This window comes from Takifugu rubripes, chromosome 12, assembly GCF_901000725.2.
Source record: "Takifugu rubripes chromosome 12, fTakRub1.2, whole genome shotgun sequence".
Taxonomy (NCBI): domain Eukaryota; kingdom Metazoa; phylum Chordata; class Actinopteri; order Tetraodontiformes; family Tetraodontidae; genus Takifugu; species Takifugu rubripes.
Genome location: NC_042296.1, coordinates 3,863,663 through 4,003,040, shown reverse-complemented (window position 1 = coordinate 4,003,040; position 139,378 = coordinate 3,863,663). Strand labels below are relative to the sequence as shown.

General features: G+C 42.9%; 13 protein-coding genes, 6 long non-coding RNA genes and 1 other non-coding gene across 42 annotated transcripts; 9 read left to right on the top strand and 11 right to left on the bottom strand.

Annotated features, from left to right (window-relative positions):
- Positions 1-6,738: 6,738 nt before the first annotated feature.
- Positions 6,739-11,922, top strand: nfe2l3 (nfe2 like bZIP transcription factor 3). 4 transcript variants are annotated; one of them, XM_029844889.1, is made up of 5 exons: positions 6,739-7,651; positions 8,479-8,556; positions 8,809-8,916; positions 9,043-9,469; positions 9,567-11,922. In XM_029844889.1, exons 1-5 carry the CDS (start codon positions 7,136-7,138, stop codon positions 10,331-10,333), a joined length of 1,896 nt encoding a protein of 631 aa, XP_029700749.1. In that variant the 5' UTR covers positions 6,739-7,135; the 3' UTR covers positions 10,334-11,922. The 4 variants fall into 4 exon arrangements, with proteins under 4 accessions (XP_029700749.1, XP_011607388.1, XP_011607389.1 ...); XM_011609086.2 differs by having other exon boundaries at positions 8,806-8,916; XM_011609087.2 differs by having other exon boundaries at positions 8,476-8,556.
- Positions 11,923-13,199: 1,277 nt separating this feature from the next.
- On the top strand, positions 13,200-15,644 carry cbx3a (chromobox homolog 3a (HP1 gamma homolog, Drosophila)). 2 transcript variants are annotated; one of them, XM_003968976.3, is made up of 5 exons: positions 13,200-13,349; positions 14,001-14,148; positions 14,290-14,437; positions 14,516-14,610; positions 15,105-15,644. In XM_003968976.3, exons 2-5 carry the CDS (start codon positions 14,009-14,011, stop codon positions 15,229-15,231), a joined length of 510 nt encoding a protein of 169 aa, XP_003969025.1. In that variant the 5' UTR covers positions 13,200-13,349; positions 14,001-14,008; the 3' UTR covers positions 15,232-15,644. The 2 variants fall into 2 exon arrangements, with proteins under 2 accessions (XP_003969025.1, XP_011607390.1); XM_011609088.2 differs by having other exon boundaries at positions 13,289-13,422.
- Positions 15,645-16,875: 1,231 nt separating this feature from the next.
- On the top strand, positions 16,876-19,791 carry snx10a (sorting nexin 10a). Of its 2 annotated transcripts, none has more exons than XM_011609091.2 (8): positions 16,876-16,936; positions 17,078-17,222; positions 18,334-18,382; positions 18,507-18,593; positions 18,668-18,768; positions 18,849-18,947; positions 19,018-19,212; positions 19,294-19,791. In XM_011609091.2, exons 3-8 carry the CDS (start codon positions 18,350-18,352, stop codon positions 19,430-19,432), a joined length of 654 nt encoding a protein of 217 aa, XP_011607393.1. In that variant the 5' UTR covers positions 16,876-16,936; positions 17,078-17,222; positions 18,334-18,349; the 3' UTR covers positions 19,433-19,791. The 2 variants fall into 2 exon arrangements, with proteins under 2 accessions (XP_011607393.1, XP_011607391.1); XM_011609089.1 differs by having other exon boundaries at positions 16,878-16,981.
- Positions 19,792-60,769: 40,978 nt separating this feature from the next.
- On the bottom strand, positions 60,770-64,597 carry LOC105417154 (uncharacterized). Its single transcript, XR_964941.1, has 2 exons — positions 64,528-64,597; positions 60,770-62,047 (listed from the first exon to the last, which is right to left on the bottom strand). It is a non-coding gene; the product is annotated as an uncharacterized lncRNA (long non-coding RNA).
- Positions 61,528-66,333, top strand: LOC115251663 (uncharacterized). The gene is made up of 3 exons (XR_003890179.1): positions 61,528-61,664; positions 65,889-66,049; positions 66,214-66,333. It is a non-coding gene; the product is annotated as an uncharacterized lncRNA (long non-coding RNA).
- On the bottom strand, positions 64,728-67,401 carry hoxa1a (homeobox A1a). Of its 2 annotated transcripts, XM_029844660.1 has the most exons (3): positions 66,648-67,351; positions 66,188-66,290; positions 65,972-66,108 (listed from the first exon to the last, which is right to left on the bottom strand). In XM_029844660.1, the coding sequence occupies exons 1-3, from the start codon at positions 67,246-67,248 to the stop codon at positions 66,096-66,098; spliced, it is 717 nt and encodes a 238-aa protein (XP_029700520.1). In that variant the 5' UTR covers positions 67,249-67,351; the 3' UTR covers positions 65,972-66,095. The 2 variants fall into 2 exon arrangements, with proteins under 2 accessions (XP_011607394.2, XP_029700520.1); XM_011609092.2 differs by having other exon boundaries at positions 64,728-66,290; positions 66,648-67,401.
- Positions 67,402-70,320: 2,919 nt separating this feature from the next.
- Positions 70,321-73,620, bottom strand: LOC101068014 (homeobox protein Hox-A2a-like). The gene is made up of 2 exons (XM_003968978.3): positions 71,895-73,620; positions 70,321-71,373 (listed from the first exon to the last, which is right to left on the bottom strand). The coding sequence occupies exons 1-2, from the start codon at positions 72,256-72,258 to the stop codon at positions 70,646-70,648; spliced, it is 1,092 nt and encodes a 363-aa protein (XP_003969027.1). The 5' UTR covers positions 72,259-73,620; the 3' UTR covers positions 70,321-70,645.
- Positions 73,621-73,642: 22 nt separating this feature from the next.
- On the top strand, positions 73,643-75,231 carry LOC105417156 (uncharacterized). The gene is made up of 2 exons (XR_964943.2): positions 73,643-73,886; positions 74,862-75,231. It is a non-coding gene; the product is annotated as an uncharacterized lncRNA (long non-coding RNA).
- Positions 75,232-75,295: 64 nt separating this feature from the next.
- hoxa3a (homeobox A3a) lies at positions 75,296-101,442 on the bottom strand. 13 transcript variants are annotated; one of them, XM_029844653.1, is made up of 6 exons: positions 101,304-101,442; positions 90,941-91,079; positions 82,480-82,540; positions 80,639-82,397; positions 78,649-79,228; positions 75,296-76,975 (listed from the first exon to the last, which is right to left on the bottom strand). In XM_029844653.1, the coding sequence occupies exons 5-6, from the start codon at positions 79,109-79,111 to the stop codon at positions 76,185-76,187; spliced, it is 1,254 nt and encodes a 417-aa protein (XP_029700513.1). In that variant the 5' UTR covers positions 79,112-79,228; positions 80,639-82,397; positions 82,480-82,540; positions 90,941-91,079; positions 101,304-101,442; the 3' UTR covers positions 75,296-76,184. The 13 variants fall into 13 exon arrangements, with proteins under 13 accessions (XP_029700513.1, XP_029700514.1, XP_029700515.1 ...); XM_029844654.1 differs by having other exon boundaries at positions 80,639-82,394; XM_029844655.1 differs by having other exon boundaries at positions 80,639-81,715.
- Positions 78,868-79,961, top strand: LOC105417155 (uncharacterized). Of its 2 annotated transcripts, none has more exons than XR_003890181.1 (2): positions 78,868-78,975; positions 79,724-79,961. It is a non-coding gene; the product is annotated as an uncharacterized lncRNA (long non-coding RNA). The 2 variants fall into 2 exon arrangements; XR_003890182.1 differs by having other exon boundaries at positions 78,881-79,004.
- Positions 84,231-85,796, top strand: LOC115251664 (uncharacterized). The gene is made up of 2 exons (XR_003890180.1): positions 84,231-84,936; positions 85,009-85,796. It is a non-coding gene; the product is annotated as an uncharacterized lncRNA (long non-coding RNA).
- On the bottom strand, positions 87,663-90,009 carry hoxa4a (homeobox A4a). Its single transcript, XM_011609093.2, has 2 exons — positions 89,291-90,009; positions 87,663-88,778 (listed from the first exon to the last, which is right to left on the bottom strand). Exons 1-2 carry the CDS (start codon positions 89,706-89,708, stop codon positions 88,429-88,431), a joined length of 768 nt encoding a protein of 255 aa, XP_011607395.1. The 5' UTR covers positions 89,709-90,009; the 3' UTR covers positions 87,663-88,428.
- On the bottom strand, positions 97,198-98,461 carry hoxa5a (homeobox A5a). The gene is made up of 2 exons (XM_029845496.1): positions 98,005-98,461; positions 97,198-97,448 (listed from the first exon to the last, which is right to left on the bottom strand). Exons 1-2 carry the CDS (start codon positions 98,459-98,461, stop codon positions 97,198-97,200), a joined length of 708 nt encoding a protein of 235 aa, XP_029701356.1.
- A 5,037-nt stretch (positions 101,443-106,479) lies between the features above and the next one.
- hoxa9a (homeobox A9a) lies at positions 106,480-111,306 on the bottom strand. The gene is made up of 3 exons (XM_011609098.2): positions 111,163-111,306; positions 107,852-108,416; positions 106,480-107,491 (listed from the first exon to the last, which is right to left on the bottom strand). Exons 2-3 carry the CDS (start codon positions 108,402-108,404, stop codon positions 107,250-107,252), a joined length of 795 nt encoding a protein of 264 aa, XP_011607400.1. The 5' UTR covers positions 108,405-108,416; positions 111,163-111,306; the 3' UTR covers positions 106,480-107,249.
- Positions 110,912-110,987, bottom strand: mir196a-2 (microRNA mir-196a-2). Its single transcript, NR_105307.1, has one exon. It is a non-coding gene; the product is annotated as a microRNA mir-196a-2 (primary transcript).
- A 282-nt stretch (positions 111,307-111,588) lies between the features above and the next one.
- Positions 111,589-114,285, bottom strand: LOC101068984 (homeobox protein Hox-A10a). 2 transcript variants are annotated; one of them, XM_003968983.3, is made up of 3 exons: positions 113,190-114,285; positions 112,275-112,557; positions 111,589-111,845 (listed from the first exon to the last, which is right to left on the bottom strand). In XM_003968983.3, the coding sequence occupies exons 1-2, from the start codon at positions 114,052-114,054 to the stop codon at positions 112,283-112,285; spliced, it is 1,140 nt and encodes a 379-aa protein (XP_003969032.2). In that variant the 5' UTR covers positions 114,055-114,285; the 3' UTR covers positions 111,589-111,845; positions 112,275-112,282. The 2 variants fall into 2 exon arrangements, with proteins under 2 accessions (XP_003969032.2, XP_029701416.1); XM_029845556.1 differs by having other exon boundaries at positions 111,592-112,557.
- A 4,624-nt stretch (positions 114,286-118,909) lies between these two features.
- Positions 118,910-120,898, bottom strand: hoxa11a (homeobox A11a). Its single transcript, XM_003968984.2, has 2 exons — positions 120,089-120,898; positions 118,910-119,312 (listed from the first exon to the last, which is right to left on the bottom strand). The coding sequence occupies exons 1-2, from the start codon at positions 120,735-120,737 to the stop codon at positions 119,080-119,082; spliced, it is 882 nt and encodes a 293-aa protein (XP_003969033.1). The 5' UTR covers positions 120,738-120,898; the 3' UTR covers positions 118,910-119,079.
- A 1,686-nt stretch (positions 120,899-122,584) lies between these two features.
- LOC115251853 (uncharacterized) lies at positions 122,585-131,415 on the top strand. 3 transcript variants are annotated; one of them, XR_003890366.1, is made up of 2 exons: positions 122,585-122,797; positions 130,488-131,415. It is a non-coding gene; the product is annotated as an uncharacterized lncRNA (long non-coding RNA). The 3 variants fall into 3 exon arrangements; XR_003890365.1 differs by lacking the exon at positions 122,585-122,797 and adding an exon at positions 129,803-129,872; XR_003890367.1 differs by lacking the exon at positions 122,585-122,797 and adding an exon at positions 129,888-130,075.
- hoxa13a (homeobox A13a) lies at positions 127,639-129,697 on the bottom strand. Its single transcript, XM_003968986.3, has 2 exons — positions 128,985-129,697; positions 127,639-128,600 (listed from the first exon to the last, which is right to left on the bottom strand). Exons 1-2 carry the CDS (start codon positions 129,643-129,645, stop codon positions 128,353-128,355), a joined length of 909 nt encoding a protein of 302 aa, XP_003969035.1. The 5' UTR covers positions 129,646-129,697; the 3' UTR covers positions 127,639-128,352.
- Positions 131,416-135,769: 4,354 nt separating the features above from the next.
- On the top strand, positions 135,770-138,606 carry evx1 (even-skipped homeobox 1). Its single transcript, XM_003968987.2, has 3 exons — positions 135,770-136,429; positions 137,163-137,398; positions 137,757-138,606. The coding sequence occupies exons 1-3, from the start codon at positions 136,072-136,074 to the stop codon at positions 138,282-138,284; spliced, it is 1,122 nt and encodes a 373-aa protein (XP_003969036.1). The 5' UTR covers positions 135,770-136,071; the 3' UTR covers positions 138,285-138,606.
- Positions 138,607-139,378: the final 772 nt, after the last annotated feature.

The following is a 139,378-nucleotide window of genomic DNA, read 5'->3' as shown; positions in this document are numbered from 1 at the left end:
CTTTGGCCACATGTTTACAGTTCTGAGAGGACATGTTTATCTTTGATGCTGTGACAGGACTGAAATTCTCAAGAGCGCTCTGATTTGAACAGGAAGCTGTGAATCTATCTCACGCACACAAACACCATGTACAGATCCCCCCCGCCTCCCCATCAGCTCTCTAAAATAACAGCTTTGACACGATTTGCACCAGGTTGCTGGTAACACGAGAGCCGCCGGCTCCAGCGCGGAGCGCCGAGGAATCCCACAGCAATGAAAGAGTGGCTGTCAGAGAAACCCTTCACATGGAGGGAGAGATCGACGGAATGGGTGGTAGAGGAGGCCCATGCGTGGACCGGGCCCCTAGTATGATACACCCAGGCCATCTGGTTAGGGTAAAAGTTGCTGACAGGGAAGCCCATTGTTATTTCCAGAGTAAAGGACAGTATTCACCATATGTTGCTCACAGAGGAGACGTTGCGAGCTGGGATTTGTGGTGGCAGTGGTAAAAGTTCTTCTCCCAACTTGCAGTCACAGAAGTAGAGTCTGATATCTGGAAACATCTGTCAGCCATTGACTTGCTGGCCCAGGCTCCTCCTTCAGAGCCCAGCAATCCTCCGTGCCCTTTGACCTTTTTCTGAAGGAGGAAAAACTGTGATTTTCATCCAACAACTAGCAAAAAGCTCAGTTCTTTCCCAACTACCTCAGAAGGATAGATCTGTCTTCATGGCTGGATGTGAACAAATAGTGTTTTCATACCAGCACATGTTGGTTTGCAGTTCAGAAAATGACTAGGGGCAATTTGAAAATTGCGTCTAAGGTTTCTGGTAAGGGTTCCGGACCTACTTTATAACCCAAAGGTCCCATACGGAGAAGATTTCAGCACATTTATCAGACTGTATAAGGGTAAATTCCCTGGAGTAAAGTTATTCCACCTCTGTCTATTCACAAACAGACCACACACCAGGACAGTATATTCGTCAGACATTTCACAAAGGTTGCCCCTCATGGAGCACAACATCCTCGTGGGTCTTTGGAGCGAGGTCATCGGCAATAGCTTCACAATCAGAAGCTTCACAATCACTTCATTTCTTGTGAAATCCTACATTATTGCATTTTAGCAAACTCAATACGGCCTCCTCTAATGAAGATTTGAGATTAATGCGATTATAACACAAGCCTGCGCAAATGTGAATTTGTTTGACCTTCAAATTACTGACAACCTCTAGTAGATATGACGGGCTGAAGGTAATTCCATTTTCTGGCACGTACGTGCGCTTATAGTACGCATGATTTTTGATTTATGATTTGTTAATCAGTCAGTTTAAGGAGTTTGTGTCTGCGGTTTGGAAACTCAAGGCTCTAATCAACCTTGCGGCCACCACTGGAATTTGGGCCAGCAGCACAGACTGAAGGACACAGACCAGAGCTCTCATCCCTCTCTGAGACCTCAGGTCTCCCCACTGTCCCTCCCACATTCCCTCCCTAGTTCAACAACCCCTGCAGGCTGGCGGCCCTCCTCGCATCAATTACAGCCAATCCCCTGCAGCGCCGGCTCTTGCCTCTGTGACCCAGAGGGAGTGACTGAGTCAGGGAGGTCAGAGGTGGCTCTCCCCACTGCTACCCACGGCACCTCTCAGAAGTCTGCGTACCAGAAGCCCTGTGGGGACCCACCCACATGACCCTTGGAAAGTGTAGGGGGGAAAGAGGCATCATCCCCCCTGTTCTTTTAAACAATGGTTTGTCCCAATCACTCGAATCTACCGGTCTGTTTGCGTGATTGTAATCATTTTGTATTTTGTTTAATATATATGGCATTCTTCAGTATTTTGAATGGGCAAATTTTGTTTTCTCTCTTGTTTTTGTTGTTCAAGCACTTAGTGCAGTTGTAGGATGTGCTTTAATGCCCTGAACAAAATTGAATTTGTGACCATTAAAAGCAATGGTTAATGGGTTAAAAGCCTTTAAACACATCAGCTACTTGGAAAGTAGAGGATTAGCATGGAGCATACTGACTTTAAATTCATTTTCTGTGAAATAGACGCCGGAGCGATTTTTGCATCACTTTTTACAGTTTCAAGAAGATGCAGGACAATTGATTTTGGAATCAATGGTAGTGATTCAGTGGTAAATCTTATGGTTAAAGGGTGCGATGCACAATCAACCTGATTAAACAGGAAGTCGATGAATCAGGTCGCTGTGTTGACCACAAAGGTTTGACGTGGAACTTTGCTTCGAGGAGCACAACTGTATTTCTGTCATGATACCCAGACCTGGCTATGTCAGTCCCAGACATATTATCTCTAATGGAAGAGTCTGGGAGGAAGAGAGAGAGAGATCCATTGATTAACTGGAAGAGGTCCTCAACTCCTCCCTTTCGTTTCCAGACACATGGGGTAATAAGGACCACTCTCCTCTGCTGCCATCTTCCCCCATTCTCTTTTCTCCACTCACCCCTGTTAGAAAGCCTTTTAATCAGCCCCGGGGGGAATACTTGGTTATGATATGAGAGGAAAGGAGATGAAGACAGAGGGAGAAAAAGGAGACAAGGTGAGGAGAGTCCAGTAGTGCATCAGACACAATAGTTACACCAACTGCAGTAACACAGTTTTTTTTTTCAATGGGAAAATATATTCCAAGAACAGCATAGTTCTTTATACAAGTGTATATTGCCTCAATGAATACACCCTAAATGCCTTTTCTGATTCTCTTTTGTGTGTTTTAGCATGAGCCATTTGAAATATGTTCGGTAAATGCGTTTGAGAGCTTGTCTCTTTTTCCCTCAAATGCTTTAAATCCATTATATTTGCTTGAGTTAAAACCAAATTTTGGAACTAATTTTAAAAACAATAATATAAAAAAGCACCAGTAGGATGTCTGCAATTAAAGTACAGTTAATAGAACCAAAATTAGTCAACATTAAACTGAGAATTCAGAAAGGAGTTATCATATATAAATATTAAATTCAGTGTGTGTAAAAGTCAGAATTCTGACAGCACATTCATATTTCTGAGCCCCAGAAAGCTTTCCATCTCTCCTTCCCTCATGGGCAGTCCTGCACAGGTCAACACGTCTTAGCTGATAGCGTTCCAAAATTATAGGGCCCCATCACGCAGGGCTGTTTTTCCTCGACCATGACCATTTTCAGCTGTTTATTTAGGACCGTTTCTGTTTTCCTTTCCATAAAGAAGGCTGCCAATCTGGGAGAGCCAGACCAGCTTTATCAAAACTCTGTCTGTAAGATCACATCCATGATTTCTCCTCGTGTTGGTTTTTCTTTCTTTCTTTTTTTTTAACCTGTCAGCACCTTACCCAAAGGACTGGCCCCTTATTCTTTTTAATTCCTTATTCTTTTTCCTAGAGATGTTGAAAGAAAGACAAAGTCTAGGTGCAACAAAAAATAATACCCTTTGTGTAAAACACTGTTCGTGTATTTTCTGACTAAGATGCCGACTAATCTCGAATAATTTAAACGGAACGTTTTTGTGGACCTGCAACATTTCAAATGAGTGAGAACAAGTTCTCGTTGAGCACCGGAGGTCAAAATTCATTTTCCACGAATGTTGAACAGTGGCGCCACCAAGTGGTTAATTCAGTATGGCTATGGGGGAAAAAATGACGTCTTGCATTTAGTAGCAAACGTGTGTCTTAAGTGAAATTAATCTTTATAAAATTGTGTCATCAAACCTTGAAAACAAATTACTTGTGTGCCGTCGATAAGAGCTAAATAACTGCTGTTGAAAAAGAATAAAATTTTGCAAACTAGACAACTAAGACACGCTAGTTAAGTTAATCAGAAAGCTGCAACAGCGGTGGAAAAGAATATAGAGGGTCTTCACAATCCAACATTTTTCAAATAAAATGTCCTGAAACCAAAAGAAATAAAGCATCGAAAAGAACATTTCAGAAGGAGCCCTAGGTCTTATTACATCCACATGCGTCCGCAGCGGGGCGCTAAAGAGTTTTGCAGGAGAGATACTTCATTTTTATTAGCAATATTACGGTTTCTGATTGGTTGCAAAAGGGGGCTGGACAAAATGCGTCCTGCCAATGGAGATTCAGGATTTTGATCTGCTCCGTTATTGGTTTAACGCAGATGTCAATCAAGGAGCAGAGGGAACTGGAAGCAGAGAGGCGCCAGTCGGTTGTTTTTCTCTCTGGAGTACAGAGCTCCGCTTCCTAAACCCGTATTACCATACACACACACGCACACACACACACACACACACACACACACGGATTTCTTCGATTACCCTTTACTAAAAAATTTGTAAATTGTTAAAATACACCAAATATTTTACGTTATGATTTAAGGTAACTTAATCAAATAAATGTAGAATATAGATGAAAAGTAATTATTTTAATAACAAAAAGTAACACAAACGCATGTATCGTATTTGTTAAAACTTAGATAGGTGCGGGATCATTTTACCATTTTAAGAAACTAATATCTACAAAATATAAATGAAGAAATATTTTATATTTAGGGTATATTTGCTCGCAATGTAATTATTTTTGGTAAAACAAATCATTAGAGAGGGACTATTTTCAATTAATTGGAGGATGCACGTTAAATTATCACAAAAGAAATACAACTGTTAAAAATTAGCTATAGTTTTGCAGTGTATTGTCAGCAGTGGCATTTTGTTTGTTGAGCCGGGTTATCTTTGTTTTCCACATATTGAATATGTACATTATTAAATAAAACGCTACAAATAAACACATTTATTCTACAATTGATTTTCCTACATTAGTTTATTCATGAAGAGTGTCTCCTTGTTGCTCTGTCTAAGTAGTAGCATTAAAAAATACAACAAAATTAAAAAGAACTTAAAATATTATCGAAAGTACATTTTTTATGAGTTTCTTAACCAACAAATTCTTAAATGATAGCAAAGACATGCGTAATGAGACATGTTTAATACTTTAATCACAAATGTAACTTGTCAATCCAAAATAAAAGGAAAAGAATATCAAGAAATAGTGCTCTGACAGTCAACTCGAACTTCCCATGAGCCTTTGCAGGATAGAAATCTGTACGCATGCGCAATGTCCTCCCACATATCATATGTAATTCCACCAATCAGCGTTGTCCACAGCTGACCATGTGGTGCTGATTTAAGAGCTCTCCACCGATAAATCTGTCAGAACTCCACAAAGTTGATTTAAATGTGTTTCATATCGTTATGAAAATACTTGTGGATTACTCATATGACTGTACACTGGCATAAGATCACTTCGTGGTTACTCTTCACTTTTGCCCCCAAAGCGAACTGAAATGGAGCGTTTAGCCACCGGATTTTTAAGAGTGAATTTAATCTCTGGATTTATTTTTTTTGACATTTTTTTATGAGCCGGATCGCGTAATATCACATTTTCTAGCGCTCTTTGTGACATTGTTCGGCTTTTCAAACTGTGGCATCTTATAAAAAGGCTGGTTTAGAATTATAGATATTCGGTGTTTTGATCGTGGAGACTTCAGCATCCTTAAGTTATGCTGCAGCTGCATCCCAAATGCGTAAAGAACAGCATGAAAACTGTGTGGACTGTGAAAGGATATGCCATAAGGACATATTCATTACTGTGTTTTGAATTTATTAATGATATTCGCCATTTGTATTGGCTCATAGAATTCTTACAGATGGTCCATAAACCCTTTCTACATACTGGGATTTTTGTTGTTGTTGTTACAATGAAGTGCAAATCTAGAAGTACATATTTAGTGAAGAGAATTTTATTTTATTTTTATTTTTTTTACTTCATTTGGCACAACATGAATGCAGTTAATTTTAAAGTGGTACACTTTAATATATAAAGAAAAACAGCTTATACATATCAGTGTTAGAGTAGAATAACATCTTAAACTGATATGGTTCCCAGCTACAACAGATATTTAAAATTAATCGCATGATTTCATTTAATATTGTAGAAATGAGTCAATTTGCATTAATGTTATCTTTGCCACCAGGGATCGCAGTTGAGTCGGACATATCTTATTAAACAATGTAACTGTAAAATAAAGAAACATTGAGCAATGTGCAAATTGTTGTACCTTTTTCCAAAGATCAACCCAAACTTTGTAAAAACAAATAGTATATATTGAAAGTGTTGTGGTTTTGGGAATGTTACATATTTCACTTTAATGAATTTTATTCCAAGCTTTTCAAAGGTTAACTCACTTATTCGCATTTATTTTACTACAGACAATGTGGCATATACAAGATGGCTGATGAACAGATTAAAAATTATTTTATTTAGATGTTTTCTTCATATTATCAATTTGAGTAGAGAGGAAAGTTTGAAAATTCAAAGTATTCAACGTGGGTTTTTCAGTGGGTCATCCAGTAAAGTTTGCATTTCTAACTGTAAACACGAATAAAGCACAATCTACTTTGTTTTGCTCAAGTAAAACAGTAACATGTTCACACTGTAATTCAAGCATCAACCAGTAGGGAAGAAAACGACCAAATGCAGGTCAGTAGCACAAGAAGCCGGAAGTGCAACTTTAACAAACTTTTTAAAGATCTTCACCAAGATCAAGTGTGAACTTTAAGCTGGAAACTACCCAGTGAGATGTCGCCAGACTGACAGACCCCTCATTTACGGACTTTTATGTTCAATTGTGTGCTAAAAACTGAAAGAAAGCGTAATGAAGGCGGTAGCTAAATACGCATTCGGATTCCATTGGTCAAAACTATGATTGACAGTTGGCCTGTCCAATCATCTTCTTGAGCGGTGAAGACTCAGGTCCAATCCTCGCGAGCGATGAAAATCCGGACTCTAAATTCCCCCAGTAGCAACAGTGCGGTTGTCACACTGTAGTCTTGTTCACGCCATTCATTTATTATCCGTTTAATTTTGAAAGTGAAAGTTTAGTAGCATCGTGTCTCCAACGGATCATTTCTACCCCCACAAGGAACAGAAGCGCCACCCGCTCGTTATGTTTCCTCGAAGAGGATTCCGTCAAAGGCAAATAAAGCTGATAGCTAACTGCTAACGGCTAGCACCGACCGATTTCGCCGGTACAGGCAGACCTCTTTGTCTGACAGGGAAAGGCGTGCTCTTTTGTTAGCTTGTTTCCCTTTGTCCGCTCGGGTAAAAGGAACCGTTGGGTCAGGATTTCGCAATCGTCCGCATTTCCGTAAGTACTTGGAAAATGCAAATCGCCAAAAAATACTTCTCGGAAAGCCTTATCCAATTGACAATATTACTCAGTTTAATTGGAGTCCGCGTGGATATCGACAGCTACTTGAACGGCTACTATACGCCCCTGATAGAGATTAACTTGGGTCCCAGCTCGGCATACACCCAGACCCCCTTTCATAGTTTAAGGGACAACCTAGACGGATACAGTGTGCACCCAAAATGTCCCGAGTTGGACTATTTCTTTGCAAGCCGCCGACTACTCGAGGAAGTGAGGACCCTCGGCTCCCCAAGGTTCCCTACACAGTTGAGCGCATGGCTTGTGCATCAAGTGTCTGCTAATGACGAAGCTGACCTTGGTTCCTCAACCACCGACACCACTGACAACGACAATGGATCACAAGGTTCGGGAAGCGAGTCCAGAGATGGCGGGGAGCACCTGCTTGACAGGGAAGAAGATGTTTGGAACGCGACCCCTGAACTCGTCCAAGGGCCTAGTAACGTTAGAGCCTGTGGGGGGTTTAAAGAGGCAAGTAGCTGTAATGTCATAAAACCATAAACAGTTCCCAAAAGCTGAACAATATCACCAAAAAAAAGTTGGATTGGCGAGAGAAGTAATAAATTACATTTGAATTGTGATCGCTATCATACAGGAAAGCCAATGCTATCATTAGCCAACCGTTACCATTAACCTATAGAACAAATTGATAGAAACGCCCTACGTGTAAATTGTATTAGTGCATACACAATAAACCTAAAAATGTGTGTAGAATTCTGGAAATGTGGAGGACGTTTTCATTAACTGTGCTGCACCTGTCTTCCTCTATTCTTTTACTATTGGGGTCTACTGAGTTGTCATGACAATAGAATTGGCAAAGAAATCCCCTAATGCAGCTTCAAATTATTACTTCTTTTCTTTTTTAATTGTGGTAAACTATTTCCACTAAATGTATCCCCCTCTACTCCCCATGTTTCTCTATTCGGTAGAGACAGCTGTTGGGTGTATATTGTGGCCTGAAGGCGCTTGATTTGAACTTTTGTGTAACTTTATCCCCTTTCTCTAGTCTCAGCTGCCAGTCGTGGGGGTATGAGAGGTGGAGAAACAAGCTTAGAGACGGATCATTTGTATTCACAAAAGCAGCAGTCCATCCTTGAACACAGCCATTTCCCATAATCCCATGGTGTATAAAATGCTAATAAAATGTTGACACAAGCTCCATTCTATGTTTTAAGTTTGGCCTTGTAGACTTGGGGAAAAAGCAATATTTTGAAGACTTAGGATCCTGTGTAATATAAATGTAATTCTCTTAAATGGCCTGCTGACTAGCTTCCTCCCCCCCGATTCTTTCTCAGCAGGACAATGCTAAAGTTGCAGTAGAGGAACTTCCAGCAACAGTCCCTCAACTGGCTCACAGCTCCACATTTGATCCAGAGGTTTGTTCCCTTGCTTTGCTTTCAGTAATATCCTGTAATATATGCCAGTGATGTCCAGTCCTATTCAATATTGTTATAAATTATAATTTTGTCCACAAAGTTTCATTGCTACATGGTAATTAATGCCAATCACACTATCCTGACGCCGTAGCTGCATGATTTAAGGCTTCTTACATTGACCCACAGTCTTTTCTACTCCTCAGGGAAAGCGATCACAACAATATAATCTGTGTATCCTTTTCTCCATAGCAGAACCTGCTTGAAAGCGTCGGTGCCCTCACAGATTCAGCCCGTATACATCCTCCTATCAATGATATTGACCAGCACTGGAACAGTATACTCTCTGTGTCTGACCTTGATGTAAGTTGTCCTTTCATGCTCAGTGCGGACTTTTAATATTACACTAAGCTGTATTTGTCTGCAGTCAGTCAAGTCCATGTGCCACAATCACCAAATTATATCCAGATAAATTTGTGTCTTGTGTAGGATTTGGACCTTGTCACTGATCACCAGTCAGATATCTCTACCGCTCTCAGTCAAGATGTGAGTTTGCATGATGCCATGGTGAGCAGGGCTAGAAGATATGAGTCCAGGTCGCTCACCCAGCAACAAAGAACCCTGTTTCAACTGGAATCCACAGACTCCTTATACCTTGATTCTTCACAAGGATCGACTTCCCACCTGTTTTCTTCAGTTTGTAATTTAACTGAAAATCAGTCACAGCCAAGGACCATGGGCTGTCTAGATGAGGCGGTGTTTGACCACATCAATCAACTGGGTTTTGAAGGCTTGGATTGTATGGATGATCGGTTGATGGGATGTCTTGAGAGCATAGACCCACAGGTCCTTGAAGACCTTGATTCAGATTCTGGCCTCTCCTTGGAGATGAGTTCCGGAGGACCAGTTTCTCCAGGTTGGTTCAAGTACCCGTACAGCCAGTTTTTTTTCATTGATGTAGCGGGGTACTGTATACATCAATACAATAATGATCTTATTCCTCACCTATTCAGACTCGTCAGAGATATCATCATCAGCTTCATCCAGTTCCTTCTGTGCGGATGAATGTGGAGCTACAGGATACAGCAGTGAGATGGACTCACTGCCATTAAAAAACACGGTGGACGACAGAACAACGTGGTCAACGATGGATTTCAGCGAGAGTGTGTGGCATGATCACAGCTACTCAGCACCTTCTTTCTTTGACCAGCCGCTTCCCCACAAAGCCATCAAAGAGGAACCTGTCAGCGATGACGAAGAGCACAGGTTGGATGCAAGGGAGCTGAGTCGCGACGAGCTTCGAGCCCGTGCCTTGTCTATCCCGTACTCTGTCCTCCAGATTGTCAACATGCCCGTTGAAGAGTTCCTGGAGGTCCTTGATGGTCACGGTTTCTCTTCAGAACAGGTGACCCTCCTCCGGGACATCCGCAGACGTGGGAAGAACAAACTGGCAGCACAGAACTGCCGAAAACGTAAGCTAGACGCCATCACCGGACTCCAAGAGGAGGTGGAAAGGTTGCGTGCTCAAAGGGATAGGCTGGTGAGGGAGAAACACGTTACGGCTAAAACCATGGGTGCTGTGGGACAGCAGATTAAGAAGCTTACCAGTGACATCATTTCCAGGTTGAGGGATGATTCTGGGCAGCCCCTAAACCCAGAAAGATTTACTCTGCAGTGTGGGGCAAGCGGGAGGGTCGTCGTTCAGCCAGTAAGGCAGCCTGCTGTTTCAAGATCATCCAACAACAAAACAGACAAAAGAAAGAAGGAGAAAAAGCAGTGATGCAGATTTGTTGAGTTTTCAGGTTTTGGGGGTATTTCTGGATATACTTGCCTGACTGTTTTTGGAGCCCATATTTTCTACATCGGTTTATGGATTAAAACCCACGCGGAGCAGTCTATTACCTGCCAAAAAAAACTTTAAAGAACATTGGAAAAAAAACAAAACATTTGTACATAAAAATGTAACTGTAATATGTAGCAAAGACACTGGACAATTGCTTAACGGGGACTTGGTGTCCTGGGTGGTGGGAGGCAGGAGCTAAACAGTGGGGGTGCCACCAGTCCCTCTTTGTGCCTGTTCAGATTTAAGCCATCACACCATCTTACTGGCAAGTCAAGACAACCAGTCTGCATGTGACAGTTCACCACGTTTCCCTGTATTGTCACATCTCAAATCCTGACAATGATAAAAATGGTATTTATTAAAGTTTCTCATGTTCTGGAAATGCTTATTTATGCCACCAGACTATCAAGGGCAGACAAATTATTCTAGGGAGTGAAAGGATTTGGAAGCATTACCTGTCTAAAATTTACGGGCTCGTTAAAAGTACTGATTCCACAGATCTCACACAATATACCAATGATTCAACGGATGGCCTTAATTTGCATTTAAAGTTTTAAAACTTGTTTATGTATAGATTTCACAGAACATGTTATCTTTACAAAAGTGTTTTTTACAAGGATTCTTTCTGTAAATTATTAAATAATTTGTTTAAAGCACAGTAAGTCCCTAAAGGGGTTGCTTAGAATCTATTTTGCGCCTTACTTTGTTAAAACAATTTTGGATACTTTTTTTTTATTTTTTTCACTCATCTGTAAGGTAAACATTCTTTATTTGAGCAAAAATGAAAAAATTCACACCAGAATATGAAATAACACCATATTTCTGCAATGGTAACTTTCAGGCATCTAGTGCAGGGATTTGATTCTAAATGGTATAATTGATGCATTTTTGCCCAAAATTGCTGCATACAGCAAAGTTGGTGTCCTGCCATCAGGCGGTTCCTTTAATCTCTTGCAAATGTGCTGAATTATAGGGGACATTTGGGCAAAACCCCCACATCTTATTGCCATTCAAAGTGCAGTCTGATATCCACGCTTGCAGATGGCACCACGGTGGCAGTGTGCAGTTGTTTACCATGTGGTGGTCTGTGGAGGAGGTTTTGCTGCATCTCTGCCTCTGAAAATAACTTCTATTTGGGATGAACTGTTAAATTAACCATTGCATTTAGGGGGGAAAAAACAATCAAACTATATTTGATAAGAGTGAGTGCTTGCTTGCCTGGATGCTAGTTTTCTATTCCTGAGACTGAGTTGTGTTGAATCACCTTCTCGTGCCCGGGGCGAACCACAGTCGAGTGAGTGAGTGATGTGAGGATGTGGCTTAAGGCTGAATTGAATAGTTTTCTTTAAGCCCCAGGCATTTACAGATTTCTATTTAATTGCATTGACCAGGAGTTTACTGTTTTTCTTTGTTGCCAGGAGCTGATGTGTTTTGTTTGCATGAAGATCGTTGGATGATGATTAGTGTGAATTTGCTTTGGAGTTTGAAATGTTCTCGCAGATCAGATTTAAACAAGAACCTGAAACAATGTGTTGTGGCGTCTTTGTTCCACCGAAGCAGCACCAGTTTAACACCCAGCGCTCATCCAAAAGTACAACTCAAGTATACTGCAAGTATTTTAATCAGCACAACGTGTGCCGTGCGTATCAGGCATCTGAGATTCACGTCTTCACAGACAGAAACATGGCTGTGCCACGGGCTCACCGGTGACTAACCCTAACCCTAACCCTATCGTGGTCAGCAGCTATATCCAAGCAGTCACAACATTAAGTTCACTCTTGAAGACGTTGACTCCCATCATCCTGTTTTACAAACTCTGAAGCACTGGGACAGCTTTGAAGGAAGGGAAGAAGGAAAAGAACCACACCAGGAGATCTCTGAAAGGTTATCTGCTGGGGAATTTTTTTACATCTACAAAGAAGAATGAGAACCGACCAGACAAGCAACATTACAGCGTTCTAATTCCATAAAGAGCTGGGACATGGGAAAAGACCCATCGTACCTGTTCATTTTAAACCTTGTGACAAAACACCCAGGCAAAAAGAAAAGAACATGGTTTGTGCTGTCCAGATCGGTGAAGAATGTACAGATCTGAACACCAGTGTGACCAAAAGGTGCGTAGCCCAACACAGGAGAGCCAACTCCTGAGGACGGGTTTCAGCCGTCCATCTACACCTCGAGGATATGGGACACTCATTAGAAGACAATGTTCAGGAGTAAAGGAAGCCATCTTTATTAAACTGGAAAAACCATCACCGTTCAGAGGAGGCGGCCTATGACAGCAGTTGCCAGCTGTTCTGGGATCCCTTCTCACAAGGTTTCACAATGGTTCACACCCAACATCACATGGGGACCGAGAGGATCCACGCTCTTTTAATAATGCAAATCACCTCTGTTGAGCACAAACAACCATTACGCTAACGACCACTAATGACATTCAGTAAACACAGTACATATAGTTCTGGGATGTAAAAGATATATATAAAAGATAAGATACATATATAATAAATATACATATATAAGATACATATAAAACTGAAGAAGCCTCTTGGATAAGAGGTGAGACAACTTCAAATAACTAAAGGAAGTCCAGAAACCACTTTAGACGAGAGTTCTCTTTTACCTGCACGACTGGGAACATTCATTGACACAATAAATAAACACAATACAAATATATTTTACACGTTCAGTTGTAGTTTTAAAGTTTCTACTTTTTAGCAAATTATTTGTTGACAAAGTCAGCCAACGCAATCGTCGACTACAATACGACCCAGCAGTTATCCTTTAGTCCCCTGCGGGCCTAGCTGCCAGTGCGCATAAACCATATATACCTTAAACCCAAAATTGCGGTTGCGCCTTTTTTTCCCACCTTCAGGCCACCGTAGAACCTATATACGGGTCTTGGCGCGAGTCTTACTCTACAAAGGAGGTTGAACCCAAAGCTGGCCTCGTGGTAAGTGTAGGAAAACTGCTACTTTCTCGTTTAGGATGTGGAGTTAAAGCGGATTTTATTCCCCCAAGAGCAGGTAAAAACGATCCAAGATGCTTAATCAAGCCAGCTAGTGACCCCGCAGTTTTAGAACAAATGTAGCCGAGCAAAGTTAAACAGTCGCTGGCTATGCTATACATTCACCATATATCTATATATATATATATGTATATATATGCGTCGCATGCATACGTTGATGGTTGACTGTTATTAAGTATTGTGAGGTCGCCAGGGTGACCGTCTTAATTGCAGCGATACCTGGACATGTTTGCTCCCGGGGTTAGCGTTAGCATTTTAGCTCGGTATGCTAAATGCTACTGAAATGTCCTAACTTACAGCGCAGTTGGCACAAAGTGGTGGAAATCTCCAGCAAGTCGGTGGATTGTAAAGATACAAGCTTTATGACTGGCACTGGCACATACCAATGTATCGTGGATATTAGCGTGGTGTTTGGTGTCTTTAAATCAAAATATAGCCCGTCTTCTCTTTCCAAAATGGTCACTGTCGTGTCGGCGGCCTGACTCCTGTTACATGTGCACCAGATATTTTGTTGCAACTCTGCATACAAACTGCAGATTTAACGATCTCTCATTAATGTCTGTACTGTATTTTTAGTGCACAGAATGGGCAAGAAGCAGAAGACAAAGAGAGATTCAATGGAGACTACTGAGCAGCCGGAGGAGTTTGTTGTGGAAAAAATACTCGACCAACGTCTCGTAAATGGGAAAGTAGAATTCTACTTGAAATGGAAAGGATTTACAGAGTGAGTTGCATGGGCCACCCACTGATCCGGAAGTGCTTCCCTGGTATGGGGTTGTGCTATGCTTTTATTAATGCTTGCATGAAGGGGAAGCAGTATTATTATTTTGTTGTAATGATTGTGATCTTCCTGCTATTCATTCAGTGCCGACAACACATGGGAGCCAGAAGAGAACCTGGATTGTCCAGACCTTATTTCAGCCTTTTTAGAAGCCCAAAAGAACATTAAAGAGAAGACTGCTCCCAAGAGAAAGTCAACCGATGAACCAGAGACTGAAGCCAAGAAGAAAGACGTGAGTTCCCTAATTCGACGTGCATCTTCCCCATTTCTTCAGTGTGTAACCTTGTTTGTGTTCTTCACCCAATTGTAGGCTGAGAAACCACGCGGCTTTGCACGGAACCTCGAACCCGAGCGGATCATTGGCGCAACGGACAGTAGCGGAGAGCTGATGTTCTTGATGAAATGGTGAGTGTGGTGGGAAATGACGTTACAGGTCCAAGGTTTGTGTGCCAAGAGCAAATAGACTTACAGCAAACACCTGCACCGCAGTACAATAAAAACCACAAACTACAACTACAGTAGTTCACGCCGAATCCTTTATGAGGGTCAAATCAATCCGACCATTTGCACCCTGAGCGAGCAACGGTTCTTTTCCTTGTGGTGCATCAACACAATATTGTCGACAAGTGATCGCCCATTAAAGCACGTGCAATAAAACAGAATGTGATGACTCTGGCATTGTTTCCTTAAATGTCCAATATTGTGGAACAGAGAACTTGCAGTTCCGCGATGGTGTTCACTTTCAACATCACTGCTGTCGTTTACGATCGAACACTTTCACAATTTTAGCAGACATCTTTTCTTTTCTCTCTCTCTCCTTGCGCTGGTCTTTCCTTTCCAGAAAAGGCATTTATCACCAGCCGTTGACGTTGTCTCACACATTTTTGTTTGTTTTGTAGGAAAGGATCTGATGAGGCAGACCTGGTGCCGGCTCGTGAAGCCAACGTCCGCTGCCCTCAGATCGTCATTTCCTTCTACGAGGAGAGGCTGACATGGCATTCCTGTCCCGAGGATGAAGCTCAGTAGTTCTTCCTCTGCTCCCTCTTGATCCTTGCACTAATTGGGCCCTTTTTTTCCCCCCCCTCAGGATTCTTCGTTTTCCTCCTGCGGCATGCTTTGTAGTTTTAGCTTAGTCGGTTCCGTTTGTGCATGGTGATAAATGGAAATGTTTCACTGTACATATTGCTCCACTACAGTACCCCATGACTTTAGAAACAGGCCTCTAACTAGTACTGTAACTGAGACTATTCATCAATGTTCAAAATAATTTTTTTCTTGTCCTGTATATCTTTAGGTTGACTTGGTTTTCTTTAATACAGTGCTGTTTTTGTTTGAGTTTTTTTTCTTTTTCCAAAAAATTGTTTTCTCTCTGCTCCATGTAAATATTTAAAGTTGTAATAAAGGTTTTTACATGACCAAATACTAGTTCATGGTTGAAATGAGCCTTTGGCCTCTAATGATTTAAGTAAGTTACAGGTTCTTGTTCCTCATGTCCCATTTGACACCTGGACAACCAGGTTAACATCACCTTTCCTGAGCTGAACATTCCCAGATTTTTCCATTGTTGCCTCTTCCTGTTTCTCCCAGTTAAACCGGAGTGATGCTGTAATCAAAACTAAGACTCTTGAGGTACAAATTTGGGAAGTATTTCTGCCAGATTACCTTTTCTAATGGCATGACTGGCATTAGGGCATGGGTGGTGGGACTTTGAACCTTCGCACAGGAGTGTTTAGGTTTCTAAGGCAACAGATTTAGGGAAGGCAAATCTTCCATTATCCCTATCAACCTAAGTGCCTCTATTATATCAATAGCCTAATCTTTTTAAATTCCTAATAGGAATTTCACTCCAATTTCCATATGAAACTAAATGTGTGAATTAGTTCTCAGGGCTGTGTAGCTGAGCTTTGATTGAGCCATTGTAAATCTATTAAGTGGTGATTGAATCAGTCATGTTATCACTTGTATGTTAATTTCTGATCATCTTAAAGTTCAATTTGGACTTTTACAATGAAATGAGTCATCCTTCGAGCAGGCTTTCCCTTGTGATACGGTTCATAATCGCCACAAAATCGATGAAGTGTGGAGGATGCGGAGCAATTAAGAGGCTGTAAAATACAGTCAGGAGCCTCATCACGCCTTCATGTGTCCAGCACATGACAGTTGTCATCCAGATTGGGTGCATATTGTCTTTTCGTCTTTCACTATTTGAATTGCTAATAAGGGAAACCTACTCATCTGTACCTGCTGACGATTTGGTACCTTTGTGAATGGGCATGATTACGCCCCTCAGAGCCTGCCCACATTCACTTCTGGACTGTAAAGCTGGAGCAACAACTTGGTAAGAACTTAATTTTGTTCTCATATTAATGGTGGTGACATGTACACACAGTTTTATCAGCCCCAATAAAAATAGGAAGTGCAGCTGGCAAATTTGTGTTGGAATATTAAAAGATGGAAATATTTGTGGATAGATGTTAACATTCAAGCTTTTGATGAAGTGAGTTATGGCTCAAAGTTGTGTTTCCCAAGATGCAGATATTAAAGGGTGCCAAAGCACATCATAGGAATACGGCTAGACTGTTTTTTAAATAAAGATATGTCTAAGGACTTTACATGCATTGTCTATCCTTTGTAACCCTCACCCTAGGATTAAAAGGTAATGTGCTCCTTTAGACTATTCCCAGCCGCCTCCACCCACCAGATGATACCAATTATTCCGACTACCGAGCAGGTGCGAGTTTGGTTCTCACAGCTGAAAAGTTTCACGTTTTGCCTCGTGAGCGCACCTGCTTGGATAAATTATTGTTTTATTCACTTTTTTAAAATTGTGTAGCCTGAAGTTATCGCTCATTTATCATTTTCTTGCCTTCAGGAGGCAAACGGAGTGTGACCAGACACCGAGGTTTAGGTTACAGTTTGTCCCAGCAGCAGTTCGACCCAGGCGAGACTGAGCTGCTTTTTTTTGGTTCTAATCCATAAAACCCGGATTACTGCCCTGGAAATTAAAAGGAAAAGAGGTAGGAAAGAACTGGAATCACCTTTGCTGTCATGATTCTTCGTAACTTCACATTTGAGAACAGCAACCATGTGCAGGCTCTAAATTAGTGGGCTAATGTTTTTTGTTTTTTTTAAAGATATGAACACCTTTTGGTTGACTACAGAGCTGCTCTGTGTTCCCTCACATTTAATACCGTTTGACCTTCGTCAGTTTAAGCACGTTTGCTTCTAAATGGGTGATTTTGGGGGCTTTAATTAGGCAAAACTGCAGCACAAAGCAACCTGGCTGTGTTATGTAACCTCTTAAATTAAGTTTAAGCTTCTTTGAGCTTTTACATGAAACTTTCATCTTTTTATTGAGAATAAACTGGAAAGTTGAACCTTTACACAAGTGTGTAAAGGTATTTTTTTTAGGGATTTAAGGGATTTTTTTTATTTAAAATGTTCAGATTAGTAATAAATGTGTGCCAACTGTTCAGTTTAATGACCGTTTTGCAAGAAAATACTTTTGTAACTCTTCTGTTGTCTTTGGGCCCAATTTAAAATGTTCACAACCACAAATTTGGATTTTTTTTTTTTTTCTGTATTTGCCTGAATTATATGGTTGCATCGATACTTTGCAAGTAAAATAGACTTTTTTGTTATGTTGTAATTGCATGTGTGGTCTTCCTGGGTCAATTTTACCTAGACATATTTAATGGTGCAAATATTGTACTTCCCAGCCCAAAGAACACACACACGTAATTTGATTACGTCACAACTTCTCATCTACCGGTCATGTAATATTTTTTTTATATTATGTTACTTAAGTCTATCACACTCTAAACTACAAAATAAATGTAAAATACATTTATGTTGGAAATGAGGTCAGGATACGAAACAAAAAATTGAGAATTTTATATCTTGTGTTAAAAGCAGTCAAAACAGATGCAACAGGTGGCTATAAACTCTGAAGCTAGCGTGAGGGTTATAAAAGTAACTATAATTTTTCTTGGTTGGGGCTGATTGAGTGTCTCTGGACATGATGATTTAAATGTCACTCAGATGTCCAGAGGCACATTGTTCAGCCTGTTGCGCAACCTTATCAGGCTTATCGCAGCTCTCTAAGCATTGTCTCTGTGTCTTTGATAGGCATTTTGCTCTCACTATGGACAGCATGCTAGACAAGCTTGCTGAAAATGTAAGTGATAACACTGTCTTTCCCTCCATTTCTTACTTGTCTGCACTGTAAGTCACTTTTAAATGACAGCAAACTTGTGTTTTCTGTTGTTTTTGTTTGTTTGTTTTTTTTTTTAATCTGCCAGGAGTTCATCAGTGTTTGTGTTGGGAATCCAAGGCTGATTAAAAAGGACCACTGGCGCTCATACGTCGACTATGAGATCTCCTTACATGCAAGTGTCCCTCAGCTCTTGGTTTTCTTTGGTAGTTTTTGTCTAGTTGGGTCAATTTGTGTGTCTCTTTGCAGACGAACAGCATGTGTTTCAGAAAGAAGACATCCACCGTAAGGAGGCGCTACAAAGAGTTTGTCTGGCTGCGGAACAGTCTTGAAAAGAATGCCCTGATCATGTACGCAGGCGTATCTTTTATATCTAACGCCATTTTAGAATTTCATGTAATCTTATTTTCTTCTCACCAATTGTCTCCAGAGAAATCCCCAAGTTGCCCCCCTGGAACCCCTTCTTTAGCCTGAGGAACATGGGTTGTGTTTTACAGAGAATGGAGGGCATGCAGGAGTTTTTAGAAAGGTAAGTCAATCAAAGACACTTAAACCAGTTGGGTGGATCTGGACACAAGCAGCCTGTCTCTTCCTTTCAGCGTCCTGCACACACCTTTGTTATTGTCGGACAGTCGGCTGCATCTCTTTCTCCAGTCTGATCTCAGCGTCATGAAGATCGAGAGGTGCGCTCTGGGTAGAAGCAGGTACACGGTGGCTGAAGCCATACAGCGCACCGGTACCAGTTGTGTCAGTTTGTTGGAGGAGAAGCGCTCGGGTGGATTTGACTGTGAAAGGTGAAGCATTGAACAAAGATGGGCCGCACCATCACGGTTTCAACCTGACTCCTGCTTTTTTTCCCTGTTGTCCATCATTAGTTTGTCTTCGGGTTTGGGAGGAAGCATCGACGGGTCCTCGCAGGGAAGCCCCCACTCATTCCTGGAGTCCTCTGACCGAGAACCGGAGCTGTGCAGTGGTCTTTCGGGCTCTCTCTGCACCCTGACAGACAACAGCTGAGCCACCTCAACCTTTTCCCCAGGCAACTTCTAAAATGAAAAGTGATTTTATTTATCCATTGGCTATATTAATGCTCTCCTTCTAGAATTGTTTTAATGATGGCTTTAATTGTTCCCCCAAACGATACCCTGGTCATTTAATGTAATCTGAACTTGCAAGGAAAAGAAAACCTGGTGTTTTTCCTTTTGGAAATGTAAAGTGTACTGTTATTTTTCTTAAATATGTGTTGTACATATGTTTTATTTTCGCTGAGATTATGCATGGGTCGTATTTGAATTGCAGAGTTTTATTCACAAAATATTAGAATAGTTTTATGGTTTGTTAATGGATTAATAAATTGCCTCCTTTTTTAAAAGAAATCTGGCTCGTCTTTTCCCTGTGCTACTAAATTGGACCAATACTTTTGTGTACATCAATGCACTGTGATAAGAGCCCAGTAGAGGGAGTGTAGACATCGCTGGATCTTGATGGGAGCGGCCCAGCATTAATGCACACACTAAATTTGTCACGGACCACCTTTATATTGTTGTTAATGGCACTCCGTGTAAATTCTTTACTTCTCATTTGGGGTAAGATTACGGAGCATAACTGTCTTCACAAATAATCATTTAGATGCGAGAGTTTAATGTATTGGCTGTATTTCTTATTTAGTGTCCTTGACTGGAAGATAGTCTCTTCTCAGGTCTTCATCACACACACTACGGAGGGTATTTAAAAAATAATAATAAAAAAAAAAGACAAATTTGGAGTTCTATTTTGCTGTCGGTGTTTCACACCCTTCCCAGGTCAGGTGGTTGAAAGGTTTGGGAGTGAATTGACTTTATTGGGGATCACCTGCAGAGATGGCTTCAGCCTCCGTGCCTTTCGTGCGTGGATGGACGGGACGGGGTGCAGGAGTGCAGGACGGGCCTGTAAATTGAAAGCTGATGAAAGAAGTGAGTGCTCATTAAAGGAGACAGCAGCTGTCCCCCCATCTTCTCCCCCCTCCTTCCCGCTGACGGCTGAACTGACACGGACCGGCCCGACAGTAAACCCGGCCTGTCCCGCGTCTCCGTCCTCCTCTCCCCTTCTCGTGAACGCCGCTGTCTCCCTGTGCGCGCCAGCCGTAATGAAGCTGTCAGCGACTTCACACGCCAGCCGCTGAGCTGCATTCATACAACAAACACACACAGTGTCACGTCTGGGGGTGGGGGGGGGGGACCCACCGACAGGTGTGAACGCAAACACACACGGAGCTGATATATGCCTGTGGGGAGGCTGTGGATGAATGAACATTTTCTCTTTTCCTCATCCACTGTCATTTTCTAGTCCCCCTGGTTTGTGGCTGTGATTGCTGTTATAGGGTTGACCTTATCAGCCTATCCCATGACAGACATGAGGCACAACACACACTGAGGCATGCAGTGTTGTGCTCAGCACAAGTCCATTTTGCACACAGACCCACAAGCACACACAAAAAGAACTGCGACTCCGTGCAGGGTGTGTGTGCACGCCTCTGCCTTTTTCCAGACGAGAACATCAAACATTTGGATATTGAGTATTCTCCATACATGTCTATTTCAGCTCAGTAATTTATAACTCAATTTCCAGTGTGCACTGATGCGCTTCGCACGCCCAAAACACCAAACAAAGCCCAAACCCAATTGTATATCAAAGCAATTAGGGTGACCACTGAGTTGTGAACACGCCACGTTCGCCGCCTGCTCTGGGCTCGTGTAAGTTTTTTAATTGTTAATTTTCTGTCACATTAGTTAACTTCAGTGCTTCTGGACAGGTGATACACACACGGGCACACACACACACACACACACGCAAAGATTCTTCATTTTAGATGCTGCTGATATTTACAGCTATTTTATGGTTGAAATCTTTCTAATGCTCAGCGATAAATGGGATGCCTGTCAGTATTAGCGTGACTTTATGAGTCTAAATTATTAGCTAGTTTAGACTTTAACCTGAAGCTCCACAGGGAGCGGCTCCACCAGCCTGACCCACAAAAGTCAACTATAGCAAAATCCATAAAAGTATTTAGCCTTTGTATTTCTCTGGAACTATTAATGCTCTAGTTTTTTTCCCATCAAACTTCCTCTTCACATGCTGCTTGTTTATTGAAGCCTTCAACACCTCTCTAGGATCTTAATTAACTGTTTTTTTGTTCTTTTCCCCCTTGCTGTAGCTGTTGAGAGCTCTCAGCCCTCTTAAGTGAAAAACCTCACAACCACTCTCTGCCTTTTGAACCGGGTCTATGGATGGGAGTGTCAAAGGTGGAATCCTGCATTGTATTTGTGATTATCACCTCTCAAGTGCTATTGCGCAGAGAATCATTAAAAGGCAATGTGTCTCCTTCTCCTTGCTCAACCGTAACACCACCCGCCAAAAACACACATGCTAATTTTGCACGCACTCTGCACATTGGAGACCATTTAACGGCTAAAATACGACCCGTGCGCAGATAAATGTCACGGGGCCATCTATCTGGGAGTGTTAAAAGTCAGCTAATGGAGATGACATATTAGCAGCCCAAATGACTGCTATAAAAACCCTTGCAGCACTGGCGTGCTGGCGTGGCTGGATGCGACATCGACACTGTAACAGCCCATCTGTGAGGTGCAGAGGGATGTAGTTTGGATGTCACATGTAGATGGACATCTTTTACATGCATTGTGAGGAATTCGGGAGGAAGGCGGTGACTGCGGGGACCATTTTGAAATAGTTGCCTCATATTTCGTGGTCAGATTGTGCTGCACTGTATAACACACCTGACGTTGTGCTCATGACCTCTCCCCTTTGACCTTTCGTAGAGAAGCTGGCCAGAAATTATAAGTCAGGTCAGCTCCAGAGCTGCCTTCACAGTCAATAATCCAATCCCACTTGAAACTCTTCCACAGGTACATTTTCACCTCCTCTTTTCCTCCTTCATCGCCTCCTATCTCTTTATTAATTACCCTTCTCTGTCCATGCGTGTCGTTCTCTCTGAGTGAATGGAGCAGTTGTAATTGCCTCTCTCCCGGGGAGTCAGAAAGCGGCACAAAGGAACCGTATAGAAACCACATTTGCATTCAAGATGAGCTGAGATACTGAGGAGGGAGGAAGCAGCACTGCCCTCCTGCCCTACACTGAGCACCACCACTTACGCTTTCTTCACTCCTTCTCTCATCTATTGTCTTCCTCATTCCACCTTATCTGCCCCCCCCCCCCCCCCCCACCTCCTCCACTGCGCAGCATGGCTCCCCCTTGCATTGTCTTTCCAGAGAGTTCCAAGGTCGACGGGAGCTCTACTCATCAGTGGAGGCTACCGCGCATTTAGCGCTTGTACAGATGAGCTAATTTGTGCGTGCACGGTCGTTTGCATTGGTGTGTTCGCTGGAGTCATTAGACCTCCATAAGTGAGCATGTATTTGTGCAGGTGTGTGTGCGGGTGTGTTTCTAATGACTGGTAAGAGGGGTGAAGGAGGGGAGACTGTAATTAATAACTCATAAGCTCAGAATTGTATTTTTTTTTTTACAGCCATCAATATTTCACCACCTTAGAAGACCTCTACCAACACACACACACACACACACACACGCACGCACACAAACAAACAGCTTGATAAGCATTTCCTGTCTGTTTCAGTGTTCAACAGTTAAAACGCCAAACCAAGAACAATTAGTTCAAAGATGGCTCCCAGTGTGACAGAATGGCCTTTACCTGGGGAGGTGCTCACTGTTATCCTCACGGCTCTACACAAGCGCACCGTGGTCTTGCACGTGCATACACACCGCAGGGTTTAATCACATTGACAAAGGAGGAGTTAAAGGAGGCCTCTGAGTTATAGGTTGATTTTAGCAGGTGATGGAGCTGCCCATTCAGAGTGCTTTCCTTCACCTTCGTCTTCATTCCCATAATCATTTAGACCAGCTTTACAATGCATCTCTGCCAGCACCTTCATTTCAATATGTTATAGGCCACCTCAATCATTTTTTATTGGTTTATTTACTCCCAACGATACATAAATGGAGACTTGAAAGATCATAAATTGTCCACAATTACTATTACACACAGTGAAGAGACTATCCTTTGTGCTCTAATCCAGGGTGAAAACCTTTGTGAGATCCATCTTAAACCATCTATCTTTATGCCCATCTACCCTCAGGAGCGTTTGATGGTCATTAATACCAAAAGAAATCCAGAGGCACTTCTTCTTTATCAATTTTGTGATCATCATTTGAATGAAGTTCCCTTTCCTGATATGAAGCATTCTTTTTTTCGTCAGGCTCTCATTCCTCTTTGAAGTCAGACCTCTTTCGGTTGTGGTTACGTCACCTGCAACACTGAAATATCTGCGTGTCTTCTCTCGCAACCTGTCTGGATACATTTGAATCACCTGTAATAAACTACCCCACATTCTGCGGCGGACGTCCCCACCATCCTTTACCGTCCTCTTTCAGGGTGAATAAGAAGAGCAGTTTGTCTCGAGAATCAAAGGAAACACTCGGGAAGACGTGAGGGAGGGAAGAATAGAGTGACGGGCTTATGTCACCGTCACTTGAAGAGACATCTCAATTTTGCCAACAAAGAGCAATGGATGACGTACAGTGTGTGTATATGTGTGTGTGTGTGTGTGCATGCACTCATGTCTATGCAGAGTTACATGAGTGTCTATTAGAGAGAGTTCAGGAGATGGAAGGCCTCCCAAACTTTAGTTCTGGGGTCGTTTATTTTGCAAGAAAATGCACATGGGCTTGTGCAGGGGCATGCGACTAGAAGCAATCTCGGCGTGCGCGTATGTGTGCGCCGTGGAGGACGTGAAGAGGGAGGAGGATTTAGACCCATCATAAAGGAATTCTCCCCCCTCAGCCCGTAGCTCATCCCGACACTTTTATGCCTTTTTATTTTCAGGCCCATTGCAGCCAAGCCCAGAGATGTGATTTATACTGCCTGGCAGCATGGGCACTGCAGCAAGAAAGACAGATGGAAGGAGGGAGGAGAGGAGGGTGGGGAGGACGGGGAGGACGGGGAGGGGGGGGGCACTGGGAGTTGCTGAGGGATAGAAAGAAACAGAGAGAGACAGACAGAGAGGGAGAGAGAGGGTGTCAGGCTATAAAAGAAAAGAGGAGATTAGCCTTATGGGGGTCAAAAGGAAAGATGGGAAAGAAGCGACATGGAATGAAAGTGTTAAGAAAGGCAAAATTACAAAAAAAAGGAAAAAAATGTCTTCACTTTGAAGGTGGGGAGCTGTCTCCAAATTTTCCTCTCTGCCACAACTTCATCTCTACATCTCTCCCTCTCTCTAATGAGTTATTGGCCTTGTCTGACTCGGAAAGAGAACCTCCATCTCTCAACCAAACTGGCGCCCTGACAGCCTAAATCACCCCCCCACCACACACACACACACACACACGTAGTCACAGGCGCACACACACTTCCCCACCCTACTCGATGGCACGGGGGACATTCCTTCTACTTCTTATTGTCTCACGCCTGCTTGAGGAGTGTGAAATCTTCATGGTACTCCACATGATTGGAATAAAAGCTACTGGGAGGCGGGAGGGTGCGGTTTGGGGTTGGGGGGGGGGGGTGCTGATGGGCATCAGCGAAGGCTACAAGGAGGACGCTGCCCAAAGAAAGACAACTCACTTACAGGAAACATGAAGAGGGTGGGTCGGGGAGTCGCGGGAGAGACAGGTAGACAGAGGTGGAGGTGATGGTGGGAGGAGGGGTGGGGGGTGGATCTGTGTGAGTGCACACACGCGCACGTGCGCCTGACACCTGCCTGCCAGTGCGGTGGTTGTGCTGTCTCTGCGCCGTAACATCTCTCTCTGTCATCCAGCCGCCTGAGAGAAGATGAGCTGCCATGCCGGCTGCCATTCATCCATCACGCGCCGCGCACGCGCACGCGCGCACGCACTCACGCAGCAGACACACGCACACACCAACTAGGGTAAAGCTAAGCAGGCTTTTCCCCCCCTTTCATCACTCCCTACCCCCTATTTTTCCCCCTCTGTTTCTTTTATTGTCCATAACTGGGCACAGAGCAGAAATAGAACTGCCTCCCAACGTCTAAATACTGCAGAGGTGGGGTCGATTTTTCCAAAACTTGATTTGTTGTGTCGAGAATTCGTGCGCGGTCCATGTAGAAGGTGCACGGGCTGAATGGCGAGCCAAGATCAAATACTGCGAGGTCAACCAGGGTCAAGTGTAACTGTGGTTGAGGTTAATTGTAACAATCATATAAAGTCATGATTTTCTAATTAAATGCTAATTACCTTTGTCATTACTTCTAATGGGGTAATTTATATTGTCCTAACCACATGCACGCTGCACGCCTATCTGTGTGTTTTGACAACGCAGATGTATGTGTGTTTCTCCCTCCTTTCATAGAGCCTAAATGAAGCAGCAGGACACCAAATTAAAAGCTTAGTCTCGGGTAGATGGTATTTACCCTAAACTGCAGTGACGGAGCACGTGTCACTTTGTTTCATGTAGATGGAAACTGACGCGCAGCAGCTGGATTTGTTTGTGAAAAAATATGCTTGTTTAGCTTAGCGTGTGGAGCCGCAGCGTGGCTGGGAACGCCTGTCCTGACGGGGGTTAATTTGCATCTGTGATGAGCACTTTTAAATACCTGAAAGCTTTTTTTTTTTAATGAATTTTTATTAGCTAAAACTATGTTTAGAGGTTAAGGTTGTGTTAAAGGTTAAGGTGTTAAACCATTTTTAGTGACCTGAAGTCAGAATGAGGGTGTAGAGCCTTTTTCTGTGTGTCATATTGGTCCCACATCCATCCTGTTGACTTCAACCATTAAAGCAAACTGGTTCTATCTTTATTGCTTTGTTATGGCGTCGCTCCTCCGTGGGAGGAGGGACACCTCGGTTCAGGACTTTACTGTTGCCGCAGAGCCTTTTCCCTTGCCTACATCTGGAGCGTCACCTCCTGTCTCAGGCTGCAGAACTAAAGGAAACAGAAACATCAAACCTCAGCCGTGGTGATGACAAAAAAGGTCAAACATGGCTTCCATTTGCACCCAGTTTGCAGTCACCTTATGCAATCAAAGTTTAGCCATTCTTTAGTGGTTTTCCCTCAGAAGTAACCAACCCGTGCACCACTGCTCTTTGACAAATAGGGTTTTAGCTGAGGTTTACTTTGGTGGAATTTATGGCCACTCTAATTGTTAGCCTATTCTGTCCAACAGAATAGGCTTTGTGCGAACAAATACGTTGTTACCCCAACTGCTTGTCATCTTATACCTAAAAGCCCTTGCTGGCACGATGAATTTGATAAATACTCTTATCGCCCCGGGAGACAATTAAAGCTCATGTGACAGGGGTCCCTATCTCCGTTCCTCTCCTGTAGTGCTTCATTTAGAAGCCATTTGTCTCCTCTATGGATTTCCTATTTTTAATGGCGCGCGCATGCAGGGGTCGGGGCTGTGTTGAATAATAGATGCCTTCGCTCCTTTTCTCTTCCCTTTCATTCTCCTCTCTTGCTCATTTCCTCATCTCCGAGGTCCCGCGGGAGGGTGTTGGTGTCACTCTGGAAACCAAGGTGCGGCACTCCGGGTACTCTCCACGTTCTGGCAGGAGGCTATTCAATCTAGCATACCAGGCCTTCGGTATAGCAGACAGCTAATATCAATGGGTGCACGTTAACACTCAGCAGCCGCCCCTGCCCCCCACTCCTTTCCCACATCCCCAGTAAAAGACGTTTATCACGGAAAGCCAAGCTGCGGCACAGTGAGGTGATATATCGCCCCGGCCTAGTGCGAATGAATAGACTAGTAATTATCCTGTTAAAAGGGTGGCCAGACAAAGAGAGAACCTCGCTATAATTTAAATTGTTTTGTTTCCCCCTCAGTAGAAGCCCGGCCTGCTGACTGACATCACGGAATGGGAAAAGTGAGCCTATTTATAGCCTTAGGCGTTCAGCTAATTGTGGAATTTAATAAGGTTTCTAGAAGAGTGGATGGCGTAAAAGCCATACGGGCCTTCACCTCCTCTCCAGTCGGCTCTTATATCTCCATCACATCTGGAGTGCTGGCTCCCATATTTCCCTGCGTATCTCACTTAAAGCTATGCCTCCCCTCTTGCCATCTCCTATCTGGCCATCTTCACTTTTTCAGTGCGTCCTGACCTCTCGCTCACACTCCACCTCCCACCAGTCGGCTCAATTCTTCTCCCCTCCCTGGTCCTGTTATCTCCTATCACATAAAATCTACCTTTGACAAATACTCCTCACAGCTCGCTTGCGTGACTCTGATTGTGCGATTCTCGGGAATGTCACAGCAGCTTAAGGTGTGCATGGATGTGTGTGTTTCTATGATTGCAAGTGAGGGTATGAGAGTGTGTGTGTGTGCGTGTGTGTTGTCCTGTCTGGGTGTGTGTGAGACAGGGGTAATTGAGCTCAGAGGGTTTTCTGTCTTTGGTGGCAGAGGGGAAATTGGAATCTTCAGATTCCATTAGAGAAACCTTTTCACACCCAGTGTGCACGTGCGTGTTTCTGTATATTCCCGTTTGTGTCACGCCTGCATATTTGCATAGCGACGCACTCACACAGAAGAAGGGTGGATTTGAATTAAGTGAAGGCTTGCTTTTGTTCTGCTTGTGTGTGGCGCCTCCGGATATCTGACAATAAACTGACTCAATGCGGCGATATTGTGCTGGGCCAGAAACGGAGGAGAGAAGAGAGAGAAGGTGGGCTGAGAACGGAGGAACAGCAGGCATCAAACAGCAGATGGCGGAAGGCTTTCTCCCCGCAGAGCCATCACGCTCCTCGCACTTCTTCACTCCCTCCATGTGTTCTTACCTGCATCGCACCTCTGTAATGTATTACAGCGTCCTTGGTTTTTGCGTTTCTAAACCAGACAAAACTCTTACTCTCAGATGACGTGGCAAATACTTAATGCCATTATACCAACAGTAGTTGAAAAATTATCGCGGTAGAATTTAGAATTTATTTTAGCTTCATTAAGCTAATTGCACATGTAGAGATTAATAGAATATTAATCTTGTTCGAGTGTCAGTTTACACTGATGTTTTATCTTGTATTATCCTGCATATAGCACATTGTGTTGGTAGCTACAGAAAACAGCTTAAACAAAAGTATAAAACCAAAGCGCACATGACAACTTAAAATGTGACTTTATTGTCTATAGAAATTCTAAGTGGGGTTTTGTTTGCGAACAAATGTGTGCTGTTTGGGGAGGGGACAGGCCTCGGTGAATACAGTCACATGGTTAGCGGGGCCTCTTTAGCATTGCTTATGGGACTTTTGTGTTCGGACATGGTGCCTTGACCTGATTATGCTGCTAACTGTGTCGTTGTCGTACACCGAAAGTGTACGAAAATGACACAAAAACCCATGGTGGCTGTATAAGCATGTATGTATGTTTAAACTCTGTCTCTGTGCGTGCTTGTGAGCATGATTGCGTGTGTGCACGCGCATGCGTGCGTGCGTGAGAGTGTCAATGTAGTGATTAGCCTTCTCTTAATGGGAAAATAACGTCAGAACCACTGGGACGTTTAATCCATCTGAGCTGATTCTGTTTCCATCACAGCTATTGATCAACTCCAGTGACAAATCAACAGTGTGTGAGTGTGTGTGTGTGTGTGTGTGTGTGTGTGTGTGTGTGTGTGTGTGTGTGTGTGTGTGTGAGACCACCTTACAAAGCATTTTATATGTCTAACAGCTAATGCAACAGTAGACTCCTATTTCAATTTTTTCTCAATACTTCCTTTTATCTATTTAACTTCTCTCTGTTTCGGGATCCTCCATCCATTCCTTTCCCTCCTCCCTCTCTCTTTCTGTCTCTCTTCCTGTCTTCTCTCACTTCAGTCGTTAAGTGGTATTGGCTTTAAAGGGGCAGCAAATCAGTTGCTGATTAATACTGAATTTTTGGGGCCATTTGTCTGCACCGTTGCCCCCGTCTGTGACACCCCCCCTCTCCCCTCCCTCTTCTCCACTTCTCTTTCCACCACTCCTCTTCCTCCGCCGCCCTCTGCGGTGATGAATGACCAGCCGTTTGTCGAGGGATTAAAGTCGTCACGGCTACCTGTGCTGTGACAAAATGGTCCAGATTGGTGACCAAGGAAGTTTGAAGGGGGGAGTAAGTGGGTGTCACATTTCAAGAATCAACTTGTGTGTTGGGGGGATTACAAGGGTACAGACAAAGTTAGCGGACACTGTTTATTGTCTTTACTATTGTGATTATAGCTGCTTGGCCGTGTGTTTGTGTGTGGATGTCTGTGTCTGTGAGCGGGGCAGGGGTGAACGTCCAGCCGCACGGACACTGATTCTGCGTGACAAAGATTGGCGAGGTCCCGGCAGCGATGTGACCACACCGACACCCGAGAGCCAGTTAAATGAGTGCCGGCGGACACTGATGAATCGGCACACAGAGGAATCGAACGAGGGCCTAATCAGCCCGTGGAACCCCCTCACAGCAACATTTTTCAGTTTTGTCTCGGCCTATCAGCTGCAGGCCGTCAGGTATGTCGGATCTCATCCGGACCGCCCCTCGGTCACTAACGCCCATTAGGGATGAGGCGTGTTACAGATTAGGGGCTGTAACGGCTCTCTGTGTTTGAGGGCATAGAGGGAATTTGGTGTCGAAGCGGGAAACGTGATCAAACCCAGGTTTTACAGGCTGTAGGTCCAGATCGCCAGAGGTTTGGAAATCATTGAGCAGGCAAGTATTACACAAACAGGCACCTAAACAGTTTTAAAGTTGGACCAAGAGCTGTATCCACATAAACCAAAACAGACCTTCGTGGATCACCATCATCTTGATCTCTTCATCCTATCAACGGTTTTATTGCTGAGCAATGATATTGATTGGTGGATCTTATTGGGTGGCTGGATGAATGGAAGCCTCTACTCACCTGGTAGTAGCTGATGGAGAAATGATGCGATACTACTGCCAAAGAGTTCAAATGTATTTGGGATTTTCAACAATTTCAACGGCCCTTTTGCATCGTTCGGTGAGCATCTGTCCATCATCCTCCGGGCAAACATGTCATCTGCCTCACAGAACTGCCACCAAGAATGTGGAGCAGCTTTGTTTCTTCTCGTTCAAGGGTGCTTGAAAAGGATCATGCACCCTTGTCTTGTTGGTGCAAGTATTTGCATAAAACAACGGTGGGTGACATGGTTCCTCCTCCTCCTCCTCCTCCTGTGTGCATTAGTTCATGTTAGAGAGAAAATACATTACCTTTGATGTCAACTATTTAATTATCTATATTCAAAGTAAGGATTATAATGACATACTCCAAAGGGACTTGATCCATTACCTTTTTGGATATATGGTGCAATATATCAGCTACAGTCATGCAATAACAATAGGAATGTTCACATTTCACAAACATGTATATCTAGAAAACTTTGATTTATCTGACTTACACCAATCTAAAGGAGATGCTTCTAAAATGTCTGTTTTTCTTCAAGAAGAGATCCTGATATGTTCTGCTGAAGGAGGAGTAATCCCAGGCCTTCCTCTGATGGGAGATCCTAAAGGAGGAGGAGAAGATCCCTCACGTCCCTCCAGGCTATAGAGACGGAGCACAGCGAGACAAAGGGACGCATAGTTTGGTTTGAAGATGATGTCAAGAGGCCGAGGAAGAGCTTTGACTAATTATAGTCATCTATTACGGACACAATTAAAACCTGGCTAATTTACTGCAGCCCGACTCCAACGCAGCCAGCTGATTTATACCAGGGCTCAATGACACCCGAAGGACACACACACGCACACGCACGCACACATGCACACACGCATGGGAAACATTTTTTTATTCCCTTTTACATTTTAGCATGGAACATTTAACTAAGACCATCTGACATATCCTTTTTATTCACAATATCCATTATAATTTCAATGTGAGAGACACAATAAGCAGAGAAAAGTCAACAAACGCAGCAGGATTAATATTAATGGAACATCTTTACGAACTAAAATGTTCCTTTAGCGCAGCGTAAGAACTGGAATATATCTAAACATAGGTGATAGCTACAGCATGAGACTCCTTGTAGTTTATCATCGCTGTGAAAGTAAACTGTTAAGCAGACCTAAAGATGCGAATGGGATGTTAAGAAAGTTAAAGACAGACATTTGGGGACAACAGTGGAAAATAAAGAGAACAAAATGTCAGCGGTTTTTGATAGCTTGTCAAGGTGTTGGGAGACTGCTGCTCCTGCGGTGATTGTTTATGTTTGCTCCGCCCTTAGATTTATCAATCCAGGAGAAACCCTGACATGAGACCCACCCCCGTGAGTGGTTCTGCCAATAGAAATCTCTCTCTCCCCCCTCTTTCTCTCTCTCGCTCTCTCTCCATCTCGCTCTCTCTCCATCTCTCTCGCTCTCTCTCATGCACAGAAGCCCTCAAGTGATGCAGCATTTTAAGGGTTAAGTCGGCTGCATGCTGAATCTCTGCAGAGGTGACAGATGCTTCCTATCCCACCCAGCACCACAGGGGAACTGGAGACACTCAGCATACCAATGAGCTACCATGTGACAGACACACACACACACACATGAATAAATATGCATATGTGATACAAACAGAGAACTCACGAATGTACCTAAACAAATACAATGACATGCATGCATTTCAAATGAACACGGTGTGCACCTTCCTGGATATTCAGCTCCTGTCTTTTAATATTTACCAGCAGATCGGACATAACATGCTGCCTTGGACCACTGGCCCCTCCTCAAACAGAAACTTTCCTTCCAGTCGCACAGTTCTGGTCCTTTGCCTCAACACTTGACTTGCTTTAGTAGCATCATCAAACACACACACACACACACACACACACACACACACACAGGCTCGCCCAGTATATTTCAAACATATGGTACAAACACAGTATGCACACAAGCAGACGCACGTACACACTATAAAAGTGACAGCTGTCGTGATGATGGAGCACTCAGGGAAGGGGAAGTGAAGGCTTAGCCGCCGCTCAACATGGTGCCGAGAAGACCCGCTATTCATTTTCAGCTTAATATGTTCCAGGCCATTGGAAAAACATTGCAGCATATAATGTAAGTAATTTCATATGCGCACAGCAGCCCTCGCAGCTCTCTATCTAAAGCACCCGGCAAAATGAAGAGACCAGATTTAGCCGACGGTTGACTGGTTTCAAAAATAACACAGCCAGAGCGTCTCTTAGTATAGAAATCTGCACAATATTGTGTGCAGTTGGATGGCGACACACACATATGAATGCATATCAGGGTAGCCCGTGTGTGATAATTAAATGAGAGCATTCCACATCTCTGCTGTGCATCGGTGCACATTTATTTCCGCCGCAACATCACTTGATTGCGGTGTTTATCTGCCAAATTTCAGAGATGATCTGAGACACTGTATTAATGTCTCCACCACCACATATGCAAATGAGATGGAGACATAAAACACACACACATTACTGCACATAGGTCTTCGCACATTGCTTTTCCACAAATATTACTCTTGTCCAAGAAACAGAAAATGGCTTAAACACACATGCACAAGCACGCACTATCCCCCTGACATCCCTGAGGTCTCTGAGCATCTTCGTAGGGGTAAATAAATGGTGTGCTTGGCGGTGGGTAAATGCATGTGCTCGCAGCCTGCGGGCCCAGATGGCAGCCCAGTCATTTGCTTTACCTTGTTTTGTTTAATTACTACAATCAACTCTCTATTTCTTCAATTAATCACCACCAACCTGTTCCATCCCCCCACACAAAATGGAAACATGGCAAAAAAAAAAAAGACAAAATAACCCTGTCAATATAAAGGAGGACCCGTGACATTAATGTCCACACACACACACACACACACACACACACACACACACACACACACACACACACACACACACACACACACACACACACACACACACAGACTTTTCGACTTTAGTGAGACTATGCAAAATGACAAAAAAGGGAGAAAAATAAAGCTGGGGCACGCAGTGATTGGATGTAGTGGGGGTGGAGGGGGGGTGGGGGGTGGGCGTGTGAGAATAACGGGGCGGAAAGCACTTCATTACGTCCTTTTATTCCGTTATAATCACCGCATGGCCATCACTCCTCGGCGACACCGGGCCCGGGCACTGACACCAGGATTGATGCGCGGGAAGTGCGGGGCTCCTGCACCAGCCGACAATAAACAACACCATTAACCAACGTGGCCCCGTCGCTGCTGTAAGCAGTTCATATTAATTACGGTCTGGCCTGAACGTTAAGATTTAACCCGCCCTAATATGACTGCAGATTATGATTTTAAATGTAGATCATGACGGATGCGGGTTCAGCAAGTTGCACCCCGATATAATTAAATGGAATGGGGGGGGGGGGGGGGGGGGGGACTCTGCAATGGGATAGTTGGAGAATGAAGAATGAAGTATTTGTACCGTCAAGGGCTGATGCACATTTTCACTCCTGAAACTAGTGTCGCTTGAGCACTTTTTCTGTCCTGCTTTTGCAAAACGCACAATTCAAAAATTCACTTCGTCTAAATTATAGTCTTTGTTTAAATTTATACGATTCTATTGCAATTTCAGCATCCTAAAACTGACACTGTGACACCGTTTTTATCAGCCCGGCGTGGTGGCCCCTGCGTCCCAGCACGGACGTTCCCCCACAGAGTGGTTGAAGACCGGCGTTAATGATTTGTCCTATTCTGCCATCTAGAGGTCAAATGTGGTACAGAAACACAGCGAGACCAAGTCGTTTTTTGACCGCTCTTTCGAAAACACACGTTCAATGTCTACTTTTATTTCTCTATATGACAAAAGGCACACAATCTACCTTCTATATTAATAACTTTTGATGCCAACTCTTAAATCCCTCAGTTATGCTCATCACCATCATCATCATCATCATCATCATCATCATCATCATCATCATCATCATCATCATCATCTCTGCATCACCTCAAAGGAACCGTGCTTGTTGTCTGTCTTCATTTTTGATGCCTACTGGAATGAACAATGAATTGCCTGTGGTAACCTTTCTTTTGCCCCAAATTCCCACATTGTTTTCATTTTCATCAAACCATATTCCACATTCAGCAGAGCCTGTTTGGTTCATGCAGTTCGTTCAGGATAGACCTGGAGCTAAAATAAGATTTTTCTCTCTCTTTTTTTGCCTAGGATGATTTACATCCTCTGAGCTTTGATTTGTCTGTGTGAGGGTTTTGACCATATGGAAGCAGCAGTCAGATCTGCCTCCCCTATGATCACAACCAGGATGGCTTTGAAATACCATTAAAATGGAATGCGATAGATAACATATGACCATTGGAGGGAACTAAAGCTGTAGCTCATTTGTTACACAGCATTCCAACTCTGCAACATCCCCATTTTACACCCCCATCCCCCAACACACAGTGATATAAGGCGGAAATATTGTACTGCAACGTTATCTTCCTTTCTCAGATGTATTGAATGGCAGAAATTAGGCTTTTGGCTGCGGTATTATCATGCTGTAACGTGATCGAGAAAAAAGGAAAGCAGATCTATGGAGGAGATGTCATCTCTCCTATACAAGGTCTGTAAACAGTGGGATATTTAGACGGATAAAACTCACTTCTGTCAAACATCTTCGACCACAATATACTGACAATTACCGTTTACATTATGAGCTGTTGGTTGTTTCTTTAGTTTCCTTTATTTCCCAGCCAGATTCTCATGTTTTATTAGATTCTCCCAGCATTACAGTTCAGCTTGGTACAGCACAGGAGCCCTGCAATAAGGGGAAATCTGGTTTCTCCTCATTCAGCCTTTATCTCTTTTGCCTTTAGCCCTTTAAGTGAGTGAGGGCAATAAAACCAAACCAATAAAGTGTTCCTGCTTCTCCTGTTCTTGCAGTCACTTCTGCTCTCCATGCAAACACTCTGTCCGTCTGGTTTCAGTTATCATAAAAAATACACGAGCTTCTATCCAATGGAATGCATTTAGGGTTGCCACTGATTTATTTTTGTTTGTTTATTTGTATTGTGCTTTATTCAAGCGTAAAAAAATACTGTTTCTGCCTTCAAAGCTAAATTTAAAAATAGTTACACCAACGTTCAATAATAGCTTCTCATGTAGTCTCGAGGACGCTGTTGCGCCTTCTGGACGCTAGATGGCAGACTTTAACGACTAATTCTTGCAGGAACCGAGGCGCGCGTCACAGACCGCAGCGTGCGCGCAGCACTCCTGCCTGCCTTCTGGCTTGGATATTCCCTCCTCTCCCCTGTCGTGCTGTGCGCGGGTGAAAGGTTCATTTCGCGGATGCGGGGCCCAGGCCACAGCATAACCTCATTGCAAGGCGCTTGAGAGTGACGTGTCATATTACAGGAATCAGTTCGGGACCTAAAGAAAGCATGCAATGATAAACAAAAGTGAGGGACAGCCCCTCATTTATAACTATTAAGAACACTTAACCTTATGGCCAGGTTACGGTTAGAGATAAATCTAGCAGCCATTTACTCCCCCGTTTTATTGAGAGTCTCCACACTGGATCATTTCTATTAGATTTGAAAAATAACAGATCTCTTATTTAGCCAATTTACATTTAATCTCCGCTGCAACTTATGAGAAAATAGACTTCTGACCTAACTGTTGTGGCCACACGCACGCCCACACGCGCGCGCCGTGCTACTGCGCCCTTCGGTTGCACGTCAACGCTAATGGCGGGCACAGGGAGCGTTCCGCGTAATCTCCTCTATGACTTATGTCACGATTTTTTAATCACATTATTGTATTTACTCAGATCAAGCCAAACATTTGGTGTTGCATTCTGCCGGAATTGGGAAGCTCTGGCGCGCCAGCAAAAGCAAAATCGCTTCTGCAGCAACCGTTGTTGTCAGGAACAATGAGAAGAGCTTTATTATTGCTGCAGAAATGACATTGAAGGCAAAGCAATCGCAGATGAGAGCAAGGATCCGCTATATGTTGAACTCAGCTTAACGACATCTGCAAGATGCTGTTACAGCCACCAATTTGGGAAGAAGAATGCGACGTTCCTTAGAAAACGTAGTAAACTACAGAAGATTAGAAGACGTCAGCGAGTTTGTTTTCATTTAGCACTCGTTTTCTGGGTATTAATCCCAAGGAAACGTAATAAAAACAGTTTATAATGAAGAAGGAAACTATTTTGTGTCTTTTAGGATTCTGAAAGCCCGGAAATCCCAAATCTCACATTAAAGCAACAGGCTTTCCTTGCCGCACGTTTCTCATGACTACTAAACGCCAACGCTGAGTTCATTTGAAGAGTTTTCTTCGAATCACGAATGTACTATAAATTTGATGTTGCTGTAGTTCCACACATTGGCCATTAGTTGGCAGCAGAGGACTAAAGCTGTGACACGTTTCCCCGGTTGCTCACACCTTCATCCGTCTCTCTTTTGGCAGCCATATTCTACTAATTATTACATCATACCGTGTTAGCAATTTTCTTAAGTGCATGTGTCGTATTATTCTGAGGATTGTTTTTAAAAAAAATGATGGTGTAACGTTTAATGTTGAACCTGCTCTCAGCAGAATTCTGCGAAGCTTCGATGCAGCCTGTGATCTATTTGCTTAAAGTCACGTGTCACATAATATTAGCTGAATCCAAAGTGCTCCTCCGTGTCTCTGCTGATTAGTCTAATGTTGTCTCTATCTCTTTCTCTCTCAAACACTGACACACACGCCACACACACATAGAGTCTGTGCACATGGCTAGAAAATTGGAAAATAGGAAAGACTGTGACTATAAGGCTGTGCTGCATGTGTCACCAGCCTGACCTAGACTGCACTTCCTGCTCACCAGACAACAGACAACCACTGGCCTTTAATCACACACACTCTCTCTCACACTCACACTCACACACACACACACACACACACACACACACACACACACACACACACACACACGGGCTTCTCACTGTCTCTGTTCCTCTCTCAGGAGAATGAGCAACACAGCTCAGGGTGAAGAGAGGTACTGATAAGGGGACAGGAGTGTGACGTGAGCAGGGGCCCATGACCACAGATAAAATGTTAATGTGTCTGCGTGCGTGCGCGCATGTCTGTGCGTGCACGTGAGGCCCATAATTGTCAGGGTGTAAGTGGGAATGATGAGGGTAACCCCGTTATCAGCTCCGTCTATGTCAGCACCTCCATCTGGATGTCAACCTTCTTGCCAATGTGTGTGTGTGTGTGTGTGTGTGTGCGTGCGTGCGTGCGCATAAAGGGAGGAAGTGTGCACACAGAGCGGGTGCAGAGGCCATCAGACAGACACTCAGCCTGGCAAGAGAGATGTTGAAACTGCAGAGGATGTGTGGTCTCCTGGCTGAGCCCGGCCAGATGTGCTGCACCTCTGCGCCTCTTCCTCATGGCTGCTGCAAAGATGTTCTAATTCTGTCTGAGTGCAGCAGACTGTGCTTGGTGTTTTCTAACTCAGGCTACTGGCTCTCTGCTTTACTGAGTATAACCGCTGCTTTCCTTCGATGCAATTAGTAGAGAAAATAAACAGACGATGTTATTAGCTCATTATATGAACAATTAAGCCTTTCTTTGATGGTTGTCGTCTTTTCCCCCAACTTTTTCCACGATCGAGATGCAGCCTGTACCCCCCCAAGCACCCTCCTACCTCTGAGCATTTAGCTGTAACAAGTGCTCTCATAGTTAATGAAATTTCCCTGTCGCTGTGCAAATTTCCGCGATTAATCTTACTGCGGCGTCTCCCACTTCTCATCCTCTCACCTCTTAATAACCTCCTATCACCTCTTCTCCTCGTGAGATTCACGGATTCCAGCCCACCTCTCACACCTCTTCTCTGTCCACCTCTTCTCCCCCCCCACACACACACACATACACACCTCTCATCATATTTATATTTGCCACAGTGTGTAATCATATGCAGAAGAGGCTAAGGAGGAGGGAGAAGAGTAGGGCTTGGCCAACATTTGCCTAAGGCTCTGCAGCCTGGATCAATAAGTGGTCTTAAGTTTATCTGATTTTTATCAGCGGAGTCGACAGGGGGGCAGGTCGATGGGCTGTGCCCGCGTCAAGTTGACCTTTTCAGGGACGACGGGGAGAGCTCTCCCCCGGGGACCTCCACAGTCCCCTGTCACTGCTTGACTGGCACAAGTCTGTTGCTCTCAACGACAAAGTCTGCAGAGACATCTATATCAGCAGCAGGCCTGGCTGACAGGGCCTGGCTGTTGTATTTATAAACTGTCCTTTGGCCGTGACACTTTGCCAATGATCGGGTCCTAATTTATGCAGGCAAATCTCCTTGGTGCAAAAATGAAAGCTAATAGAGTCATTAGCCGCTAATTCGAGCGGGATACCTTGTATAAATTGGCTTACTTTGTAAAGCCTTCCCCCGATAATAGCCCCCACCTCACCCAGCCACCCTCCCCTTGTTTCTCTCGTCCATCTCTCACCCTTATCGGTATAGCATCTTTGAGCGCACACATTATTCTACAGCCTAAAAGGTTGCGAGTGCGTATTTGTTTAATTGTGTGGGGCAAATTATCAAATGTGTGTGTTTCCACCTGTATAGCTCTGTCACAAACACACACAGTCGCCATCCCAGGAATGGACCAGTGCCCTCAAAACTGCGTGTAATGAGTGTCTGTCGCCGTGTGGTTCAAGGCCGTTAGCGTTCATGTGTTATTGCGCACGTGATGGTTGATTACGACATTAAATGTTTATGAACGCTGAACACCGATTGCTAAAAATCGAGCCGTTTCACGTCCTCGTTGGCCAACTAATGAAAATGCATTGGTCAGGTTTTTCATTCACTGTGTTTACGTTTGTGCAGCATCGAGTCCTTTCCCTGTATCAGTGGGAAATCATCCACATAATCAGCCACGCCGGCAATGAAAAGGATGGAAGGATGGTCATTAGAGCCCCTCATTTTGGTCCTGCTACACACATTGTTGGCTAACAGGAAGGGATGTGTAGCATTGAAGGTGAAGAGCCTATGGAGGGAGGATGCATTTTCAGTTTGTCTGTCTTTCACAAAGCACCCTGTTACATCCTGCTTTTGTTGGCTATTGCTAACATGATCACTTTACCTTTCTACGTGCTTACCAACGTCACACAACACAGATTTGGTATCTAACGAATTAAAGTCGGCTGCTTAGAGTCAAAGGTGCATGATTATAATGCCCTAATGAACTAGATTTCATGGTTGGCTGCTTAACTTACAAAAGTAAAAAGTAATGGAGCAGCCCAACAGTTGTGATTCATAGATCCAAGCTTTCCCAATAGGGGAGCAAGCACAAATGTTCTTTCGTGTGCTATAATATAACATAAAGCCACATTTGCCTTGTTATCTGTTCTGTGTGTGTGCTTCATCTGCAGGAAACGTGCATCTGTATAGGTGTTCCAAGTTTTAACATGCACATCATTTATCAGCTGCAGATCATTTCATTCTTTCTTCCTGAAGGAGCGTTCCACGTTGGGAGGGTGTGCCAACAGAGCAGCGCTCCCAGATGTGTACATGTGGAGTGGTGGAGCTGTGAAGCAAGGCATAGAAAACTTTAAAGAAAATGTGTAGAATTAAAAAGGAAAAAAAAAATCTGTGGTTCTGAGTTATTTTAAAATTTCAAATGTTTCCATAGAGACAGAGGAGGTGATGAATAGCAGGATGGATGAGAGACATGCAGTCATGGCTGGATTATCAGCCAGCAAGCTGCTGTGGTATCCAGTTGCCATAAATTTGAGGCTGTTGGCTCGAACGTACCCGAACACGCTTTTGATGTCAGCTATGTGACTTTATGAGTTAGTGTAAAGTGAAAATGTTACGCCAGATATGAGAGATGTCAAACCTCATGGAGGAAGACTGGATCGATTTTTCAAGAGGGTCTGAAATTACTGAATGTTTTCATTGGAAAAAGCTCCCGGATCCGACAGCCGGTCCAGGAAACATCCTGAAACAGCAGGCAGCAGATGGAAAAGGCAACACCAATTTCCAGACTCTCTGGGAGCTGCATAGTCGGTAAGATCATAGACTTGACCATTCATTAAGGTAGTTAATCACCTCTATCTACTTGGAACAGTTGCGTGAAAACTGGAAAACTCCACACGGTCTCATTAATCTTATTGTCTAAACAGCAAAAGGTTCCAAAACAGCTACTCTTTTCTCATCATCGAAGGAATCTGCTCTTTGTTAGGGGAGAACTTGCAAAGAGATGAAAGATTTTTTCCCCTCTTTTTCCCTATTCGTCTGAGCGCTGAATGAAAGTTCTCCTGTGTGACTCTGGCCTTTTATCGACATGCTTAAGCAACACTGACGGCGACTCCAATGCGGCTCTCCTCGCCGTAATCCGGACCTGCAATCAACCCCCCCCCCCCTCGATTTCCGAGCGTCGAGAAATAAATAATTAACCCCAAGCAATTACTTAATTAATTATTTCATTAATCATACGCTCACACATTTCCTTCCCCTCCATTCGTCACGCGGCTCAGTGGCTTCATTACGAATCAATGTGGAACTGTCGTCATCGAGAGTCGCACTGTCATCTTCAAGATTAATCAAGGCGTCGCCTGCATGCGGAACGGGCCTCCGAGCTCTTGCTGCGGCGAACAGCGTGGAACACATGGCGCCAACCTGAAAACACAGAGAAAAGGGCGCAAACAAAACACCCCCCCTCCTTTTTTTTTAGTCACACCCGTAACACACACTGATCACCATGCCGACACAGCTGCTTAATGGCACTCATAAAACAAATATTTGGCGCCAACGTTAAATATCCCCACGTCAAAATGCAAATCAATCGCAACAACAAAAGGAGTTTTGTAGCTGAAGACGAGCGCAGGTGTCGACGGTGTAACAGCGGAAACGGTTGTATTTAATTTACCAAATAAGTATATTGAAATAACATACTGTGTAGCGGGAAATGTTGGCAGCACCTGCCTCAAAGTGCTTTCCCCCATAAAAATGCACTTTCATCCTCCCTCCTCATTAGCTGATCATCTTAAGCATCCTTTGCTCCCGGCACGCTATCCACCGGCACAAAAACACACTCAGAATTCCCTCGAGGCTTAATTTTAAACGCTATTATTACTTTTATTATTAACCTCTATTATTACCGACGTTAACCTTTAGCTTCCTTTCCAGAGCCAAAATCTGAGCTCCCCCAAACCTCCCTGTAACACTCACGCTTGAAGTATCACGCAGACAAATGTGCACTTGCATTAGGAAGGAATCTTTGGAAAAGGAAGAAAGCCTCAGCAGCAGCGAGTTGGATGAGGAGCTACAGGCTTCTTATGCGGCGCTGCTCCTTGTGCTCATGTGGGACCAGGTGGACGAATACAGATGTTTGCTGAATTAAAGAAATCGTCAGCTGTGGAACACACAGTTAAAGTCCATTTATCTGGAAAGACTGGAGCGGTGGATTTGTGCCAGCGACGCACATGTTTTCTCTCTGCAGCGTAGAACAAATCTGCGTTCACTCGTTTTTCATCAGCTTTCTAACTGTGGGAGACGGAGGTGAACGATGTTCTCTTGATGAGAGCCACGTGGGCAGACGTGCAGCCGGATGGATTCAGGATTATAATTGAAATGCGGCTTTGTCGCCTCCTCTCCGCACGGCGGTTTGTAGCGTCACCTCACGACAACGGTGGGTGGATTCCGTCACCCGGTCCGAGTCTACGTGGGTTCCCCGTGAGTGCACTAAAAGCAGTTTGGATAATTAGTCACAGTGTCAGTGGAGGCGTGAGTGGATGGCTGTCTGTCTCCATATGTCAGCCTTGTGCTCACCTGACCACCTGTCTTTCACCTTACAACAACTGAAACACGCCCCCAGAACCATATGAGCGCTGATGTGAAACAAATTAGTCAGCTAATGAAGACTTAACGCCGGCAGCAACTAAAGTTGACAAAATCTTGTGGCGGCACCAAACAACTGGCTAGGTAAAGCTAGCATCTCACTGGTTAGATTGAAGTTGTGAATAGTACTAACATGAAAACAGAGGAAGCTAAGTTTAGCTAAGGGCCACTACAGGGCAGCTGGAGCTCAGGGGGCAGAATGGTTGCCTCAGTGTGCTTGAGCAGAACACTGAACCCCCAAAACTTCCTCTTGAAACTCTGTTTTCATCCATTCGATGGGTCTATTGACGTTTTATTCTGCAGCTCTTTGTGTCTCTCAGGTGAGCGCTCGAGTCGCGAGGCCAGAGATGAAGAGCTTCCCTGTTTAAGTCTAAATTCCTCGTTTGTTTGTCTGATTAATTCGTGCGCAGTGTGCTCTAACCTCATTCTGTCACACGTCTCCTTCACTGGGGTTTATTTTAGCAGAGCTGTAAGTGGCCCCATAATGTCAGCATAATACTGGGTCAGATTCTTCCGACTGGAGGGATGAGAGTGGGAGGGGAAGGCAGAACATGGGATACGGGGGCTGTGGGAAACATCCCTTGCTTATCTTATAAAAGTGATTATTGTAATAACATCTTCAGACTGGATTTGGGGACAGATTTTGAACCAGAACGCGCAAAACGGTCGAGCGCCAGCAAAGGTAACGGCTCCATTTACCACTCTTTGAGTGTGCACACGTGTCCCAGAGGGAACCGTCAGACGGTAAAGTTTAGATAGATAGCAAGAGAGACATCTTGCATATTCAACGGCCCGTCGCTCGACTGTCATCCGCCAACTGAGCGGCGAGGAGATAAGGAACTAGTCAAATTACCGGCCACGCTCGATTCTGTCTCCAGCACTGACAAGACTGTCGCAGAAGGGATTTAATCTCCTGATAACGAACAGAGCTAGGGATGAGTCCCCCCCCCTCATTTCACCCTCCTCTGTTCCTCCGTTGACCATCCTGATCACATCTGGTCCTGTCGACGACTCGCACGCAGCTTCCAAAGAGAAATATCTGTGTCTGAATATCTTAACTTCCCCACTATCCTTCCCTGTATCTCTCCATCCCTTCATCTTCGCTGCACTAATGCAGGATGTCGTGCTCGATCATGATTGATCAGGGCCTCGGTGACCAACTCTTCCTCCCTCGCTGTGGAAATAAATATGCTGCGGCTCTGAAGCTGGATGCTGAGTTATTGGTGACATGAGCTATAGATGGAGGGGGGAGATGGAGAGACGGAAATGAGGAGCAAGCAAGATAGACGTTTGCTCTTAAAAGTTTGGCGACTTCCCAGAGGACTTGGAATACAGTTTGGCGCCACTCTTTCTGCCTGTGATATGTCACATAGCTTATATTTCCCTTTACAATGCTGCTAATGCCTTTAAAGAGGCATTATGTATTGGAAATACATCACAAGAATATCAATGATTTATGGAATTTTACTACTTTTGTAGCAGTTAAATATGAAATCGCTAATTGTGAAATTGCAATTTTCAAACTGGCCTCTTTGTCCTGGAGCTTGAACACGAGCAACCACGTCTCTCACCCTCCGGGCTGCAGCTCCCCTAAACCCTCACCCCCAAACTCCCCCCATTCTGATTCGCCGCGCTGACGGTTGTAACTCAGGTGATTAATGCCTCAGGAAATGAAGAGTGTTGCCAGGGATGAGGTGGGAACACCGTAACTTCCTGTGTTGCAGGGGACTGGAATGCTTTGGTGTCTGACATCAAGCCTTTAGCTAATTAGCTAAATCAGCTCACTGGGGCTTAATTAGAAGCAGTTCCCACACACAACCATGTCTCAGAGCTCTTTAATTACCCCCAGGTTTTTTTAGGAAAGCACAGCTTCAAGCTCTAATTAACCGGCTCTGTGTACTTAAACACAAAATAAAATTTGAAGATGAGATCAGATGGAAATTTGCGGTTTAGTAATATGGATAAAGCAGAGAACAAGCGGTGAAAGATAGTGCCAATAAGTGGAGACGAGATCGAGAGATTACCACCGTTTGAGAATGGCAGCGCAGAAGCAGAAAGGAGACGGGAGGGCAGAGTGAAGGGACGTAACAGAGGGTGTAAGAGGAAGCGATGATGATGGAAGGGGAGAGATGGTGCCACTTTAGTGTGACAGAGGGTGCGTTATCTGCCCCCTCAAGATGGCTGTCAGCCGGAGAGGTGAAATATTTTCACGTTGACAAACGATGAACAAATAGCAGCAATTAGGCAGGCACTGACATTACAGCACCAACGTTAGAGCAGAAAACTACTTTTACATGGCGGCAGAAAGCGTTTATCACCAGTGGTAATTGGGCTAGAGCAAAGATAAAGGAAACACGTTCCATTATTCAGCCTATATTATATATATATCACTTAATCTTCTTTGAGTGAACCATTGTTTCAAATACAGGACTCGTGTTTTAAAATCAATAAATTCATGTATTTCTTATAAGTCATCATTCGAGATTACAATTGGAGAGAGTCTTTGACTCTCAATGAACTGTAATTAGCAGTCATGATTTCATAGCAGAGCATGCAGAGCATTACTGGACATGTTATCCAGCACGGCTGGTACTATCAATGAGGCATTCTTGTTTTTTTGGGCTCTTTAAAAATCGCTGCGCCGCGCTGTGTCGCGCCCGGTGAGACGAGCTTTGCATGGATCCATTGATTGACAAGATGACTGGAAGCTGCCAGACTTGAAGCATCGAGTTTGGATCAATCGACGTGTCCTTCGCCGACAAAGACTTTGATGACACACAGAAAGAGCAATGCTATCCAAACACAATGTGGCGTAATCGGAAGACGTGCTGGGTTAGGAGGAAAAAGATGGAGGACTATGATTGCTGAATTACAAAAGTGCTGATCGAATAGTCTAAAGCTCATGACATTGTGCTAATGATTACAATTGAAGGGATTTTACATGCTACTGTAATATCCTTGAATGTATCCTTGTGACTAAACACACACAGCCTGACAGCCCTCCCTCTCCTTCCAACTGTAGAGAACACACCTTCAGCCATTCATCAGTGTCACAGTGTCACCGTCGGTTACAGCCTGGGGCCCATCGCGTCTTCATTACGGTCCGAATAAATCTGAAATAAAACCACAGATGATTTATTAGCTTCCGATGGCGTCGCGCTGGTTAGCATGGTTTGCCGCCACTCTTGCCTTCAGAGAGACGGTCCTCAGACATGAGCCGCAGAAATTCGATCTGACAGCGAGATGTTTGTGCGATGATATCATTCTGTGATCACACGTTCTGCCTGACGAGCGGAGGAGGGTGTCCGGAGAACTGCCACTCAAATCGGTCTTCACGCCGTGCACATTTCCTGTATGTTGCCAGCAAAAGCAAAAGAAAAATCACATTTCAGAGAATTGGCTTTCTTTGCTATACGACTGAAAACAAAACCTTCGGCATTAAACATTTATCCAGGGGTGTGTGCGCACGCCATCAAGCGCTTATTGTGTCATCGCTGGGTTTTGCACAATCGTGCAAACTTCCTTGTATTCGATTATTTTAAAAGATGCTGGAACTGTAAATAGATTAAAGGATAAAGCTGCTAACTTTGCAACTTGAATAAGTCCAACTTTTGAAAATTTTATTTGGAGGAATTCCAGCTTGCAGGTCAAATCAAAGATTTAGACTATCTTGCTCTTCGGCACTCTTGGATGAGATTCACGGCCTGCTGAGAGTGATGACACTGTTGGCAGGGGTTACTGTGGGTGATCGGACACACCTACAGAAATATTAACAGCTGCATAAATGCTGGGATGTTTGTTTAATGGCACATTTATGTATGTAGGGAAACACTAAGTGAATATCAAATTGTTAACAACCAGTCAACTTGACATATTCGATCACGATTTTATCTATTCTATTCATAAATAAGCCATGTTTGAAGACGAATGGACGACGTATGCCCGTTTTGAGTGCACATCCGGATTTCACTCAAATCATTTGTGTGTATCTTGATTAAGTTGTGGCAACTTTGATTATAAGTTAAAAAAACTAGTGAAAATGCCTTTTACTTGACCTTTTGAGCATCATTGTTTAATTCCTTATGATGCTCCAGGTGAAGACCACACGTCAGCTGAATGTCAGATGTCTTCCTCTGCCCTTCGTCCTTGTTACTGGGTAAAAGACAAGAGGTTAGAATTTGGACAGATATTTCCGTGGTAGCCATGTGGAGAATTCTAATCCTGGATCAGTCCCAGTCTGGTCATTTCCGCCGTGGCTTGTCCAGATGACAGAGCTCCAACTGACTCCGGGCCAGTGTGGTGGGGAGAGGCACAGCTGAGGCCTGCAGGTGTCACATTGTCCTGGTTGTCACTAACCCAATTACACCTGGATCGCTGGGGAGAAGTTTTCTGCAGCGTGCCACAAGAGTGCACCTACGCAAACAAGGCAACGCATCATGAAAAGGATGCAGTTTGTTAGGTTTGTAAGAGGTATTGAGGTAAAGTCGAGGTAAGGCTAGCCAAAAAATCAACCAGGAAATACATTTCTTACTTGTTGCCAATTAATTATGCATTAAATTGCAAATATAATGGCTGGCAGGAGAGAGGAAATGAAGGGAAAGTGAATATTTAAAGCCCTTCAAACCTTAAATTTCACTCTTCTTTCTTTCCTTTTTCAGTTTTACTTTAGCATCAAACAATCCTTCTCTCTCTCTCTCTCTCTCTCTCTCGTATGTGTGTGTGTGTGTGTGTGTGTGTGTGTGTGTGTGTACGTTCATGTGTGCTATAATGGTGTTTAATGCCTAGACTAATGGCTCCAGCAGGGAATCCTTGCACAGAGCTTGAGTCCTGGTTGGGGCTGATTGCTGGCAGGACCATCCCTCATCCTGATACCGTATGGAGGTGAGTGCCAGGGGAACACATGCACACACACACACACATCCATGGCTGCTCACTTGCACACACAACCTGTCTCACTAGCTTGCTTTCTCAGTCTCCTCCTTTGTTTCCTTGTAATATTGCATCTTTTCCTGCACTCTTTCCTTTCCTCTCTTCAAATTCTGATATTAATGGATATGATTCCCATATTCCCATGCTCACAAATATAATCATGTCAATCTTTATCTGTATTATGCATATTATGGACCCTGTGATTTGGTGTTCATCCCAAACACTTGCAGACGAATGAAAAATCTCAAAAAATTGCACCTCCATCTGCTTCCTCTGTGGGGTGTCACTGATGGCCATAGCTGCATCGGCTACTGTGACATCACACTGTTACAGACTAACAACATCAAGCACTACAAGGAGAGTTCCACTGTTATCTAAAATCATTTTTTGAAAGAGAAACACAGATAACACTGAAGAATTGAGGATGTGGAAAATATGAAGGAGTCCAGTTACAAGAATGTGGTGTCTTATGTTATGGGTTCAGTGTCGTACCATTCCTTTGGTACCTTAAGTGGGACTGTTCTGTGTTCTCTATTGCATGATTTAATAACTGAAATGCTTAAAATCCATAGTTATGCTGACCAAACCGTAGTCAAATGTACTATTAATGGGAAAAGGCGCTGAAGCTCTGTAAATCAGGAAATTTTGATATATAGAAACAAAAAGATTAGATAAAAAAGAGCCACTCATACTATAAATAAAGAAGACAAATGAGGCATTGTAACTTGCAGGAGTGGGGAAGGTGGCAAAGTTTAAAGGCGATAAGATCAAAACAGTAATGCTTTGGTGATTCTGAAGCTCTGGGTTGCACGGAAAGGCTTGAAAAAGAAAGATTATGAGAACAAGATGAGGCAGGGCAGAGCGGAGTGCAAAGATGTGAGAACAAGATATATGGCCGTGCTGCAGGTGAGGGCAAAATGAGGTGGGCTGGGGTTAAGATAAAACAGAAGTCGGAGGAGTACAAGGGATGCAAAGCGGTGGAGGTGAAGGAAGAGCAAAGGCTAAGGTGTGAGATGGGAGCTGGGCATGAAGTCAGGGTACAGCTGAGGGCATTAGATGCATGTGTGGGTGGGTGTATGAGGGTGTGAGACTTATAGGGGTACACTGGAGCAAAGCCTTGAGGATATGGGGGTGTGGCAGTACAGATGCTCTGTGACCGGGTGTCAAAACTCTGGCCAGGAAGCTGAATCCAACAATTAATCACCAGGCCCCTACGCTTGTAATCAAACGGGCTCTGGCCATGATGTATGAGCCGTGTCATAATTCCTGACTCGTGCACACATACACACATGTATGACCATGAATATATACACACACCGAATAAATTCCGGTCTCTCATTGGGTTTACTGAGAAGTCATCGGGGGCAGACGTCAGAGAAACAGCCATTAACAGCCTACAAACACACTGCAATCTTTGTCAGCATCTACATGGCAGGAGGGGAGAAAATCCCAGGACAAGAAAAAAGGGAAAAGACGAAAAAAGTCTAGAAAATAAGTGGTATATCTGGGTCTAATGAAGGAGACAGATCCATGGACTTAGGGGAGTCAAGTGAAGATGAAGAGGAAATAGAAGAAAGTCTAAAAGTAGAAGTGAGACTGAACAAGCCTGTAAAAGAAACAAATCAAATGAGAGATAATGAGAGCAAGAATGAATTAGAGGGGAGAGGAGAGAGAGAGGGGAGAGGAGAGGAGAGAGAGAGGAGAGAGAGGGGGGGAGAGAGAGAGAGGGGGGGGAGAGAGAGAGGGGAAGTGAAGGCAGGCGAGGGGATGATGAGGGGAATCTGTAGGGAAGAGTGTAAAGCTCTTGGTCAGCACTTTCCACGGCGATGGTGGACAGGGGCAGCTGACAGGGTGAATAATTTAGGATGAGGTGTGGACATCGATCCCACAATGCACTTCTGTGTGGCCGCGCTGCCCCAAGTGTGTATTCACGCAGAGACTCCTACACAGACACAACTTTGCCCCATGAGAGCTGACCTCGGTCAAACCTGGTGTTACTGTCTTACGGTTGTTGTAGCAACACTTCACCCCCCCCACCCCCCCATCCCCTTGTCATTTATAGATGTGTGTACAGAGTTTTAGGCATTAAATCTGAGTCCAACTAAAACAATAAAACTTTAAATGGTGCAATTGAGGTTATTGTTTTGATTGTTTTCTATCACTGTTGGATGTTGACCATCGGTAGCGCCCTCTGCATAAAGCCTTTCCTGTTTGGTTAACCAACTTCCTGTCTACTGTGAGCCGATCCTTCCTGGTTGAATCAGATGCCTTTGACCTCCTGCTGTCCCAGCTGTCCAAACCAAACACAGCCGCTTCCCAATCACGGCTATTCTACGCGAAGACAAAATGAACAGAACAAATTTCAGCTGCTTCATTTACTTGCAAATCCTTCCGCCGAGCAAATCAACAGTGGAATAAAATTAATATTTCATTACTTTATTACATTCGCCAAGCCTGGTGTTAAACATCAGCCATGATGAACGCGCTCTTAAGTTGCAGACTCGCATTTGTTTTTAGCAACATTCCCCCTGCCTCTGGCGTGGCACACGGCCATTTTTAACCCCGTAGAACAATGTTTCTCCCAAATCTCTTTGGCTTTGCAGGCACCTCGCCTCTTCATTCATCACGCAGCCTGAACGAGTGACCGGGAAATGACCTCGTACGCACACGCAGGGGAGCGGGAGAGAGAGAGACGGAGAGAGAGCGAGAAAACACACAAACACAAATCTGCAAACACGATATCAACTCACACAAAGCGCCATGCATTCATCAAAAACGATGGATACCTTGGACCCTGCTCAAGCACACTTGTGCCTCCAACACACACCTAAATGCATGCACACTCACACATAGCGGTTCCCATCACATCCGTTACAGATGGGTTCTCCTCCTCCTCTGCCCTAAATGAATATAAATATGTCTGTTTGACATCATTCATCTGCCAGAGAGGAGCACGCTTGCCTCGTCCGGCCAAAAGAGGCAGTGTTGCTCTCTGCTCAGATCGGGAGGGAAGCACAAGAAAGGGGAAATGGAGGAGAAAAAGGAAAAAGCAGGAGAGGAAACTTATGGAGATCAGGATGATCTAATAGAATCTAATAATCTAAATGCAAAATGATACATTTGGCTGAATATACTGTAGTTCAAGAGGTCTTCCCAGATTGCAGACTGCTGACAAAAATCACAAATACCCTTTTTTTCTGCTGTGACTCAGAAATTGAATCTGATCATATCTCTCCCCTCTTGACAGTCTGCATTCACAATAACGCATTTGAAAGCCTATTTACTCTACTTTCCAGTACCGAAAAGCCAAGGGCAAAGCGTTATCATCAGTAGATGTCCGCAAGATGGCAAGACGACAAACGGATCCGGACAGACTGAATGAGCTGAAGGGGAGCGAACGATATCTGCGATGAGGACAAATTGAAACAAAATGGCGGAATATCTAATGTACACTTGTGGTGCACATTGACACTCCCGTGTAAATATGTTTAAGATCATGAAAAGATCCTTTCGGGTTTGATTTGACAGGAATTAAAATTCACTTCTGTCTCCATAATGTAGTGTTTGCTAAACCCAAAGGGAGGTGACAGTTGTTTCAAAGGGAGCCAACTCCTGCTGCAATCTGTGCTCCATATGTCATTAAGCCCATTAGGGGAACACTAGGTTAACATTACCGAGAACAGCAGCCAGCAGAAAAGCAGCGTCGCACGTTGTCTCCCTTCCTCTTTTTTCTGTTAACACGCCATTGTGTTTTTCTCAGCACTGTGCTTGAGTTGCATCCTCCACTTCTTTGTCTTGAGTCGTTTCTCCTACAGTCAGAACTCATTATGTCTCCCCTTTTTACGTCCAGTGGAACTGCAGAGCCACCACCAGGGACAGCATAAGGAAAGAGGTCAGCTACAATTTGGTGTCTTCGCTGTGTGCTGTTTTGAACAGAAACATTAAAGGATGTGGATTTATTCAACATTCCAGGAAACCATTGTGGTGCGTTCACCTTGAGGTCAGATTGAGGTCAGCACGGACCCTCATGCCTCCACACAATTCCCCCGTTACGCCTGCCTCCGTCTGCACCTCCTTCCCATTCCTATAAAGAGAGTGCCAGTTTGGTTGCCAGGGAAACAGGCTTTTTCTATGCGATGTCGAAACACGTGGGGAGGGTAGGGTGGCTTTGTTTCGCCCTGCGATGAAGGATTCACCCCATGCATGTTTAATCGGCAGACTTATGGTCCGGGACCCAACACCCGAGCCCATCTACCACAGCCTGATTATGTTCAATGGAGCTTCTGACACCTCCGTCTTGCCAGTTTTATCATGCGGTGCAGATCCCACAGCGGGCACCTTTGCTATTGTTGCTGATGAGTGCAGCTGAGACCACAGATAGTCAGATCAAACAAGAAAGGCACACATGTGTCCCTCACAGTAATCAGAATACACTGAATGAACACAATCACTTCACGTCCGTGGACACTCTCTGGAGCACACAATACTTTTTGTCTTTTTCGTATCTCGGCACCCACCCACCAGTGTTTGCCTTTGCACAGCCCGAGAAAAAAAAAAAACGGCGCATCACCATGGCAACGGTTTGTGCAGTTCTGCTACAGCTGTGATGTATGTGGTGACACTTTTGACCCTCTTGTGAACTCTTTAATGAAGGAGCTAAGCAGAGTGCACACACAGCCTGACAGCCACGCCTGTCCTAATGTTTGATATTAGCACAGTGTTAGCATTGTATAGCAGTGTATAGCTAATATTGTCAATATACACATTATATACAGATGTAAAGTTTCAGGAGAGGATGACAACAACATTGTAAACTACTCCTAATTGTTGGAAAAATCTGCTATTTTTTACAAAGCACATATTCATAATAATAATGTCAAACCTGCAGTTGCACTAGTGGCTTTGTTTGGGTTTGTTTGGCCCCTGACCTTTTGTTTCTGACTTGCCTGTCTTTATACACAGTACATCCTTTTCAACAAGGCACTTTTTCAGAGCCTGTGTGGGTGTGAAAAGTCGATCAATTTTACAGTACAAACCACTTGCTCTCAAATCGAGCAGGGGTCAAAGCCACACAGTTAATGAGTTTCCCAACAATCCATTTCAAGAAGACTTTAGTCACAATATATATTAAAAACAACACTGAATGAACAAACGACATAAAAGGAAAATATGTTTTGTATTGTTGTTTTTTTAAAATTAAATATTACCCGAGTGCTCCCAATCAGCACTTGTGTGGGTGCTTTGGTGACGTTACTCCCGTGTTTGGCCACTAGGGGTGCTGTGGTTTTGCAGAAAATCCATCCAGCTAAATCTGCCACAGCTGCTGCTGCTGAACAGAATAAGAGGAGGTGACACCCTGTAAATGTAGACAAGCAGACACCTTCTAAATCATCTGCATGGCTTTTTTCTCATTAAAAAACAATTGGGTCCACATGGTACCACTTGTGCAATGATATATAAAGTGAATGAACTGACTATGGCTGCTCTAACAACAAAAGCATGTTTCTGAAGGAAATATGCTTCTTATCACATAAATCTCAGAATATGTGTCTGAAAGATGTCAGTCAGTGAAACTATGAGTGATACTGTACCCCTAAATAGATCATAAACCCTGATATTTTACATACTCAAGTGTTTTTGAGGTAATATGTTTTATGTTTCGCTCATGCAGATGCAGGAAAAGTCAATTTAAGGACAAAAGTAAAAGAAAAGACAACAAAGGAAGGGAAAAGGAAGATTCCATGACCATTGTGCATCTCCTCAGACCAGTTTGTCACAGTGTGGCTGGGTCATGACAGATAACCTCAGTAGGACCTAACATACCTCTGAGAGGTCAACCTGGAGGGGGAGAGAGCGAGAGAGCAAAAGAGAGAGAGAGAGATTGAAATAATGTCACTTAAAATGGAAAAGAGTTTTCTTACCATTAAGGGTTTAAACTCAGGAATTAACCCATATTTATTATTAGTCTGGTGATTTAGTGGTTTACACAGCTTAGACTATTAAAAAAAAAATCATTGGGGCATTTGGGGCATGGTTGCTATTGTCTCATATTGATCAATATGACAGTCTAATTATTGAGACTATTTATGATGGTTTGTTGTGTCTCTCATGTAGAAATGGGCAGATTGAGTGGGAGTGTGTTAATAGAATGAATGTTACCCATCAAGATTGCGTGCTGTGCATTTTTCACTTTTTACTTTCCCATTATGTTTAATTTAACATGTCAGATAATAAAAAATTACTTTGTAAGAATAATTCAATGGGAATTTTTGGAGACAAAAAGTTCACAGCCGACGCACCAAAACAAAACTGCTTATCTTTTTCTGCTATCTATACATGCGTGCCCCATACCAGTCATCACATCTGGGGACAGTTCCCTCCTCACCGCTACCCCTCCTTGTCCCTGTTCCTGCCACTGATGTTGAGCAGGTGACCTTTTCTCTCAACTAATCCACACCAAAAAGCCCTAATTACTGCTGCCTCTCCACAAACCTCCCCTTACCCAATAATCAATACAGCCGATTGGCCAGCGGATCACCTCATCAGACGCACACAATTAGAATGTGACTTGGTGCACGCAAGCATTTGCAGCTTTCTTATGGTCATAATCATTTCCTGGAATATGAAATGCAAAACCAAAAAATGGAAGCAGAAAACAGACAAAACCACAGCATATAATTTAAATAAACCCCCAAAACCTCCCAACAGGGCAGTCACGAAACCCTCCCTCCTCCCTGAGATGTCGTGACACCAGTTGACCTTATTGAGCGGTTGTTCTGTAAAGAGTCCCTGATTAGAATATCTTGCCTTTAACCTTTAGCAGAGTGATGTGCCCCTCCAAAGATATAAGCCGTCGGTTTATGCAGGGAGGTAAATGCATTCTGTCCCTATTTCATTAAGCGGTGGCATTTCGCTTAGTCGCTAACGTCCTGACTGCTTTACTGAAAATGTTTTTTTTTTAAAACAAAAAACAGGTGTGTGATTCAGAAGACACACTATAGATGACGAGATGACAGTGTAGAATGTACGCTGCCCAGAGCACTTTTCTCACCTGTTCGTGCTGATGCATTTGTTTCTTCAAAGGGCCCCGGGGCCATTTCAGTGGCAACAAAAGGCGAGACACAAAGTTATCGGACAGAAAGAGGAAGTAGAATTTTTAGATGCATGGACGGAGTCGCGTCTGTGAATGGGAGTGTATCACTATCTCCTTCTTTTCTTCTCTTTCTTTCTCCGTCTGTCACTCTTGCTGACAGTCTTTGATCGCATTAGACAAGTTAATGAAAAGCAACACGGAAAAACAACTGCGGCCCTTCATTCAGCCTGCACCTGCCACAGTGTGTATCTGCGTGTGTGCATACCTGTCAGCACTCGTGTATGGCTGCCTTGTGTCCTGAGGCGTGCCAGTCTGTCAAAAACGATGATGATACAGTACGAGAGTAATGAGAAGCTAGTCCATACCTTCAGGTCCAGGTCTGTGGGATGGTCATGAATATAAACTATTACTACACTGCAAGCAGAAGAAAAACAGGTAAGGGGATTATTTTGTGTTTGGAGAGCCCATTTGCATTGCACTCCATCAAAAATGTTTAACTATTTGAGGTCTTGTTAAAGCCGTGGGTATATGTCATTAACTAATGATCTTATTTTGCAAATGAAAGTCAAAGACTTCCCCCCTTTAGGGATCGTTGGAGACAAGCACAGCAGACAGACCCAGCATTCATAAATGTCCTGAGTAAATAAATTGGTAATGAAGAAAAAAAATAAGCCTGTAGTAGATGAAAATTTGTCCCTGGCTGTTCAGAGCCAACATCACATGCATGTAGCAGAGCTCATGTATGATCAGGTACCAAATGCTACCAAAAACGGTCAGTATTCTCACAAAAATCCCAAAAATGTCCTCTTTTTTTTATGGCGAATGTCTCTTTGAGTCTGGAGCGATTCCTTGCCTGCATTCCCATGTCCCTTCTCCAGAAGTGAACACTGCTCCCCATCGTATAGTCCAACCCATTGCTGCCATGATGGGCAGCGGTCAGCATGGAGTTCATCTGTTGTCACAAAGGCATCTAACCACCGAGAGGGCCTTTTTGACGTCATGATAAAATGCTCTAAGATGCTCCATTTTCTTAATGTCAAACTGGATTAGTATTTTACAGTCCTATGCCAGAACCACCGATGACCCCTGCTACAAAATACAACTTAGAAAGTACAACAACCTGTGTGAAAATACTTGACATGGATAGTCTTTATGACAGATTCGACAGATCAATTATGTGAAATTTACATGAATAGACACGTCATGTCCCTTATTTTTTTTAAAATGCCGCTGCTGTGTTACCGTTTACATGATGTGTAATTTTAAATCGTACTCATGCTATACATTGTCTGTGGAGGACTAGCACTGACTAAGTCATAGCTAGCACGACAGAAACAAATCTAATGATGGCAATCAAATTTAAACTTACACCTGCTGACAACAAGTGGTGTATTTTATCATTTTAACAGTTTTATTAAATCATGAAAATGGACAACATGTATGTAAATTTAAGCTGGTGTATGAGGTACCTTTGGAGATGTTTTGAAGTTCCAAAATTTTGGACCTCAAACAGACAGTTGGTCTTTAAGTATATTCTTAAAGACCAACTCTGTCTGTAGAAGCTTCATTTTATGGATGACATACTGACATTTGCAAAGAAATACAAAAATAAGAAGCAGTCATTTTCTTTCATGATCCAATCTGGCCTGTATGCCTTGTGTGTGTGTGTGTGTGTGTGTGTGTGTGTGTGTGTGTGTGTGTGTTTCTGTGTAAGCTGTGATGTTGGGCTGAAGACATTCAGGCCCACAGAGACATGCCCGAGTCAGCAGGACCTGCTGAGTGAAACCCTGTGGCACTGTTTTGCTAAAGTGTTGGATGAAAAGGGTCTGTGTGTGTGAGTGTGTGTGCGTGTGTGTGTGTGTGTGTGTGTGTGGGTTGAGAGCAAAGAGAGAGGGGAAAAGGACGGATGGTACGCAGGAGACGTCCTGCTTGGTCTTGTCATTCACTTGTCTCTCTCTGTCACCTGAACCTCCGCTGACCGGGTCATGACTGCATCTCTGGCTAAGAAGATATCGCGAAGGGGGGCTGACCTTTGACCTCTCACCTCTTCATCGCCACAGCGTTTGCCCTTACTTCTAAAACACTATGCAGAGTGTATCTATCCGTAACATTTTTATACGTGTTGCTGGATCAACATTTGGACCACATTTGGGGCCTGTCGAAGGTTGATTTGCACTTTGGAGATTTTTGCAGGTGCAATCCAGGCAGTGTTGAGTGTTTCTGAGTGATTTGTGCATGTCTGATGAAGGCCTGGCAACCGGTGAATTCCTTGACACACATAAATGGATGCACATAATTAACTTTTGATTGAAATAATAAATCTAAAGACCCATTTAAAATACAAATCCAAATTAAAGGAGCCCCGAATTATAAGAATAATGCACATGTTCACACACACACACACACACACACACACACACACACACACACACACACACACACACACACACACACACACACACACACACACACACACGTATCTCTGGAGAATCAGGCCTAATCCCAGGTTTACATTGTTACGACAACAGGGATAATCCTTCTAACAGGGTGTTTATCTAGGAAGTGCAAATGCTGAATCCCAAACACACACAGTATTGACCTGGAAAGAACAACAAGGCACTGAAATCACAAATTCAAAATGGGCGGGGGGTTAAATAAAAAAGATGAATAATTTTTAAACCCCCAGGGAAAAGGAAAGTAATCACAGTAAGATATTACATTGGAGGAAACACATTAAGTCAAATAGAGGACAGAGAGCTAAAGGAAGGAAGAAGGTCCATGCTGTCAGGTATGCAGATGAGGCCATGATGGCATCAATTCCAGATTGGACACAGTCCGTCCCTCAGGAATACACCCAGGCTTGAACACACATAAATGGGGCATCAAAGTGCAAGTAAGCCTTCATTAGTGACAGAAGACACGGACTCATAAACAGATCAATACAATAAGCGAATAAGGATTGAGATAGAGACTTTCTGCAGGCAAATTCAGATGAATTTTTCATTTAAACCAAATTGTCTATAGTGCTCATTTGTGTGTAGTCCATAGTGTGTGGTGTGTTCAGCAGTACACACCCCTGAACAAGATAAAAAGATGAATTAAAGCTGTCCAAAGGAAACTATAGTCCCCGGCCCTTAAGGATGATTTATAATTGAACATCAGCTCTATTCAGAAACTATTACATATCACACAAACAACCTGGAGTTCTGAGGATTTTAGATTTGTGTGATGGCTCCCTGCTTTGCATTCGCTATGTCAATATTCTCTACACCGTTAATGGGATGTGGTAGAAGTTTCTTTTTTCATCTTTTGTACCTGTCATTTGTACCTGTCTCTCGAGGCTGCGTGATATCCTAAATGATATTTTCAGCAACTACTTTGGACAAATCGGACTCACTTATTTTTATCAGTACATTTTATAAAAAGTTAAACAGAAATGGAGACATTTGCCTTGGTATTTGGTGAGGTGTGGTCCCATCCTGCTTCAAACAGTAAAATACTGTTAAAGTCAGGGTTAAGGTTAATGCCTAGACACATGAGCCCATTGTAAATAAGAAGCCTCAACAGTAAAATCTCATACTGCTGCAGCTTGTATTGTTACAATTTTCATCAAAGCAACCAACAACATTTTCACCCAAGCAAATTTCAAAGATGTCGGCACATTATCAATTAACCTGTATGCTGCATCGTAGCCTTTAGCATGATTAGCATGATTGAATCTCATTTGCTTGAGCTAAAAAAACAGAACAATGGAAATCATCAAACTGTTCAACCAACACCAGGCTCATTTATTGTACGTTGCACCCTCAGTAGAGGTTAGATGGTTTACCTTTCAAATGCATGCACAGACACAAACCATCTATAATTTTCTCACCAGGGACTTTAAGTTCAATGCTTAACTGCCATCCCAGCATCTGATGCAGCCTGTCACAATATTGCGCTGGCTGGCATTAACTTCATGTTGAGGAAGTTGAGCCAAGAACGGGGGATATTGGCAGAGTCTTGTCATGCTTTAGCATGCATGTCAGGGCTGGGGGACGCTCCCTGAGCCAAATGCCAGTCTATAGATCACAAAGGGGACTAAAGATCACATTATCGTTCACCCGGACACGGGTGACATGGGACAGCAGACGTGGGAGAGAGAGAGGACCAAATGATCCCTGCCAGGACGAGACTTTATAGACAGCACTGTCATTACAGAGCAAGCGTGCACCCGTATGAGTGCACAAACACGCACACACTTAGACGGGCTGTGACAGCGACGTTATAGACAAGCGCTGTCATTAGAGGGGTCTCTGCGGAGCTCAAATGATAACGAGGGAGGGGGAGTAAGAGGGGGAAGGGGGTGTCGAGGGTGACTGTCCAGCTGTCTTCAGGTGAGCTTAGAGAGGTCAACTAACACTTAGGCATGTTCAAGTAGGTAACACAATTGAGACCAAGTATATACGCAAAGCCTATGGAATACCTTAAGAGAATTCTCTTTTACTGGCTTATCCTCATTGGTATTTATTGTGATTAAGTATGCTATTAATTGATAATATCATTCCGTAATTAGTTTGAGGGATGATCCCCAAATTATCAACAATTCAACATCAAAATGCACTAGGGACTGAGACTAATAGTTAACAGGTACTGCCTGATATTGTTGTAAATAGAGCATTCCCAGTGTCTTTAAATGGTCAGGACGCTTGTGAGAATTTAGTTTAGAGAGCAGACCATTGTGCCAGCATGAAAAATTTAATTGGTTAGGCCCCCATGTTTCAGATAACTTGGTATCCTTACAGGTGTCCTGTCATGTCAATTTTTGACATAATAAAAAAACTGTTGAGAGCAACAGGTTGTTTCCATGATGCATTTTTTAATCATCAATTTGCAATGCCTAATCCTCAATGTGAGCCTACCTCTCACCATATCATCCAGCGGGTATACGCATACTTTATTGACATGGGATTATCAACGATTCTACGGGGACAGCTATTTCATCAGCCCCCTAACACACCAGACGGAGCTTCATTATCAGCAGTTGCATTGGAAATGGGTTCTAAGAATGTGCTAAAATATGTCTAAATTCAGGCAGCCTCAGTCACTAATGGTTGCATATGTGGAATGAAGATTTAAAAAAGAAAACGCCTTCAGTTTAATGAGAAATAATGGGTACTTGAAAATGCTATAAGAGATAAGGAATCACATGTGCTGCCATGCAAAAAGGTTTTGTTTTTTTTCAAAATCATCTGGCTCAGCCTTTCACAAAGACTGATCATATTTATTTTTATCTGTCAACACTAATGCTTCGTGGTAAACAGTAAGGTGAACTAATTTGCCTGTAATTCTGCCAAGTTTCTCATTTAAAATTCATTAAGGAACACATTATCTAACCCAGAATACCACAGTGGACTGTTGAAGAACCAAAGCCATAAATCAAGGCATTCTGTTTTCAATTTTGACGTGGTACAGATTCAAATCTATGTACTGTTCTTGCCTTGGGAGACAGAGCCCATCAGTGCATAGTTTCACCCTGTCCCCAGGCTGTGAACAAACCACAGGCTTAGAATTACTCTGAGTCTTACATGTCACTGAAACAGCTCTGCCGGTTTCAACAATAACAGGCAGCTGCTTTCTCCTGGATGTTTCTGACCACATTACACTGTGTGTAATGGCACTTAATCATTTAAGTGGTTATGATCTGTAACCATGTGAGTGGTACTCTTATGGCTCAGAGGCATTTAATTGTTGAAACATAATTTCTGGAAATTCTGGATTTTTTTTTTTTTTTTACGTTTTTTCATCAGATATCAAGCTGAGTTGATGGATCCATATTTGGGTCATTGAAAGTGCAATTTGCTCTTTGTCCTGCCCGCACTGTGTTTCTGTTGGTCATCTGTCAAAACGCTCGTGACTACCATCACTCTTCCTTTGGGAAGATTGACAGGTGGTTTGCAGGTAAAATGATGTCAACTCAGTTCACTGACCTCTATGCATTGCCCTGAGCAGAGTCTCTCTCTGTCTGACACACTGACATGTTTAATGTGAAATGCTGAAATCTTGCCCTTTCTGCCCTGGAGTTGTTTGCCTGTGCATATTTGCATATCTCTATGGTCTGCTTCACCTGACAAAAAGCCCAAGCACTTTATATCAAAAACGCTACCTTACCCTATTGACAAGTAGTTGGGGTTTTTGTGCTAATCTTTGTGACACATGAGACTGTCATTTATATTAATTCTTTTATCTTTTTTGTGTAGGACAATTGCTGAGTTCTTCAAAGAAATATCGAAAACTGCAGTTGGGTGTATGACACAACATTACAGGGTAAACTATTTTTAAAACTTTGGAAAGGGTTAGACAATTCTATATAACATAATATAAACATATTTTCAGTGAGCATTAACATCATCAAACATTGCACTTCAATCGAAGGGTGGGACATTAATGCTAATTTGACTGTATATCACCAATATCATTCCAACCCTTTAACCCTGGTACCAGCCAAGCTCAGAGCTACTGCCAGCAGAGAGTTTTTCGGAAGCCAAATGGAGTGACTCAGGAGTGACATTTGTTTATTGCACCACGTCAATAGAAACAATCAAACCCTTGAGATGATTCTTCCCAGATCTTTACAGTGGCTTGAGGTGCAGTAATTCCAGGCAGTCCAAGGTTATCTCCAGGACACTCTTTACCTGGAACTGATGGACAGGCTCAGCTCACTTATCTGTAAAAATGAACTTGGGACAGTATGCACAGACCCACATGTCCACCAATCAACATGATCATGTTGTTTCAGACATTTAGTAACACCCTATAAGTTTTTCAGGGTTGTGGTTGATATGAATGTGAAAAGATTTGGACCTCCTAAATGTACATGAATGAGTTTCTATTTGCACTCTAGCTTCTTGTTGTAATATTAAAAGTATACTATAGTATAGTGTTCTACTATATATAACGTATAATCAAAAATTATACCGCTTTTAAGATAAGACGATCATACAAGCGCGTGTACGTGTGAGTGGCAGACAGAGAGAAAGAGGGAGGGAATGAACAGCTTGTCTGTCAGGTGTTCGTACTCACATTAGTCATGTAAAAAACAAAAGATCGGGGAAACAACAATAGGCAACACAGAGAGCATCCAGACTCCTCTTAGTGTCATCTGATCCTGTGTGAGTGTGTGTTGGGGGGGCCTTTCTTTAGGGGGTGAAGGCGCCTCATTGGCTGCCATATTGGGGTCACACTAAGGTCAGGACATGTGTGATGGATGGACCAGTATCTCTAGACCGCAGCCCTTCTCCCAGTCTGCTCTCCTCCTTTGGGCCTCAGATGCACTGAGGCATCCTGGCTGTTCTCCTCAGTTCACGTGTCTTTGTGTCAAAATATCTGGCCGAGTGGGACTGAACTCTAGCAGAGAAACGGACCTCGAAAACACTGGAGGACACACCTCGAGGTGAGTTCCACCACAGATGTCTGCCTCCTGAACTCTAACTTCTCACATTCGGAACATCACAGCACGCCGTTTCACACTCGCCACACCACAAACTATGTGACATCATTTCTCCTCTCCCCCCTCCGTTTCCACCTCTATCACACTGTCAATCCCTCTATTGGCACTGTTCTTTTATTGGCGCACAGTGATACACATCTGTCAATGAAGGAATTCATTTTGGTTGCCAATCACAGCAGGGGAGTGGTCATCAAGTACAGATGTGCCAATATCTTGACAACCCTGATGAGCTCTGCTGGAGTAATATGATCCAAAACATGGAAGTTCAAATACACACAGGAAAAAAATGTGTTCATTGAAGCAGAAGTCCTCCATTTCCACTATCACTGAAATAGACACAAATGGAAAAGACACAGCATTAATTGGATAAAAAGCTCTGACATAACTCAGTAAGCATTGTTATAGCTGGTAGAGGTAAAAGTGAAGCATGATTAAAACACGAGTTAATTGTGCATTTAATGATGAGCATAGGTAATTTATTTTAGTCATGTTTTATATTCTATTTTAGGATTTTTTGGATTTACAATATTCTGAAAATGCAACAAAACAATAATGCATGTTTTCTCTCGCCAACAGTTCACATCAAGACTAATAAATTGTCTTAGATGTAGGCCAAAATGCTGATGAAAACAAATTTAAGTATTCTGACTGTGTGCACGGTTGTGGCGAAATGGTGGTCAGATCAGTGGTGATTTAAAATGTCTTGGGATTCCTTCATGCTCTCGTCAGCCTTTGCAAGACATCCTAAACAGGCAGACATTATTGGAGCTTACCACACAATTTAAGAAGTTATTTTTGTTTTTGTTGTTGTTTCTCTCATCACGCACGCACACACACACACACACACACACACACACACACACGTTTCATCTTCTTAAATAGTCTTCACTATTCCTCTACTATTCGAATTAGGACGTCTAACTTGATTAAAATAAAAGAAAAATGACTTTAAACTAAAAACAGAAACAAATCTGACATAGATTAATCTGCATTTAGAAAAATAATAAATCCATATTTATTCGTAATCCAACTTTGATACAATGTTTAAAGGTAAGTTAAATTGTAATCAAATAAGATGCACCTTTTAACCCCAATAATAATTTTAACATATAAATATTTATATTTTATAAAGTATGTTTTAACACTTCGTCTTGTTTCATTGTGTGCTTGTAGCACATTTCTCAGATAATTTATGTACGAATGTTAAAATAATTTATGTTTTTCGGCTCTACTTGTTTCTGTCTTGTGTGGCTTTTGCTGGCGTGATAATTTGGGGTTCTTTTTAACTTCAGTGTTAACTTTCTACAACATTAAAAATGTAAATAATCGCTTTTAATCAAATCCACAATGTGGCAGATTAAATAGGCTGTTTCATTCAAATAGAAATTCAAAATAAATTGTGTTTTCAACTTGCACGCGGCGGCTGGGGACGCTCCAAGGACGCACGAAGCGTTTAATTCCTGTGACAATCCTGGAGTATTTAAAGTTTTACACATCTTTTCCCAATTCACGGCGCCTTAATGGTTTTCATCAAGCATCTGTCATCGTCCATGTGTTTATCTGTAGGTACTAATGGGAACCATCAGCTGCGCTGGGCCAAATTCTGAAGGGCGAAGCAACGAAAACTCATTTCAAACGAACTTATCCCCTTTTTACGTGAAGTTAGCGAATATAGTGTTTTGGTCAAACAAGTCCCTGGAGGTGGACTGTGACTGCGTTGTTCTGGTGCTTGTTTTCCTGTAAACTCTTGTTTAGGTCAGCGTGCTGCTGTGACAACAAACTCAGGTTGTGACCGGGGGTTGACCCTGCAGCCCCTTTTGAGGATCAGCTGCGTCTCTAATCCGCTCTGCATCTGCAGAGCGCATGAAGAAGAAATTCTGGTTTTTTAAAAGCGAGACAGCGAAAGGTGGTGAAGAAGGAGCAAATACAACAAAACAAACAGCGGTAATTATAAACCCCCGTATCATCTTACAAAGAAACTATTTTTAATCGGAAAAATATCACATATCATTCTTAATTCACATCATATTTGTCTAAATACAAAGAAATGTGACTTCAGTAATTTGGTTGCAGGCAAAATTGCAGTTTTATTTTAAAGTAGTCACGTTTGATTTAAATAATATGTCTAAGGATTAATTTTTATGCGTAAAGAGACACAGGTTGTGTTTCCATTGGGAAAATTCACTGTCAGAAGATGAAGAAATTGTTTCAGCTTGTTATAATAACGTAAATGAAACAAGAACTAATATTTTAAAACGTTTTCAAAAATTAATCTGTCTTTAAATGTAAAACAAATACGAGACTACATTTAATAAATAAACGTTTCTATAAATAAATAAAGACAGAAATGGCTATTTTAAAACAGACTCCTGGCACCTGAATGAAAACAGGGTTAAAATATTGCAGATGCTTACCAGTAATTCAATGTTCATATACTCTTGCCACCCAACATTAAATTTGTCAATCTTGTTTCTCAACTTGCTCTTGAACCCTCTTGAATTATCTGTTCTGTAGACACTGTTTTATCCCATGGCCTAAACTTTAAGCCCAAGTTTTCCTCTTTTTTAAGTTGACCACAAAAGGACAAATCCAACTCGAGCAACATGTCTGCGTACACAAGTAGATATTTATACCGAAACAAGAGTTCGTCCAACAAAATGAGGGCGTCTGCCGTTATATCGCCATCTCGTCACGTTCAATGTCCAAGTATAGGCGAGACCTGATTACTTACAAGACTGTGAAGGTAACATAGACTTTGCCCATAAATGTGCCGTAAATAAATCAGACTTTTGTGCGTAAAACTTACTTTCTGAGCAGCCACACCGCTGCAGCGTCCCCACAGCTCCACAGTGGTGACGCTCCTGCAGGTGCATCCTAGGTAAAGGTGAACTTGGCTCATTAATCATGGTTCTTTTGGCGCCTTTTCCCCTTTTATGGTCAGATGGATTCGCAGGCTGCACACCAGGAATTAAAACACAAAAGAACTCCTCTTGCGAGTTTAGACAAAGATACACGCTAGAGCTTGTAATCTGCAAAACTTGTCCGGAGTTTAGATTAGGTATTTAAAAAAATCCCCTTTGAGAATAAAATGCACCTAAATTAAAGACTTTGTGAGAAAATAAACGTATCCTGCTGATTGATATGCAAAGCTGAAAGGTTTCATAGTTCATCAGGTGGGAATGATGACACCTCAGTGTAACTCGGAGTGAAAAGTTAACGCTGACAGGGGCTTTGGGGGCCCCATCCCCAGTCGATAGCCCTAACCTCGGTGTTTTAATCAATAGAGTTTGTTTTTTTTGTTCCCTCAATAAGTCCAGAGCTCGATAAGGTTGTCATCACAAATGACGCCGACGTCCGCGCTCTCATCTCCGCCCTGGATAAACTTGCCTTTCTTATGCCAATAATTCTTTACCCCAGGGACGGGAGCGCGCAGAGACGCATACATTTAGAATCCCCGCGCCTTAGAAAAGAGGCATGTGGTGTTGCTCAAACGTGCTCTTGCTTCGTGGATTTGTTCTGATTGGGCGGATTTGGGTGGAATATCTGGTTTAAAGACCTCTTAAATAGCTTTCATTCCAAGATCTCCCTTGATAATAACAAAGATGTATGTCAAGGTAAACGCACTTTAATACATACCGCTGAGCCATAAACGCAATCTTGACCAAAAAATGCAAATGTGCTTCATTTACACCAGGTGTATAACAGATAAAAGCCAGGAACATTATTGAACATGAAGGGCTCCCAACTGATAAAACTCAGCGCCCCGCTAATAACACGTGAAAGCAACACGGATCATGCAAATCTCACAAAAATACACCCAGACAGGCCTCAAACACAACACGGCGTAACAGAGCACTGTTGACTACAAACGAGGTTGCTTTGTGTTGCTTAACTGACGACATCTAGTGCAATCAAGGACATACGCACATCTTTAGCACTTTTGAGGTATGCATCTGTGCAAATTTAACTTTGCCTCATCACAGATCCGCATTTCGTGCCAGATGTGCAGCATTCGTCCGTCATGGAACACAAAACACAGTATAAAACTCTTGTTAAACCCGGAAATAATCCCATGTGACAGTCGACCATGCCATATAGTGCATGGCTTTTTCTCATCCATTCCACTCAACTTTGTTCTTGACGCATTGTTTATGAACTTATATACAGGTGGCCTGATGACCAACGACGCTCTTTAGTTGGAGGGATAGGAATCGGCCCCAGATGACACCGTGGATGACGTGGGAGACGGGGTGGAGGGAGCGGAGACGGACTTCTCTGATTCTCCATCTTCAACTTTCTCCTGATTCCTCTCCCCGGAGTCCGATGCTGTAGGTTTGGTTGGCAGTAGCCCTTCCTTTTCCCTTTTCTTTTGCTTCATCCTCCGATTCTGGAACCAAATTTTAACTTGAGTCTCATTGAGCTGTAACGCGGCTGCGATCTCAACGCGCCGTGCACGGGTCAGGTACTTGTTAAAGTGGAATTCTTTTTCCAGCTCTGTCAGCTGCTTGGTGGTGAAGTTGGTGCGGACCGTGTTCGGCTGCCCTCCATAGCCATATTCTCCAGACCTGCCTACATAAAGAGACATCATTTGAACATGTAAAGCCCACTTAATGTACATATTAGTCTCATCAGATATTTGGCTTTTTCCGAGAAACATTTACCCACAACGAATAATGCATTAAAAGAAATCGATACATGCAGTTACAGCTATTCACATAACAATTTAAAAGAGCTAAAATTACAATTGAACATAATTTGTTACTGTATACTGTGTATAAATATTTATTCACATGGTTTCATAAGAAATGTAAAGCGTCAAAGACCAGGAAGTGTCAAATTTAAACTCTTAATTCCTTCTAAATGAATTTGGTCATGAAGGCTGCCTGGCACACACCCACACATTCACTCAGACACTACAGCACCTACCTGTTTTGGGCGGATTCCTCTTAACTTTCATCCAATCGAAAGTCTGTGCAGATGATGCGCTTTCAGACAGAGGTGAGCAGCAAGCTTCCAGGTGCGCTGCGTGTAGCGGTGACAGCGGGTTTGAGCATCCCGTGAAAGGGCTTGGTTGTTCATGCCCAGCGCCATAGGCAGAGTGGGTATACTGCAGCTGACCCAGCGGGGTGGTGCCGTACCCCTGACGGTGCTGAGACACAACAGAGGAAGAAATATTGCCCGAGTACATCAGCGGGCCGCACTGTGGGAACCCGGCTGCCGGCTCTACTTCCTGGTTAAGGGGGTAATGGTTGTATGTAGTGCAGAAACTTTGGGGTGCATAGCTTGAGCTGCAGGCCGAGTGGGCCCCGTAAGCGAGGCCCAGTGAGCTCACAGCAGCCTGGTATGACTGGTGAGGGATGCCATCAGGAGAAGCCCTGCTCGCCATGAATCGGTCATCCGTCCCGCAGTTGTTGACTGACACCGCGCAGGACTGGAAAGTTGTAATCCCGTGGTCCGAGTGGAACGCTCTGACCGAGCACGAACTGCCTTCACCGCTCATCACAGAGTAATCTAAGAAGCTGCTCATTGTGGCATTGTTCTGCAATGGGGGCCGAGGGAGCCTCCGCTCTTCAGACACCCTCTGGTCTTTATCTCTCTCCCCTCTTACGGTGAGTGACGCCCCACGCCTTTCCGAAACTCGGTCATTATCAGAAGACGCAATTGATGCGCGCCGGCCGATATCAATGAACAGGGGCTGTCACGTGGACCCAGGTCAGCCAGTCAGGTACGCGCCCTTATCCACTAAGCCGTTGACGGATTGGTGTTTGAGTGGCTATTTAAATTCCAGGCGCTCGTCGATCAAGGTGACGCGCGACGCCTCTAATGTATTGGTGGAGCAAACAATGAGCTGGGAGTCGGACGGCGGTCAGCAGCTCCGGGGTCGCACGGCGAGCAGGAGACTACGGTTGCCACGCTTGTAACCCCCGAGGTGCACTCTCCTGCCCCTCTCAGCCTCTGCGCAAGATCGACCTGTCACTGTGACCTCAGGTATGCCATATTTGGAGCGTAGACGTACATATGCGCGTGTTCAACAGTGTTTGTGTTGGGATGGATGTCCGTATTTCTGACTTCGGTGAGACAGAACAGCTGTGATGTCATATATAAATAATTGTGTTACGGTCTTGTAGATGAATAGTTCAGAGTGCGTGTGCCATCGCCTGAGGCTGTAATGGGCCATCACTGTCCCATTGCAATACGAAGTGTTTCACGCTTTGAACTGCCAGGCATTTGCTCGGCAAATATTGTCACAGCCTTCTCCTGGTAGCAAAGGAGAAGACGCGAAGTTTGTTTCCAGACAAGAAAGAATTGAGTTGCAGCATAGTCAAAATAGCATTCTTATGTTAATGTCTTCTCCATATGGTGCACGATGAATATTTTTCAGCCTTAGCAGGGAGGTCACAGGTGATACCTAGGGCACTGATTATTATGACTGTATGGTATTCATTTTTTCCCCCTCCCAAGGTCGTAGAGACTGTCATCTACTCGGTTTAACGCCCACATATATTCATTACGCATGTATGGTGATCAAATGATCTGATAATGCCAAGCTCGTAGCAGGGCTAATGCGCCCACATTGCCCGGGGTGCGAGCGCGGGCTGATTATCCTGTTAAGTTCATCAAATAAAGCTGCTGGAGAAATTAATGGTTATGGAAAGCTACGCTGGAAGAGAACTGAGGGGGAGAGAATGTGCGTGGGAGAGCTGCGGCGTCAAGAGAGCAGAGTGCGCGACCAGCCTCTCGGTGAGGGAGGAAAGGAAGAGGGAGGGGAGGGGAGGGAGGGAGGGAGGGGAGGGGAGGGAGGGAGGGAGGAGGAAGGACGGGTGCCCCCACTGGCCATATGTAGCCTTGCAGCCGTAAGGGTATTCAGAATGACGATCTGATACAACGACATTATGGCAATTAAATCATTTAATTATGCAATATAAATATAATGCAATTCTATTCCTTAGGATATTCTCCTTTGATTTAATTACATTTGATTTTAATGTAGTCACTGACCTCACACACACCTCTCATTAATATATTCCCAAACATATTTAAGTGTATTATGCCCTTCCTATATTTTCTTTAATGAGAGATTTAAAAAAAAAATCCCACTAAATACTTTATGAAAGAAAAAAGAACTCCCACCAGTTTTTTTTTAGTTTTTTTTAAAGCGCAGTGGGGTCAATGCTACCAGCTCCTCCCCACCCCCACCTACAGTCTGTCTCGTCAGCTGCCTGCTGCAGCCCAGAGTGGGTGCAATCACTGCCTCGCCTGCATGTGGAAAACTGGCCTAAAGGAGCTTTCTGGGCTCTTTGTGTGAACACATGCGCGCAGAAAGGGCGCGTTGTATCGGAATGATTTGGTTAGACTCGCCCTGTGGTTAGTGAGGAGGAGTGCAGTCTACACCACTTTACCCCCTTCTCCGTCTCACATGCAGAGTCGAGTGAACCAGTATAGGTTAACGTTCAGTCAGTCGATGGGCTGCTTATGGCTTCCAGATCATTCGGTAAAACACTCTGCCTAAGTCCTGAGATTGTTTATTGCAAGTGTGGATGAGATATTAGATCGATCCGTCAAGTGTTGCAACCGGTGGTTGTTTTGGCTGTTAGTTGAACACGCTATGAAGCCAACTTGCAAAAAGGTACTTACTGATTCCCACCAGTCGCCTCAATTTTAGTAATATTCATAATCCCCACGTTGACCTCAAGCCCTTATTCTGCAAATAATGTTATAAATCATCTAAAATGCATAAAAATCTTGATGAAGGGACCCTATTAAGTAACTGTCTATTTCCCTTGCTATTCTAAGATAAATGATAATTTTAGTCTCTTTTGGGTTTGAATTTTAACACGCAGGAAAGGATTTCAGCGTCAAACTAAGCAGGCAGCTACTACATACTGTCACCAAGCCAGAGCCGTGTTTAAACAAGCTATAAAAATGAATTATTACCAAACGCACGCAGAGACTCGGCCCCCTTTAACACGAGGAATCGGGAGTCCCATATGAAAATGTAAGTGGGGTTTTATTTGTGCACATTACGCCACAATTGGTCTCTTTAATGTCCGTCTCATTCATGCCACGGAGTGATTTATGAGCTCCTGAAGGCAAACATGGCTCGGGTATTTGCCTGCAACATGCACACAATGTTAAGAGCCCTGTCATGTGCACATATTTGCTTTTACTCGGCATAGATTTAAGATGAAATTAGAACGGTCTCATTTCTATCATATCAGTGTTAGAAAGGTATTTTAAAGGCGTTGTTGAAAATAAAAAAATGAGGCTTTTGGTAAGTTTTCGTGTCCATCTTTTCATTAAAGGCTTACATATAAATGCTAGCGTTCTTAGATTTTTATCTTAGTATTTACTTTATATGCATCCTATATATCGATGTACGACATTAAGATTTACAATGCAATTAAAAGAATTGTAAAAAGTGAAACCTGTGTCATCACAGTGCCACCCGATTATACAAATTATATTCATTGCCAACCTGTTGAGAAATTTGCATACGGCTCTCTATTTACTCTACTAATTTCATTTTAGTTTTCTGCATGGATTTTTCAGGTTAAAATTTTATTTATATTTTATAAAGGACTCAAACACACCATGAAAAGCTTTGTAACAAGTTATTTATGTTCTAACAAAAATATTTAAAACATTGATAGCTATACAAAAATAATAACGATCAGGTTCCATAGGCCTATTATTGTATCGTAATTCACATACACTCGTAATTTCCATTCCAGGAGATCAGTTTGTTATTGTAAATCCGCGTTGTTTTTGAGCAATATCCACTTACTTAATTTCTTCCTTACCTTGTATTAATCGTCAAGTCAAATACCATGAAAATAAATGTGCCATATTATCAAATAACGTCAGTTAATACCATCGTAGGTTGATTTTACTGTCCGAAAAACAGTTACTGTGATTGATTTTAGTTAATAGCTCAGATGTTGCAGGTCGATTGTAGTTAGAGACTCCGAGAAAAAATAGAAGCTGTCCGTAGAAATGTCCACGGGACTGTCCAATGATTCCGACAAGCTCGGCGAGGCTGCATCGGAGAGCTGTAGGCAGGAATCCGAGGAGAAAGGTTGAAAATCGTGTATAGAAACATCCAGAGCCGGGGGACTGTCGCTATTGTCCGGGCCAGATGCCGAGCCCGGGCCTATTGTTGACATGCAGCCTGGAACAGTAGGTGACGGGTTGGGAAAATGTTTCAGATTTTTGTCATTGCTGTTCAGCGGCGCAGCAGCAAAGCCCATGGACACGCTATTGTGGTGCTGCTGCGCCGAACCGTGAGACTTTTTCTGAAAGGAGCAGGTATCTCTCTCCAGCAGGGCCCCGCTTCGATCAAACACGGGGGCCTCGTCCTCTTCGTCGCTGTGAATCCCCTCCTCGGTGCTCGGGCCTTTCCCTTCAGCATTGTGGTTCTCCTTGCTCTGCGTCTGCCGTTTGTGCTTCATGCGCCGGTTTTGGAACCACACTTTGACTTGTCGCTCGGTCAGGTCCAACAGAGCCGCTATTTCCACCCTCCGAGGCCGGCAAAGGTACTTGTTGAAGTGGAACTCCTTTTCCAACTCCAGTAGCTGGGTGTTTGTGTACGCTGTCCTTAGCCGACGGGAACCACCTCCTCCTCCCCCGGCGCTCTCCACAATCTCAGGCGAACCTAGAAAATAAACGGCGCCACGATATTATAGAATGTCTGGCACAGTTCTGCAGCACAAGATCGCTGCTTATGAATTTCACAATCACTGTGCCACAGAGCACTGCAGCAAAATAGCCGCGGGTGCCGCTGAGTCCACCTAATAAGTTTTAAAGCTCAACGGATAACCATCGCAGTGTTTTATATTTAATAACACAGCCAACGTAAGCATGAAGTCAAGCCAGTGCGCCCCAAAAGCAGCAAGGGCCAGTGTGGGATACTAATGAATGCTCCAGCTGCCCTCCTCGGCAACGGCACTCCATCACTCTTCATTACTGTCACACGCGAAAACCGTGCAACGGCTAAAGGAATAAATCATTTCTCATCACCAAACTTTAGCCAAACTTTTACCCATTTTGCCCCGAAGCACAACCATATGAAACCAATAAGCCCATATCCGAACAAAAGTCCCGTTTTTAAAAGAAAGGCCCCAGTTGGGGTTCTGGTTGTAGCAACAGCTAATAAACACGTTTTAAATCACCCACCTTTTGGGGAAAAGCATACAGGTCCGTTGGAGATGGTAGTAGTGGTGGAGTTCGGCAGGTGGTTCCTTTTGGAGGCTTTCTTTTCCCGCATCCAGGGATACTCCGGGGGTAAAGAGGCTGTGGGCAGCGGGCTGCATCCATCTGGGCTGTGTCTGGGCCGGCCGTGCCGCGGATGGCTGCCCGGATTCAGGCTAGGAATGGTTTGCTCAAAGGGAGGAGGAATCAGTGTCGGACGTGAAAGCGTCGAGCTCTTGATTGATGAACTTTGAAATGAATCAGCGACAGGGGGGAACGATGTCAGGCACTCAGCAAGCGACGGCTGACTATTGATAAAACCGCTCTCTCGCTCGAATTCGTAATTCATCTCCACTCCCTGAGAACCGAGGAAAGTTTGCACGCTTGTTTTTAGAAATGTTGCAGCCTTGCGAGGAAAAGGGAAAAAAATATTCAAAAAAAATCTTCTCGTGGTGTTTTTTCTATATCACTGATTATGGTCGTGTGGGGACCAAGCTACTATTAAACTATTGAATTCATGGAGACAAGGTTGAAATTGGACCGAATAGGCTGTCACATGATTACCTCTGCCCAATGACAATTTGGGGTTTAATCAAAAGAAGCCACTGTCTGCATGATTGATCCAAAAAAAACTCAGATGAAGATCGCCTCGCTCAGCTGGGACGACTGCTTTTATTTACATCTTTGTCCGCTGAGTTTATCCTCCTCTCGCTCCTCCAGTCCAGTCCACTAAGCTACAAAATGTGTTTTTTTAAGAATGGCTGACGCTCACCATTACAGGGAAGGAGCCCAGCTCGGGGTGCGCGGATTCGTGCACTCCTCTTTCTCGTATTGTTTGAGGATGTCAGTCGAGAACGCCCCCGCCGCACAGACACACGCACACACAGACAAACAACCACAGAACGCACACACATTTCTTGCCAATAGCTATAGCAAGAGGCTACAATAGTGGAAAAGCATCAAATCATTTCGTTGTGTCCATTACCAGGAAGAGATGTGATTGTTTAAAGAATAGTGTGGAATAGTGAAATCTGCATTGACATTTCCTACAATAAAATACAATCCATTAAGTTAACACTGACAGATATTACACTATCAGAACTTTTCTTTGCATAACAGATGTCTAGTACATATTAGCTACAGAAAGTACCCTATTTCGAATACGACTCTGTATTAAATGTATATATTTTTTATAATGCAGTTAACATACCAATGCACCGGGAGAATTGAAAATTGCTAAAATAATCGGTACATTTCTATATAGTTCAACATCACCCCAAGAAATATTTGCAAAAGATTATTTGTGGTCATGTTTTGAAAGCCACAAAACTGAAGAATGAAGACAGTAGGTGTAATGGGGAGAGATGCTGTTGTCTGTGTATCCAGGAGAAATGTTCCCTGAAATTACATTAAACCAAACAATAATGCATATTCACAATTGACAACAACACCATTTGAGGGGTAGTTATGTAGCTAGAAGTGTCAATGAATGTCTCTTCCCTGCGGCGTTGCAGTGGTTTTTATAGCCCTTCCAAACTAATCTGCGCAAGCCACGTTCGAGGTGCTTGTTGCCTAAGCAGCACATGTTGTATTTCCTTTTTAAAAAAATATGTCTTATTGGGAGAGTAAGGAAGTGAGGGAGAGAGGAAATAAGAGAAGTGGTAGGCCTCTCTAGGTTTGTTGCTTATATACCAAACAAAGAGTGCTGGAAGCCTGTGCGCGATCAATCTTACTCGCCAAAAGGTCTGACAGCTCGGTGCCCTCGCAACACATTTAAGGCTTCTAACTCTCCCCCGGATCAAATGCAGCCAGGAAACGGCGAGAAACACTGGCCACTCAGATTAGAACCAGTTTCTGCTCGGAGTCACAGCCAGGCTGTCGCTGGAGGGATCTTTTAAGAGATAAATAGGAACGCAGCAAAAAAATGCGCCTCATGCGTCCATTTCCTTTTTCTAAGGAGGAGGTAATGCGCCATCGGTGAGTAGGGCGAAGCTGTTTCTGTACCTGGCTTTTATATTGACGGGTTCCTGGATTGTAATTTTAACGCCATGAATTTATCGCTTTGGTAGGCAAGGAGGGTTTTGAACCCAGACCTTGTAGTGAAGGACAGAGATGTTCAGGGAAGAGATTGATGGCGTTTTTGGTTTTTTTTAGAATTACGCACAGGCTTTGTGTCCAAGGAAATGAGTGGGTGGTGGCATTTGGTGCAGCTCTGCCTCTCCTACAAACTGTGGAACAGAATTGGTTCAGGGATTTTTCCACAGATGAAAATACAAAGAAAAATATTAAACTATATTTTATAGTTGAAAGACAGCCCAAATGAGTGCCTCACTGCATGTGCGTATGTGTGTGTGTGTGTGTGTGTGTGTGTGTGTGTGTGTGTGTGTGTGTGTGTGTGTGTGTGTGTTTCTTCCTGTGACACAGTACGGTTCAATTGTTCAATGTTTCCCTACTAACCATATGTCACGTCTGCTAGTGTTCATGCCCTTTCATATCAGTCAGATTGAGCTGAAATTGCTCCTGTAACATATGTGAGAACAAAAAATACATATATTAAATATAGCGTTTGCATTAAGCCATGAATCCCAAACGAACTGAATTTCAAAAAAGCTTTTGAGACAGGCCTGAGAAAAAGTATCAACATAAACATAAATAAAAGAAAAAATAATTTTAAGGTAGAAAATAAGGCATTCAAAGATAGCTATATTTTAAACATCCATCTATAAAATATCAATAGGTATTTCCATGAGTAAAAATAACATTTTAAATCAGATTAATAGCATGGACATTTGGAGTTAAACTGACATGTGAAAATAGACAAAATGAAAGAAAAATAATCCCGTTACGGGTTTTATTCAACCTGCATCCTTCCTGACTCCCATTTTAGCGACTGAACCTCTCAAGGAATAATTTTTTAAACCGTTTCTCGTGTAACTTGTGGTCTCTTTACAGAACCTCCACGAAGAGCCTGGTGACATTTTTATTATTATGGATGTGCCCACGCAGATGAGAGGAGGGGAAAAGGCCACCCGAGAGGTTTCTTCACGTCGAAACAAGAGAAAGGCAAATCGAGGAGTGTTAGTTCAATAATTGTTTTTATCTGCGGCCGTTTTATTGTATGTTAATGATTATAAATAGGATTACAGGATTTTGTAATATTTTCTGCATGTCTTTGCTGTGAATGTTTTAATATAAATATTGTCTATACCTTGTTTCAACTGAAAGCATTTATATTCATTTATAGCACTATTATTTCGCATTGTTTAATCTGTAATTGGTTTGAGTTTGAGCACCCTCATGAAAATAATAAAGCATATTTAAGGATTCGGTTTGAATTTAATTTGATAATGGGACGTGGCAAATTAATACCCAGAGTTTGCCTGCAGTTATATTTTATTCTTTTTATTTATTTCTTCGAACTGGAGCAGCATGGAATGTGTGACAGAAAAAAAGATGCCGTTTCTTTTTTCTTCATTAAAGAAACTGCTAACGTGTGTCCTTCTTTGCACCCTTATTGCATCGATTGGTTTTACATTCGCTGAGAAAGGAAAACACCTCATCTGAAGAAAAAAAGGTGAAACGTAGCCTTTGATAACAACATGGTGTGCTACTGAGAAGCTTCTGCAGACTATACCTGTACTGGCTGGGTATTATTTCTTCCCAAACCCTCGTTGTTTCGCTAAGATCGCAGAAGTGACAAATAATACTAAGTGACTCTTTTTTTTTTACACCGAACCAAATAAATAACATTTGACTATCCAAAAGAACAACACAAGCTGGAGGGTCGTGTGTAAGCCCATGACCCCTGATACTGAACACAAATAAAATCCCAACTCGTGGCTCTGGAAGGATCTTTTCACAAGTGCAACAAAATGCTAAAAAAAAAAAAAAAAAAAAAAAAGCACGATTCTTCAACGACGGATAAATAAAAAATGACAAATTCACATTAAATGAATAACATATGTTCATAATACCCTGTTTGAAATTCAAATTTAAAACGAAACAAATAAAATCATGATTAAATAGGCCTATGTGCGCCCCTCCCTCCCACTAAATGCCTAAAACCCTGGTCTTTGTGAGACAATGACACGAGTAAGGAGAAAATTTTAAGCAAGTCGTGATTATTTATCCTATTCTACTTCACACATCAAACTATAGAAAACATAAACAATGGAAGAGAGAAGGCGGACGACGTGTGGAGGCGCGGAAACGAAGCGGTAATGCGTCTGCATTTGGATAAGACAATGGGCGGAGTGATCCAGGCAGCCCACAGCTCTACAAATGCGTAAGTTTAGGCGCTTCCTGGATTCTTCCCTGAGAGTAGTGCGACGTTAGGTCTGTGTACGTCGGTGTCGGATCACACACGCCATGATGTTGACTGTTGCCCATTGTGATTGCTCCATTGTAGTCCATGTTTGCGGACGGCGGATGCGGGAGGTGGGTTAGCCCGAAAACCGAGCTCCCAGAATTGGGTACTGAGTCGATGTAGCCTCCACCGACATAAACGGGGCTACCTTGCATGTGCGTCCCGTAGCTGCCATTGCCTTGCAAAGGATGCGCGTCATACTCGGGTGTGGCCGAATCAGTCCCGGCATACCTCTTCTGGGTGGGCGGGCAGTTGTTGTGGGAGCTGCTCAGAGGAGGGGGGTATGACGTGGCCATACCGTATGCATTTTGATGAGGTTTATTGTAAGACGTCGGTGACTGGGATTCAAAAGGTACACTGTTTACAAGAGAATGCATAGAGTTGAGGTATCCACCGCCTCCTGCGCCGGTGGAGCCTGGGCCCACGGGACTTCGGGGGGACTGCCCGCCAGGAGAGGGCATCATCCCGGCACCTTTCTGATCCTTCTTGTACTTCATCCTGCGATTTTGAAACCAGATTTTTATCTGTCTTTCCGTGAGGTTTAGAAGGTTTGCCATTTCCACTCTCCGGGGTCTACAGAGATACCGGTTAAAGTGGAACTCCTTCTCCAGCTCCACCAACTGGGCGCTCGTGTAAGCTGTCCGGGCTCTCTTCGATGCCGCTGACCCCGGAGGACTCTTGTCACCGGGGCAACTCTCCACTGTCAGTGAGAAGGAGAGGAGGGTGTCAATCAGTAATCCATTACAGTCAGGGGGTCAGGTAGAGAAGCAGGGGCGGGGAAGTGAAAGTAAAACGCGTGACAACGAAACTGATAACAATCTCGACAAATATAATGAACGGCAGAGATGGTGTGCAATCACCTTAAATAAATATTTTCCTCGACATATTTGCATAACCCCCCCCCCCCCCCCCCCCCCCCCCCACCCACCCACCCTTTTGGAAAGATCGTGTCTTGAAATTGTAAGTGAAAGCGTAACCGGAGAACAGTAAGTCATTATCTATATATGAAGCCGGGTAACCTCAGATTTCCTACTAAAGCATTTTGACCCTCATCTTCCTCCGTCGTCAGGAGCAGCAACATAATGCAGACACAAGCATTTTGTATTCTCCAGGGCACGTAAAGCTGCTCGGCTTGCATTCACTGATAAGCCCCCACTCCTAAACGGGAGGCTGCAATATGGCAAAACTTTGGTCTGCTTAACCGCTATGGCAGGCACCCAACGCCAAATAAATGTCATTGTTCCTGTCACCTAGAGCTGGGAAATATGTCTGTTCAAAAAGGAACCGTCTCTTATTGTAATATGAAGTGCTGGATTTATTTATTACAATATTTTTGATTGATTTGCCCCGTAAAACGTGCGCAAAAGGGATTTATCACAAAAATCAATTTAAGGATTTTAGATGTCAACCACAACGACGGGAACACGTAGCTGTGGTGTCAAACTCTTAAGTATTCGAGAAGCACATAACTAATTTTGGAAATCAGTGGCACACTGCAAATGTCTACGAGAACATGATAAAGACATGTTTGCTATATGGGAAAATAAAAAGATTTGGATTTCTATCCTTGTAACGTCCCCCTGGGCAAAAATCATAGTGCGTGCGGGTGAGCGTAAAATGCCCGCAAAAATACCCGTTCTCTAGATCGTCAGCAAGTTGTTTAAACATCTACATATTGTTTTAAAATCCCATTAAAGAAAATACTTCCAAGATCTTACAAACATACATAGTAACCACCCTTAAGTTCAGACCCATTAAACTCTCTTATTATGTAAAACAATTATCTTATTTTCAATGAAAGGAGAACTATCGAAAGATCTTTTGAGGGTTTTTTTTTTTATTTTATTTTTTTTTGGTAGATAAACACCCAAAGACCCCACCCGAAGTCACCCGAAGCAAGACAGCGTGCAACAACTGTTTTCTGCGTGTTTGTGTGTTGTCACTCTGGGAACATCGTGTGATCAACGGAGGTGCGTGTTTACAGTAAGGACAGGTCAGCTGCAGGGCACAGAGGCATTGGCTAGGATCTACTTTCAGTCGAACCGCACACTTTTTCCAATAGAGGTGTTTGAGAGCGTGTGAGAGAGACTGAGCGAGAATGTAATGTGTTTATACCATATCTACGGGTTATGACAAAATAATTGATGTGGATAATACAAGTAACACTCTATAGAGGTATAGATATGTTTTGGATACTGGCATATAACAACTTAAATATTCACAAGAGGCTGAACACGACCATCACTGCCTTATAGATATTAAATTGATCCCAATTTTAATGAACTAGAAGCTATTTTGGCTAAACCTATCCCCTGAAAAAAATCATAGTGTAACTCAGAAAGTCACATTGTGCGAGCCTGGAGGGGTGTTTACCTGAACTGGTGTTACTGGTTGATTTTTGCTTGGTGGCCTGACGAGATTCCTTCATCCAAGGAAATATCTGCTTGCCCCGTGAAGCAGAGGTCGGTGAGCTGTTCTTTGCAGTGGGCTGGTTGGACCCGTTGCTTGTGGTTTGGCTGATGGCACCGGGGGATTGCGGGGGAGGGGGAGGGGCTGACACCGGCACCTGCGGTTGATTGCTTTCGGGATGAACCTTAGACTGCACCGCCTGAACGGCTGTGGTCCTGTCACAGTTCTCCGCCGCCATCTCCCGCTTCTGCAGAGCCACAGAGCCGCCAGGAGACTGCAAGGAGCAGGCAGGTCGATGGTACTCACTTTCCACATGAGAGGTCCGGGGATATTGGATCTGATTGGCATCATAACTGAAGCCATTTGCGCTTTGATATGGGTAGCCACTGTAAATTGCGGAGCTGTCGTAATAGGTTGCCTTTTGCATCTCGCCGTTTCCCAATATTTATTTCAGAAACTGACAGGGTCTTGACACCCTTGTAGAATAACATTGGCACCCCGTGTTCACGTGACGCCTCTCCTCCAATGGCCTCCTCGGGTGAACCTAGGGTTACAAGAAGCACTGTGAGGAGAAGAAATGGTGGCGATCCATCTTACTTTTCAATACAGGGCTGACACTGGAGACTATGGAAGCAAGATAGTGCCAACAGTTCTGCGGACTATTACCGTTTACCTTATGGCTTACACGGGGCACAAAGCCGCGCACTAACCCTGCATTGCCATCTGTACAGGCTACATTCTTTTATAGTATAAATATCGTCAGCACCGAATCCGTTTTCTAGTCCTAAATGTTGTGAGCATCGCAAACGTTTAACCCACTTTTGTCTATCACTAATGCATAAAAAAGTCCTTCTTTCAGGAGCAGGATAGCCCTTAATGCACTCCGGTCATCAGGCTCAGAGCATAAACAACGGCATTGTCTTTTTTTTCTTGCTTTTGCTCGCTGTAAGATGAATGAGAGGGGCCACAAGGAAACCTGAAAAACCGGGCGGGCATCCGTGCATTTCTATATGACCACGGTGTGAACTTTTCCTTGCAGGCCCATAATAATGAGTGCTGTCGGTGCTGTCTGCGCGGCGGCCCGTCGCGGTGATATATGGGGGTCAGTGGGCTGGGACGGCCTTCATGGAATGAACGTGGCAAAGCCTGGTACTTGGAAGAACCGAAACCTAAGATAAAACGTCGAGGACGTCTTTCTAAACCACCAAAATTCACGCACAGATCCATGACTTCAAGAGATTAATGATACGTCATAATAAAGACTGACCCATATGAAATCAATTGTAGTTTGCGTTTATTCATCTATCGCAGTTCTGTACACATAACAAAGATAATGATAAAAATGATTTGATTTGCCTGCACATTGGTATATATACATATACATTTAGACTATGTTCAAAATAAAAATATTTAACATTTCAAATGTAACTTTTAAACATATATATATTGATTAGATTATGACAGTAATATTTTTTATTTAAAAAAAAAAAAAATCAATACTAGTGGTTTAAGTGCCGGAGCAGACACACAAATCTCTTTGTTGCTCGGTGCGCGACTAGACAAAATGAAAATATTCAGGCTTCATTTAATAAGCGTTACAAAATAATCCTGCATTTGTCTACGATGCAGCTGCAGCGAACCTCAGATTGAAATAACTTGTTTTCAATATACACACACTATACACTTGCGATCACCCAAAAAAGAAAGCTCTTTGGTTTATCTCATATAGGAAAACCACGGCATTCATAAACGGCAGAAAAAGAAACAAATGACATTCATGAGCCTCTCTCACGCCGCACTGCCTGGTCCACGGCAGAACAAGAAATCTGGCTGGACGACTATGTGTGTGTGAACTCTTCCTGAACCGAGATCTAAGTCATACGGTGATAAATCACCGTACGACACACAAACTCCGCCATTCACAACCGAGGGAGCCTATTTCTGGCCTGCTTACCTGATCCTCTGACGACCAATGCAGGGCACCTGGCGATATTTTCTCATTCAGCGACGAAATCGATCAAGTAAGTAATCCCGGGGAAAAAGTTTACAGGCTGGAGCGGCTGAGAGAGCGAGTAGCAGCAGACTGCGCCCTGCCATGCGCCAAGCATTAGCCAGCCACAACAAAAATGGGAAGAGCCGAGAGAAACCCCTTTCCTTTCTTCTTGCCTTTTTTTTCTTCTCACTGGACGAGAATGGGTAAACTGAGATTACGAAAGCAGCTGTGAGCAGTCGGGTCAGTGAGATAAGAGTTATCTAGGCCCGAGATTGAATGTATCGTCATGCTAAGGAGCAATGGCCAGGGCTTCATGGAAATATCAAACTCAGCCAAGGCTATGTTGGGCTATGTGATCCTTCACCAGTACCACGCAGACAGCAGTGAACTGCCCCGAACCTGAGCGTCACCACGAACAAAAAAATTATGCAAATCAGCAGCGCCTTGAAAAGCCAGCTCATTCCAAGTGGCTGCCCCTCCTCCTCCCCCAACCAAACAAGGTACTGTGTTTATTATAAAAATGGTACAAGGTTAGAAATAGCACATCCATCGTTTTAACAACGTTTTAACGCGTTGTTACCGCTATTCACGCCCTGCAGTGGAAGTGGGCCATGTTTTATAAGGAGACAATTAAAAGGAATAATCAACGGGCGGTTAGGCTGTATTTCCATTTCCATGACACAAAAAGAGCCCCTGTGCACAGGTTTAATCATTAATCCACATTTTTTGCAAATCCTCAATCCTATAACACAGATTCGCACAGCGCCTTTCACTTACACTCTGATTTTTCTGCTGCACGGCCACTTTCGTGAAGAATATATATATTATATTATTTTATTTTAATTTTTTAAAATGAAGGCATTACGACTTCAGGTCAGCGTCTTTGTTAGATATATACCAAGGGGAAACCCCAACGGGAGCAGGGTGTGAAAAATGAGAAGCCGTCTCATCACCAAAAGGCAGAGGAACCTGCAACGCGGATCAGCGCACCACAGAACCGGAGCGTGGGGAAATCCCTCTGCGTGGTAAGACTGGCTTCTGCAGCCAAAAGAAAGAAATTAGATTTATGTCCTCTCAAGCCTCCTCGGGCTGTAAACACGCTCAGAGCTGCGTCTTTCTCTGCTGGTTTCGTGCTTTTGGGACAAAATGCAGTGGCACAATTAAACACGCTGGAACACACGGACGGCGTGGGCGAGTGAGTGGGACAAAAATTCACGCGTGTGGATCATTTTTTAGCCAAGTCGGCTTTTCCTTTGCCTAACCACTGCGGTGGATTGTTTAATTATTTACCTCTTTGTTTTCTGCTGAAATGCTGATTCGCCTTTCTTTTTAATTTGGCCCAGAGCGGAGGGTTAAATGTCAGCGTTGTGGTGGTTGCATGTCGCTCCGCTCCAAGGCCCGAGTGGGCGAGAAAGAAGCTCTCATTCTGATTTTTTATTTTTTTAATGAAAACATTTCAAGTTTCAAGAGCAATAAACTGCGCTGGATACATGCTGATGTCTTTCACAGAAAGCTGATTTTGAAAGGAGCGAGGCACAGTTCCAAGAGCTACGATTCCGCTCGTCACTTTTATAGTGACAAATTACACCACAAAGACAAGTGGAAGAGAAGGAATTATTGCTCTCGGCGCAGCCCTATCGCCGCTACTAAGCAATGTACAAGCTCCTCGCTGCTTCTCTATCACGAGTAGCCCTTAGCCGCGTGGGTGTGAGAGGACCTACTTATACAAAATTGAATAAGGATATCATCACCTCCATCATCAAGCATTCATAACAGAGATCAATAAAGATGTATGGACTTACCGGAGGCAGTTTATGGTTTTCCGAGCACCGAGAGATGGCGTGAATTTACTTGGCTGGATTTCTGTAAAAGGGAGAAATTTTTCTTTTTTACATTTTCATTTTCCGTCATTTTAAGATAGTTAAATGAATTTTCCAACGGCGCCCATACATGAACAAAACATCTCTATTGTTTTGCCTGAATTTAAATGCATTTTTAACATGTGAACATTTTCGTGGATTTTTTTTTCTATTACATTTTACAGGCAAATTCTGTACCGACAACATATGGTTCTCTCAGGATCGTGCACGAAATTGCAACTCTATTAAACATTTTGACAAAACGATAATCGCCCAATACAAAATCTATGGAGTCCTTATGTGGAAGAATATTCCATTGCTGTAACCGAAAATAAGTGAATAAAAAGAGCTCTGCGCAAATAACGTGCTTCTTGTCTCCCTTCTGTGTTTGCACCATGCACAAACGAATCGAATAGTCATTAGGTCTCGCACACCATCTTCCCCAAGTCCCCGCGCCCATAAATCAAGCGAGAACGTCGTGACCCCAGCATGGCCGGCCGGTCCTAGATGGCACTCCGTCTTCCATTATATGCTCGTTTTCCCCGGCGGAGCGACACAATCACAACACGTTCACTGCTTTTTATGGCACACATTTTGATGCATCATTTAGTCCCGAAAAACGCGTAAATTTTACAATACATTGGGTGTTATGGAAGGAGTGCTACCTGGCACGAATGCGCACGTTTGTATTATCATAAATATTATAATGGCCGATTTATTTACAGTCGCTACAATGGAACTATACATGCAAATTACTCTTCGTGAGAGTAAATTATGAATTATATATATATAATTCTTGTTGTTCCTAGCTGCTCTACTTAAATTTGCTGTGATTGCTTTATATTCAGCGCCGTATAGCCCATATAAATCACAAAATACTCATACTATCTGCATGAATCAGATTTATGCCTCCATTTATTAGTTATGATTTACATAAATAACCGCACAAATCGAGGTATCGACGGGCTCGTTGCAACCTATGTATTCACTCGCATTGCCGAAAACCCTAGACCCATTTTTACTGACCTCTGCCTCCTGCAGCAATAACTCACGGTGGTAATGAACAATCGGCGGAAATACCTCAAAATAAAATCCATCCTCCCGAAGCCCACTCGGTCCGCGTTGAACAAGCATATCCGTCCGTGACAGAAGTATAATACATCCACAAACATGGGCTCGTCTCTCTTTCAGTCTGCCTCTCTTTTGCGTTCCTCTCTTCGATAAACAAAACTACAAAGCACGGACTCCCCTCACGGAAAGAGAGGGTAACCCACATATAATCAGCATCATATGGCGAGACCGGGACTCCGGTTTTTCTTCCCCGTGCCATAACACAGCGCAGTATTATGCGCCCCGCTCACGTGACGCAGCGTCAACTTAAATCCCTTTTATTTGAGCCCGTGAATCATTAATGGAGGCAGTCATTTCCCCCTGAAGAGAAACGGATCAGTTTAGAGGGAGAAAAAAGAGGCGTATGTGACACTGTAATGTATCTGGCAGAGGAGCAAGTCTCTTGCAGGGCAGCATATTTTCCACGTGTTTCCTATTGAGAGGGAAATACGGTTCTGTCACGGCGCAAGAGCCATATATTTAGTGCCTGTTAGCGACCGAAAAGAGCTAATTCTGCACAATGCTCCGATAGATTCTTATCAATGAGTGCGGTTGGGATAAGTCGTAATGTTGGAGATGGAGAGGGTTTCCTCCACAATATTTAGCCGAAGCTGGCGTGATGATTCCACATCACTCAGGCAAACCTCTTCTCCTCACAATGCAGCGAGTGGCTTACTCAGTGTCGCCCCCATCCACCACTTACTCAGCCTCTAGTTGTTCCATCAGCAAGAGTCCCCATGTGAGAAGGAAACGTAGCACATTTACCTGTCGCACCTCGAAGTGGGTGCTGGTGGTCCCGAGAGGTGCATGTCAGTTATATTGCAGAATGTGGAACGGCCTAAAAATGAGCAGCTGAGTGATGTTGCATGCTTGTACAATTGGCGGACGGATTACTGATATCATAAAAGAAACCTTTACACAAAGGCAAGCTTAAATGTCGTGGTTTTCCCGGGATAGCTGCTTTTGACACTGCATAACTCGATGCTACCCAAGCTATCCCGGAAGAACCTCTCTCATCTCGGCTCCATTTGGCGCTTGTTTTCCGTCAACGCTGAGCAGCGGGCGTGGAAAAAACCCACTACAACTATTAATCATTCGGGGCCGACATAGGCAGCATCCCACTCCCACACCAGCCTTTGTCCTCCCAAACTACAAGTTACGCGGTGAAGTTTTGAACAGAGGCAGAACACTTCTGATTAATTTACCTTCAACTCCTCAAAAACTGAAGAGGAGGGAAAGTGTAGTTTAAACATTCGATTAACGCAGATTCAGAGCGAATGTTGACTATGGGTAAATAGTTTTTGTTCAACATAATGCTTGTTTGCAGATGGCTATTTGTTCTTTATTCTTTTTAAATTGCAGGTGCGAGTTGACATCGGGAGTGAATGGCTGAAGGTACATTTCAAGTTAATCCCGCTTTACCCTCCGCTGGCGGAGCTCGACCCACTGGAAGTAGCCGGACCTACTTCCAATCCAAGGCCCCCCCGCTGAGTGTCCCGTACAGTTTTAGACTTGGACACTGCTTTAAAGCAGCTGAGAACTGATCAAATTTAATCGAGGTCTCAACGGTTTTCGGTGTAAAACAAATGATTCGGAGTTACTGACATAAATCACGACTCCATATCACTGTCAGCAAGAGGCGTAAAAGGCGAGAACCCCTGGACGTAAGCCAGACGTAGTCCAAATCTCCCCACAAGGTTGATACCCGGAGTTCTAAACAGCCAAGCTAGGGTTACCGGTACACCGCAGGAGATAACTGCTGGCAGTGAGATTTACTTCGACCAAGACTAATGTGAAATTCATCATGTAAACTGACTTGGAACCATCAGTCAGATACAGACGGGTCAGGACAGCGTTGTTTTGTTGGGACGAAATTTATAATTAAATTGTTTCATTACTAGTTGGCTCTATAGCATCATGCTTGGAGATGTAAAATGTTAGAGATAAGTAGTAATAGATTTTATTTTATTTTACTATAATCCTACACTTATTCTACAGGTTTTGAGTATTTGGAATACTAAAAAACTGTTCACGTAAATACAATAAATTTGCTTATTGTGATAATGTATTAATCGAGAAAATGTATACCAATATAAAATAGACTCTCAGAATGAATGCAAAAATAATTAAAATGACTTTCCATTTTGTTTTAAGTCAAGTTTGATCACACGAAGACGTTTTCCCCCATTGTATTACTCGCGTCAAACGTATTTCAGTGGCTGAACTTTAGAAAAAACTCAGTTTTCTCCTTAGGCTTCATCTAAGATTTATTGACAAAGCTGAACAGGTGTAAAAATTAAATCCCGGGCTTCTATAATCGTATCAATTAATCAATTAATTAATTAATTACATAGTCACGTGTCTTCAATTGTATTTTCATTTTTGGGGAAACTGGTTAATGTTAAAAATTATTTAAGAAAATGTGACACAATTATTTTACTTACATATATATACAATTTTATATACACATTAAACAGAGCACTTCATTTAAGAAAGCGAAAGGGAACTGAATTTATAGTTTAAATATTATTATTTAAACAAGGAAGAGAGAACCTACTCACAGGTCATGACGGTCTGTGTCCAGAGAGTAGACCTTTGTCTAGAGAGAAGAGATCTCTCTCGCAGCCCAAAGAAGATCACTAATGAAAATAAGGCCGATTTTCATATCTATTTCTGACCCCAGGGCATTCATTATTCAACAAGTCACGTGAACTGGGAAAATTAAAATTTCAGAACATTGGAAGTGACCTCTATTCGTGAATCAAATGACTTGATATCCATAATTTAACTAGCGGGGCCACTTGGAGTCTGCGCAATACCGGTGCGCAATCAACGCCATGTTCTGCACGGCAAGGGCGCCTTTAAATAGACTTCTGTGATTTTCTTTGTTTATTCAGAAGGGAAAACAAATAACAATAGCTAATAACGAAGCAATTAGACCATGTGGGTATTTAGCCTGGCATAATTTTAATGCAAATAAAAATTCAAACTGACTTTTAAATTCAAACTGAACGGTCACATAAAAACGCAATATACTTGGCCCAACCACGTGTTTTACCGCAAGTATATTCCATCTATGTCGACATGACAGATGATTAGCTGAAGAGTTGTGTCTAGGAATGATTTAAGGTAAAGTCTTGGATCAGACTCGCACCTAACACCGTTTTTGTTTCCATTCACTCCTTTGAGTAGAACTAAACCGGGAAGAAAAAGCTCGTGGAGGTCGGAGCACTGATGTATTGACTTAACATTGTGCATGTCGAAAGGTCGGGGGTCAAGAGAAGTGCTCTGAGCCGGTGATTGGCCAGAGCCGGCCGTGTCCCCTGGTTGAACTCTATTGTTTGGATGTAGCAGGTAGTGTCCAACACTCACACTTTGGTGCACTGACTTTAGAAATTTTAGAAACAATTTGTGTGTTTGGAAACATGAAACGATCCGGATTTGATTCCCGGATCAGTAATAAAGCCTGCAACACTCCAGCAGCTCACCTCTACCTGCAATGAAATACCTACCCATAAAAATACGCGCGGCATTCATGCGCATTTCATGGATTGGAATATCAACGAGCAGTGGTAATAAACCCCATAATAAAATCAGATACGAACACAAGTTCTACATTGTGTTGTATGCGACTCGCGCTTCAGTATAAACAGATTATGCAAATTAAACAGCAGCAAATATTGGAACCTTTAAGTCTTCCAAATGCGCGCCCTGGTTATCAGGTATTGAATAACAAATGCATTCGCATACATTAAGATCAAATGTAAAACTATTTTTACAAATGGCAAAGAATATGAACCGATTGTCGGACACATCTTTTTAAATCGCGCACCTCTCGTCAGGTTTATAGGTTTTAAAAGAATTCTGCAAACTCAACCTGCAGAATTTAAGACAATAAAATGAAATTTTCCATATAAATCAATCAGCATGTGGATTCCAATTAAAAATCAGGAAGTACATCGATGCTTGAATACGCGCACGTTGCAGTGACAGAAGAACATCAAAGCGGAGTCATCTTTATAAGTGAAGCACACATTTATTTCACAAGGACAAATTGTGAGCCTAAGCTATACCCTGCATCACAACGCTCACTACTGAGACAACACCACACAAATATTCACAGTTTAGAACACAGCACAACATGGGACGTGCCATCACGAAGAAAACTACGCAGCCTACGACATTTTGGAACGAAATTCTACAAGACGGAATTATTCTGCTTATTGTGCCTTCATTAGGATTCGTCTATGTACATGAAATGTCGAAGTCACCTGGACTACATTCAACAGTATATCAACCCAGTCAAACACACGAACTACACTGATGATACCCTCCAACAGCCGACTGCCTCGCGGCCATCTGGAGTCTCGTTATATTTTTCAAGTATATTAGAATTATTTCATTGATGACCCGACAAAATAAAATGATAAAAAAAAACAAAGACAACAGAAAATAATTAGTTCAGTCTTACGTTCACTGTAATAATACATTTGATCCAGGCCCTACGTATGAATGTGCGTTATCCTTCTTTAATAATAATAAACAATATATAAACACTTCAGTAGCCACCCAGGAGATAAAAGGCGGATTTCAAGCTTATATGAGGAGTGCGAAGACGAGCGGGCAGGCAAGGGATACAAAGGGACATGAGAGGGGCCCAATGGCAAAGGCAAGGTGAAAAGAACACCATATGTAAAATACTGAGAATCGGTCCATCGAACTCCGCTTTTGTAATTTGCCATCTCAGTCTGGATTATTGTGGGGTGGGGTTCCAAAAAAGCACTATAGGCTGACAGCGGACGGCGTAGGGACCAGCTGCTGGCCTGATTTGATCTGGAGCTGCTGCTGTTGCTGCTGATGCTGCTGGGCTCCCGAGGCGGACGACGAGGCCGAGCTGGAGGAGCGGATTTTGGTGTTTGGGAGCTTGTGCTCCTTCTTCCACTTCATCCTCCTGTTCTGGAACCAGATCTTAACCTGGCGCTCGGACAGACACATAGTGTGCGCGATCTCCACCCGCCTGCGCCTGGTCAGGTACCGGTTGAAGTGGAATTCCTTCTCCAGCTCCAGAGCCTGCTGGCGGGTGTAGGCAGTGCGAGACCTCTTGGGCACTCCTCCATTGTAACCGGCAGTGACTGGAAAGGGTGGGAAAAGCGATACACATGCAAGCAAGCAGGTGTTACACCCAGGGTGACAGCGTTTATTCTGAAACTATATTCAGGTCATCATTGAACACTATGTAAGTTTACAATAACTTAATATTTTTATTTGGAAGACCAAGCTGTTGGTTTACGTCTATCTAGTTACATTTGACGGAGATGACCTTTACGCATGTCGTGTGTGCAAGCGTTCGCACCAAGGGAAAAATCAAGCATTGAAATGATTAACAAAACAGCGGGTTGAATATTACAGTTTGGCTCGGCTCCAGAGGTGGAGGTAGTTTGAGTTAAAAAGCAACAAAGGCGCATGGCCCCGACAGACGAACACAAGCAATAAAATTTACGAGGGTCCTTAATTACCGACCCTGCTGCTCGATAGTCGTAAATTGCTGTTGTAAGGGCTGCTACTAGTGCTGCCTCAATGACTCGCGTGTGCTTCGGTGGTTGTTTTTCAATGGTTCTGCTATTTAACCGTGCCGATAACTCACTGTTAGTAGCGTGGACCTTTTTCATCCAGGGATAAACCACCGGCTCCTTGCCCTTCGCAACGCCGGGGTAGACCTCGCTGGCGATGCTGCAGTCTTTGCTGGCAATTGCCCCTGCGCCACCGTCTGGGGCCGCGGAGAGGCGAGGACCGTGGCTCTGTGGGACTGGCTGCGGTTGTGCGTGATGCCCATCGTTGAAATCCTCCAGTCCGGTGGTCGGAACGTTACCGTAATCGTACCCCGATTCTGTGTAATTTGACCTCGGATAGGAAGGCTCGCTGTGATGGGGGAAGCCCGTATCTTTTGGCCGCTCGTAGTAATCACCGTGGTTGGGTATGTATCCACTTTGCTGATACTCGTCGCATGGTGGAAAGGAAGGCTCGATATAGTTGGAGTTTATCAAGTAGGAACTCATGGTCATTAATTTGTGAAGTGCAACAATACTAATTTTTATCGCGCTGTCGTTTTTCTGATCTCCACAAAACCCTCCTACTCCCTGTCAAATGTACAAAGTTGCCTGGTCACGTGTGAAAAGCCACCAATCACCGCGCCTCCCGTGGGCATCATGTAAACAGGAACCAATGGAAAGCATGGCATTGGTATCGCCAACTCCGCTCGCACTGGCTTACGTTGGTGTTTTCCTTATTAAATCAGAGTATATAAAGCAAAACCAATCAAGCAACTTGTTTACTGCAACTTGAAAAGGTTCTATGGGCGAGGTTAGTATGTGAAATAATTCACGGAAAAAATCACGGAAGACCAAATTCAGCCTGAAAATCAAGTCATAAAAAATAAAGATGAAACAAAACAAAAGAATGGCGTGTCTGTTTATGTATTGTGTTTCAATAAAGAATAAAATAACACAATTGAAACACATTTTGCCTCTTGTGTTTATCCAGTGGATGAAGGAAACGGCGTAAATGCGACAAACTTCTGGAGCGCAGGAGCCTCTGTTATTCGAGCCGAAAGCTGTATTTCAAAGAAAATGACTTGTGGATCAGGAAACTCTGTTTTTTTGCAGGTTTTGTGACACATACGCGCGCACACCCACGGAAAATGGTTCATGTTGCACTGCTGTACTCGTGCATTAAGACCCCCTGCAACATTGTGAAGATCCTGCAACCCTTTCGTTCTTTTGCTCTCCGACGGTGCCATAATATTCGGATAAAGCAGTTTCCCTCCGGATCAGCTATTATTCTCCCCGTTTTAACCGCATGTGGACAAAACACTTTCAGCACGCACGTGAAACAAAGCTCTTTGGAAGCATTTTACTTACAGGGATGCAACGATTTATTTGCACATATAACCTCAGATTTCATGTATTTAAGCAACGGTGCGTACATTTTAATATACCAGTAAGACAAGATTATTTGGTTGCATTTTCATTCAAATCAGCCATACTTTCATGAGAGTCTCTTGTGCTTAATAACACTCACTAGCACTAAATATAGCGTAGTAATATACAAATCAAAACGCTCCGTTAAAATGTAATTAAATGAACTTTACATAGACAAGTTTCCAATAAAGCAATACTTTTTATTGGAATAGCAGCGTGTTATGGGCAAAACCTATGGATACCTTTGGTCGCGCGCGTATGAATAGTAATTAGATATATAATTTTGGTGATAATTGTAGAATAGAAAAATATCTGACCGTGCATCGTGCATTCAGCCATCCCCAAGTCGGCTTCCCTCTTCATGTCCGTGGTGCCACACTGTATGTGTGTCCTGGGCGACGCAGCAACTCTTCACAAAACTGATCCCCACTGTCCACGTCAATAAGGCCTTCTCTGCTGTAGAGAAACAAGAGGCCAAACTTCGGAAATATTGAAAGGTTTCTTTTCTCTCTTTTTCTTTCCTGCCCCACACCCCCTCCCATTATGTTAGCTCTTCTAAACAAAGGTAACTTCTGCCTGACCCAAAAGTGACACTGCTTCCATTTTGTTTCTGATTAATCTTGCCCATTGACAGTCTTTGTTAAACAACAAGGCGTGCCATTTTTCTAAGGGGCGACGTTTTCATATCTGTTAGACGCACTGACCTGGGGTTCACCCCGTACTTGGACTTCAGTTTTGCAAGATCATTTCAACTCTGGGGAGTTGGAGGAGCACTTAGTGTGGGTCATCACCCAGAAAGATCCCCAAAGGATTTTTTTTAAAGCACAAAACTACTTAAGTAGAATTTGCATCTGGTAAAAAGAAGATTTTAAACTTTATGAATTATAAAGCTTTCCTACACCAGAGCTTTTTAGATTCACTTCTTTTCCCCAGGTCATCAAAATAGTTTTTTTTTATTTTTTTTTGGGCTTGTTTGGTTGTTTTTTATTATCTTGATTTGGATTACGCTGATGCTGAAGGAGCAACAAGGTTGACATTTCCACAGCAACCACAGGAAAGGCCACAGTTGGTGTGTTGTTAACAGAAGCCTTTTTTTCATGTTAGCACATTGTAGCTCTAAGCCAGGGCTGCTGTTGTACAGGCTTTTGCCTGCAAATGGCAGCTGGCATGGTCTGCTTTCTGCTATCTCCACTGTAGCTATACGGCCGAGAGACCACTTGACAGGCCCAATGTCAGCAGTATGATAACTTCACATATCTACATTTAAAATCTGCTGCAGTTCCACATCCTTTATTTTTTTAGTAAAGCTACCTTGCCATGGTATCCAGGCCAATTTCATGGACAAAGCTCTAAAAATCTTTTATGCCTTCCCTTATCTAGTCTAGGAATTTCTCATGCAGTGGCTTGAAGTCTATAAAGATTCTGGATCATCTCAGCTGAACAATATAATACAACAATGATCCCCCCCCCCCCCCCCCCCATGAAGCATTTGGAAACACTGCTCCATAAGCTTCCACTCTCTAATTTCCCATGAAATTTAAAGATGTAATCTACTCCTAATGGGGAAAAAGCAGTCCAAGCCTCTTTAAAGAGATTGTTTTAGTCAGAAAATAAGAGCAGGATCACAGCATTCCCATTCAGATCACATAGCATGAAGTGAAGGTTTTAGCCGGTATACATCACACTGACAGTTTACTGTAAATTTAGATTATAAGAGAAGTGCTGTGACCATGGTGACAGATTGCAGATGGCTCTCACAAGGTCTCCTCTCTCTATGCAGCCCCGACAACGGAATAAAAAATCTCTTCTGTGTTCAGTACGTGGAAAGAAGTCAAGCTTAAAAAATGTTTTCATCATTTTATGTAAATGTTTTCATATAGATGCGTTCTCTTGCTCTCTCCACTCTTTCTTTTTCCACTTTCTGAGGTCAGAATCTATATAAACCATTTGCTGTAGCCACCAGCTTTAATTACATATGTATGTGCAAGTCTCCATGGATGCTCATGCTGACCAAATATGGGCAATTTTATAATTCAGTGTATGATGTAATTTAAATAACATGGTAATTGATTTTACTGTTGTAAAATAGGATAAAGTTGTTTATTATTAAATAAACATGTGGACATCAGTTATTAATTATTTGAAATCTTATTTTCATTTGAATGGTTTATCGCAAATGAAATACATGTTGTCTTGTTTTGTTGTGACTTGTAATTAACTTATTTAAGTTTCCAAAAGCAGAATTTCAATCCATATTCTAAATATGTAAAAAATTATGAAAAGCCTTTAAAGGTCAGACTCCAAATCATTGTTTTGGAATGGTTCTAAATTATTTGCATATTTCACTAGATGTGTGTTTAAATGTTTTTTTTAATGATTAAAAGCAATTAAGTGCCCTCTCTGACCGTTTTCAGACTTTCAAGTCGACAAGGGACCACAATCTTCTACTTTTATTCTTCTTCTGGTGAAAACCTTCTTTTATCCAGGGATTTTTTTTATTCTGTCTCTTTTTTGCTATTTGCGCAATATTTTTTCTGAAAGGAGTCTCAACTCGGAGTGAAATATTTATAACAAAAATGTGTCGATTAAAATAATCCTCATTCACATGTACAATCTTCAACAGTGCTCCAAATTAGCTGCGTTATTTTACAAATAATTTCAAACAATTGTATAGTTAAAAAAATGCATAGGTTTTAAAAAAAATAAAATAAAATTTGAATTCAAGCCACAAAACATCTGTGTCCTTTCTTTTTTCTTAAAGCTTCTATTCAATTGATCAGGAAGAGAGGGGCTAAATGTTTTTTAAGGGGTCCAGGGCCTCATTTTGGGGGTCTCTGGGCCTCCTCATTACCCTGTGACCGGGTCGAGAATATCAATCCTCAAAATGCTAATTCTGCCCTCGTCCCTAAACATATCAAATCCAATTTATTCAAAGGAAATTCACCAATCAACCGCCCTAATAAAACGCCGAGCACTCAATCTTGTTGCTGGGGACGGGCGGGGGGTCCCTTCCCCCGGTCTCAAACGCGAGGTCACCGCGCTTCCAGGGTTCACCTGGAGTGCACAGTCCAACATATGTAATTCAAAGCTATTCTGTCTTTTGTGTGAGTCAAGATCGCTATTATAAGGCTGGCATCAAGCTCCAAGTGAACAGATGACGGAGACTTGTTCAGCGCGTAAACTTTTGACCCCAATTTTTCCTCCTCCGTTGCAGATATATGCTGTCATCTGCCTCGTTATTGAGATATTTTGTCCTTTTGAGGCAGGAAAAAAAGATTTGCATCTCTCTTGCAATCAGAACGATCATTTCACCCCCCGAAAAATTCATAATTAAGGGAATGCAGCAAGAAAAATACAAACTAGCAATAGTAGCTGGTGTTTTCCGGGAGGGAGTGAAATGCAAAAAATCCCATAGGATCCAACTTAAGACAAAGAAAGCTGTAAAAACTACATTATCCATTATTTTTTGAGAAGAAGCCAAACGTCTTTGTTGGGAGAAATATTTCAGAATCAAGCGATCCATTCTTCATCGCTGCCTCTTTCTTTTCTACACGGATGCTAAAATAGGTTCTGTTTCTCTGTTTCCCGATTAAATTCGTTTTTTATGCAGAATGCTTTCAGGTAAACTAACACAAACGTGTCATTAAGAAAACGTCTGACGCGTGAACGCTCTCTCTGCAGTGGGGTGACAGTGAACTTGGCCTAAAGCGAGCTCTGCTGGTGGCTCTGAGAGGATGCAGATTTATCTTCGTGCCGGAGATGACCTCCACATGAACCTCTGCAGCGCGTCTCTCTTTCTCTGTCTGGCAGGAGAACCCCGCACATGGGGCTCTGTCCAAAAATGTTCCTTTTGAAATATTACCAAGGGTTTCCCTCGGAAATAACTGCACATATTAACGCGTAAATACTTTGTTCTTTAAATTAATTGGTACTCAGACTTGCATTTCCCCCACCCAGAAGTTTCTTTCAAAATATAATCTCCAACAACCTGGAGTGTGTCCCTGTGGTTCCAAATGATCGTGTTACCTATTTTAGCAATGAAAAGAACAGATAAATCTATGCTGTGATATTTTTCAATGATGGCTGTTTCAGCCTGTGAAACATTACAAACTTTGCTTATACACACACCTTTGTTACAGAAAGGTTCAAGAAATACGTGTAACTACCAAATCTAACTAAACACGTATCTGTATGAATAGTGCAATAAATTATTTAAACCTGCTCATGATGTACTCTATGTTCAAATTTTGTGTATTATCTGAAACTCTCTTTCTGACACCAATGATAAAATAGGCCAATGTTCTCCATATTTGGCCTACTACAAATTATAAAACGAAGAAGAAAAAGGCTTAGTTTGTGGTCTTCATGTGGTCCACTGCAGGCCGGGGTACTGACCGGGCAAGAGGTCATCCCGAAGCGAGAGTGACTTTGGCGGGGTCATCTGAACTCTTCAACTCCAAACACAAAACAACGTGACAGACACAAATCGGAATTCCTTTTTAAAAGTCTGCTCCAAAGCTGTTGTTTGTCCCCATGTTTTGTTTACTCGACACTGTTTACGGTCTGACCTAATCCTGAACACGCTGCCAGCATGTGGAATTCAGCATTTTGGAAGTAAATCGCCTTTAGTTAACGAACCAACGCCATCATCAGTAAATAATCAATTCGGTCAGATAATGCTTGTCCTTAATCTATAAAAGCCTAAAACTCTTCTCTATTCCTAAACCAACGTCTTCTTACACACTCATTGGAAACATTTTGATCTAAGGCGATTAAATCGACAACAAATCAAAGTTTGTGCGGGAGGAAATACATACAGAGATAATTGCAAGTAAAAATGGATTATGAGCTACCCCACAGATGGGAAGCAAGTTATATTGGAAAGGAAGCAATTAAATGACCATGCGCTGGACCCAACCCTGCGCAACATCTGCCGGGACCAGAATCCAGCACGGCACAACTGACAAATTAGCGTAATGCTCTAATGAGGACAGACAGAGGCAGAGGATACAATAATAAGACTGTTTAAGCCAGTCTGGCTGCTCTTGGACCACCGGATTGTCTGCAGAAACTTACCAGGCGACGCGGTCCTCATCCTGAAGAACGTCCGGTCCGTTCTGATGCAGACAGACAAAAGACGGTCTGAACGGTCAAGTAACACTTACAGGCTACTCAAGGAGAGTCAGACGGAGGCTCGCAGTCAGTGCGATTATATGTTATGTGCAATATACTGTCAACTCCCCAAAACCATAAAACTTACTTTAATGGCTACCACGTGACCGTTTATGGCCAGTGAGCCTATCTGGCCGCGCTCCGGATGATTTTTACGATCTAATTCATAGACAAAACCCCCCATTCATTTAGCGTCCAAATGTCAGACCCAGAATCGGCCTTAATAAAGTTTACAGCGTGAAAAGTCGAAGTGTTTCTCTGGGGATAGCCCGTGGAGTCTATGCGCAAGGGGACGCCCGGCCCCTGGAGCCTGTTAGTGGACAAGGAGCCCCAAAATCACTCCACCCATCTCAAAAGCAAGGTGAGTAACGCATAAAGCTTTCATTGAAGATAACCTGTTGAAATAGGGGCGAACCTTGTCAAGCTTGTTACGATATTCAGAAGCGCTGCACTCGTCTAGACAACAGCGCGCGTGCTTTTAGGGAGGGGTTGTTTTTTAAAATAAAGTACAAGGGATATGATGTTGCCATTCCAGTAGAAAGTTTATTTTAATGGCCGTCATCATATTCATTATTATTGTAACATATTCTTGACTTCCAGTCTCTGAAAAACATTTACCAAAAGCTAACAATTGCGCTTTAACAGAGGCAATGGCTTGAAACTGGGATTCTTCCTTCGTGGGGAACAAACATAAAAATACGATTTTACGAGGATGTTGCGCGGAAAAGAGCAAACAAAACAACATTTCTGGCAACAGCAACAACAGCAACAAAAAAGAGATACAAGGCACAGCTACTGTACATACGAGACCGAGTCGGCACTCAGATGTGTTCACAACGTACACAATAATCACACAAGCCTTTACAAACCCCGCTGGCTCTAAATCTGGAAGTTTTCTCACAAGTTAGTTCAAATACATAGAACAAATAAATACATATATATATATTACATAGGAAGCTAAACACAAAGGCAGCTGGACTGCAACCCGCTGTTTTTTATGCCATTGAGTGCATTACACAACCTTTACTTAATATTTTGTGGGCGACAGGTAGGTAGTGTTTTTTCAAGATCTGACAATCTCTCGACAAGAAATAACTTAGAATTACAGTTGTTTTCGTGTTTATTTTTTTAATCTAGACAGAGCTGTACATTATGTATTTATTTTAAGCACATCGTCACTTTGAAGAAAAGAACAATAATATTAACGTTGAGGATTATAATGGGACGTGTTGCTGGACACATTTGGGGTTTTTAGGGGGAGTTGTCTCAACTCTCCCCCTTCCCGCAAACAGCCCGCTCCAAAAGTCTCTGTGTTTCAGGAAACAACAGACAGAGAAGTTGATATGACAATCTTTCCTTTATTTTCATAGTGCTCGTGATCAGGGGTCGAGGGGAGCGGGTATTAAGGCCTGTAGACTCCCCCGCCTGCAGACGCCATGTTCATGCTCTTCAGCTTGTTGTCTTTCTTCCACTTCATCCTGCGGTTCTGAAACCATATTTTGATCTGTCTCTCTGAGAGGCAGAGGGCATGGGCTATCTCGATCCTCCGCCTGCGCGTCAGGTACCGGTTGAAATGGAACTCCTTCTCCAGCTCCAAGGTCTGGTACCGTGTGTATGCCGTCCTGGCTCTCTTCCCTTCCGGTCCGGAAAGTTCTTACAAAAACGAGAAAAGGGGTTGATTGGGTTGTTTTTCCCTCTTTCAAGGTGCAAAACATTTTTCCCAGTATTTTTTCGTATTTTCCAAATTGTCATTTGTGAGCAAATCAGCTGCCAAAGTAAAGTTAGTAAGTTTTAAATGACACAATCTCACATCATTAAATGTGCACTTGAAAAATTGAACCTATCGTTTTAACTGTACTTTTCAGAAATGGATGAACACCCGAAAACGTTAAAAATGTGGGACATCAGCGACGTGAACAGGAACGTACGCAAATATATTTCTTAACGTAAATCTCGCGTGATATTTAATGACAGTGTAAAATCAAAAACAGCAATAGGCAACAATAAAACGTATAATACGCCAAACTGCATCTGGTAATACATGAGACCCTCAGGGGGGAATTAAAAACTACTGTAAAAAATGCTGTCATTTTCATTTTACTTGAACTTTGCTGCAATAAGTTTTTACATTTACGTGGATTCCTTATACACCAATGCAGCGAAAGGTTTCAAAAGCTAACAAGAGATCAATAAAAAAAAGGAAGTTTACCGTGGCTGATATGGATTTTCCTCATCCATGGGTATATCTGAGGCTGCGTTGAGTCGTTGACATTTTGGGGAGTTGCGCCTCCCGCGGGCTTCTCCTCCTCGAGGGGTGAGGATTTTGACGCGCAGTCCCGGTTGACCAGCAATGTGCCTCCGCTGGAGCTCGAACACGGGGTTGTGACAGAGTTTTTCACAACTCGGTGCTGGGGTTGGGTCTCGGTGACGGGGGACGCGCTGGACACAGAGGAACACGGCAGCGGGTCAGGTGGTGGCGAAAGAGACGACGTCCCGGTGGTGTTTGTCGTCTGGTTGTACCTGACCGACTCCACTGAGGCTGCTGTCGCCGAGTGATTCTCAGAGTATCCGCGCGTCCTCTCGTTGCCCACAAAGTGTCCGGTACCGTCCCGTCCGACTGTTAGGTCCATTCCATTGTAGCCGTAACCATACCTGGTGGAATGCATCGTTGTTGAATTCCTGTATTGCTCGTCCGCCGTATCGTGGTCTCCATAATTATGCAACTGAAAGTCCGCGCCATTGGGATAGCGTCCGCAGAATGAGTTCACAAAATAGGAGCTCATTTGTTGACAGGTCCACCGCTAACTGGTCTCAAGTGTTGTTGTCGTCTTTTATTGTGTTACAGGTTAAACAGCATAAACCTGTGTGCTTGATTTGTGGCTCGTATGCTTTAGCGCGTCCTATAGCACCCTTGCACAATTTATGATGAATTATGGAAATGAGTGGGACATAGACTTGATTCTCTCTTACGTAGGCAACCAAATATGGGGTACGCCGGTGAATCACGTGCTTTTGTTGACCAGTCGTAAATCCTGCCTGGTGACCTCCAGAGGTAAACTCATGCACAGAGCAAATACTGGGTGGGATGTGGAGGGTGCGCGCCTCCGTGCGCTCAAAGGCAGGACAAACTCGCTTGTTTTGTATTGTCGTGGCGCGCCATCCTCTGGCACCTCCGCGGCATTGCGTGTCTTTGGAGGAGCATTCTTGTGGTTGAACCGTACAGGGTCATTCGGAGGTTAACGAGCATTGCGGCAGAAAAAGAAAAAACAAAACAACGGGCTCCTAGACAACAAGAAACACGCTGAGTGTGCAATCTCCACTCCGATAGTATACAGAAATAATTCGATCTGAATCTGATGTGCATGTTATGATAGGCGAAGAACGCAAATAGCCCCTGCAGTTAATCTAATACAGCCCATTCACGGCAAAGCTGTAGTGGTTTCCCTCAGCACCAGTCCTTATCTTCATAAAACGAGTGAACTGGAGTGCGTAAAAGTGTAATGAATAAATAGTTTGAGGAAACATTAAACATCATATAGTCGAATAGAGACTGCCGTTAAAAGCATACCATACAAGTCACAATGAAGAATTAATAGCTAGAAATATAGGCTACATATGAAGACACGAAAATATACTGTTTCTTTATACCCAATGTTATTGCAGTTTCAAAGTGACTCGTCGATCAGGCCGATATGTGACAAGTCGACATTTTATAAATTTTCAGGTTTTTTTTTTTTATTCCGGTGATGAGCAAACCATCGAGTACATCGGCTTTTATTGAGTTTTTCCTCCAAATATCAGAACAAACAGCGTGTGCTCATTTTTCAATTTACATGAAGTAGCTAAATGAGAGTTAAGATTGGAGAAAATGACAGAAAAGACGATGTCACGACCCCCATCGTGGTATAGTATAATCTATTTTCTTGTGACATTTTATGCTTTTTCAATGGATCGCCTTCTGTTAGAATTTAACTGCAAGGAGACATTTTTTTAAAATGTATTTCTTCGGATACCAATAAATATATAATATGTGAGTTCAAGAAAAACAACGATTCTTTTTTTTTTTTTTAAAGAAAAAGCACAAGGAATGACAATTCATATTAAACCCCCAAGGTCATTTGTTTAGTTTTATCTTAATTAACACTTTAAAGGGTCTAGGGGACCAGGTTGAGCATGAGCACGAGGCGATCGCTGTCGCCATTGCAATATAGAGAAGCTATGACGCCCCTACGCTGTTTGGTTTTCGCCTTGAGGAATTTTTATGGCACCCATGTCTCTCGAGGGGGGCAACATGTTCTCATTCCTCCTATTTAGTCAAGCAAGCCCGAACATGTGTGGCAAAGAAGAAGACCGTGAATATATCTTGCACTCCAAGCTTGTGTACCCAAACCTTGAAGGCAGGACATTAGGAGGACGGGTCTATATCTATCCAAGAAAATATCGTGTGTGTGTGTGTGTGTGTGTGTGTGTGTGTGTGTGTGTGTGTGTGTGTGTGTGTGTGTGTGTGTGTGAGTGTGTGTGTGTGTGTGTGTGTGTGTTTCAGCAGCTGATTTATGACTGACCAATGGCAATAGAGTTCCCACGAAAATTATTTCCGTACTTCGAGCCGAGGACACACCCAGGGTCCAAACATGCGGCTAAAGACATGAAAGGAAACGAGTGTGCACGCGGGTCAGCCGTGACGAGTCTTGTGGCCACTGCCGTAATTTGCAAAAATCCACTCTGCAGTCGGATTTTGCAAACAATTGTCGTATTAATTTATTTTCTGCCTACATATTCAAACTAAAGCAGGGACAAAACGAAGACAACGCCCAGAAAGCAAATTATTTTATAGATCAACCACATTTCTGAAAAGACCTAAAAGAAAGTAAAATAAACATATGTTCATCCATAACAATGTAAATACTATTTTCTGGGGAGATTTAGCACCACGCAAAGCATTTATACCCAGCAGAAATCTTAATTTTGAATGCATTATATTTACTTTGTTGCTTTTGAAGTATTCCGAACAAGATGTTATGGCGAATCTAAAGGAGATCAACGTCAACCGGTAATATTCTCTAACTCACCTTTGGAAATTAACAGTAAAATAAATCTAAATAAAAAAGACAACCTGCTGTAACAAACCAGGATATGAAAATCTAACATGAAAGCTATTACTGTCGTGAAACAGATTTAGAAAATCTGCAGCAAAACAAACAACTGCAATGCAGCAGTCCAGTTTCTCCACACGAGGGCGACAAAGAGCAGCATTTAGACGCCATTATACCATTGAACGCGTCACAAAAACAATGCCACAGTTAAAAGCAGGCAATAAACAACTGTCATTAGAATAGCCAAGGAATCAGCGACAAATTTATCATAGATTGACATTAAGAAAATAATTATGTCACCCTGAGATTAGAAATCTAATATATATAGCATTTATAGCATAAATGTTCAAGCTTGAAGGCAAATTATTTTTTAAATTAAAAAAAAAGAAGCACATGCTTTCTTTAGCTGTCTTACCATGTGAAGGCTGGTAAGCGTGGTAGGTTTGTACATTGTGGAGGAGGTGGGAGTTGGCAGGTGTAGACGGATAATGACGAGAGGAAATATCCAGCCGAGTCCGAGAACGGAAACAGGGGCTCCTTGGGGTCAATGACGCACCAGAGTTCTTTCCACTCATCCTGACAATACGCGTGAGCAGTCCGATCAAAACATCCAGTAATGTCCCAATATGAGCTCAGGCGCGATGAAAAAAACCCCCCACCAAAGTCTGACGCTGTTAAAATCAGAAGATGTGTTCAAAAACGTGTAAAAACGGAGAACGGAATGGGAAAATACTCCAGTGGAGATCGGACCCCGTTAAATGAAAGGCTGTTCTATTCCTCTATTGGAAATCATACATAAAAAGTTCATGTTCACGGCTCCTCCGCCACGTGATCGGCTGCGACCAATAGGGAGACGAGTCCGCTCGTAAAGTTACGTCGCTGTGTTGTAAATTTTCATAAACAACAGCCGATTTATGAGCCAGCGCCGGAGGGAGAGCTGGTGAGAACTGGGTGGAGGAGAGAGAAGGAAGAGGGGGGGTCACCCACCACCGGGCGCCATCTTAAAGAGGAAAGAAGGAACGCAGAGTTCAACAGTAATTTCCCTTCATCTTCAACCTGCCCCATCTCGCATCCTCATAGCTCACATTCCTCTGCTGTGGTGTTTACGCACATATGATGGGCCAGAAAGTGTTTGATTGCACTTCAGATTGACCGCCTTTGGAGTCTTTTCTCAGAATTATCAGTCCCCTCATACGTAAATAAGAGCAGCAATACTATTTTGTGTTAATTTTTGAGAATATATTTTACATTCTGTTAATGTTAACAATAGCAAATGATATATATATATAAAACGTCTAACTGAAGTCATTTTTAAGCGAATACATTCCTATTAATTATGAAAACTCCATAGTGGTTTGATATCAATATTTAAAATATTTATATTTTCTTTTAGTGATACTAGTTTTCGGGAATAACTTCCTTTATCTGTAAGATAGAATTGTCTCGTATTTTTAACTTATGCCGGAGTTGAAAATTAATCTTGAAGCATGAAAAAGTGTGATCATTTGACGATATTAATGAGATTTTGGCTTTATTCTGTTTAGTGCCCGTTTACGATTCTTTTCAAGTACAATTACTGGGCATTGCAGAAGAGCAAAAACAAAATGGCGTCCTGGATATTAGAAGATTTCTTTCTTAACCAATTCGGGTAGTTGCTGGGCAAAAAAATGATTTAGATATGTTACATGCAGGTAGAGATACGTAATTAACACTGATCTACTTTTTTTTTTTTTTAGACATTTTGATATAAAACAGAACTGACCTCAAATGCGCTGAAAAGTCCTTCTATAACCGTTCATTATATTTAATTATGTCTTTATTTCCTTCTTTTGCAGCTGCCTAAATTCAACCCCCCCGGTTTCTCTGCACCTTCCGGCCCTGTGGACCTGATATCTGCGTCCCTTTTTCCTGCACACCGGTTGTGTTTTGTCTTTCTCCCTCTTCATCCTGCGGTTTGGAAACCACATCTTGAGCTGTTTCTCAGGTCTGGTACCGGGAGTAGGTCTGAAGTCCCCCGCTTTGCACCTGTGACAGCAGCGACAATACAAATAATAAATATTAAAATAAACGAATGATTTTTGACCAGTTCGTTTGATTGCGTAAAATAATTTGCCTATTTTATTTTAATTAACCAGCTGCTCTAATAAAAAAAACAACATTAGGAACGATAGTTTGTTGGCAGCATATATTTATTAATAAATTGTCCCACTTGATGTGAAAGTTATGACTTGTATTCACGCCCTTTCCACCCGATTAAAAGTTCTACCGGTAATAGGGCCATAAAAAAGAATTATATTTCAGCACACACTCCTTTAAACATCGAACTAATACGAGGTCTCCAGTTGTCTTCTAATGCGACTTGTTTATAGAATATAAAACGCTAGCATATATTGATCCATGTGCAAAGACCAGTTTGAAAAATATTACCGCCTCTGACGTGCAGGCCCAATTAGAAAGAAGTTGCAGAATGCATGAGAACTGATTTACACAACATGCCGCTCTTTTCTTTTTACAACCACAGAGAATAGAAAAGGCTGCAAGAGTAATAAGAGCGCAGAGAACCCCCCAGCGGCAAGGTCTCTACCCAGTGAACACACAGGAACGCTGGACAATGAATTTATGGCTGCAAAACTCATTAGTTGCGCAATAAAAGTTTTATGATTCTTTTCCACGCAACGTCAGTGGCTTGAAGAAATTAATTGAACTAGTAACGACTGGTGTAAGTATCCTAATGTTTAAAAAGCAGCGAGGGTGGTTAAATAACACCACAGAAGAAACAGCACCTACCTGATGCTCTCATTCAGGGGTAGATGTGGGTTCTTTTGGCCGGTGGCGAGGTTATGGGGTCCTGGCTGCGACTGACAGCAGCTGTCGATGAGGCGGATGCGGTCAGAAAGGTTACTGTGCGCGTTCTGGAGGAGGCCAAAGCTCGGGGTAAAGAAGTGTTCGGCTGTGGTACACTGCGTTATTGATGTTATGAAGCCCACACAAAGACGCATCGGCCAGAGCAACTCGAGCTGAGCCATAGTCCTCCCCGTTGGGTCCGATCCTGCAAGATGACCGCTCTGCGTTTGGAAAGCAGCAACCAGGCAGTAGTATATTTGCTAAAAAGAGCATCCACATTATAAGAACTCATATTTTGTCTCTCTGATTTGTTGGCCAGAATCCTTAGTGTCGTTTTTACGAGGTAGCTTGATATATGACAGTAATACAGCCTAGATTTACACCAAACCTCAGTTTTACGCAGGACCAAAGGACTCACCCATGTGACTAAGGCCTGGCAGCTCTCGTCCAATCAGCGGGGAGATGTGGATTTCTTTATGGCGCAGGACTTCAGAGTGGTATTAACATTCCACACATATAAACACACGAAGAGCATAAACACACACCAACCCCACTGATGTAGAAATTATTGTAGGGAATTAAGTGGAATAAGACTTTAGACAGTTCAAGTCACTAGACAGACAGACAGACAGACAGACAGACAGACAGACAGACAGACAGACAGACAGACAGACAGACAGATAGATAGATAGATAGATAGATAGATAGATAGATAGATAGATAGATAGATAGATAGATAGATAGATAGATAGATAGATAGTCAGCTTAAAAAGTAATTTATATATATATATATATATACATGTAGTGTAGCCTAGTTTAACCGTTGCTGGGATGTTTATCATTTGGAATTCAATTATTTTACAATGTTGCTTGTATTAAGAAAACATTGCTTGCATTATATTATATTATATTATATTATATTATATTATATTGTATTATATTATATTATATTATATTATATTATATTATATTATATTATATTATATTATATTATATTATATTATATATATCATAAGGTCATGTACCAAATGCAAACAATCTTTGGAAGTATGGGTTAAAAATAAATAACAGTTGGAATAGTAACAATGATATACAAATAAATCTAGACTCATCAATATTTCTTGGACTACCGCCCCATTAAACACATTAACTATATCCCTACAATTTGGAACTACAATAAAACTAAAACCACATCTGCAGGTCTACATGGTGGCCGCCACACTGGTTCAGGCTCCACAACACAGTTGTGACCTGAGGGGGGAACAGCACATGCACGGAGATTGTTAAAAAGGTGTGAAATAATTTTGCTGGACTCTTAAAATGTTATACTGTTGTTTTCCCCATTGGAGGCTCGTTAGTAAAAAGTGCATAAATTGAAGCGCTGTGGAAGAATGTCGCCACCCTATGGCCATGTTGGTATCTGCACGTAGCTGTGTTTTTGTTTTGTTTTTGCTTTGGTCTTTTTTCCTGTTTGTTTTAAGAAAACAAAAAAGAATAAACATTAGAAAATCTTGTCCTGATATCTTCAAGCAGATGAACATGGTCTGATACATACCGTCAACATGCAGCTTTGCTTTTAAGATACATAGGCTTCAGGCCTACCACTGTTTTTATATCTAGCTGTTGGCTTTATTGCTTCTTTTGCTTTAGGACTGGCTAAGCAAAGGAGCAGAGGGCGGAAGGTTCCCAGGTAGAAACAAAGGCTCTATACAAATGACCACGAGTCATGCGCGTCCCCGTCGGGGAATCCAATAAAACTGATCATTTCCGCTGGGCCTTTTGTCCAGAGCGTTGTCTCACAGAAAGAGGAGAAAAAACAAATGGGTGCCATTCTGGAAACGGGCTAATTGTGTCTGGACGGCCATAAAACCATTTAAACTGGAATGCCAGACAGTACAGCCGACCAGGCGTTTTTATTGCGCTGTCTCTGGCCGTCTTTGAAGTTTGAGTCCATCTGCGGCTCCTAACGCGTCACAACAGCACTCCAGCTGGACTAAAGTCCGACTCACTTTCTATCTACTTTCATGTATGCTTTTCTCTGCAGCTTTAAGTCAAACTTACGTGGCCTGAATTTTGTAACAGACCCGTGTCTGGCCATGATCCCCAAGACTCATCAGCTCTGCACCTCCTTCACTCTTTATTTAGTGTATTTGTGCCAAGTATTTCCATCAACAACACCGCCCGTTGACTCGTTGACAAGATAAATTAAAAAGGATGTCCCGATGCTAATAAACCATGTGTGCATCTGTCAATTGAAGATTAGCTGAACATGAATGGGCAGAGCTTAGTCCGGGCTGTAGTGGCAAATCTGAGTAGCCGAGAAACACATCGGCCACATTATTTTGGGATTCAGCTGTCGTCGTTCTCGATGTCTTTTTTTGTTTTGTGTCCTCTCGCCTCGCAGCGCTTTGCACCCCATAAAAGGTTATGGCGGTAATTGTCTTTTATGGCGGTATACAGCCAACAGCATTCTATGCCAAGACCCAGCTCTGTCCCCCAATACAGAAATACGGATGAATCCGCCTGTGTGTGTGTGTGTGTGTGTGTGTGTGTGTGTGTGTGTGTGTGTGTGTGTGTGTGTTCCACTGAAAATCCTAGACATTTAAAATGCGTAAATACATTGAAAAATATACATAGGCCATGAGCATTTACAATTTCTAGTTTGTTTAAAAGCCGCAGTAATAATACAAACCAAATTACTTCGATTTGATTATTTTAGAAAAAAATAAACCCGCAATGCGCACGCATTAGCAGATATAATTTGTTTTATTTAATAAATAAAATACAAATTACATTTGTGAACAAAAAGGCGGACGGTCATCAGACCGCGAGGTATTCAATAAGTAACCTACAGTGTTTTATGGTAATTTCTCACGCTAACAAATATCATGTAGCTACTTTCAGTTTGTTACTCCCTGAAATCCATAGTTCAGCATCTAATACAAGCAAATATGGGCGACCAATCGCCACTGGGGAAAAACGTTATTGTAGGTAGTTGAAAGATAGGTAGTCAATTGTGTTATATCTTCTATATTATTTTAGATTTAGTATCATAGCATGTTCAAGAGGTTTGTGAGGTTTCTGCTCTTGCTTTTTTCTACTGTTTCCATTAATCGATTCAATTTCACGGTCATAAGAGAGGGATAGACTAAAAATGTAAAGTTTACAAGACGCTGAGCTGGCAGGGAAGTATAGACAACAAATATAGCTAGAAACCAGAACACGCACATCTATAGAAACATCCATACAAACAAGCACGTGGACGAGGCCAAGAAAGGGGCTACACACAGAAATGTAGAATCAACAGAACCAGTTAAAAGCGAGTGGGCGCCGTCCAAATTGTGCAAGAAGAAAGTCGCAAAAAAACTGCAGCCCAACATGCTGAATATACAAGACAAATAATCAGCCCAAAACAGCTCATGTTATATAGAACAGTACGACGATGGAGTCTAAAAACAAGGTCCAGCTGAGTCAAAGAGCTTTCACACATTAAGCAGCCACGGGTTCAATCAGTCAGTCAGTCGTCTTTCGGTGCGCCGTCCTTATTAAACTTCTTCATCTTCATCCTGCGGTTCTGGAACCATATTTTAACCTGTCTCTCGGTGAGGTTTAACAGCCTCGCCACCTCATACCTGCGGTCTCTGGTCAGGTAGGTGTTAAAGAGGAACTCTTTCTCCAGCTCCAGAATCTGGTGCTTGGTGTACGGGCAGCGCTTTTTTCTGGTGGCACTCGCGTGGAGCCAGTTGGACACTGGATTATCTGGAAAGAGTTAGGGGGCAGGGGAGTTCGACATGGGGGTGAGGGTCCGGTACCGAGGATCCAAATGAATCAAAACAATGAATGGAGTTTTGCTCACGCCAGAAATGAATTCAACATATTCCGCGTTACAATTAAATAGCATAACTCTAAAGACGCAAAGGCCAATTTGCACAAATGTCTATACGTTTAAGTTAAAAGAGCCAAATATTATTTTATATAGCACAAGACGTTCGGTCATTTACGACCTCCATTATGGAATGACACATTCAGAATGGCATCCGTACTGACGCGCGCCCCCATCACCCCTATCCCCACTATATGTTCGATATAAATAGAAGGTTATATACACTGCGGACTTACTTGGATCGAGGCCCGGTTTTTCTTCAGTGTCAACGCCGTCTCCTGTGTGGCTGGACACCGCGTCCTTTTCCACAGGCGGTGCCGTGGCCACGGTGCCATTGGCGTAATCTGAGAGCAGCAACGCTGTGTGTGAACCTGGCAATGCGCCTCCAGATCGCACCCCCAGACCGTCCGGTTTGATTCCGTAATGATGGGTCGTTGGTAATCCGGCCATGGGCAGGGAACCGGACATTGGCTCAAGCAACCAAGACTGATAGCGACCATCGGTTTCTGTGCCGACCGGACCCTGATGATGCCCATAGTGGTGGTGATAGACCGAGGAGACGGTGCCTGGGAACTGAGCAGGGACATGGCTCCACGACGGACCGAACACCGGAGGTTTGGAAGGGAAGCTGCAGGTTCCGAGCTCGCTGTGCGGGTCGCCGATGGAAGCGGGCTGTCTGCTGTGCTGGTGCCCAGGACCAGCGGAGTATCTCGGCACAGAGAGCTCCTCGTTCTCGGGTAGAATCAGGGAATCAACGTAGTAACTAGTCAGCGTTCCGGATGTCGACATTGCAGAAAAATTCTAAGTTCACATGTATACAAGAGGTGCATAAAAGTAAAACACGCGCGCGCACACACACCACACACATACACATGCAGTAAACACAGTCTCACAAAATAACAATGTGGAGAAATCAAGTAGCAACTTGGCCCCACAGAGAACTACAGTGGGCTTGTAATGGGGAGTCAAGGCGCGATGTCATTGGGCAGCGCGCACACGTGACCATCAAGGCTGAACAATAAAGGATAAATCAATCCCTCTGGGCATTAAATACTCACCCTCTCCCCTATAACAATCCCCATTTAAATGTAAGAGTTGCAAATTTGTGTTGTCCTTGAGATGGAAAGTAAAAATATTTGAATAAAAATGTTTTTACAGTATGCTGTCTGAGTCTATTGATGCTGTTAAACGCCTTTTCAGCCGCCCCAAAACGATACTATTATGCTTTTGGAAGCCTTGTTTTACGAGCTATTTTATAGGACACATAAGCTCCCTACTGCTGACCAAATCACATTTTAACCACAACAATATTGGGAAAAGTCAGCAGCTCAACGCTGACAGTACCTGGGCGTCAACAACTAAATTAGGATACGCAGATTATTTTTTAATGTTATTTTTAATATGTAGGCACGTCCGTGTTTTCAACCGACGTCTCCCACCCATCCCCACGTGTTTCCCATTTCTCGGTTAAAATCATTTTCTCTCTTAAACTGAGACTTACTTGGAATATGGCATAATCTAACCTTATTTAGACATTTTAAAACCTACGTGACATAAAACATTACACGTTTCAATAATTCAATAAAAATAACATGTGATTTAGAAAAGGCCGCATCTCTCATTCATTGGCTAAAGCAAATATACTTTATTCTAAATGCACTAGCAAAGTTGTATTCTATAGTATATTTCTTAAAATAAATGGTACGGCTATATAGTTACCTAAATATTTTAATATGAATACTTATTCATTTAATCTATATCAAAATATATTATTACAATGAGAACTATACATAATTCCGCCTATTTTATTTGAAAGAATTCAACACTATTTAAACGTAATTTATTAGAAGACGGTATTATAATTCAAAACAAACATGCAACAACACAAAATATAATTTTGGAATTGGCATAGTACTGTGTATTGTAAATTTATTTTTATTCGTAAAAAAAAATACTCTTTTTAATAATACGCACTGTGGATTTTGTTTTTACCCCATTGGCGTTAATGTCTTTGGGTTCTCCTCTAGTAGGAAACCCTTTAACGTGTTCTTTATTTACACCGCAGTTATCGCTTTGTGGGCCCCTGTTTGTTGCCATCATCACCGCCATCAACAAATTAACTGTAATGTGGTTGGGCAGCAGGAGTGTTAGAGCAGCGCTACGCTCAAACGGAGCTAAAAATGTGCGTAATATCCAGCCTGGGATTTGTGTTTGAATACTGCGTGAATAGAGACATTAAATACGCAATTGAAAAAAAGCGTTCAGAGATTTGCCAGTTGGAAATATAATAAAATCATTAATTTATTAGCCATAGTACAATGTGCATTTAGCTAATCAAATATATTGTAACGCAAAAATAAGACTTACATCGATAAGAAAATGTAATGTTTTTCTGCATATGTTCCTCCCTACGTAAATGTAATCCTAGTCACTCCTGTTCATTCTTATGTTCTTTATTCTGTATTTAGATTTTATTTTAACACTAGCTCTATTTTTCTGCAGTAATTATGTTTGGGCTAAAAGTACCAAAAAGGGCCCATGCTTCCTGTAATGTGCACCATCGTTCCAATCTCTCACCTCACTGGTAGTGCAATTATTTGTCCAACAGAGATCAAACAAGCCGAGGAGTAGAAAGAAGCGGCCGTGCGCCTATTTGTGCACTAAAAGCAAAAAAGAAAAAGACAAACACCTTTGGAGCAGGAAAAGACGCCACTTTGCCAATGGCTCCCAGGCTGTAAACCTAAATCAGGGTGTTTTTTTCACCCAGTTTACCGCAGGGGCTATTCACTTCTTTTGCCTTTGCAGATAACAGCCTGTCTGGCGGATCTAAATATCGCCATAAAGCTCTTCCCCTCCTTTTGTCTGAGGCGCTATTGCGCAGCGGAAACATCCGGTCTCCATTGCCCACGGAGGTCGCTGTTGCCCCATTCACCTTCCCCTTCCCCTCCACTGCAGTGGTCGTAACCGAGGCCTTGTCTGGCGTGTCTGCGTCACTGCTTATGCCGAATCACTCGCGTACCTAAATCCCAAGTCTACCACGCAGGCATACGGCAACCCTTCGTGTTTAAACTCCAATCCTATGTCCTCTCCTGCCTGCTTTTAACCGCGACGAGTGGAAAGGTAAAGGCAACAATACGGGAGAGTATTTAGCAATACGCGCCAGCCAGTCAGCCCCTCCCCGAGTCATAAACCAGGAAGATTCCGAAAAAGAAAAAACCCAAACGTCCTCTATATAAGTTCCACTACACCCTATCCCGTCACATTTAGGCTTTCCATTTGGCTTCGTTGTATGTAACTGGGGCAATTAAGACAGTTTCATGTTGCAGAGTTTGAAATGGACCCCAACAACATGAAACTACCTAAACCACTCGACAGTCGGTCCGGGCCTCGTGTGAAACACGATCAGCCAATACATTTTACACCTTCGCTCCACGATCATCAAGTGTCCCAAACCCGCTAGAGTCCAGGAAGTGCGGTGTCCGCAATAAAGAGAAAGTGCTGCAACAAGGCGCAAAATAGTCAATCACACAATGATAAATGGACTCACCCGGCTCCTCGAAAGAGTTAATTACATTATTCCCAAAACAGAGCTGAGGGCAATGTTTTATCCAACGTGCATGGATTCAAATTTGGAGCCGGGAGTGCCGGGAGTGCCGGGCCTCCTCTCCGTCTCTCCGGCTCTCCCTCGACTGAAGCTGCTGTTAGAGGAGAGGGAGAAACCTCATATAGCAGCCAGTCATAAAATTCTACAATAGCCGGCTGGGCATGCAGCAAGACGGCGTGGAGCCGAATATCTTCATTGTGTGGGACACTCTTTTGTATAAAGCTGCATGCAATGTTATTATTTTTCCTAAAAACAACAAGTGGCTCCAACGTATAAAGCAACAGTTACTCAAAGGAAATGTTGCTTTGGATTTGAAACATCAAGCAAAGGTCATTTCGGCTTCAGCAAGAGCGCAGATATGCAAAACTCTCAATGTGTGCTGATAATTTATTATACATTACACAAACACATTGTCATATATACACAAAAATATACATTAAATGCCCGTCCGTCTTCAATTTGCACTTTGCGTAAACGTCCTCGGGTTATTTCATTGTAGGCATACACATTTAACTGATATACTTCAGGAGAGGTCTATATGTTGTTGTACACTATAGCAACATCTAAAGGTCATATGCGCGTACTCCCTCCTTACATGGGCATATATTCCAGGAATGTTCCAAAATCTGTAAAATGTAAGAAATGTTTGAGTCACTACATCGTTCCAATTCAAATAAAAAATAGCCAATTTGATTTAATTTTATTGTGCAAAGGGAAAAACACGATTTATGCCACTTTAGGAAGAAGTTGTGTTGATTTAACACTATGCTTCCATATGCCAACGGTGACAGAAACAATACAAAGATTAACATAGAACAAATAGAAGTGAATAGACTAAATTTTCCTGTGTTTTATTCAGAGGACGACGATGACGTGCTGTCTCTAAAAAACCTGTCTGCGGGTGACAAAATGCTGGACTTCACAGTGAAATGAGTCATTACGCGGACGGATTGGTGTGGAAGTTTGGTATGGGGATTTTTTTTGTTGTTGGTTTATTTTAGGGAGTTTAATTGTTTGGTTTATTTTTTACTAATTTCCTTCCAATTAAAGTTCACCTCGTTTATCATGAAAATCCGTAGTTGGACGTGAGTTCCCGAATCCTGTTCTCGCGCGTCATTTTCTTCAGTTTCATCCGGCGGTTCTGGAACCAGATTTTCACCTGTCTGTCCGTCAGGTGGACACTTTTACTGATCTCTAGGCGGCGCTCTCGGGTCAGGTACATGTTGAATAGAAACTCCTTTTCCAGCTCTAATGTCTGGTGTTTTGTGTACGGACAGCGTTTCTTTCTGCCGCTTTTTGCCGTCAGCCAGTTCCCCGCGTTGTCAGGTTTAGAATGTCCTAAAGAAAGAAAATAGAACTTGTTATTGCCGTTATTATAATTTTCGATAGTTTTATATTGTTGTTAGCAGCTTTTATTGGTAAAATCCTACTAGTTATTCTTGTAGTAGTTATTGAAAGTATTTATTGTTATTATTGTGTGTGTGTGTGTGTGTGTGTGTGTGTGTGTGTGTGTGTGTGTGTGTGTGTGTGAGAGTGTGTGTGTGTGTGTGTGTGTGTGTGTGTGTGTGAGAGAGAGAGAGAGAGAGAGAAAGAGAGCGAAAGAAGAGAGAGAAAAAGAGTCTGGGTGTAAAGCATTATGCCAAATTTAGTCCAATTGTCTAGTACAGCAATATTATCTTCTATAATTGACCAGGTCTTTATATATTTAATGTATGTATTCTGACAAGAAACAAAACCTATATTTTGTTGTATCATCGAAAATATCCAATCATTTGAATTTTGTTTTGAGTGATATTTGCATTTTACGCATAATATTAGCAAATATTTCGCCATCCAGGAATGTCTGTTATACTTTTACGTGAAATGTACATTTTTAGTTAAGTAAATGCTGAAGTGCTACTGAAACACTCAACTTACCTGAAACTGATTTATGGAAAGAACCGCGCCTATATGTGGAGGACTGGGCTTACCTTTGGTGCCTGTCGCTGCCCTGTCCTCGTTTTCTTCTGCCTCATCAGCTGAGGAGCCTTCTGCTTCCGAGCACTCGCGCACCTCCTCGGCCACCGGAGCGGCGTGCCCGGGCTGCTGGTCCGCGTTTCCCGACGTCCCGGTGTCGTCGGTGGTCCTCCGTTCCTGCGCCGCGGCTAAAGCAGGGGTCGAGTTCGTCTGCGTGTGGAAGCGAGCGGGAGCAGCGGGGTGTAGGCCAAAACGAGAAGGGGAAGGGTTCGGCTGGGGGCCGTTAGTGTTGTAAAGTTTATGAGAATGTGCGTGCGTCTGAGACAAGCGGAAGTAGCCTGGAACAGGCACCGAGCCCCCGTCGCTGCCGCCATTGGTAACTGTACATGAAGTGGAGCCCAGGCTGGCTGAAGTTAACCTCGAATATGCGAGGTCTTCCGTGGTGGAGGCTTTAGGACACTTCGGCTGCTCGTACAAGCAGTAGGTGCTCTCTTCCTTAATGTTCTGTGTGAACGAGCAGGGTGCGACCTGGGATCCCACGGGGTGTTCTTGATCCATCCGACATGACCTCTGTGTGTCCATCCACATTTCCATGCTGGACATGTACGCGCCTGAAGAGGAAACCATATTTTGTGGAGCGACATCGCTGCGCTTAGCCATTCCGTGGAAGTATCCATAGTTGTGTAATCCGTAAGCCACTTCTGAAGCAGGGCTCGGGGGCAAGCACACCGCGCTCCCTGCGTAGTGACCAGCACCACTCTCCGATCGACCACTTATCAGAGAATCCACTAAAAACGCATTTCCCGACGGGGTGTCCGAACATGCCATTATTGTGGTGTATTTTGGCGAGGGGAGAAGGTAGCCCTTTCTGGCTGACATTTCTTGTGCAAAACATGCTGGATATGATTAGAGGCGCCCCCTCTCCACTGTGCGGACTGTAAAACCAATGGAAATACTGGAAGATAAGCGGTCCCTCCCACTCTGCGGCTACGTAGCTGCCCGAGCAAAATCCATCATGGAGCTGGGACAGAAAAAAACAGTAATCAGTGTGTTCCTTCACCTCGTCTTAGTGCGTCGCCTTTTCCACTGGAGAAAGGTGCGAGACGTATCCTAAAAGAATAAAACACACATTAATTGTAGGACAAGCAGCATATGAAACCACCAGGCGTTACGTTCAGCTCTTAAACAAAAAAGTGATATGAGACCTAAAAGATCACTAGGGGAAAAAATAAATGATCATAAAACATTATCATAAGGCTAATGTGGAACGACACGTTTTTTGTTAACTTGTCGATTGGGTGAGAATAATGAAGTAAAAATAAATACAAGCTTTACGAAAGACGTCTGTACTACGTTTCCGTTAAAGCGGAAAACAAAGTGTAGAAAATGCAGTGTGAACACTAACAAAGACGTAGACGACGTAACAAAATGCTTTTAAGTGAGTAGAGGCTGCGCCTTTGGCAATTTTTCTCTGTAAGAACTTGTTTTATTTAGTCATCCTTAATCGATCCAACATTCTTGGCTCCCAAATGAAATCATGTCAACGCTGCCTGAATTAAAAGAGCAAATGTCAAATGTGTGCAGTTTAAGGTTTTGCTGTTAGAATTTCTTTTCACTTTACCCACACTCACTGTAGACCCCCCACTGCGCTTTCTTTTAGTTATTCCTCGGTGAACTTTCTCGAGTTTAAAACTGTCACCAAACATAGTAATGAAAAAAAGGTTTTGTAAATGCTAACAAAATGCATGTAACAAAACTATGAGTGAGAGAAACCACGAGAAATGTTTATGTTTGCGTGAAATGTCGAGACAATTTAATTCGGAATTACATTGTTCTTAAATAATAAACGTACGTATTTAACGTTAACACTTTTAATACTTGTTTTTAAAAAAAATACCATTACGTGTCCTTTATTTTTAATGTCCTGGTGGTTTATACTCAATGGTCAAGATATACATGATGAAGAGAAATAATCCGTCTGACATAATTATTTTGCATTAAAAAAAGAAATGCGTAAAATGCATCAGTTTAACTTATTCCTATTTGATAATTGTGTCCATTCTTTTGCGTTGCGTTGTTTTATTCTACAGTTGACCCGTTCTGTTCCCAGTTTGGAAACACAAACGTTTAAAACGTGTTTTTCCGCAATAAAGCTTGCACACATTTTCACCTCAGAGTCGTTTCTCGTTTTTTGTTGAAATACCATTGTTACAATTAAAATCTAATTGAATACAATTGGTCTAATTTAGATGGTGATGGGAAAGTTGGAGACCCCAGCAAAATCTCACACATACAAGCCATCAGTTTGGTCCAATTTGGGGTAATAAAGGCCATAATAAAACTCTCCGTTCATTTCTTAGTGTCCTTGGCCATGTGCAGTCTATTGCTCTCTCCAAGTTGATGGTAATCTCATCCAGCTTTGTCATTACCAGGTCCAGGTGGCCATTTGCCTCCCGGGTGTTTGTATCTTGTATTGAAATGAGGAAGATTCAGAGAAACACATTTGTTCAGGCCGTTTAAATATTTAAAATACTCATCGTGACACTGATAATTTTAGCACGTTGAGGGCAGACATTTAGACTCCTCTCGGGTAAAAATACACGATTTCCAGTGGCGCACACGACAGAAGGTTATTTTTAAATTTAAAGCAAATTATTGTCTAATCATAAAATGCTTACGGTAGAAAAATGATATAAATCGTTCTCTTTCTTGTGATACGCAAATGAAATTACGCAACTATTGTAAATTCCTCAACAATCTGAAATTAACTGACAAAAACTAACAACTAAACCAAAGCAGACCCCTCCCCACAGCGGCCTTTATTTCAAGGGGAAACGTGACCCAGTGGGGAAACTAAATACTTCAATTAATTATGTCTACCCAGCTCTCACACTTCGCGGTGTTGTATTGGCACGGGGGCCTATCGATATCTTGTGCGCTACAGTTATTAATTGTATCCATTAAATCTTCATTTTCACAGCTGCCCGGCTATAATATCCTGAAAACAGTTTACTGTGACCACCAGCTTTGATCCTCATCATATAATAGTTGCCGGTGAGGTCGTTTGAGTCGTATCATATTCGTCCTGAGTGCTGTTATGAACAATAATGCGGCATTTTATTACATCCAGCGGAAGCATTTATTTTTCACGAGACACGAAGGAGAAAGAGGCTCGGTCCACACGCACCGTGGTGCGGAAAAGCCGTCACTTGTGCTGACACTGATAGCCCGAGAGCGCGGCTCCTGTCTGTGACAGGAAGGAAAAGGAGACGATATTGCTGCCCTATCGCAATCAAATCAGCACCCTCATAATGAGAGATGTGCCCTACTTGGCACGCACAGACAATGACGTATCAAGTTTCCGTTGATTACTTTGAAGAAGAGCAATCCAGACCCAGAGATGACTTGTTTACCCAGCAAAAGTGGCTCCTTGTTGCTTTTTTGAAGATTGTAACTGGTTTAATTGGGAAGAAAATGGTATACTTTGTCCAAATTCAAAACATTTGTGGGGAGATCAGACCGGGCGATGCTATACTTGAAGCATTAAAAAGCCTAAGCTCAGCAAAATGAATAGCACATGCAGCATGAAGGCTTGGCACAGATGTGTTTCCTTATGAGGGCCCCCAGGAAGACTGTGCACAGCCAGCTGAGTCGTGGAAACTGGATTCAAATCTGCTTTTTTTCCCCTCCACTCTTACTGTAATAACAAACTGGTTGAGTGTACGTTCTGCAAACCCATCTGAGCACCCAGAGCCTGTTGACAGCATTTTACCTGTGTTTATTTGAAGGCGAAAGGATCCACGGCCGTGACATTGGTCCCAATAGCGCCTCCCGGTGGTAAAGCAGAGCGAGGTGCTGAGTGCAGCCTTCAGCTGCCCAACAGACGCGAGGTGGTCAAACCACGCCAGGGAGAAAAGCCTTTCAAATGAAGTCGATGTGGCAGGCGAGCAGGGACTCTTTCCTAGCCGTACTCTGTCGTTGATCTGCCTCCTTGGTAACACAGTTAATAACCTTGGTTCTCAGACGGTTTATTGCACTGCACTCCAATTGTACAAATGCCCCAGACTCTCAGACGACTTTTATGGCCGCGTTGCTGGGGCAACAGGGAGGATGTCCCGTAATTAGGGACGGAATTCCAGCGCGCAGTAAAGGATGCGCAAGGCAAGGCCGAGCTATGGCAAAGAGAAGCAACCATAAACTTCAGCCTCTCTCCCTGCGTTTATGGCCCTTTTGACTGTCATATATGAACGCCAATGCGCTGTGGCTAGCCCCCATAAACACTGTGATAACAACAGCAAACATGGCGTCCCAAGCCAAACGAGACTGTTGTTGGAAAAGCGTTGCCAAACCCAATCACTGGGATGGCACACACAGGACAGCGATATTGCCAGATTGTACTGGACACAAAATGTGCGCGCTAAATTGCGGCAGCAGTAATTGTTTTGGATCAATATGGGTTCGTGTTCTGGAGCAGCAAGACGTGAATAGGCTACAGTATTTTTGGACAATGTTCCAAAAAATGGCGCAGCAGCAATGTTTCTTTGTGGTTATAGGTAACACTACAAAACAATAGAAGGACAAACACAACATTTGAGAGCTAGACAGCTTGCCAGCTTTATCAGTCATGTGCAGATAAACTATTAATTATGACAAGATGTCCACCTGTTTTGTATATATTAATCTAATTCTTTTCTAATTCTATTCCTTTGATTTATTTTTGCAACCGTGCGTCACCGTGTTTTCTAAGGATCCTGTCGATAGTTCTGCTTGCGTAAAATGTGCTTTTCATTTACTCTTTTATGTCGAGGTTTAGGTTTGTTTTTTTAGAAAAAAAAAACAAAAAACAGGCGATTGTTTCTTTAAATACGGTTTTTCTTTTTTTTCTTTTTTATTTGGAAATACAATACACAATAGTTTGGCCATACCGAGAAATTCAATGCGATGAACCGAACCTGATCTCCCCCTGACAATGACAGGACATGTCTTCTTAAAAAAAAAGAAAAAAAAATCTTTACAACGCAAATACGCAAAGATGAGTCACGAGAAAAATATTTATCAATATGTGACCGAAGGCGTGTGTACCTGTGTGGATACGTTGGGCGTGTGCCTCGGTGCAGCAGCATATCTTATCTCACTGGCTTTGTCCCGCATTGTCAATTCTCGGCGGTTAGTCATCAAACATTGAAAGAACAAGATGGATTCCTTGATTAAAAGATACAATATACAAAATATAAATAGTCACAGCCCTCTTCGCTAAGCAAGAAAGGAAAGACAAAAAACAAATCTCGCATTTGAGGTCACCGCAGTTTGAACGCAATAATCCCTGACTGCGATTTCAGACACTGATTGGAAAAAGTCGTGACATTCAGGGATATTGAACGTGAGGCTACACAATAAATAAGCACAAAAAGAAAAAAAAGACGTGATACATTCTTATCCATTCGGAAGCATTATTTGGTCACACCAATATAGATTTAATTGTCAAAGTCACCTATCCGCTTCTACTTTAATTCCACCACGTTTCCGATTTTGAAACAAAATAAAGGTCAAATAAGTCTTTTGATTACAAAATACATTGAGCCAGTCTGATTGACTGCTGATTTCAGCCCATCAAAGGGGATATCAAGCATAATTGAGGCCCTTGCGTTCTCTGGGCAAGGACAAAATCCAATTGACTTTTCCCTCTCGAAAAACAGGCCCTGAAAACAAAACTATAGCCCACATTATTTCATGCTTTTTTTTTTTTTTTTTTGGAAAATTCAAAGGACATGTCCTCGAACTTGAATCGAACCACCCAGCAGCGCCGTCGCTGCATGGAACACAATGTACAACCAGGAAAGTCTGTAAACACTGTCGGTCCCGCTGCAGAGGATGGCAGCGACAGCACAGTGCTGCTTTTTACCCCTAAAGAAGAGGGTTGGATGTGTAATACTGTAATCTGTCTCTGTTCAACTTCTTCTCCTTCATGCGACGGTTTTGAAACCAGATCTTCACTTGTCGGTCGGTGAGGTTGAGCATCCGTGACAGTTGCATGCGTTTTTCTTTGTTGATGTACACACTGAAAAAAAATTCCCTTTCGAGTTCTCGGATCTGATATTTGGAATATGGGCACCTCTTCTTGCGGGTCCTCTGTCCGTCTGCACGATCAGAAAAAGCATAATGTCAAAATTAGCCATGTCTGTGTTACAAACAATCAACTGACGTGTTGATGGAGAAGGTTTTTCGGCATAAATCATATAAGACGTTTTCTGAAGAATTTTCAGACATCAAAATTTCACAGAAAAGACGTCATTGTACAACTTTATTATATTTAAGCTGTATAGACAGCTGTAAGTCTGCGAGTGTGTGTGTGTGTGTGTGTGTGTGTGTGTGTGTGTGTGTGTGTGTGTGTGTGTGTGTGTGTGTGTGTGTGTGCGCGCGCGCGCTTGTGAACATGAGACATGAGTATCAGGCTTTTGTAAAATATTTTCTAGATCACATTAATTTACAGATTGGAACTGAAGACTCTGTGATAGCTTTGACACCAGAGCCCGTGTGTGCTGAAGCTGCAGCCAGAGGCACCACCCTCCATGCAAACAAACGCTCTTTAAACGTTAAGAAGCCGTGAAACCAGCATATTTCGAATCCACGAAATTCACACCACTGTGAGGACTGATATTTATAACGCGTTACTTTCTAGAAACGTCACGATGCAGAGGGAAAAGCTGTTTGTTTCTTTCACGGCCAATTTCAATTCTAAACACGTGATCCTGCAGTTTATAACAAAGTTTTGCTGGGGGTGTGTGGGGGGGGGGGGTTCTACAGGGCCTCTATAAACCTTATATGCTTATAAAACAGCATATAAAAATTTTAACAGCAGCGCGCAAGATTGCAAACTTTCTCTTATGACCAACGTGCTGACTTTAATACGTACTGGTGCTGCTGGATTTCTCCTCAGTGTTACCGGAAGATAACTCCGGACTGCTCGACTCCTCCCGCGGCTCCTTTGCTTCAGTATCCCTGCACGCCTGTGCGTCCTCTGGCGCAGAGCTGGGCTGCTTTGTTGGGGTTTTATCCCCCGAGAAGCCATTTGTTGACGAGCTCTCCGACGCGTTTCCGTACGCCGTATCGTAAAACTGGTCAAAAGCTTGCGGCAGCACGCCGTTTCTGCCCACGTTACCGTAGAAATTGGTGGCGGCGGAGCTCGCGCTGGTGTGATGGTGGTGATGGTGATGGTAGGCGGCGGCTGCGGCTGCAGGGCTGTTTTTACCGAACATGTCCCCTACCACGGCAGTTTGTGCTGACAGACAGTCCCGGTGCACCATGTCCTCTGCGCTTGTGTAGCACTGGGGCAAGTTCCCCCGGTGCGGCCACTTACCGGACGCGTCAATCGCGGCATAGTCCCTGAACGTAACCTCTCTAACCGGTTGGACCTGCGGCAGGTTAGAGGAATATGAATAAGTCATTGGGCGAGTGGAAAACGAGGGAAGACCGGAGAAATCAGCCCCGGCCGAGACGTAATAAGTGCAACTGGGCAAATACATGTTCGATCCAACGGGGACCCTTTCGTCAAAATCCATCATCGTAATCCGCCCTGTACTACAGCTCGATGCTGGGATTTGATTCCTCTATAACCGCCCTGAACATGGCTCTGAAGCGCCGTGCGCCCTGCCTCTTTCAAGCAGGTTTGCTATGCTGAAATTTGGAGACGTAAGCTGACGTGGAGAGCCATCTCCATCCACTCCATGGAGGAGGAGATCACGTGACCGCGCGGTAGAAATTGACAGATTTTCTGTGTGTGTGTGTGTGTGTGTGTGTGTGTGTGTGCGCGTGTGTGTGTGTGTGTGTGTGTGTGTGTGTGTGTGTGTGTGTGGTAAAGACAGAGAGAGAGAGCTGCATGCGTAGGAGTGTAAAAGACATGACTGCTCTGTCCCAAAGCGTGACATTGACAGATTTTCTTCATGCTGAGTGACAAACAAATTCCACCACATATAAAATAATTCGCGGAAGCACAATAAAACGTTTAAGACTGGGAAGTATTTAAATTCCAGCTAAGTCAAAGAGAAAATTCTGATCAAATCTGTCCTTATAATTCATCTATATTTCCACTGATTTTGTGCAGAAAAAAACCCACTCTGAATTTCTTTCCTGTCATTAACACTAACTAAACCGGGATTACTGAGGACAGATAACGTGGACCTGAATCAGAAGAAGGAGACAGAGAGGTTATCTCTGAAGTCTGGTTTAGAATGTCGTAGTCATGATCATTTGGTGGTTTACAGCTGCAGCATTTGGCCTAGTGGGTATTTGGTTATCAGGGTCATGTTCAAAGTAGCGGCTAATGTTTCAACTGCGTACTTGTGTTACTACCAGGACGTCAGAGATGCAACATGAAATTTGGGGGGAAATTGTAAACATTAGTGTAAAAGTCTTGATTCAAATATTTTGGTTCGGGGTCTTAGCACACCAGTTAATAAGGAAAATGTTTTGTTCGGCATTTTATTGCGACATTTTTACTGTTTTTTAAGAAGCAGGACAAAAAAAATGACTGGAAGATTTGCAGTGAAAGAGAGGATCAAACCTGTACATCTTTAATAACTGAACCAGTCTTCGGCTGTTTTAATGTTGCTTGTTTTGAAATAATTAACCCTGCCTGTCTTAAAATCAACTTCATCCCGCCGAACAGGTTTGTCGCCGCCCTTTTAATCGCTTTTACGCACGACTATTTTTTAATGTTTGGATGTGAATGTTTATTTCTACCTGTGTTTGAAAGAAACAACACAGCCTCCAGAAATTGAAAACACAGAAATTAGTTTTTCTGGTACCCTAGTCCTTTTCATATAACGAGTAAGTGTTTTAATATCTTAAGACTATGAAATGAATAAATGAATGCGCTGCTAGTTTTAAATCAAACATTTAATCATTTTCTGTGTCCTGCGCTAAAATAAAGCCAGACAAATAATGTGGTTTGAAATGCAGGCGCTGGTGCGATTTGTCATTATGTCCCGGTTCATTGTTCAAGGAACTCTGCGGGTCCCGAAGCAGCTCGTTTTAGAGAGGCTGCAACCTGATTCTAATTTGCTGTGAATGAGCGACCAGAGCCTGGATTAAGCCCGCCGCGGCTGTCCCGGCCACACAGCCCGATCTGAATTTAGTGATCCAATGGCTCATGTGAAACGCAACCTATAATAAAAACCTATAATATCACAGCCACTACGACGTCGCGATGACAAACTAACCCCGCGTTCCTGTATCAAAATAAATCCAAATATATAGTCTGAGCCGTACGTTGTCCCTTTTTGGGCTGTTTTATTTTTCCTAAATTGCAGGAGCACAAACAACTGTCCTGTTTTTGCCACCGCTCGCTCCGCCTCTCAGTCAATTCAGACAAATTCTACGAGTTGTGCTGAAGCTTTTAAGCTGTAATTGAGCACAGGATGCCCAGGAAAACCAAAGGCAGCTCTGCACAGACCTGCGTTTTTATAGCTGCTATAGCATTCTGCTGTGCTTTTTTTCCTCCCCGGCCAGGCAGACACCACAAAACTGGCCAAGCGTGATGGGAAGTCGCCACCTACATGGAATCAAAGTCAGTAAATGTGGATTTTCAGTGGCATTATCCAAGAGAATTTCAAATCCTACGTAGGTAAGAATTCAATTTTTTTCATCAAGGTCTTATTGTTAATTTGATTATTTGAAAAGTTGTTTTTAAAACGTGTAATTTTAAAACTTAAAGCTTATAGCTATGCAACATGTGTCCGAAATCTGAGTCTGTTGATCTCCAAGCCATTCCTTGGCGGCTTTTGGTCATCACAACACGGTCTAACGCAGCGTAAACGCTCTCAAAGCCAATGCTTTGTCTGTACGGTCGACTTCAAGTTCGGGGGAGGGAGTGGGTCCTTTCCAGAGACCAAAGGGCCCGCTCTGCCCCGGATGGGGTTCCTTTAATTGCTTTAGCTTTTACGCAGGCTTTGGGTTACAAGATTGCCCGATAATGTAAGGCTGTAATTCTAAGTTGAAAAAGTCAAACTAACTTCAGCATTTGCGCTAATCATAAGCGCAGTAAGTTCTTTAATTAGCCGCTGCATAGGTTCAAATTTAAATATGTGAATTTATATTCCACCATATATGTGTGGTTTCTCGTGTTTCTTTTAATCCTGGTTGGTCGTTTATTTCATAAAAGAAGGCACATGACACGAAGCAGCCTGGAGACGAGGTGAAATAGAAATAAACCCCAAAACAGGAACAATAAAACCTTTTCCAATGAGATCTTTACAGGTTTGCTACAGTACATATGTTGAAATTAAATTTATTTTATTGTAATCTGTTGGTGTGGCTCCCAGACCCTCCACTCACACAATTCATGCGTACAAGAGTGCCAAATCCACTATTTTTGTCCTAAAATAATTTGGCAAATTATACATTAATGTGGATAAACGCAAAGAGGCGCGCGTGTTTGAGTCACGTCCTAATATGCAACTTTAATACTAAAAAATATCCTTGGCAGTTTTTAGAGGAAATTACTTTTTCTTGGAGGAGAACGGGACAGACCGGCCAATCCGCACGCTGTAAACCTCCATAGATAACAAGTAAACAATCAAGTGTGAGCAGGATCCGAGATCAGTGGAACCCCGGCAGGTAGGCCTGTGGACAGGCTGTAAAGGAGACCAAACAAACGCGTTCAGTGTCTCGAAAAAGACCCTCCCGCAGTTCGACTAAAAGAAAACGCCCAGATTTTTTTGTTGTTTTCACTTTATGGCAGAACGTTAGGCCACCACACCTGCGTCTGAAAGCTTCTATTGACTGACCCTACCTCAAACAGGAAACAGCTTTTTGTGGGCTGACCAGTGGATTGAAAAAGCAGTTGTCATCTGACTGTTTATTTCAAATTTGTGTATGTTAGCAATTTAACCCGATAAAACTACGTCGGTGGGTGATTCGGCGTTTTCCCAAACCAATTGGGTGATAAGTAAAATTTGTGAATTGCAAGTAAAATGTTTGTACATTTATTATTTTAAGTCAAGAAATTATGTTTTCGCAGGGAGGATTTGAACTTGAATAGCCCTGAAATAGAGCAGAATCGCGATACCTTGTCGTTAGATCATCAAACTCTCAAACCGAACCTTAGTTGTCGGTCATCTTCAGGTAGCAGTTCGGCTAATTAGAAACTGATTATTAAAATAATTTATTGATCCACAGGTGAGAGGAATGTGATCCGGGGACAGAGAGAGGCCAGGCGGACCACACAGGGGCCACGTACGCATGCATACAAATCCACGGTCAACGGGAGTTAAGACTCACCAACCTTGGATTGTTAGGAGGCGTCAGCAGCCGCGGATATGGACAAAACGAACATAAACTGGACTGCAATTGGGGATATGAATTACATTTTTACAAAGGAGTAAGGCAGAAAAGGGTCGGATTTAAATGTAAAGATCGAGAATGAAGTAAATAACAAAAATCCGTGTTTTATTAGTGCCCCAAAATAATATAGATATTATAACCAGTAGTCTTAAATGCACAGAATTGTACTTGTTATTTATCGTGGGAGAAATGTGGAAACGTTTCTTTTGGTAGAACATACTCTAAACAGACTTACGTGTATGGTGTTTCTAGGCATTAGCAATGTGAAACCGAACAGTGTTGACGTCATAATCTCCCCGTTAACGGACCAGTTATAACTCACAAATTGAGGAAACCATCCAAAACTGTGAAATTAATATATTTATTTGCTGAATGCATTAGATCGAAATCTGACTCTGAAATGGAGAAAATTCTTGTAAAACTCTATATATATGTTACATCGGTGTATTTGGGTTTATTCTCTATTACAATTGTGGTTTACATACAATGACGTAAAGGCTCACGGTGTCGCCGTTTGACACACAATCAGAACTTTTTTTAAAAGAAGGAAAACAAATCAGAGATCAGTTTATCTTGTGCGCTTAATCCTACAGAGGACATTTTTTACAGACTGAAATGGATCGGTTTAAGCAAACATAACACCCAAACGGACGTTATCCTTTATAATGACCTGATCTAACAACGTATCCTTTTCAAATTGAATCAAAAATAAAATCTAATTGGATAAAACTCCAGGCTGCACATCTAAAATGGAACTTGTCTTGTTTAGTACAACACCGGTCAAGGGCTTCCATTTGAACACTGTTATGATCTCTTGTCTGATCCGATCATTGTTGTGTCTCGTCTGGTGTTTTTGAGCCTCGCCAGAGCTGCTCTGTTGACTGACTGAAGGTTGCTGGGAGCGCCTCCGTAACGCACAAACACAGCGAAGGTCAATGTAAAGAGCAATGTCTGGCGCTGGCCCTGTGCCTCTTGTGTGTTCAACCACACCCGGGCCCCATTGTGGTATTAGAAAATATAGACTCATTGGTCAACAACAATCAGGCAATTAATTTAGTCATTTTAAATGCATCTGATGGCTGTTTGGAGTCGCTATTTTCGGTTGTACATCTCCGGCATTGAAAAAAATGGCACGGTTTGGCGTGTTTGAGTGTTTTGACTACGAAAGTAATAGTGATTGGTTTTTTTTAAATTGATAATCGTAATTAAAACAGAATGCTTTCAAATATACAGCAAGGAAAAATGTGAAGTTTTCGCTCATTAAAGTGATGGAGTTTTATTAACTGTAATTCGGTTTTTGGCCTTAGTGTGGCAGCAGAGCACAATTCTTCTCGTTTCCTCCGCATCCGGCCAACGCTGCCTCGTGCTGCGGCAAAAGAAATACGTCAGAATGTGGGCGGGACCAAAGTTCTATTTAGATCTCGGAAAGCCAATAAACGCGTTACTTGATTAAAAAAACATCCAATGAAAGAAGAGTCATCCGCGTCACCAGAGTGTACTTCCGCTTTTTGATTTTTCCTCGTGCTTTATTTTTGAACGCCAGGACGCACGGAATTTTCATACATCACACTTTTTACCAATCTCAGTTGTTCTTTGACGCGTGCGCGCCATTCCGCCATGACGTCAGTCGACGTGCGATCGTACGTAGTCATAGACATACAAACCGTTTCGAGCCTAAACTTCAATTTATAGGTATTATCTTAACTTTAAATGAAACTAAATTCAGTGCAGGTTCTTTAGGAATAAACGCGTCTTTTAGAAAAAGTTAATTTCAAAAGTGAATCTGTAATACAATACACACATGTAATACAATAAATAAATAGAAACGTAATACAGCAAATATATACATAACGATGTCACCTTTAATTTTAGGATTCTGTAACGTCATTTGCTATGCTAATTGCGACTACTACAGGGCCTCATTTTTAAAATTTTATTTTTGTTAAAAACATGCATTATTTTAACAACAAATTCAATTGCTTAATTATTCTTTATCACCAGGGCTCAACAAGGGAATTAAAACAATTCAATTTTAGGAAACGTATGAGAGAAAAAGCTTTCTTTTTTCGTAATTATAAAGACAAAAGTAGTAATGTGGAAATAATTAAGCGCATAAATCAAATCGAGTTTGAAAAGCTGACAAAAGCGCGCTTTAGCGTCTGACATTTGAGTGTCAGGGCGGCTACATCTTTTCTCGTAACGCAGCCAAAGCAAATATGATGGGATTTTGGTTTTCGAGAGAAGCTGCAAAAAGCTGCACCTAGTCTCGGAAGAAGAAAAGGAAGGTAAATAAACATCTGTCATTTGGTGCATGGATATGAACCACTGAACAAGGAGCGGGCTTATACATGAAGCAGAGGCATTTAAAAAAGGAGCTGCAGTACTTAAAGTATTTAAGTTAACTATTTAAGACATTTATAAATCATCCAAGTCTTTGTCTAGAATCATAACTGCATTCACTAAATTATATTAATCATTTTTAATTATTGCTGGAACTCCACGTAATATTCTTTGGTGTTGGAAAGCGACACTGACATATTTCCATGGCTTTTTTATTTTTAGTTTTTAGTTTTTAAGGTCTATTTGGAACTCTGGTGAAGAAAGAGTTTCGAAATATGATGCACGTTTTTCGTAACCATATGCAGTCTTACCCTACACGTTAGGGTTATTTAATTTTTCTTTTAAAAAACGTTTTTACAAAGCATTGCTATTTTTTTAAATGCATGCAGTTGTGTATGTAACGTGATTATTTGGTATTTCAAAGGCATATGTTTCCAAATAAAGTCAAAAATTAATGCTATAATTTTCTACTTTGCCAAAAACACATTATTTTTCATTATTAAAACCGTTAGAAGCATTATTTTGTTTCCATTTTTGTATTATTGTTGTCCCGCAGAAGCTGTTGTATCACAACTCCGTCGCTAGAGGGCAATGTCCGTCTATAATTCAGCGCAATTCAGCCTCAATTACTTCCTTTTCCTACAACCATAGAACTAAATTACAAATATTACAAAATGAAGGTCGAGTTTCTTTATAAACAATATTTCTACCGTAACGTAAAAAATGTGACACCCCAGTTATATAGCGATAGAATAGTAAAAGATGATTTATAACACACCGCCATGAGCCAACTTTGATTAAAAAGCCAGCAAGTCCACACTTTATTGAGACGGACATTAACACCGACATATTCACACACAAGTATCCTTGATATGACTTTATATACACCCATAGGAATACGCACATTTGATAAAAGATGTGGCTGATATGAACACAGATCCCGAATGATTATCTAAGCAGTATAATAAGGATTGCACCATAGATTGGCTATGAACCAGATCAGGGATTCATATGACTAAGACTAAACTTCATACACGTTAAGCATGTGAGAGGGTTTTAAAGAGGAAGCGGGCAGAGATTAATATTTAACATTCCCAAGGTCCAGATGCAAAATGCCGTCACTTGCTGTGAATCTCCGCGTTTATCTTCTCTCGTTCGAGATAAAGGCGTAGCTCGGTGGCGCACACCTTTCTGAGCGGGGATCAGTTTTTGTTCCGCGCCGAGAGCGAAAAAACAATAATTACAACGATAACGGTGATAATAATCAGGAGGAGCAGGTCGCAAACCGTGGCCAGTGTCTATATTTTACATGTTGCCACCTTCCGATTTAACAAGTGACGGGAAATGTTCGATGTTGACATCAGAGATTTTGATCCAGAAGCTCTGGGAAGTCACTTGGTATGATTAAAAAAAAAAAAAAAAGATTCAGTCAGGGGTCCAACCGTGTGAGAATGTGTGTAGGCAGGATCAGTTTATCTCCCACGCATGTTGTCAAAACTAGCTGATGGTTTTCAATTTGTTGACAACTTTCTTCTCTTTTACGCGTCTGTTTTGAAACCATATCGTGACCTGTCGCTCAGACAGGTTAGTCTGGGCAGATATCCTCCTCCTTTTGTCCTTCGTGATAAATTTGTTGGCGGCGTACTCGCGTTCGAGTTCCTTCAGTTGCACCTTCGTGTATGGGACGCGCTTTTTCCTTCCGCGTCGGTACGAGCCGGAGTCTCCCCCGGTGTGAGAAGTCGCATCTGGGGAGAAGACAGACAAAAGACGCCCTCATGAGCTGCTGTGAAACTGCGCCCAAACCCCACATTTGCCCTCTAAATTGTATGTTTTTCTGTTCTTGGTGATCCGGTTTCCCCCCTTTTGAAGTAAGACTTGCAGTAGTTTATGATCTCCATTAGCGCGATCAGAAAAGTTTGTACATTTTAAAATTAAAACCAGAATTACTCCTTTAAAAACTCATAGCTGTGTTTATTACTGTGTATATTACTCACTATATAAAAGCAACGTATAGGCTGTTACACAACTTGTTCTGCAGGTTAACGCGCGCTGACAACACATTCGGTTCATGCGTCCTGTTTGTAGTAATGGAGCAAAGCGCCAAAAAAAACCTGAATGAAATGACCTACCTGAGACGGAGGACTTCCACATGTGTCCCGCTTGAGGCTGCTCCTTAGCGCAGTAAACCTGGCTGTTCCAGCCGTTTGGGGCGAGAGTCCACGGTTGGTAGCTCTCCATGGACAGCAGGGATTCGTGCCTGGCTTCCGAAGGAGCGCTGATTGTTGGTACCACGGGAACGTCCAGGTAACTGGGGACAGGTTGATAGGGCCCCGAAGGGTAGGTCGGATAAAAGGCGAATTCCTTTGCCCGAGAGGTAAAGTCGTCACTCGTGGCGGACGTGTCCATGTATTTTTCCCCATAAGCGGAGGGCGGCTGCGCCGAGCACGACTTTATGCTGCTGTGATGAGACATTCTACAAGGGTAGTAGCCGCTCCCGAAATACCCATATGGCAGGGACGCGCTGGAGGAGTTCTGGGCTGCAGAGCAGGGACTGCACTGCTTCACCGGCTCTCCAATGGCCGAGGTGGGCACGTCGCAGGACGAGTAAGCCGTGCTGGGTGCCAGAGACGCGGGGTGCCCCATGAGATTCCTACACTGATTCGCAGCAAAGTTGCCACCAGCAAACCCCTCCATATTCTTACTCACTTCATCGGAACCGCCGCCGTTGTCGTAGAGGAACATCACCGACGGGTCAACCCAGCGCGGACGGAGAAGCAGTGACGTTGTCATAGCACGGCATCCAACATTGAGGCTTGTGGCTCTTTTTTAAAAAGCCCAGGGACTGAAAAAAGAGATACTGGTTCCCAGGGAGTATTGCCACTCTGACGTGCACAGGAGCGCCGAGGACGCGCCGTCATTGGCCAGGGTTGTACCACGTGACCCGACTATGCAAAGGGGACGGTAAACATCAGCCAGCGCAGATAATTCAAAAGAGGAAAAAACTTACACGAAATAAGGTAAACGGCGCTGATATCTATTCTTTGGCATTTTGGGCTTCGCCCGAAATGGAATTTGTGCTTTTCCTGTCTAAAAAATTAAATCAGAATGATCGCATATTTTAAAATGTGTAATGTTCGATGTTTTGATTTTGACAAAAATCTGGACAATGGCATCACGCGTCTTTAACATTTTTTAAAACTGAGTTGCTGACCGAAAAACGGTACAAAATGAAATCAGATCATTAAGAAAGTAGTTGCAGGGGGAAATTAAATAACCAGAGGCTCGTGGTCAAGACGGCAACAGGCGTTGTCTCCATATTAGAGAATATTACGCAGCAAAAGCGCATGGTTACAGTTTTGGAGTACGTGAAAATCTCCGTTTCAAGTGTAGAAACCAACATATTCCTTTTTTCAGTGTGTGGGGTGCCTCTAATACCTGAAATCCGTCACCTTATAACGTCACTTACGCATTGAATAAGACAGACAAACCACAGGCAAAACGCGCGCGTTTATGAGAACTTTGAGTTGAATTTGGTTCATTCCTGTTCGAGCTGAATATTCCAGAGACCTTTAGACTCTTCCTCTGTGTTTACAGCATGCAAACACTGAAAATACTGCTTTTTTCCTCCATAGGACGCGGCTGGAGGCCAAGGTCAAGTTGAAAGTTGCCGTCTAGCCATCCAGGCTGTCGGGCAATTCAGGCTTTAAAGGAACTGTCTGAATGCTTGAAAGGAGCGGAAGAGGGGTGAGAATTCCTGCCCCATTGAGAGCGATTGAAGGACATTAACTTTTACAATCATTATGCTTTTACCCTTTATTTTTGCCTCACGCACTGCTCTAACCCCCTTCAGTTGGGTGGCACACGATTATTTTTTGTATCCAAGCGCTGGAAATGTAAAAGGAATCTTGTTTTTGTTTTTTTGTTTTTCTAAGATGTCGTTTTGGGGACTTTCGGAGCAGGTTTTTGGCAGATATGTGCGAAAGGGAGGTTGATCTCTGAAACAAGAGGACGGGACAGACGTGTCGTGTGGGTGTGTGTCTGGACTGCTAGTTTGTTTACGACCAGAGGCTCCAGATCTATTCTGTGCTGAGGGAAATGGAGCTTTGTAAGGATATTTTACCAAAGTTGTTTTTAAGAAATCCTGTTTGAGATTTGGATTAAATTCGTGTTGCTCTCTGTGGTCTCCTCGATCCGAGGCGTGTGCGTAGAATAATTAGCCTTCCAGCCTTTTTGACTGCGTTCTTTTGTTGTAATTGACTTTTGTTGTTGATTTTGATTGTGTCCTATTAAAAATAAATTCGAAACGTAATTTAGATCATATGATCAGCTGAGGGGAAATTTTGATAACCATTAAAAGAATTCAACTTAACGTAAAAAAACAAACAAACATGGAAGTGTTTTGTATCACACTCTCCTGGCACAAAAATCTTTAATCCAAAACTGTTTTTACCAGCATATTTATGATGGATTGAACTCGTGTATAATTGTGTTTGTTATTTACTGTTGATATGACTTCTCTTTTTCAAAAATGCACGTTGATAAAGACACATGGGCACTGTTTTTCAAGGAATTCAATGCAAATTATTTTACCGATACAATTTTAAAGGTTTGTAATAATTCTCGTTAATGCTTACGTGCAATTTTCAACTAATACGGGCCTTCTTTTTTTTAAAAAAATGTACGATCGGAATCATCTATCACGTCTGGAATTGTCCTGCTATGCGACCAAGTGGAGAATTTTGCTCCACTGTAGCCAAACAGATGCTTGAGTTAATAAAAAAGAAATAAATACATATAGAAAGAATATTAATGTAGAGATTCACGTTAAATCACAAACTTGTCACCTTCAGAACTGATGTTTATTCATGGCTGCTTTATATTTTATTTCCTAGAACCACAGCAACCCATCCGACCAGAGCGCCAAAGCGACCTGCTACGCGCGTGCACACACACACACACGCACGCACACACACACACACACACACACAAACACTGTTTTACCACTGTGTTATAGAAGAATTAGACTAAACGTTGTGCTCCGGGGACAATTATTAGTAATGACAATAACTCATTGTTGAATTAGCAATTAGTCTAATAGTTAAGCCGCCGTATGTAAGAAGGATAATAATAATCAAACAGTGTGTGATGTCTAAAAGTCAATAATTAAAGTGCTTTGAGTTTTCCTTTCCCACGTGATTTGCATAACGCGTGACATTTTAACAGAGAAAAATCTCCATAGTTCTGAAATGCTGAAGGAATTCTACAAATACTAAGTATACAGTATTTTGGAACTTTGCACAGCTTGGAGGCTTTTCTCTGAGGTCATTATCTGGGCTGAACCTTCTGTTTAAACTGGCATTCGAATTATAGAGGGGAAAAGAGCGAATTTATTCTTCGACATCACTGCCTTAAGCATGCAGGACTAAGTTTAAAGAAGACTTAGCATATACAGTTATAAAGTGCTAAAAATACGTTTAATGGCAGAAAATACACTAAACGGGACGCGAAGGCGAACTACAGTAGAGTCATCTCGGTGGCAAACGTTTAAAGACTACAGCAGTCCAAAAAAGTTGCAAAAACATAACCAGTATGTTTATATGGTCGAAGCAGCAAACCACAGGGCGGCCTCTCTCCCTCTCTCTCTCTCTCTTTCTCTCTCTCTCTCTCTCACACACACACACATACACACACGTACACACACGACTTTGCTGTATTTGCTGACGATCACCTACGGTGTGATTATGACGGATCGTGTAAAAACTAACAAGAAAAGTCGAACCAGTCCACGTCTCGGACCCACACAGGACGCTTCGAGGTCCACGGTTCACCCACATCTCACTACCTCAGGTGTTCTTGACGCTCATGTGCCTTTTGACTGACACGCTGCACAGTGCAGAGGTCTGCGGGAGTATTAAATGTTGTGTTAACAGCCTGGAACCTTTCAGCTACACGTGAAAAATAATTTACGGGCATGAGAAAGCTCCTTCAAATAAACGTCTGAAATAGTGAATAAAGTCACACAGGCACTGCGGTGTTGATTAAAACTGCAACTGTGGTGCAGAAGCGGAGTGAAAGAGCGGGAATTGTATTGTTAGGAGTAAGTGCAGATGTATTTTTGCCTTTTCTGCACCCAAGTCGAATTGAAACAACTGCAGCTTCAGATGTGGGACTTTTAACAGAAATCTGTCTCAAATTAAACAACTCCACTGCACGTCTTAAAAAATCAAATGCAAATACAAGTCCGCCTGGTCTTAAATGCTTTAAAACTCATATTGACAAATGTGTTTACGTTATTATGGGCCTTTCTTTCTAGGGATCTTCGAGAAATCTAGAAACCCGAGTAAAATGGGTCGCAATCTCTTCAGCTCGGAAGACTTTAACAGCCGTCCAGCTGTCAAGGTGCAAACACAGAAATGTTTGCTGCAAAAGCAATAATGTCGGCCCTCGAAATTCTTTCATAAGGTACAAAAATGTCGGTTTGATCTTGCGTGTCTGCTGTTTTTAACCAGTTTCACAGTTTTGGATTTGCCACGGAACAATAATCCATGTACTGGGATATATTTTGCTATTTGATTACTGGTACTATATTATGTGTTAAATGAAGTGTGTTCTGATTTAAATTACACACTGTCTTAATATGTAAATTAAAACAAGCAAACCCTTTGTATTAAAAAAAATGTCATCTGAGACTCTTTATTTTTCATATGGCATTTATCTTATGCAACCACACATGAAGACATGACAGGAACAGCATTAAACTCGGCGGGGACTGGAAAAGCGTGTGAAAATGAATTTGATCACAAAACAAAGTTTAATCACGGAAAAAATAAAATAGAAGGGGGAAAAAGAGGGCACCGTACAACAGACATTGATGACAGAAACCCTGAAAAGATAATAAACATTTATCAACACCACCTCTTAAATGCCAGATCATTCTACAGAAACATCGGAATTTGCACCTGGTGTCTTCCCTGCTACTGTTTGCAATTCATACCCAATAACATGTTCCTTTAATTGTGATCCTACTCGCTTGCCAAGCTCTTTCTGTCCCAGGGTTCGCAGGATGTAAGAGGGGAAAAAAAAAAGTCTTACGCCGCAGATCGTTCCAGTTGTTCATCGGGACAATTTTTTCGTTCCAAGGACAGCGCGTTAACTCTAGTAGCTGCGTCATCCCCTTTCAAGGCCAAGTTAAAGTAGAAGAGACGGGAGGGGCCACCATAATGAAGGAGAGGTTGTTGCTTTTTTCCAGATTCTGACTCCTTCTGTGACATGCGGTTTACCTCTGTCATCCCCGCTCTGCGCCATAGCCATTCGGGCCATTCTATTACTCAGTGATAAACTTTATTACACCAATAGCAGAAGTGGCGCTTCTCCGAACTGCTTTCTAAATTGGTTAACAGTTCGGGCCTACTGCGCAGGCTCCATGGTCAAGTTCAAGTGGGGCTGGCGTAATAGAAAAAAAGGGGCGCATTCTGCGATATCTGCTGAGGGGGGCGCTCCCCTTCTTTGAACTGCCCCTGCAAAACTGGCGGCGTCCACATTTTTCAAACACTGGATTTGAGTTAGAAGAGGAGGGGGGTGTGAAAAGACCCTCTGGACACATCACTTTTTAAAATCTCATTCCTTCATTATCTAAAATACACACAATATAAGCGACACTACTGTAAACCCACAAGGTCATCTGTTGCGCAAAACAATTTGTAAATGTTATCTCCAGACGATCACACGATCCCATCTGCATGCCCTGGCCAAGAACTGTTGCATAAGACCCGTTGATGCAACAGTGCCATCAGACCTTGATTTGAGCCTTAAATGATTTCTGAGGCGAGCAGAGTGAAATATAATAAGCTCACATTTGATAACAGACACATTATGACATGGATGAGATGTAGCACAATAGATAGATAGATAGATAGATAGATAGATAGATAGATAGATAGATAGATAGATAGATAGATAGATAGATAGATAGATAGATAGATAGATAGATAGATAGATAGATAGATAGATAGATAGATAGATAGATAGATAGATAGATAGATAGATAGATAGATAGATAGATAGGTCGATCTTTGGGTTGAAAGACTCTGCCAGAGTCAAAGGAATTTGTTCCACTGTTGATGCGTTGGGGGATGGGCGGGTACCGCCACCGGGGCCTTTACCAACATTCGGACAGGCGAGGGCGCACAAGGACAGCGGAGGATACCGGAGCTCCGGAGGGCGCCAACTTCGTCTATCACATTTTGAGACCACATGGTTCCACTTTGGCACACGGTGGTCGTTTCGAAAAGACCAGCTGCGTGTTTGGAATCTAAGTCTGTCCCTATAATGTTATTATGGGCGTGATTGGAAATAAGTCGACTTTTTTGCAATTATTTTGAATATGCAACAATTGCGTTGAACTGGTTCACATCACCATCATCCTTTATCCTTGTAGACAAACTAAAACAAGTAACAGTGGAGCGTGTCTTTTTGATTGTTCTTAATCTAAAACAGGATTGTTGTAGTTGTGCACAAATGATCGTTCTGAGAAACATTAAAATCAATTAATGATTTTAGCCTGGACTGATTTCATTCAAATACTTGTATTTAAACTCTTACCAAAGACAGAATGGAAGAAAAATGAGGATGAATTATTATTATTATTATTATTATTATTATTATTATTATTATTATTATTATTATTATTATTATTATTATTGGTAGTAGTAGTAGTAGTAGTAGTAGTAGTAGAACTACCATCACTATTAGTGGTAGTATTTAACCTCTAAAAAAAATCAGGCATCAGTGTCCCGTTATACAAACTGTATTTCACCGCCGGCTGTTCCCTCTGACTGCCCCTATTTCCATCTCGACTCCATGTCTCCGTCTGTTTACCCACAACCAATCAATGCGTGTCGTCATCACGGGAGGGGGACCATCAAGACGAGTGACCAGTTAAGAATGACAGCTCCCGAGGAAGAGTGAGAGAGGGTAAATGGTGATCCCTTCCAGAGCTCCCTCTGCGCACTCTGGAACGCTCCTCTCTCAGGGTCACGACGGATCGCATCCCTTCCTTTTGAAAGAACCCTTTCCTTCTCCCTGGCGCTCGCCCCCACCCGCCTCCATTATCGCGCAGGCAATATTCACACACCCCTCCATCCTGAACAAAATCGTCTGGGTTCTGACGGCTCGCACTATCTCGGAACTTGTTTTTTTTAAAAGGTCGCGCTTGTGATGGAAACCAGAGAGAAGATGGTGATTGTGACTGAGGGCGGTCGGAGCGGCAAGAGCGGCTCGAATTTGACGGAAACCATTGGCAGCCCCGTGCGGGAACCACAGGGGAAGCTGAGCCAGAGGAGCTGCCTGAGCCCGGATTCATACTCCAGGGACAGGGCAGAGCTGGTGATGGACGAGAGCACGCGGACAAATCTGTGCAGCGAGGTGAGGTCGCACGGCACCCCTTCCTCTGGAGAGAGGCACCGGTCTGACCATCACCACAAGGACGGCAGCAGCTCAGAAAACGAGTCGGACTTCTACGAAGAAATTGATGTCAGCTGCACGCCTGAAAGCATGGATTACCCGACATCTAAAGGTGGGTCTCGGCATCAGCGCGCTTTCGTGTGGGTTAAAACGATTCAGCTTCGCAACCGGTTACGCAATCAACGATTTAAACGCGCACTCAGATGGTGCAGAGATTGCCAACATTTTTTTTTAATTCGGTGGATTCTAAAATGTGCCACCCCTGAAAAAACACCCCTGTTTTGGCTCACGACGACATTGTTACGCTGTTGTTGCTGCAGAGCTGTGTCTCTCCATTGACCACGGTGCCGGCTGGAGCCTCGCTGTGGTAAATCTAACCAAGAATGTTTCTGCTCCACTTGGATAATGAGTCCCTCACATAGCATATCAGCCTGGATGTAAATTTGCATGCGCCAAAGATGCAGGGTTTCCACGTAACCCGCAAACCCGAAAGGGGAGGCCAATAACACGCATGGGGAGATGTGGGTGTCTACTTAGCACTTAGTAAGATTTTTTTTTTTAAATCTTTGCAGGAAATGAAAAACATCCCACAGACATTTAAATTGGGCTAAATCACGTCAAGTGTCAGGATATAGCCTGTGGCATTTTAATGATTGTTTAATCATCATCAATAAAAATTGCCCCTCAGTGACATTAAAAAAATGATATATTTTTCAGACAATTACTTAGAATCGTAGAAATTGATATGATGCTAGTCAGACAAAGTAAATATTTCATTCTGTTATTCCATTTAAATTATTATGCATGACCGTTGTATGTGGTATGATCATTCTGCACATCGATAGGTCGAAATGGGGATTCTCCGGACCGCCCGAATGAAAGGGGTGCTGAGTCTGGGATGCCTATGTCCAGTCAGGGCGCTCTTTCTTATTCAGCTGATCAGATTCGCCGGTACCGGACTGCTTTCACCCGGGAGCAGATTGCTCGTCTGGAGAAGGAATTTTACCGGGAGAACTACGTGTCCAGGCCTCGGAGGTGCGAACTGGCGGCGGCTCTGAATCTACCTGAGACTACAATCAAGGTAGGCCCGAGTGTCCCCGAAGAGCACCAATAAATCTGACCTGCAACTGCTTTAGACAGGTGTGCATCACATTTAGAATCTGTCCATTAATAAAGAAACACGAGAGAAAGAATGTTGAAACACAGGAGAGGATCTGAAGTATTATTATTATTATTATTATTATTATTATTATTATTATTATTATACTAAATAGAAAAAAATGTTGAATTGCTTTCCTTCAACTTCAAATCAAAGTAATCGCGTGACACAAAGCTAAATGGAAGCGGAAGAGGGAGAATATCTGCTCTTGTCATCGGGGCCGCTCTCCGCAACAGTGTGTGTCGTGGTTAATATTTGACTCGGCGTGTCTCTGCTCCAGGTCTGGTTTCAAAACCGCCGGATGAAAGACAAACGCCAGCGTCTGGCGATGACGTGGCCCCACCCCGCCGACCCGGCCTTCTACACTTACATGATGAGCCATGCGGCAGCCACGGGGAACCTGCCCTACCCTTTCCCATCGCACCTGCCGCTGCCTTATTACTCCCACCTGGGCGTTGGAGCTGGTTCGGCATCCGCGGCCGCCCCGTTCTCCAACCCCCTACGCTCCCTCGACAGTTTCCGGATGCTGTCACATCCGTACCCGAGGCCGGAGCTGCTGTGCGCCTTCAGGCATCCGTCCCTGTACCCCGGTCCGACTCACGGCCTGGGTCCTGGAGGGAGTCCCTGTTCCTGCCTGGCGTGTCATTCCAGCCAATCCAACGGCCTCTCAGCGAGACCCCCCGCCTCGGACTTCACTTGCTCTCCAACGAGCAGGACTGACGCTTTTGTCACTTTCACGCCTTCAGTTCTCAGTAAATCCTCACCGGTGACATTAGACCAGAGGGAAGAAGTGCCTCTAACCAGATAAAAGCGAACCTGAGCCTTCTTCTATCAGCCTTTAACCTGTTATATAATATATAAAAACTGTATCCGCATGAAGGGAACGCCTGTGAAAGCCAGTTTAAACATTTGGCTAGACAGTTAGCCATTGCTCTAGTCATGTGACGCACAACGGACCATCAACACAAATAGAAAAATAAATGAATTGAAAATAATAACAAAATGGACGCTACAGATTTTCATTTCATGCACCAGATGAAAATAATTGAATGTCATTGTTGGATGGCATTGAGACTTTTTATTTTTATCACTTACGTGTCACTTCCGGATTAAAACCCTTGTAGGTTGCTGGAAGAACGTTATTCCGTCTCTCTTTTTTTTCTCCTTTTAACAAAGGGGTTCGTTAACAGCGCCTGTCTCATTATAAAGCAGCTAGCCTCCGCACTGGGGCCTTCCGAGGTGGCCGGGATGGAAATGTGCAGATGCTGGTAAAATTACGAAGTGATGTATATGTGCGATTTTTGAGTGTTGAATTAATGGTAACACCAGGACGGGATCGTTACTGCCAAAAGGTAACAAGGCGCCAGGGGAACGGATTAGGGCCCCCAACAAGCCCGCACGGTTTGATGGAGACAAGAGGAGCTAAGAAGGGATGGAAAGGCACAAAAGGAGGACAATCACGAAAATAAAGTGACGATTGTCCTCTTCAAAACATGAGATAAATCCCTTAAATTTAACGAAAATGTGATTAATCCTTTTTTTTAAAAAACAAAACAAAAACGCCCATTTACGTTTCGATCATTCTGGCAGAATTTTAGAAGTTGCGGTCAAAGGTACCGTGCTTCAATTCTGTTTATTTTAATTTTTGTTTTGCTTGATTTGCCATCGACGTCTAATTTCCAATAAACTCTGTCGGGAAAAAAATCGGTGGAGAAATTGCGTGTATTTCTTGGGGCATTAAAGATTAATACGAATCAAAACCCGAAAGTAGAAGAAAATGAATGGATGAAAAAAAAATTAAAGAATCACTTTCACATCAATTTTCCTGCCTTCGGATGATTGTTTCGCTTGTCGCCTGTTAAGGATTTTCTGCAGCGGCAATTGCTCTCACGCTCCATCCAA

What these genes read in the sequence shown, in the direction of transcription:
- nfe2l3 (XM_011609085.2), top strand. Translation starts at nt 7,136, where the DNA reads ATGCAAATCGCCAAAAAATACTTCTCGGAAAGCCTTATCCAATTGACA. An exon ending in TCTCTGTGTCTGACCTTGAT is followed by an intron (nt 8,917 to 9,042) that starts GTAAGTTGTCCT and finishes TGTCTTGTGTAG; the next exon opens with GATTTGGACCTTGTCACTGA. An exon ending in CGGAGGACCAGTTTCTCCAG is followed by an intron (nt 9,470 to 9,566) that starts GTTGGTTCAAGT and finishes TCACCTATTCAG; the next exon opens with ACTCGTCAGAGATATCATCA.
- cbx3a (XM_003968976.3), top strand. Translation starts at nt 14,009, where the DNA reads ATGGGCAAGAAGCAGAAGACAAAGAGAGATTCAATGGAGACTACTGAG. An exon ending in CTGAAGCCAAGAAGAAAGAC is followed by an intron (nt 14,438 to 14,515) that starts GTGAGTTCCCTA and finishes ACCCAATTGTAG; the next exon opens with GCTGAGAAACCACGCGGCTT. An exon ending in CTGATGTTCTTGATGAAATG is followed by an intron (nt 14,611 to 15,104) that starts GTGAGTGTGGTG and finishes TTTGTTTTGTAG; the next exon opens with GAAAGGATCTGATGAGGCAG.
- snx10a (XM_011609091.2), top strand. Translation starts at nt 18,350, where the DNA reads ATGGACAGCATGCTAGACAAGCTTGCTGAAAAT. An exon ending in TAGACAAGCTTGCTGAAAAT is followed by an intron (nt 18,383 to 18,506) that starts GTAAGTGATAAC and finishes TTAATCTGCCAG; the next exon opens with GAGTTCATCAGTGTTTGTGT. An exon ending in GAAAAGAATGCCCTGATCAT is followed by an intron (nt 18,769 to 18,848) that starts GTACGCAGGCGT and finishes AATTGTCTCCAG; the next exon opens with AGAAATCCCCAAGTTGCCCC.
- hoxa1a (XM_011609092.2), bottom strand. Translation starts at nt 67,248, where the DNA reads ATGAGCAGCTTCTTAGATTACTCTGTGATGAGCGGTGAAGGCAGTTCG. An exon ending in GAGGAATCCGCCCAAAACAG is followed by an intron (nt 66,291 to 66,647) that starts GTAGGTGCTGTA and finishes CTCTTTATGTAG; the next exon opens with GCAGGTCTGGAGAATATGGC.
- LOC101068014 (XM_003968978.3), bottom strand. Translation starts at nt 72,258, where the DNA reads ATGAATTACGAATTCGAGCGAGAGAGCGGTTTTATCAATAGTCAGCCG. An exon ending in TGTATGCTTTTCCCCAAAAG is followed by an intron (nt 71,374 to 71,894) that starts GTGGGTGATTTA and finishes TTTATTTTCTAG; the next exon opens with GTTCGCCTGAGATTGTGGAG.
- hoxa3a (XM_029844653.1), bottom strand. Translation starts at nt 79,111, where the DNA reads ATGCAAAAGGCAACCTATTACGACAGCTCCGCAATTTACAGTGGCTAC. An exon ending in AACCAGTAACACCAGTTCAG is followed by an intron (nt 76,976 to 78,648) that starts GTAAACACCCCT and finishes TCTCACTGACAG; the next exon opens with TGGAGAGTTGCCCCGGTGAC.
- hoxa4a (XM_011609093.2), bottom strand. Translation starts at nt 89,708, where the DNA reads ATGACCATGAGTTCCTACTTGATAAACTCCAACTATATCGAGCCTTCC. An exon ending in AAAGGTCCACGCTACTAACA is followed by an intron (nt 88,779 to 89,290) that starts GTGAGTTATCGG and finishes CACCCTTTCCAG; the next exon opens with TCACTGCCGGTTACAATGGA.
- hoxa5a (XM_029845496.1), bottom strand. Translation starts at nt 98,461, where the DNA reads ATGCATTCCACCAGGTATGGTTACGGCTACAATGGAATGGACCTAACA. An exon ending in GAAAATCCATATCAGCCACG is followed by an intron (nt 97,449 to 98,004) that starts GTAAACTTCCTT and finishes CGTTTTTGTAAG; the next exon opens with AACTTTCCGGACCGGAAGGG.
- hoxa9a (XM_011609098.2), bottom strand. Translation starts at nt 108,404, where the DNA reads ATGTCGACATCCGGAACGCTGACTAGTTACTACGTTGATTCCCTGATT. An exon ending in AAAACCGGGCCTCGATCCAA is followed by an intron (nt 107,492 to 107,851) that starts GTAAGTCCGCAG and finishes AACTCTTTCCAG; the next exon opens with ATAATCCAGTGTCCAACTGG.
- LOC101068984 (XM_003968983.3), bottom strand. Translation starts at nt 114,054, where the DNA reads ATGTCAGCCAGAAAGGGCTACCTTCTCCCCTCGCCAAAATACACCACA. An exon ending in GGCAGCGACAGGCACCAAAG is followed by an intron (nt 112,558 to 113,189) that starts GTAAGCCCAGTC and finishes TTCTTTCTTTAG; the next exon opens with GACATTCTAAACCTGACAAC.
- hoxa11a (XM_003968984.2), bottom strand. Translation starts at nt 120,737, where the DNA reads ATGATGGATTTTGACGAAAGGGTCCCCGTTGGATCGAACATGTATTTG. An exon ending in GGAGAAATCCAGCAGCACCA is followed by an intron (nt 119,313 to 120,088) that starts GTACGTATTAAA and finishes CTGATCGTGCAG; the next exon opens with ACGGACAGAGGACCCGCAAG.
- hoxa13a (XM_003968986.3), bottom strand. Translation starts at nt 129,645, where the DNA reads ATGACAACGTCACTGCTTCTCCGTCCGCGCTGGGTTGACCCGTCGGTG. An exon ending in GTGGAAGTCCTCCGTCTCAG is followed by an intron (nt 128,601 to 128,984) that starts GTAGGTCATTTC and finishes TCTTCTCCCCAG; the next exon opens with ATGCGACTTCTCACACCGGG.
- evx1 (XM_003968987.2), top strand. Translation starts at nt 136,072, where the DNA reads ATGGAAACCAGAGAGAAGATGGTGATTGTGACTGAGGGCGGTCGGAGC. An exon ending in GGATTACCCGACATCTAAAG is followed by an intron (nt 136,430 to 137,162) that starts GTGGGTCTCGGC and finishes GCACATCGATAG; the next exon opens with GTCGAAATGGGGATTCTCCG. An exon ending in TACCTGAGACTACAATCAAG is followed by an intron (nt 137,399 to 137,756) that starts GTAGGCCCGAGT and finishes TCTCTGCTCCAG; the next exon opens with GTCTGGTTTCAAAACCGCCG.